The sequence below is a fragment of the Oryzias latipes genome, chromosome 3 (genome assembly GCF_053564925.1).
Source record: "Oryzias latipes strain Hd-rR chromosome 3, Olatipes_Hd-rR_3.1".
NCBI classification, from domain to species: Eukaryota; Metazoa; Chordata; class Actinopteri; order Beloniformes; family Adrianichthyidae; genus Oryzias; species Oryzias latipes.
In genome coordinates this window covers 20,772,177-20,900,084 of record NC_136239.1, presented here as the reverse complement: position 1 = coordinate 20,900,084, position 127,908 = coordinate 20,772,177, and the positions used below count along the sequence as shown (strand labels likewise).

The 127,908-nt window shown below is 37.8% G+C and overlaps 4 protein-coding genes across 6 annotated transcripts; all 4 read left to right on the top strand.

Annotated features, from left to right (window-relative positions):
* Positions 1 to 30,606: 30,606 nt before the first annotated feature.
* On the top strand, positions 30,607 to 85,906 carry LOC101171316 (ephrin type-A receptor 6). Its single transcript, XM_020713193.3, has 20 exons — positions 30,607 to 31,429; positions 43,291 to 43,355; positions 57,475 to 57,603; positions 57,890 to 58,039; positions 58,119 to 58,280; positions 58,390 to 58,618; positions 69,876 to 70,031; positions 70,718 to 71,053; positions 75,848 to 75,972; positions 76,670 to 76,832; positions 79,292 to 79,397; positions 80,055 to 80,122; positions 82,277 to 82,402; positions 83,232 to 83,417; positions 83,625 to 83,686; positions 83,772 to 83,981; positions 84,062 to 84,211; positions 84,319 to 84,512; positions 84,743 to 84,892; positions 85,139 to 85,906. Exons 1-20 carry the CDS (start codon positions 31,351 to 31,353, stop codon positions 85,251 to 85,253), a joined length of 2,961 nt encoding a protein of 986 aa, XP_020568852.1. The 5' UTR covers positions 30,607 to 31,350; the 3' UTR covers positions 85,254 to 85,906.
* A 4,150-nt stretch (positions 85,907 to 90,056) lies between these two features.
* On the top strand, positions 90,057 to 94,899 carry arl6 (ARF like GTPase 6). Of its 3 annotated transcripts, none has more exons than XM_023953409.2 (8): positions 90,057 to 90,307; positions 91,116 to 91,269; positions 91,446 to 91,507; positions 91,674 to 91,742; positions 91,814 to 91,908; positions 92,125 to 92,254; positions 93,159 to 93,214; positions 94,104 to 94,899. In XM_023953409.2, the coding sequence occupies exons 2-8, from the start codon at positions 91,150 to 91,152 to the stop codon at positions 94,127 to 94,129; spliced, it is 558 nt and encodes a 185-aa protein (XP_023809177.1). In that variant the 5' UTR covers positions 90,057 to 90,307; positions 91,116 to 91,149; the 3' UTR covers positions 94,130 to 94,899. The 3 variants fall into 3 exon arrangements, with proteins under 3 accessions (XP_023809177.1, XP_078801268.1, XP_078801267.1); XM_078945141.1 differs by having other exon boundaries at positions 90,104 to 90,307; positions 91,121 to 91,269; XM_078945142.1 differs by lacking the exon at positions 93,159 to 93,214 and having other exon boundaries at positions 90,072 to 90,307; positions 94,104 to 94,243.
* Positions 94,900 to 98,019: 3,120 nt separating this feature from the next.
* On the top strand, positions 98,020 to 103,331 carry slc5a7a (solute carrier family 5 member 7a). The gene is made up of 9 exons (XM_004067141.5): positions 98,020 to 98,262; positions 98,792 to 99,017; positions 99,187 to 99,300; positions 99,524 to 99,679; positions 99,812 to 99,960; positions 100,212 to 100,355; positions 100,573 to 100,726; positions 101,246 to 101,463; positions 101,558 to 103,331. Exons 2-9 carry the CDS (start codon positions 98,834 to 98,836, stop codon positions 102,230 to 102,232), a joined length of 1,794 nt encoding a protein of 597 aa, XP_004067189.1. The 5' UTR covers positions 98,020 to 98,262; positions 98,792 to 98,833; the 3' UTR covers positions 102,233 to 103,331.
* A 10,632-nt stretch (positions 103,332 to 113,963) lies between these two features.
* LOC101174088 (BTB/POZ domain-containing protein KCTD12) lies at positions 113,964 to 119,709 on the top strand. Its single transcript, XM_004067064.5, has one exon. It carries the CDS (start codon positions 118,369 to 118,371, stop codon positions 119,155 to 119,157), a length of 789 nt encoding a protein of 262 aa, XP_004067112.1. The 5' UTR covers positions 113,964 to 118,368; the 3' UTR covers positions 119,158 to 119,709.
* Positions 119,710 to 127,908: the final 8,199 nt, after the last annotated feature.

The following is a 127,908-nucleotide window of genomic DNA, read 5'->3' as shown; positions in this document are numbered from 1 at the left end:
AAAATGTGTATTTGTTTTTTGAAAAAGACTTTCTAACAACAACAAAGACGACACAATCTTCTAGTTAGTATGCTTCAAAACGTGTAATAATCAAACATTTGAAATAAAGTTTCTAAACTTCTAAAAACTTCTATTTTTGGCTAAAGGAATTGTGCTTATGTATAAAAAGAAATTTGCTCTCCTTTTTTTAAGAAAGTGCTAAATGGAAGCCAAAATCAAAGCATTTTCTTTTCTTTTTTAAATTAAAGCTAATTATTCGAGTTAGATTAGTTTTCCTGTAGTGATTAGACTTTTCATACACTAGTTTTCCTTTCTTCAGGTATGATAAATCATGTGGGCACAATTTGAAGTGTCGACAAGAATCCTGAGGGGTCCATATGGATCCTCTTGAGCTTCGCTCGCTCAAGCCAATCTGGGGAGAGCTAATAAAAGAAAACGGATGCCCCTGCCATCCCTCTACTGTAACATGGTCTTTTTTTGGTCATAAAAATGACTTGTGCGTGCTTTTACTGCCCAAAACCGAAGTGAGGAAAACCTCACGGTCTGGGCTGCTTCTGCAGACCAAGTATGTCAATTATTCCAAATGAGGGTCCATGGGAAAAACCTTCTTACACTTAATGTGGATGAGCTTGTTGTTATTGTTATTATTATTATCTTAAATTAGCCTATTTCATTAAAAAAAAAAAATCAAAAATCTTTTATTTTTTTTACTTTCATTACTTTATTTTCTAAACTTATGCCTGGGCAGGATGGTGGCTTCCCACCATACAACTTTTTATAAATGAAAGGTGCAATACATTTTTATGTTTACACTCATTGATCGTAAGTATTTCTCCTTCATATACAAGCTAAATACCAGAACAGCAAAAACATAAGTAATGAAAACATTTTTATTGCAGCGGTTACTATCCTGTTATATTTGTCTCATTGGCAAGTGCGTATGAACCTGAGTGAAAATAGTCTTAAATCTGTGTAGCCCTTTATGACATATTGCCTCGTTTGGTGTGATTGAGATGGCTGTTTCATGTCTTGTAGGGGCTCATTACCTTGAATGACTGTTATTGTGTGGGGCATGTGCCGGGTAGACTCTGTTTCATCGCTATATTGCAGCCTGTCATAAAAGTCTGTGATTGCTCCAGTCAGAAGTGCAGGTGTATTTAAAGTAAATGTTCGTGATAATACACAGAAAGGCGTACATTTTTCTTGTCTGAACATTGCTGGAGAAAAAAAAAGGGGGAGGTGTTGCGGAGGTCGTTTTGCGTGGAAACTCTTCTCTTCTTCAAAATCATAAAAGGTTGCTGTTTCTCAGGGAACCCATGAGACAGCCTAAGACGATCTGCGCCGTGATTGCTGAAATAGGAAAGCTGCAAGTGCCTTCTGCTCATCCAGCTACTTTGGCCGTATAGGTACAAGCATCATTTGGTGCACTTGTACTTCTATTTTTGTGGAATGCCCTACTTTTGCTCTGGTTTCAAACGGTTCGAAAAAAATGGCTCCAGTCTAATACAAATACTTCATAATGTAACCAGAACACCAAAAATCCTAAAAAGTACCAAGATGTGGAAATAAAATGCAGCTTTATTAGGGTTAACTATATTGCTGACCTCTCAGTGAACTCTGGTTTGTTGATGTTCCTCCATATTGAAGTGTTTCCTCAAGGGGAGAATTTCTAAGCAGCTTCCCCTTCACTTCAAAGGGAGCGAATCTAGGCCTGCTTTGCATAATCAGGTGGAGAACAGCTTTTTGCCATAGAGGCAGGAATTAATTTGTGGCACTGCCAGATGTAATCACTAATACCCTGATCTTTGACAATAAAGGAAGAGGAGGAGGGGAAATTAAAAGAGGAACAGTTGAACAGGAAGTAGGGGGACATAAACGCATACCACAGAGTGGGCCTAAATGCCAGAAGACACAATGCAACTCAGACTAATCCATCCTGAGCTCGGTAGGCATTTTCAGGTTCTGGTAATGCTCTGTCACTCTGCGTTGCATATCTCGGTGGAGTTAATCCATAGTTTTTTAGCAATGTATTTTGTGTATTTCATCAGCTCAGTTGCTTAACAAAGTGATGAAACACATCATGGAAATAAGATTTGAAATAGGAAGTAAACATTTCTCCTAAGGTTGACACAATTTTCTCAAAATACAGCAGGAAAGGTGGTGTAAAAGCTGTCTTTTAAAGCATGGCTTTATGCCTGTTTATAACTGCCAAGGGATGGAGCGAGCCAATCCCGGCCCTCTTGATAAAACAGCTTTATGCTATCATCTTCAGCGTTACAGAGAATGAATGATATTAATATGAAATGGTGAGAAGACAAAAGTGAGGCGCTTAAATAGTTCCACTCTGTTCCGGCCCTGGTTTGTAACGTCACCCTGCAATTTCTCTGTTTTCCCATGGGAAATGTTTCCCAGACAGCTCCAAACAAAGTGACAGTGCTGTGGAACATGGAGACTATTGAAAGAACTGTCACTTCGCTTTATTTATCCAAATATATTTGATCACAAAAAAAAATAAATATTGTTTTTGTATTGAGGGCTAATAGGAATCAATGGAAAACTGTTGATGAGTTGATATTTTACCAATTTTTCAGTAAATTATTTTTTTAACCTCCATGTATAGTCACTGAATTATACTTTGCTTTTTTTAAGGAAACATAACTTTATCTCTTGTATTTCAGACTCTTTCAGTTTATACTGCAAGCTACTGTACGTTTGGTGTTTACTTTATTTGCAAATGTAAAAAAAATGTATAGAACTATTAATTGTTTTGTTAGAATTGTTATAACAGAATAATTGACCGACTGAACAAAACACTTATTTAAATCCCGATAGTCTCTTTCGTCCTCTGCTTGCTGCAGTCTTGCCGGGGAAACAAAGCAGCTTATCATTTCACTTTGCTTTTCACTCTTTCTTTTACAGACATCCCATTGATCCAAAAGAGTTACACTTTTGTTTCATCCATCTCCAGAATAGAATTCTAAAACTCCTGCGGCCTATTTTTAAGTTTGAGTAGGTTGGAGCTAACTTTTCTTATACTTTTGGGTCAGCTGCGGTGTTCATCGTTTTGTATGCAACTCACTGTGCAAAGTGAAACCCCACTGCCTACTGGCACTGTGTCCTGATGCAGCGGCTTTGCGGTTTTAACTTAAAGATTCTCCCCCACTTCAGCAGTCTAAAGACACCTACTGATAACTTCCTTCTGCCACTTGTAGGAGATGTACCCACTTCACACTTTCAAACAGAACCACATGCCATCGTTCTGTACATTTTTTCATTGTTTTTACAGGGTGTGAGGGCTTCTTTTCTATGTTTTAAAGCTTACTTTGGACTTTGCTATGTTCAACATGTAATCAAATAATAACAGGATAATTTGCAATGTAAAAAAAAATTCAAGTATTTTATCCAAAATGGGACTAACTTTAAAGTCGTTGTTATTCACCTTTCGGCACATCCCCTATGGGGTCGCACAGTGATTCGTCTTTCATTGATTTGCACATTTGGATTGGCAGAGATTTTTACGCCAAATGCACTTCCTGACACAACCCTATATACTGTTAGGGATGGGGACCGGGACAGTATCTTACATACAATAAAATTTTCAACTGGTCAAGACTAGATGTCTTAGCCAATCACTTCTTTATAACCATAAAACAGTACAGACTTTTCCTAGAAGATCCTAATGGATTTAAATGGCTGTTTTTCTTATTATTTTGCCTGGAAAGAAAGCGTATCTGATTGGCACCTCCTGAGAAAAATGAATAAAGAACAAATAAAAGAAAAAGATGACAAAAAACCAAATCCATTCATTCAAAGAAAAATCAGCTTTTTTGTTTTATTACTCATAAAATCTTTGTGGGACATTTAGCCCAAAATGGATAAACCAGAAATGATGAGTGTTCCAGATGAAAAGGTCACAGAATGTCTCAGCTAACATGCTTACAACTGTAACTTCTTTAGAGATGTAAAACAAAAAGGCCTATCAGGTCTGTGAGCAGCATTGCATCTAATATACTATGCAAAAGGAGATGAGTTGTTGCACTTCTGTGCAGCCCTGAAGGAAGGAGTCTTCTGCACCTGAAGACAAAGCGCAGGCTTAACAGAGTGCAGGCAGGACACTTTACTTTGACCCAGACATTCATTTATCCTTTGAAGAAAAGACAGAATTGATCCGGAGATATAAACCCAAAGCCCTGGACACTACTGCAGCAAAATGGGATTTAAAAGGATACAACCAGGTCTTCTGAGACTTAAGCTTTGTCTTATCGCTCCTCAAATTAGATTAAATTGAAAAAAAGGCAGATCAATGATCCTAGACTGGAATTTATGCCATTTTAGGGTGAATAAAGTCCACTAACTGCTAAAACACTATTTGATTCCAACAGATTTTCAAATCTCCCAACAGAGAAAGAAAAAGAACACATAAAAAAAAAAAACTTTGAGAAGTTTATAACTTTAACTTGTCTTCCATGTTGTTGAATGAGCAGCTGCGTTTTTGATCTGCACTGACATACAGAAATGTGAATGTTACATTTACTTCACCTGGGACTGTGTTGATTCTCTCTTCCAGACTCTCAAAGAACTCATTGCTTTTCTATTGCTTAAAAAACGTATATAGGTACAATGTAAAGATTGTGTTACTATTTTTTTTCCAGATTGTTATTCTTTGAGACTAATTTTGGCACTCTTTATACATGATTTCACTCTAAAATATTATTTTTTTGTAAAACAAAGCAGTGGAAAGCATTACAAATTATTTATTAATTTGTGATGGCTTTATATTATATTACATGCTTAGTAATTTCTGCATTATAACAAACTGACCACATAAAATTCAATATTTGAAGATGCAAAAACATACACCTTTAAAAGATAAAAAAATAACACAATCTATTTATTATTGGAGCTAAAAATCTCTGGAACTTTTTCTTCAATTTTTCAATTTCCTTTTAGCCTTTATAGACCCTTTCACTTACATTTGCATTTTTGTGTCGACTACCTCTGTTTGTCTGTCTGTCTGTCTGTCTGTCTGTCAGTCTATCTATGTATCTACAGCATATTCTCCCTATATCTATCTATCTACGGTAAATGCTCCCTATAGATCCCTCGCCATGGACCCGGCAGCAGGCGCTATGACAGGATGGCTGGCTCAGGCGGAGCATCTCCGTCTCGCTTCAGATCAAGGAGGCATGCGGGTTGGCCTGGGCTTCAATAAACACTCTGTAGTGGTCCTCCATCAGGGACCCAGCGTGCAGGAGGGCCAGGCCAGAGACTTTCCGACGACAGAAAGAATGTGTGACTTACTTCATGGTGATGATGATTGTTCGCTAACTGATTTTAAAAAAATGTGTTTTTTTATTTTTTGGTTTATTTATCTTTTATGGCCTGCCATCTATCCACATGTCCTGATCGACATAATGAGCTCACCTGCTTTAGACTAAACAGACTAAAACTGAGGAATTGTCTTTTAATTGTGCCTTTGGTGCTTTTACAAGACCAAAAATGGACTGCTGTTTGTCATTACCACACCATGATGCTGTCATCTAATTGTAAAATACTATTGGGTGCATTCATCACTTTATGTTGTTATGTTCTACTTCTGCAGGTGTATAAGGCCCTGACAGCATCACCTCCAGGCTCCTCAGGGAGTGTGCAGACCAGCTCTGTGTGGTGATGCTGTTCATATTTAATATGAGCCTCAGACTGGAGAAGGTACCAGTCCTCTGGAGGACTTCCTGCCTGGTTCCGGTTCCAAAGGTACCTCGTCCTACGGAACCGAACCACTTCAGACCTGTCGCCTTGACTTCCCACCTGATGAAGGCTATGGAGAGGATCATCCTCAGCCATCTCCGCACTCAGGTGAGCTCAGCACTGGACCCGCTGCAGTTTGCATATTGACCAGGCATCGGGGTGGATGACGCCATCATCTACCTGCAGCATCGGGCCCTGTCTCACCTGGAGGCCCCTGGGAGCACTGTGAGAGTCATGTTTTTTGATTTCTCCAGTGCTTTCAACACAATTCAGCCATCACTGCTGAGGAGGAAGCTGGAGGTTGCAGGTGTGGACCAACATCTGGTTGCTTGGACCATCAACTACCTCACAGACAGGCCACAGTTTGTGAGGCTGCGTGACTGTGTGTCTGATGTGGTGGTCTGCAGCACGGGGGCACCTCAAGGGACTGTGCTCTCCCCATTCCTGTTTACCCTGTACACATCAGACTTCATCTACGACTCCCACCACTGTCATCTGCAGAAGTTCTCAGATGACAGTGCCATTGTGGGCTGTGTATCGGGGGGGATGAGCAGGAGTACAGGGGGGTCATCACTGACTTTGTTAGCTGGTGTGAAGTTAACCACCTGCTGCTTAACACCAGCAAGACAAAGGAGCTGATACTGGACTTCAAGAGGTCCTCACCATCACAGTCACCGGTGAACATCCAGGGTTCAGACATTGAGGTCGTGGACACATTTAAATATCTGGGTGTTCACCTGAACAACAGACTGGACTGGTCCAACAACACGGATGCTCTGTACAAGAGGGGCCAGAGTCGCCTTCACCTGCTGAGGAGACTGAGGTCCTTTGGCGTGTGCAGACAGCTGCTGAGGACCTTTTACGACACTGTGGTGGCCTCAGTGGTCCTTTATGGAGTTGTGTGCTGGGCGGGGGGCAGTGCAGGCAGAGACTTGAAGAGGCTTAACAAACTGGTTAGGAGGGCCGGCTCTGTCCTGGGCTGCACACTTGAGTCCATTGATTAGGTGGCGGACAGGAGGATGTTAGCTAAGCTGACATCCATCATGGATAACCCCTCCCACCCCCTGCACAAAACTGTAGAGGCGCTGACCAGCTCCTTCAGCACAAGACTGTTGCACCCTCAGTGTAAGAAGGAATGCTACCGCAGGTCATTCCTCCCCACAGCCATCAGATTGTACAACACCGTGTCAAAGTGACACTCCACGGTCCCAGGGGTGTTTTTCTGTTTAGTCATTGATTCATTTACTTTTGTTGTAGTTGTTGTTTTTCAATTTTAAATTGTTTTTTGTTCCTGAACAGTTGTTTGTTTTTGTTTTTGGTGTGAACGTCATTAGTTATTTCTGTATTTTGAAAAAATTTGTAATGTTTTTTTACAGTTTACATGTTTTTGCAGACCGCATGTTTTTTTACACTTTTGCAACTGTATTTATTTAATATTTATTTCTTTATTTAATAAGAATCTCATTTTTGATAATAATTTTTCATAATAATTTTAGTAATATTTTTAATTATCTAATATAAATGTAATTTGTGATGTCCTTTATTGATGTTATATTATATAGATTATTTCTGAATCTCGTGTTGCTGCCACAGATAAATGAAATTTCCCCATTGTGGGATTAATAAAGTCATCTATCTATCTATCTATCTATCTATCTATCTATCTATCTATCTATCTATCTATCTATCTATCTATCTATCTATCTATCTATCTATCTATCTATCTATCTATCTATCTATCTATCTATCTATCTATCTATCTATCTATCTATCTATCTATCTATCTATCTATCTATCTATCTATCTATCTATCTATCTATCTATCTATCTATCTATCTATCTATCTATTGTCAGGATTAGTTAGCCCTCTGGCTGTCACTTCCTGTTTTATTTTGAAGGCTGTCTTTTCTGTCTTCATTTCCAGTTCCTGCTGTGTGATCTGCTTCCTCCCTAATGTGCTCCACCTGTGCCTCATTGTCTTCCCTATATAAGCAGTGCTCTTTTCTCAAGCCAGTGCCAGATTGTCTTTCTTTCCCTGTGAGCAATCCAGCCTTAATCTCTCCAGAGTTCATAGAGCAATTTGTTCCTGATTCAGTCCTCTTTTGGATGGCCTCCTGAACTTATATTAAAGACTCTGATTCTGCCACTCCCTGACTCCACCATTGTGTCCGCCTGAGCTGCATCTGATATCTATCTATCTATCTATCTATCTATCTATCTATCTATCTATCTATCTATCTATCTATCTATCTATCTATCTATCTATCTATCTATCTATCTATCTATCTATCTATCTATCTATCTATCTATCTATCTATCTATCTATCTATCAATCAATCAATCAATCAATCAATCAATCAATCAATCAATCAATCAATCAATCAATCAATCAATCAATCAATCAATCAATCAATCAATCAATCAATCAATCAATCAATCAATCAATCAATCAATCAATCAATCAATCAATCAATCAATCAATCAATCAATCAATCAATCAATCTATCTATCTATCTATCTATCTATCTATCTATCTATCTATCTATCTATCTATCTATCTATCTATCTATCTATCTATCTATCTATCTATCTATCTATCTATCTATCTATCAATCAATCAATCAATCAATCAATCAATCAATCAATCAATCAATCAATCAATCAATCAATCAATCAATCAATCAATCAATCAATCAATCAATCAATCAATCTATCTATCTATCTATCTATCTATCTATCTATCTATCTATCTATCTATCTATCTATCTATCTATCTATCTATCTATCTATCTATCTATCTATCTATGGAAAGTCAATTAAAATGAATCTAGAAGTCATGTATTGCACTACAATTGTGTAATTCTAAAGTTGCAAGGTAAAGGATTAGTTTGAACTTCAAAAGTAACTTGCACAGCACTTTGAAACAACTTTTTTCATTGTCAAGCTTCTCAGATTAGATGCAAATACATGCAAATAATGTGGGATTACATCAGTCGTCCAATGATAGGAAGTGTAGCTCCCACTGGCATGATTTTTTAACTTGAAATGATCAGTTTTTTAGTAGTAAATGCATTAAATCTTTTTTTTTTTATGTAAATCAAAACAAATGTAAATGAGGGAAGTGTGTAATTAAAAACAGTTTTTAAAATGTTGCTTGTATTTCATTAAGATGTGATATTATAATTGCATCTGATGTAGAACCATCAGGTCTCCATTTTCAATTTAATGAAGGTCTCTTTTTTCATCTTGTAATAACAATATTATTAGTAATAAAAATAATCATGTCACTTACAATTTAGGTGATTTTACTTAAATGAGCTCATGCAGTGACCTTCTATTAATTCTCTCATGGATCCCTGTGATGCACATACAAAAGACTGACTTTCCTCATTGCAGCTTGACGTCACTTTGGCTGAACTTTCCACCCCTAAACCTTGCTGAATTGATAGCACCTCGAATAAAAAAGAAGGGCTGAACAAATGATTGACTAAAATCAATTTAAATGTGTAAAAGCTCTGCAACCAGAGTACAGACAGAAAAAAAGGCAGTCAAAAGGGAAAAAGTAGGCCATTTTAAGCCAATAGATTTCTTCCATGCTACTTAATTGCATTTGTTATAAAAGTTATTTGGGGATCTTAATCATAGGAACAAACGAGTTTCACTTACGTAAATGACAAGCACATTTGTAGAGAGGTTTGAGGTAATGGAACTCTTCTAAAGCTTACCTTTAAAATGGTCACCCTAAAAGTATAAAAGTCTATTCATCACATTTTATGTCATTTCTTAAGCACTTACCAGTAATACATTTATTATTCATAATAGGCCAGTCAGAACAAAAGTGAGCTCAGCTGTAAAGTGTTGCAGTAGTGAGTCTTGCATCATAATGTTTTCACACTTTTGTGTTTTGCTAAAAAGGTTGGAAAGATTGGCTTTGAAATCTGACAGTGATAAAATTCTAAACTACGCTTGTCAGAGTGATTATTGATCCATAATCACACTTTTCATTTGTAAAAAGAAAAAGTGCTTTGTTCTTTTTCACTTCATAAAACAACCTGACACTATTACATATTTCACTTTACACAATGCTAATTTGCACTGCACTGTATCGATAACACTTAGGACTGGCGCACGGGAAATCTGGGTTCGGTTCCCAGGGCTCGCAATGAGCTTCAGCCAGTGCGGGTCTTTAGGCAAGACGCTTGGAGCCACAAAGTGGCCCAACCCTGGGTCTCCCTGTGCCGGTCCCCAGCCCGGGTAAAATACAGGGTTGTGTCAGGAAGGGGCATCCAGCGTAAAAATCTCTGCCAAACCAAATGTGCAGATCAGTGAGAGCTGATTCTCTGTGGAAAGCCCCCGAAGGGATATGTTAGAAAGGTGAACAACAATATTGTATAGCTTTTGTGGTAGTTCATGTTGAAATGTGGTGATTGGAGGAATGCTGATAGGATAAACACAATGTTCCGATTTTCTTTTATTACTGAATTGGCTTTTTGCATGATTAATAGTACAGTTCTGTTTCCTATTTATACTGCAGATTTAAAACCCTTCTATTTTGTTTGAATTGAAAGCATTCATTCTTTAAAGTCCCACTCCTATCATCTAGTGATCTATTGTAAAAGCATTCCCATTGATAATGTAATTATAATTATGCTCTTTTCTAGGACGTAGTTTCTGCAGGACGACAGGAGTTCATTAGAATTTCACCTCTGAGTTGTGGGTTGGACCGTTGACATGGAGTAAGCCTGCCCTCATTTCCTATCACACCTCTGTTAGCACTTTCTCCCTCTAGCTTACAGCCCCTCACAAACCCAACCTAACATTACAGGTGCAACATAAATGGCGAAAATATTGGGGCTACCTGGCCATTCAGTTTTGAGACAGATACCAGCTTGTATGAGGAAAACAAAGACATACAAAGATATTGTTGTTTAGAAGTGGATGCATCAACATAGAGGGGAGCAGGGAGCTTGTGTCCGACTTACTGTATCACCTCTATCATAAACTTTTTCCAACAGCATTTGTTTGTCTGCTCCTGATTCACAATGATATGAATAAAGAAATACTCAGAAATGCAATTTTAAGCTTGATTTTCTTAACATACTGTATGTCCTCCATCATCAGAAAAATATCACAAGAACATGTTAAAAACAGCATTTTCACTGGAGTGAGCCTTTAAAAGCAGCATTGTTTTAAAGATATTGAGTTACTTTTTTTTCCTCACTGAAGAGCAAAATAGCAGCAGATGGGTCCACATTCGCAGAGTAAAAAAAGGGTCAGTGAGTTCATACAGCAGGATTTCTTATTTACTGACTGTATTTACTGACTTTATTGACTGTGCTCCGTGTATAGATGAATAATATTCAAAAGTCACATTTTGGAAAATAGGCAAACTTGATGTTAGTCTATGGTGAATGAGTCAATCCTGGGACGTTGTCACCCACTGTACAAAGGGATTGCTCATTACTACTCAGTGGATAAAATACAGCAATTTCCCTCCATACTTTAGCAGTAACTTGTACTCAGTGTGCTGAACAGGTAATTTTAGGGTACCGCTTTGGAATCCAGCCCGCGTTACCCAATAAGCCATTTGGCAGGAATGAAATGTTTTCTCCTAGTCGATTTTGTCTTCAGCTGCCTCTCCGTTCCTTCAGTGCCTTTAGAACTTGCTATTCTCTCTGTATTGTCACTGGATGACTCTTTTTCTGCCTCTCCCTCCCCTCTCTGTGCTGGCTGCTCCCTCGTCCCCATCCCTCTGTCGGAGTCAGCCTTTGATCTCACCAGTGCCTGTGCACAGGTAGACAGTGATGCTGTATGACCGTTCACTGCCTATTACTGTCTTAACTCTTGCTCTGCCTAGTGCAAGAGGTCTACTGAGACATCATTTCCCTGCCACGCTGAGTGATGACACCCTTAATCACTCGCATACTGTGAGCGTGTCTGTGGGAGATGGAGAAGTGAGTTAGATTAAAATCAGGACCGGGGGGTGTGCAGGTTTAAAATACGCCAAAAAAATTATTTGAAAAAATGATTTTGATACAGACAATGAAACACATCCTAGAATATTTAGTCAATGATGAGCTTTCATCTAGGTTCAATATTTATTTCCACCTATGATGCATCACTGTTTCCTTCTTTGGAGATGGATTTAGATTTTTGCTCCAGGAAAACGGAGAAAACAAATTCATCTGTGGCAATAAAGTGAGCAGGTAAATTAAGATGAATAACCATCATGGAGGATTCAAAAATTGTTTTCTCACGATTAAACACACCCAGGAAAACACTTTTGAGACTTGAAGATTTATCGCCCTAGCTTAGAGAAAAAAATACCCTCCCACCTTGACACGCCATTAAATGGCATAAAGAAAAAATAAACTTTACCAGGAAAGCTGCATATTGAAATGCTATGCTGCAGATAAACATGTCTATTCTTTAAATAGCTACTTTTCATATTAACTTTTTTCTATTTAACTTTTTCTACATTAACTTCATTCCTCACTTTTCCCTGTCAAAACAAAGCTTAAATACCTTGATTTTGATTCTGTTTTACTATAGATTGTTTTCCTTTATAACTGTCTATAAGTTAAAGGTCAAAGAAATTTTTAAACAACAAGATAAAACAGAAGAAATCATACCAGTAATTTTTTTTATTTGTCTATGAGGATGCTTTCTTATTTCTTCAACTACAGAGAATATACTCTTTACTTTTAGATTGTTCCACAACTGATAAGATGTCATTTTTATAGCTGACTTTTGCATTTTTTTATTTTTAATTTCCTTTCAAGAATCAATAAAGATTTGTTTTAATGTGAATTAGAATGACTACACTGCTGAAAGTGGATTGTTTCTTCACCAAGAACAAATAGAAGAATGATTTGCTCGTGGAGATGACCTGATTCAGGTGTTGTGTATGAAATAGTGATAGATGGCAATAGAAATGGTTTCTTTTTTAATTACTGTCCTGTTTTCATGCCAATATAATTTTTTGGGGGTAATAGGGTGTATGTGTCAAGAGGGGCAGCAAAGGTGTGGGTTGGTTTTAATTTAAATTTTGATGGCTACCATTTCATTTGAGTTTAAAAGAATATTTTATTTTAATTTAATATAACTTTTTTTTTTTTTTTAGGTCTTCAGTGTATTATAACGTTAATTACTCACTATAAACAACCCCACAGCGGCATTTTGTTCCGTTAACGTACTGCCGAGGCTGACTCTAGGATGACGTCATGAAATGGGTGGAACCGACACGGAGTAAGACGACTCAGAGATCGAGTTGTCTTACTTCCGGGTAGAAAAATTCGCTACAAAAATGACTGATATTTTTTTTAAAAAATTATTTATTTTTTATTGTTATTTTGTGTGCCAAAGGTAATATATTATCATTAATATGGATATCTATCTGGAAGACTTAAGAAAAGCATGAAATAGGCCCTTTAATTTCATTTATTTTCTAAAATCGTTTTTGTCCCTTTTAGGGTCACGGGGCTGCCAGAGCCTATCCCATTCTGCCTTCACCCTATCCGAGCAGGGTACACCCTGGACAAGACGTCAGTCTGATGCAGGGCCACAATCATACACCCATGCACACTCACATTCACACCTAGAGACAATTCAGAGTAGCCAATTAACCTATGGAGCATGTTTTTGGACAGCGGGAGGAAACCAGAGTCCCCGGAGACAACCCACGCATGCATGGGGAGAACAAGCAAACTCCACACAGAAAGGTCCCCAATTGATGTACTGTTTCAGGTCCCCCATCTGGGCCCTGAACAATGCAGGGCCTTCTTGCTGTGAGGCCTTCTCTTGTAGCATGTTATTGCTACAAGAGAAGCTAGCAGCAGTGTTGCCAGAAACTTTGTTTTTACTACGGTTCTCCTTCCTCTAAACACACACAATATGAACACACACTCCTCCCTCCGCTCTGACACCCCCCTCTGTCGCTGCACGCGCGCTCCTCTCCTCTCCTTTTTTCCGCTCTGTCCTGTGTGTGCATGTGTGTTGGGGACTGCACGTGCCTGTGTGAGAGGAGAGGAGAGGAGCGCGCGTGCAGCTCCCTCCACAGCTCACTGTGACATTACTTTCTGTTAGGTAGTTAGCTGCTCAGCCCAGTAGAAATTTCAGAATAAAAGCACTTCAATTGCTGCTTTACTTCCGTTGTGAGTTAATGTGTTGTGAGGTAAGTTAATGTGTTGTGTTGTGACCCTTCTGGGCCATGAGTTAATGTGTTGTGTTGTGAGTTAATGTGTTGTGTTGTGAGTTATTGTGTTGTGTTGTGAGTTAATGTGTTGTGTTGTGAGTTATTGTGTTGTGTTGTGAGTTAATGTGTTGTGTTGTGAGTTAATGTGTTGTGTGTTAAGTTAATGTGTTGTGTGTAAAGTTAGTGTGTTGTGTGTAAAGTTAGTGTGTTGTGTGTAAAGTTAGTGTGTTGTGTGTAAAGTTAATGTGTTGTGTGTAAAGTTAGTGTGTTGTGTATAAAGTTAATGTGTTGTGTTGTGACCCTTCTGGGCCACCGTAGGAGTCTCCTGCTGCAGCAAAACATGGTGGCATTAACATAACAGAGGATTCAGGCAGCTATAACAGAGATTGATACAACAGGAACTTGCACTTAGTACCTAATTATTTTAAATGTATTTATTTGGTAATTGTTAATAATCTAAAACAGGCTTTTTACCAATGGGGTCATCACTTAGCTTCTAATTTTACTGCTTTTCTTAGCCACTCCATTACAACACTACATTACTCTGGAAATCTGAGCTAAATGTTGACATATTAGGTGCATTTAAAATAACCTATATGCTTTTAACAACTTTTTTTGTTTATTTCATAAATCATTAAAATATTCAGTGAAGATTCATTATCAGTTACCTTGAAGTCTAACTTTAAGAATATTACAGCAAATGTTATTTGGCAGTAGTTTTAAATTACTGACTTTATGTTTTCCTGTCATTTTCTTTTCTTTAATTTATACTTTTGTTAATTAATCTTGTTTTGATGTTTTATTTCTGGTTTCTCCAGATTTCCTTTTGTTTCGTAAAATTCTTTGACATGTTTAAATTAACTTCATGCGGTAAGAAGAAATGAAAAATCTTTATCATGTGAAGCTTTAAACTATGCTGTTTAATCTTACTCTACATTAATTTTTCTTATTCTCTAACGAGCATTCAGCTATCAAAGGAGCTTTTCCTATATCTAACAATTTTAATTAGCATCAAGGGACTACTGCAACTTTCATTAATAGCGTCGTCCTCGTCGTGACTCAATAAATACTATCGATAAATGTTTACCGCACTCCGCCTTCTGAGATCGTTAAACAAATCACTTATATTTCAGTAATTCAAGGTTGAATGTTGAGTTTTTTTTTAAATATCGCTCCAAATAATCAAAATTCTGAGCAGCCCAGTTTCCTTTGATCTGATCTCTGTCTGTGAGCCAGTCTTATGTCACTCATTTTTCATTTTCACTTCCACTTCTCTTTCCCTCTCCCACTCTGTCTCTTCATCCTTATTTTTTCTGAAGTGATGGCTCAATTACCATTCCTCACAGTCAGGCTTCAAAAGAGAACAAAATGGAGCAGGGTCTCTCAACCAGGAAAACAAAGGCAGTCAGAAAAAAAGAGATTTTTAATTTTTTACTACCTTTCTGGTGCTGTAAGAGTCCTCTCGACTCAGCATTGAACTGAAACAGCAGTCAATTTAAAGGAGTTCTGGGTTGAAGCTGAATAGTGGATTGACTTGCTCAATTCTGTTCTCCAAGTTAAAATGCAGAAGATGAAGATGTAACAAAAATGTGTGGAGAAATCGATCACGGTAGTCAAAATCTCTGTCAGCTGTGAAAAATATTAGTTTTAAATGATAACATAACATTTTAAATGTAACATTGTTTTTCCAGGAGCTTTAACTTCCCTTCACAACTTCTTCACCACAAATGGACACCACCCCCTCCGAACACACAAACATGCCCACACACACACACACACACACACACACACACACACACACACACACACACACACACACACACACACGCGGTGCTCCGTTTCCCTGAGTGCTTTAGCTTTCGTCCCCTGAGCGTCAGGGATCCACACAACTCAATTGTGTTTTGATGTTCTGGTGCAAAAACACTCAGCTTTCAGAGCCACAACATACATTTTCCAGACTCGGAGGAAAAGAGCTCAAGGGGAAAGAAGGACTATTTACCTTTACTGTCATAAGCACAATAAACACCTGTTGCTGAATAAAAAAATCCTATAAAATGATTTTTTTAAAATATTTCCTCTTTAAATCCTTTGACACTTATTGATGCAAATATGCATCAGACCGCTTTTGCTCCAAACTTACCTGAATTTGGCCTCTAATTAAAGGCAAAAGCACAAGTTATTTAATTTTTTTCTTTTTCATAGCTGGATATAGAGTCAGGCATCAAGGGGTTAAGTCAGAACCCAAGAACTTCCTTTACTCAAAAAAGTACTAAATCACTTTTGACTACTCTTCTAATTAACTATAAAGCCACAAAACAATGTGGAAGTTGCATTTTAGTTCTCACAAGTCTTATTTTTAAAAGAAAAATTCCTCTAAAATACCCAGATCTTTTTCCCTAAATAAAAAAATAAAAAAATCCTTTTTCATTTACATCAGTTGTGCATTATACTTTTGTTTATATCACTATGAATTTACAGTCATCTATAATTTATCAGGTATTTTTGTGCAAATCTTTTTTAATTTGCTTGGTATCTCATTAAACAGTAAATAAAAGAAAAAAAAGGTGACTTTTTTTTTCTTTCCCTTCTTTGAGGCCAGATTACACATGGAAAAAAATTGTAGTCAAGAAATTGCCAAACTTTAACAATAACTTACTTTTATATGGCTTCTTAGTCAGGATTTATAGAAGGGAGACACAGTTACTGGTCCTTTATGAATAATATTAGGAGATTGTGAAATTCTTTGGGTGCTTTATGTCTTTGGCTCCTGGACTTGGTGAAAAAGTTTTTTAGTACGGTTATATCTCAGAAGCTGACAACTACAACCTTTACTAACTGTCCATTAGCATATTCCTGACATAACACAGACACAGCATTAGCTAAGTTGGTGATAGCCAGTATTCACAAACATATCTGAAGAAGTGAAAATGTATAATAAATAAATATACACACTTTAACTCTCTCCCCTTAATGCATTAGTATATTTTCAGTTAGTATTTTACAGGTTGCAGGATTTTCCCTCTGTCATTTGGTCAGTTTTAGTTGTACAGGTTGAGCTTTCCTTCTTTTGGCATTTAGAAGTGCCTAATTTCTTGAGGACATGGACATTTTTTAATTTTATTTCTTCTGATACTTTAGTAAATATTAGTGTTGATGCATCAAGCAGCTGGAGATATGTTAGCTGTCATCTCAATGCAGCAATGCTCCTCTGTGAAGATCTAAATGTCCATTTAGGATACTTGCATACATGAAAGACAATATAAGGATAGTTTTGATGTAAAATTACTGCAAAAATAGTCACAGCAAATAACAGCAAAAATAATTTGTCTGTGACGAGTCCCCCCACTTTTTTTTCTCTTTCTTGACATCAGTGTATAAAGCTGTTTTAGCTTTGTTGTGTTCTTATGGCGGCATTTGACAATACGTGAAATAAATATAAATGAATTGGCATCAAAGGAAATTTCTCCTTTGATTTCAGCATTGTGCTGTTGTCATTACAAAGACATGTCTCAGAGCATTTTGATGGAGTTTACAGTGGTGTCTAATTTTCTTAGGAAAATTAAGACAAACATAGCTTTAGTCAATAAAGGGGATGAAAAAATAACTGAAAAGTTTGATCTAGAATTTGACTTGAAGAATAAAGAACACAAGATAAAGCCAAAGCATGTCACCATAAGTTCTTTCCAGCACTGGAAGCTACACATACATACACACATACACAAGGACAAAGTTCAAATTACATATATTTTTTCACCTGCTCCCTTCGAGTGCAGGCTGGCAATTGCAGGTCTCCTGGCACACTACCGAATATGAAAAGTGATCATTTGAAATCTTCCAGCTTCATGAATTTATTTCCCCTAACATTGCTCCCTGAGACAGTGTTCCACCTTCAGGTGAAGATTCAAGACAGATTTAACATGTGTCCTCTCCTCTGCCTTTATTATTTCAATCACCATTTTCTGTTTTATTTGGTGTTCTTTTCTGTTTTGGGTGGAGCTTCATGATCCAGTGGATTAAAGCAGTATTTGTTTCATGGTTAAAGTTTTAGAGTAACTGTCAGGGCTATTTATTTATTTTTGGTCTTTTACGTTGCAGGTCAATTTGGAGATGAATCCAAAGGAAAATCCTTAAAAATGCTTTCTGAAATGATTTCAGACAGAATGTAAACAAACAAGTTTGAGGAAAGACTCAAATAACATGCTACAAAGGCATTTTTGATCATGGCGGCATGACTGTAAATATCAAAGCAGCACAATAACCTCTTAAAAGGAAACAAGGTAAATAATATATGTGCACAGTGAACCCCTTTGAGCAAAACTATTTCTATAAGTTGGTGCAGTACACTACAGAAACATGGTAACTTGTTTCTGTGTAATGTAAATGCATTAAAGCAGAAGACTGAAAAACAGCAAACATTAGCTAGTCTCCTGTGACTGCAGACAAATTTTCCATCATATCTTTAATAAACTGCATTTTCTTACTCTTTTTAATCTGCTTATCAGAGAAAGGGTATAAAAGCCAGAAGAGGCCATACAGCCGGTGCATGTGGGCCATTTGCAAGTGTGTGGGCTGCCTGTGTGCTTTTTGTTTTTCCCTAGATGATTTGTGTCTTGGGAGCGCACTCTGCTGCTCCATTCTGCAGAGGTATTTTTAAGCATAATCCCTCTTTTTTTTTAAAGGCCAGGGTTTACTTTATTTAAACTTTTGCTTTATACTGTCTTTAGCTGTGGATTCATCCCAAATGAAGCTTTATAATGAATAAAAATCCGAATTTGCAGCTCTTTTGCAATGGTTATCATTTATGTTTTATGTCGAGAATGCCTTTTAGACCTTCCCAAAGAAACCCTGAATAAATGCATTCTAGTATCGGCTTAGTTGCCTTTCAAAAGCTCCAATCTCCAAGCAGTCATTTATGCTTGGAAAAATAATATTATTTCTGCCTCAGTTTTTTTCAAATTCAACAAATGTGTTGCATTTTAGTCGTAGCCTATTCCTTTTTTATGCAAACTAACTAATTAACCAACACCGTAGTCACATGCATCTGTACAGGGGTTGACCCGTATGTATCCTGTGGTTTTTGGGTTGTCCAGGCCTGCAGAGGGTCATAGACAGGAGGGGCTGCATCTTAAATGGAGCACAGGTGTGTCTTACAGTTCATTTGAGGTTATTCAATTCAATTTAGTTTTATTATTATAGCCCAATATTATAACACAGTTGTCTCAACGGGCTTTAAATTGTAATTTTACAAAACATAAAATCAACTAACTAAACAGACTAAAATAAACTGGGCATCCCTGCCCTTAGACCCTCCTTTTTGGTAAGGACAGACTCCTAGAAAAAAAAAACGATTCCAGGGAAAAAAAAGAAGAAACATCAGGGATGTTCACATGAAGGAGGGATCATCTTCTTGGATGGGCAGGTGATGTACCAGGACTTTTAGAGATGAATTAGCGTATCTAACCCTACAAGTACATGTTTGAATAGTGTAGCAGATTGGCTTCATCCAAATGAAATTGGGGGATGGCTGGGGGCGCGAGATGAGCCAGAGACAAGGTCCATGGCCATGGACAGGAGCACAGACGAGCCAATTGGAATCTGATATCCCTAGGAGGAGAGTGGGGCGATAGCACTTACCACTGCACTACTGTACAGCCTTGAGGCAAGTGTATTGTGAAGTATTTTTAAGGCTAATGTCAGTTACACCACTTATGACATACGGGTGATGCTGTCGTACGGTGCCCTTACACCAAACTCCAATTCAGGCGTGACCACTGCGAGTCTAGTTGCTAGTAAGGTGCACGTACTGGCTCCTCACTGCCCACGCGCAAATGCTTTACGCATGGGGTGTGCAGGTGATAGGAATGTGCCTGTAGGATGCCTGAGGGATGTCCACACAAATGACACCATGATTGTCTAATTTACTCATTTTTAACAGTCAGACTGCACGCACGGGGCTTACGAGTGCGCCAGGAGCACGCACTTGTCACTTAAACAGCACTAATGTGTTCCTTGTGCAGTGCGCAAGGTTTGAGGGGGCTGAAAAAGGGAAAAATAAACACACGCAAGATGCCATTGTCTCACTGTCTTTCCCCTTAATTACCCTTACTTGTTGTATAAGTGTTCACCAAGATCTGTTGTCCACAGCATGTCCATAGAAAAAAATGTGCATGAACATTTTCGCTGTACAGGATCACTGAGCAGTCCATGAGCTTAAAGTTTTGTGCGGGAAACCTGTGTTATAGATTAGCACATTTTTCACCCACAGAAAGCCCCATAAGGGCAGTTATGACTAAGGCAAAAATATTGAACCAACTATGTAGTTAGGCAGCTGCTTTGCAGCACTTTGCTGTCAAACCTCTTTCCTGGTGAAACTGATTTAAAAAATCCCAGCAGGGAATTTTAATAATCAGTCAGAGGCAATTTTAAAAAGTAAAAATGGTAAACTTTGCAAAATCCCTGTATCTTTTATGTGGGAAACATATGCACCAGCCATCAGACCAACCCTTTTTTTTTTACATTGTTGAATAAGAAATTCTAACTAGTTGTAAAGTTGAATGTTTGCTTGACTGCTGACCTTGAAGCAAAAAAAAAAACAAAGAAATCTACTGTTTCTTTTTTGTTAGAGGACGTTTTTCTAGCAACTCTTTTTTTTAGAATTTCATACTAAACTGGCATCATAATAACTAAGACAGTTGTGGAAGTTAAAATATCATCCACTTTAACAAAAAAACGAAACTGTTGAAACAAAGTTGTCACAATAAGAAATGGATGTGATAGAGGTAAAGACTTAAACAGACACGAACTGAAACAACTATTAACATGACTTTGAATACAACACTGTCTCTTATTTTAAAGTGGTCTAATTTTAGATGTGTAGCTGGTCATATGGAAAATTTGAATTAAGCAATTAACAAGGTGCAGACCTTTGGCAAATGGGCAATGCTTTTAAATCCATTACTTGAGTAATGCTCATCTCACCCTTCTTTATGTGAGGCTGTTCTGTGTGAAATAACCTCCTGGTGATTTTCTATAACATTTTACAATTTACAGTATAAGTTGGGCCTTCAACTGTATTAATATTCTTTTATATTCGGGAATCAATATTCAGTACCGCTTTGGTAAACAGAAAATCAATGCATTCTTGGCTTTATGGAGGCTGTATGTGGCTCCACCTCTCCATAGGTAATAGAACTGCATATCTTTTTCAGAATCCAATCTGAAACCACTTTTTTGAAGTAAAATAGGGAGCAGCAGATTTAAAAAGTAATTACTCAGACAAACAAAAAAATAAATGAACTATATGATTAACCGTACAGGTTATCCAGAAACCTTTAGGCAAAGTTATTAAGGTGTGTGGTTCTTTCGAGTAACAGCCGACATGTAGCTGTCAAACACCTCCAAAGGACATAAATCCCTCCACATCCCTTAATCACTAAGAGGATCCTGCATCCCACTGGGCCTCTTAGACACAGCTTCAATTCAATTCCTAAACCACAGATTTAAGATTTGCCTCCTGCGACTGCGATCGATTTTATAACAATGGGTTTTCCCAGGTGTTCAAATGTGACCACAAATCAAGCGAATGCTTTGGAAATGGGCTCAGTAGGCAGCGAGAAAAAAAAAGAATTCCACTTTATGTGCCATCCTCTGTACATGTTTGATGTTTCACCTAGTCTTTGACCTTGAATTGCTGGGTTGAATACCTAAAACATCCTCTGATGTGGGGGAGTTCTGCACAGAACTGCACAGATTTTGCTCTGTTGTTTTAGCTGTCCCATAACTTTGAAAATAATCTCCTTTATACATGTTCTTATGTTAAAAGTAATCATTTTGCAAGCGCTTAATTGTGATCCAGAAAAACTAACCCTCCACTTCCACACATTACTAATATTGCTGTTTTACGTCATCCACTGAAAAAACATGGAAGCACTCAAAGTACAAGAAACTGCAGAACTTCTGTGCTCAAATATTGTTTTGACCGTATGTTGAGGATGTGATGGTGACATATACATTTAGAGACCATATTCCTCTTTTGCATATCTGAGACACAGTTTGTAATGCATTTTCTCTGTAATATTTAACCCGTATCTGTGAAGTTTTATGGTTCTTGAGGATCACAAAAACACAAAAGGAAATGGTAATTATGACCTTTTTGGTTTCAACTAAAATAAAATTTCTCCCTGAAGGGAATTAGGGCTCATCAATCAAATATTGCAAAATTACTGAAGAATAGGAAAAGGCCCTGATAAATAACAATATTAACATATACATATGTAAAACTTACATTTCCTATGGACTGTGTTTTTTCTTTGTAACAGAAGTGAATGGTCAATCTTCCATAAGGCTGGGTGTCTTTCTTCTCACCTCTCTGCCTTTAAAGAAGTAATACATTATGACTGTAGCTGTGGAAAAACCACATAGGTCTATAGATGTTTTTGTGTCGAATCAACTACAAAACTAATTTTAAAAAGTGTTTTGCTTTTTAGAAACCTGTAAAAAGAAGATTTTTCGGATTAATCTTCCAAATTTTTCTCCAAGTTAATACATGAGCAGTTTCCCTACACAACTTTCATATCAGAGACAATCATGCATCAACATCCGGGCAGCATTAACGTTCTTTTAAGACGTCAAAGCAACCAATAACAATAATTACATCTTCAGATTATACGGTTAGGATTAGGTTAATGTGATTGACGTAAGCCCCTTGAATACGTGGTCCCAAAGCGTGGTTTGTTTATGTTCTGCCACGAAAAAAATTCCAAATATTGGTCCCCCCTCCTCCTCTCCCAGCCTTGTCCCACAGGTGACTCACTGAGATGGCTCCTACTGCCATAGAAAGAAAAAAAAAATGAACAGGTCGCAAAGATGGGTTTCAAATAATATAAAGACATCAAAAGCCAAATCTAGAAGAGGATGTCAACGTTTTTTTTAAAACCTAAGGTATACTGTATTGACAAATATTGTTTTGTTTTTTGCACTTGTCAACAAACAGCAACTTTTTTCAAATCTCAAGACCTGTTGGTTTTTCTGTAGTTTTGTTTCCATGATAAATGTAATTAATATATACATTCAAAAATTGATTATTTTTGCTCTTCTGTATAATAAGTGTATAATGAAACTCTGCTCACTGTCTTCATCCTTTCTTTCATTATTTTTTTTTGATTAGGTAGGCCAATGATAGATCAGCTGTGAAGAATTTGTGAAACTTAAGAACTCTCTCGGTTACAGAACCTGTAGCCCATGTCTGGATATTTGTCAGCTCATGCTGAATGACACTCTGAATTACAACAACAAAAACGTTAAAATGATAAAATAACCTCAAAAAACAGTAAACTTTCATATAAATTAATAAATATTTTTAAAACTCCTATAGCTCTTGCTTTTCCCCCCCTTGTGTATAGCCAATGCATCCCTTCTAAATATATAATTTCTCTTCCACCTTAAAGGATAAAAATATATCTGTTTTTCTGTTTGTGCTTTCAAAACATCACATTCACGTATTCGCTTCTTTGCTGAGTGCTTCTCCTTTCCTCAGCTCGGCTTATTCTTACCCTGTCCTCACTCTTCTGCATGACCAGTTCCATGTCAGCCCCTAATTGTGTTTTGATGTTCTTCCAGACCTGCAATTGAGCTCCATTCTTGCCAGCCCAAACAGAGCGGACATTTATCAATGCACAGGCGCTGTGAGATTTCCCACTCACCCATATTTTTTGCAGTTGCACTTAATTCATCTCCTATAACCTTTGTGTTTTGCCCCTTTCCTACTAATCTATCTATCTATCTATCTATCTATCTATCTATCTATCTATCTATCTATCTATCTATCTATCTATCTATCTATCTATCTATCTATCTATCTATCTATCTATCTATCTATCTATCTATCTATCTATCTATCTATCTATCTATCTATCTATCTATCTATCTATCTGTCCGTCCGTCCGTCCGTCCGTCCGTCCGTCCGTCCGTCCGTCCGTCCGTCCGTCCGTCCGTCCGTCCGTCCGTCCGTCCGTCCGTCCGTCCGTCCGTCCGTCCGTCCGTCCGTCCGTCCGTCCGTCCGTCCGTCCGTCCGTCCGTCCGTCCGTCCGTCCGTCCGTCCGTCCGTCCGTCCGTCCGTCCGTCGGTGTGAAGCCAAAGACCATCCTTACCCTCCGGGGCCCATGTCACATAGACTTATTGTCACTTATACAACAAAAACACGCACACATATACACACACTGTTAACACTCAGCTTGGCTCAACTGGAGAGTAAATATTTGTGCTGTGCAAGTTCCAGGCAGAGGAAGGTTCCTCACCTCAGCAGTGTGCCACCATATCATGAAATATTCAGAACAAGAGGAATGGGAGCTGGGCAGAAAATGATGGAGTGAGAAAAGAAAAGGGAAAAAAAAAGAGATAGGTCACACATAACCAGAAAGACAGACGACAGGGAAAGACTGAGGTGGTAGGTAGCTCTGATAATAGTGGTCTATGATAACAGGAAATGGACTTTTTTGGTGAGAGCGTCAGAGAAGCAGAGAGGATGAAAGTAAAGATATATGTGCAAGCAAATTAAACAGGCAAACAACATTGGAAACGATAAAACTGCATGATGCGTCTTCTCTTTGAAGTTGAAGAGACAAGTAAATGGACTGCAGGGAGTGATGCTCCTTAGCTCTTAATGGTCCCAGTAAATCTGCAGGTTAAGAGTGATAATCCCTGCCCATAGAGTTTAATGAGGGCTTCTTTTTTTGTCAGATCATTCTGTCACAGGATTTTTAAAGACCTCTCACTAGTAAAGCTCATGTGTTTACATCTATTGTTCTCACTTTTAAGTCCTATTCTAGTCATCTTTTCTAAAAGCGTTCCCAGATGTAATTATGATTGTGCTGTTTTTAGGAAAAATCCCAAAACCTTTCATTATCAAAACATTGTTTATTTCAGAGTAGTGGGAGTTTATCAGAAATTCATCTGAGTTGTGACTGAGTTGAGTTGTTGATTGTTGGCGTAAAGTCAGCCCATCTCCTTCCCATCATCTGTTTCACAGTCTCTTGCTAGCTTACAGCCCCTCACACCCGAGGCAACAAAAATGGGGAGCAACATTGAAACTATCCAGCCGTGAAGTTTTGAGCCAAATTCCAGCTCAGATGAGAACATCAAAGACATGCATGGAATTAATTCAGAATGGCACAAAGCGGGGAACTTGTGGCCTGCCGTAGTAACTTCTACATCACAACTACAAGTTTTTGCCAAAGGCATTTTGTCTGCTCCTTAATCACCACAATTTGAGTAAAACAAATACTCCCATCATGAGAACATGTCAAAAAACCCAAAAAATCCAATTTCCATCATGGGTCTTTAAGACTAGCTGCTGCTCCAGTGTTTCATTTTAGCTCTTTTGAAATGATTACCAACAAAACTGAGCGAAGTCTATATCTAATATTTTTTTCAATAGTTTCCTGGGTAATGGATACATTTTAGTGAGCAAATCCACCAGCTTTTAAGAAAAATAGGTAAAAATTAGGCAAATTGTTCATTATGAAGTCCTTCAAGCCATTGTTGCCAACGCTGAACTTCTGAGACTTTCACTGTCTTGGTCTTACTCAAGGCAAGACATTGTTGACTACTTGCATTGGCATTTTTTTAACTACTTAATATTAAAAAAAAAAGTAAATGTTGTCCATGAATGCAGCAGAAGTCTCTCCCCACAATGGGTAATCTCTCCTAATGATACATCTACAGTGATCCAGAGACCTGGCTTTGTTTGTTTGTTTGTTTTCCTTTTATACAGCTGGGTAGCTCGGTTGGTAAGGTAAAAGGCTACCACGCAGCAATCCAGGATTTGATACCCGGAGGGGAATGAACAATGGTAGTGGGGGCAATTACCATATCAATGGTGAGCAAGTAACGTCATCCACTTGGGCAAGTCTCTTAATGCTACTGCCCCCCCTGTGGATGGGTCAAATGTGGAGAAGAATTTTATCCCCCATTGTGGGATAAATAAAGTATCAATTATTATTATTAAGGTGATTTATTCTTTTCCATCAATTCAATTTTCAGTTTGAATCATTACCTTTAGAACTTTGAGTACAGCCAACAGCAAGTGTTACAGTTTTTCTCAGTCGCTTTAGTACAATTCTCAGATCAGAATGAAATTCCCAAAACTATTTGTTCAATCTTCACATCATGATGTCACTTGTGCACATCATATAAGCAGTTTATCACTTCTTTGAACAAGTTGCAATTGCTTTGGTACATCCATGCAAATGATTATGTACAATTCTCTGCTCTTTGCTACATTATCAATTGTTTATGTCATGTTGATCAAAATGTATTATATAGTTCACTGTGCAATAGTCTTACTCCTCAAAACACCTAGTCATTAGTTCATCGTATAAGTCATTAACTGCAAAATGGTTGACCAAGCTGTCATAATGTGACAAACATAATTCGCTGCATTGCAAGAGAGGATATTTGCTGTGATGTGGATGAGAATTTGTGGCCTAACATACAGGAACGACAAGAGGTGTAGGAAGACCACACCAATTCCTACTGCACTGCCTGTACTGTTGTACAGAATATTGTCCTATCTTTTTTTTCCCTTTGTGTTACTGTTTGCAGTGGGGTTTTTCTATGTTGGTACGACATGGTCTGTCAACAAGTTACAATATGAACAATAAAAGTGTAAATCTGAATCTTGTCCAGTCTCTTGCAATCAAACAAAAAAGGTGTAACTTACATTTTACAATAATTGTTATCAAAACTTTAGCCATAGTTTACATCAGAACCTCCCTCTAAAGTACAGTTATATTGACAACATGACTAAGTAATTTGACCGTCTTGTTCGTAGACAATGACACAAGGACTTGACATTCTGATGGCACTGACATGTTCAATGACATAAAGACTTAGTTTTGAGAGATGAACTAAAGATTTTGAGCAAGTTACAGGCTTTTGCAAGAAATCCATAGTGTTTTGCTGTTTGTACAAATTGTTTTGAGAAATGCACACACGTATTTGCAAACTTCAATTCTGATCTGAGAATTGTACTAAAGCGACTGAGAAAAACTGTAATTATTTAAAAATGTATTTAACCATCCTGCAGGGGTTGTTCAGTAATGTGATATATAGTAGAACACAAGTTTTGTCCACTGTGTCTTTTCCCATAAAAAACAACAACAACAAAAAACAGACTGGGATTTACAAAAAGATCCATAAAAATTGCGATGGACTCCTTGTGACACACTGATAGAAATATTATAGCCTTTCAGAAGGACACTCACATGGAAGGTGTATGTTCTTTCCATTAACTGTAGAAGACAACTGGATCATGCGAGTTTGACGTCAATTTAAAGTCAATTCAGTCGCCGTTTTTTCATTATACAGACATCGCCACGTTGGAACCAGAAAACCACTATGCTGTGAAATAACAAAGTCTATACCCAATAAAATTTTCCATGATCCACTTTCTTTTGTTAGTGGGAATACAAACTGGTGAGCTCTTTAAATCCAGTGTTAAATGTCAAATAATTGTCAGGGGCGAATTTGAGCAAATATATCCTCTAAAGTCTAAAGTGGTGCAAATAGTTGACATTGAAGCTTATTCCTAATAGTAAAACTGTTGAAATAAATGTTTGGTGTCATGGTGAATTATGTATATTATGATTCTAAAAAAAAATTTATGGGACAAATTACTTCAGTCCAAATGCATTTTGGGCAGAAATGAACGACCCTGGGAGTATTTCAGGCAAGCGATTTGAGCGGTGGGTTCAGTCTAATTAACTCACCTGTTTAGTGTCCTGCTTAAGTTCCAGGTGTACGGTCCAATCCCTCTTCTTCAATTTCCGCGAGCTCTGCGTTCATCACCCCACCCTTCTCCCCGGCTTCCACCTGTGAGCTCTGTTAGGGGTAGTTTAATACCCAAAGTTTTATATGGAGATCTTTGGTTTATGTATCTGAATGGAGCCTTATGCCAAACTAAAAGAAATAGGAAATACAGGCAACAGTTTTCTTCCTTTTCCTCAGTAGGAAACAAATGGATTACTAATGACCATCCTAATCAATAACTGTGTGCCCAGAGTCCTTCCAACTGCAGTTAAAAGGAGGATGAAAAACATGAAATATATGAAACTAAAACCAAAACACAATAACTCAAACAAAATAGATTTTGTTTGCAGCAAAATCCATTTCAACCAAGATATGCAGGTTTTATGTAAAAAGTTGGACAGACTAATTGAAGAATGAAAGCAATCCCCCGGACACTGAAAGGATTGATAGGTGAATACTTGTATTTGTTCTGACAAATTAAAAATCTGCACTCGAGAACTGCTGAAGTAGTCTTTGAGTGGTGCTGTTTGTTGTCTTTAAGAGAAAGAGCAACATACTGTATGAAGCACAATCTTCATTTTGCTTCTAAAAGGGATCATTTTACTTGTAATCAATCAAGTAATTTATCAAGTAAAACTGAAGAAGAACTTAATGCCACAAAGCCACACCTTGCAGGGGGTGTCACTATCCATGGTTCTGAAATGTCCAGATAAGGAATTGTCGGTGCGAAAACTTGTTTCCCTTTTTTTTTTTTTTTTTTTTTTTTTTTTTGGGTGGGGGTCAGTAGTTTTAACTCTTTGATTAGGCTGTCCCAACTCAGATTAAAAACCCTAAATTGAGTGTTTTGCTCTTCTTTTATTGCTGCTCTAGTCCCTTACACAAATTGAACAAAGGAAAAGGAAATGCTTCCAAACTTGTGGAAATGCATCGATAATAATATAATAAAATAATAATATAATAAATAATATAATACAAGATAATAAGATACTCTGTTATTTATTTTATGTGTTTTCATTCATTTAAATAAACAAAAAAGTAGTTTAGGAGAATCAAATAAATGTTTTGAGTAGTTTTCTATATGTTTTTTTCATTCTTAAAGGGAAACTACAAGCATTAGGTGATGAATTTCATTATTTGCCACATGTAAATTTATAAGTGCCAATATTTCATTACCAAATGCTTTAAGCAACCATTTTTATAGAAGAGTAATTCATGTTCCAATTGACAGAATGAGGAAATATGAACATTTCTCGCCTCTATTCCAAAATATGTAAAATCTTGTTTTCGAATCCGTGTCTTCAATGCAATGTAATGAGACACACACAGACAGAAATTTGAAGTTATCCGCTGTAAATCTATGACGCAAATTATTAACAGGATACATGATCGGCTAGTTAGTTAGCATGTAGCCTAATAGCCTTCGAATGTAAAGCGACTGACTGCTAAAGTTAATAAAATACAAGTCCTGAATGTTATTATTCCTATTCGACCTTAAACTACAATATTAGCTGTCTGTCTGTCAACCGACCAGCCAGTTGTCCAAATGCCGGCACACATCAAAGAGCTCCGCGGCGGCGCTAGTAGTAGCCTAGCAGGAGCTATCGTATGACAAAGCAGCCTAGTTATCATAAATCTTTTGATATTTTTCTTATATTCATTGAGACAGTAATAAAGTGATCATTTTTGTTTTTCATGTTCCTTTTTTGAACGAATGTGGGTCACAGAGACACGGAAGTTACCGCTGAAAGCGGCTTTTGCCGGCGTACAGAGAGCATATCCGCGTGAATGACTTATGACGTGAATAATTATTGCGTTCGAACGGATTAATGATTGCGTTCGAACGGATTAATTATTGCGTTCGCACGAGTTAATCATTTCGAGGGAACGGAATAGTATTTTGAGGGAACGCAATAGTATCTTGTGGGAACGGAATAGTATTTTGTGCGAACGAAATAATAATCTGTGGGAACAAGATATATTTTAATATCTTAATGTCAGGACACGGGCTACGTATTTTCCAATACACTGTATCAGAAAGATCAGCTTAGACAACACATTTTTTAAGTCGGTCTCAGGTCATCTTTTGATTTATTCTCATTGTCTTTTAAGTACGAGTATACAATGTTTAGCCCCCCCCCCCCCCCCCCCACACACACACACACACAAAAAAAGAAAGAAAAAAAATTGTTTTGTTTTCTAGAACATGGCTTCTGCAGAGCAGCAAGAGTTAATTGGAAATTCACATCTGAGTTGTGAGTGGGACTGTTGGCATGGAGTACTCCTACCTTCCCAATATATCTTTGTTTACAAATATCCCACCAGCTTGCAGCACCTATATCACTACAAGCTTTTTCCAACATCATTTTTGACGGCTTCTGATTCCTAATGACTTGAATAAAGGAAAACTCAGAAATACAATCTTAAGCTGAATTGTTCTTCATGTCTTCCACCATTAGAAAAAATGCCACAATAACATGTTAAAAACACAGTAAACATAATTTTCAATAGAGTGGATCTTTAAGCAGCACAGCTCTGATGATTCTGGGCTGTTAGAAAACCTCCATCTACAACAATCTTCATTATAGTCTTCATCAGCTAGGATGTTTCGGTGCACTCCTGAGTCAAGGGTAAGGAAAAGCGTAGAACTTATTGGTTTCTAATGGTCCGGCTGAAGTTGCACATGCATGTTGCCATCATAAACTCAACATGCTCTTTATCAAATTTGTAATAAGCAATCAATCTGTCTGCTCCTCTTCCTCCTTTGCACTGAAAATAGAGATGGTGCCAGACCCATTACCACTATCACTACCGTAATGCAATGGAAGAGAAAGCTACAACCCCGGCTTCATGAAGCCGTCTGCTGGCTTCATATTTCTCTCCACCACACTCGATTCAATAATCCAGCAGCACTTTTGGCTTGATGGAAACAAGTAATTTGACGTTTGGAAAAGTAACGGAAGATGGTCAAATGCCACCGAGGAGGAGTTATTGGACAAATTGGGGCTTTTCCTCTGAATAACTATTTATGGTTGAGTTCTGAAAAAAAAAAAAAAGAGCCGTTAACCTGCGCAGCAGCATCTCTCCCATCCAGAAAACAGGGAGAGATGCACGCATTGATACAGACAGGGACGAGGAGCGGAACGGGCTGGTTAAAAGTCTCTTGGGTTTTTGATTGTCTTCTGCTTGTTTTTTGTGTTTTCGAATAAAAAAATAGAAAGAAAGTGGCTGACAAACGGACTTTATCTCAAGCATGCAGCGAAGAGCCGCTCGTCAGGACACTTCAGGACACTCTTTACGCATCGACTTGGTCACCTTTTTACCATGTTCTCTTAATTTTTTTGACAGTTTAGTTATCTTTTCTTTTTCCCTTCTTTTCACCATGAGTCGCTTGTTTTTTTCTTGTTTGAAAGGACCCAAGATCTTAAGCTGAGAGAGGAGAAGAAGAAAAAAGAAGAGGGTATTTGAAAGACTGTCGCTTCGCGCATTTATGTTGAAGATTCCGGAAACATCTGCAAAGAAAACTCGCCATTTTTCCATCGTGCGGATGTATTAAGTGTCTCTGCGGCATTTTAATTCAAGGCGCACTTGAGTCTGACTCAACGATGTGCTCCGCTGGGAAATACTGCGTGCTTTTACTCTTGATGAAAAGTGTCCTGTCGGACTCGGGAAGCTCGCATCAAGGTGAGTGCGGCCAACCTGTAAAGGAAAACACTACATAACAATTAAAGCTGAAGGTTTTCAATAAAGAAAATTCACCTTTAGTTTTTTTTTTTTTTTTCCTGCAGGTAAAGGTGCATGTTGTTATAGATGATTCTAAAAAAAAAAATCTGCACCGAATCCAACCAGAAATACTTTCTTACAGTGCGTATTCTCATATAAAATAATGTATAACATGAAAATGTGAACAGGAAGTCAAACACCTTAAAGATATGGAAGTGACTCTGACACCGTCCTTCACCTCCAGCATCTGATGGCACATATCAGCACAGTAAACGCCAGACTCTGGCAAACTCGAGCAGCTGCTGCTGCTCCTGAGGTTCTTCTTCCTCCTCCCCCTTGATCTTCTGTGGTGAGAACATAGATTGCTGCGCAGAAAAAATATATCATCTTTTTGGCTCATTTTGTCCCAAGAAAACAGCTGCAGAGAGACAAGTGTATTTATTTTGGTATTTGAAAATCATTTACTGTCTCTAAGTTCATTTAAAAATAACAACTTTGTTTTTCTTAAGTCATCGCCATTTACTGGGTAGTTTGTGCGGTTACAGTTGTATGTTAAGACACAGTAAGAACGTCTCGGTGTGGATAAAAAGCAGCCACTTAATCTTTTCCTGACATCATCTTGCTTAGTTGAATAGGTGAAACTGCACTTTCTTCCAGTGTTTGTTGTTAGAAGAACCTGCAGAGATCACAGGAGACCTTAAGCAAATAAGGTGAAGGAGGCTTCGACTTTTAGATGGTCAGTGTGTTTGAGTTTAGTGTGTGTGTGTTTTCCCAGCAGGAAGGCTGTTGGACTGTGATGGTGACAGGCTTGAAGAGCAGGGGGTGCTCTCAGGGGAAACCAGGAGAAATGGCAACGTGAGATGCTTAAAATATAGAGAGCCGCCACATAAACAATATCTTACAAGTAGTTGTCTAGCTGTGGAAAATCAATTCTCCCTTCATGTTGAAGGTTTTTGTTCAGCTTTTTAGTAGACATTCAAATTATTAGAAAATAAGATAACTCTCCTTTTGGTTTATAGATTTTAAACTTCTATATAGTAGTTTAAAATGACACCAATATAAATTTAGACTTAGCATCAGTGTTACAAATAAGGTTTGGAGTTTAGTCCTCTGTAAGCCCAGAATATCTTTTAATAAAAAAGTCCAAGTCATTTTCCTGAAGTGTGCACTGGTAGGTTGTCCACTTTTAAATTTGTGGTGTTTGAAGGAATTCAGCCCCATTACTTTTTGTTATTATAAAAAAAGGACATGTAATGCAAAAATGCTGAGTAATTCAAAAATTACAAATTGTAAAATTAATAGTGCACTAAGTGACTTAAGATTAATTAAGTTTTTCTTTTAACATTTTTAGTACGTAACTTAAAACAAATGCTGCAGGTGAGAGTATGTGTGTACGTGTGTGTGGTCTTCCACACTTGCATTTTCTGAAAAGCATTATAGTTATGGAATGAAAGCTTAGATTGTATCTTTCCTCAAATTTTGCCTTTGTTCTATTTTAAACTCATAACTAGTGTGTTGGACCGCTGCTGAAGGACCACCCTTGACCTCCCTGGCCCCACTTGTAGAAAATGATAGGCCTGTGTCTCTTTTTCGATTTCAACCCGCTGTGCAAACAGCATCCAACAAAAGTTCTAATGTTCTGAGTCTGAACAACTTCTGTTGTTGCTAACCGGGATAGTTTTAATAAATGGACTTTTCACTGACCGTCTTCTCTCATATTTAATTTATGATAAAACAGTCTAAAAAAATAATGTCCTACTCCTGTTTTTTTTCCTTAATAAAAAAAAAATAAAGACTAAATACAGGGTTCAACATAGATTGCGTTTGCTCGGACTCTGACTTTCATACCAAGCTCAAACTAAAGACCTCGGCTTTGTTGCATAATGTAAGACAATCCTGAATTGTCATCATAATGATAATTATTTGTCTTTTGTGTTTCGGTAATTTTTAGCCAGACTAAATTCAGAAGTTTAATCAGTGTTGCTTGAAGCCTCAGTGTATTTATGAGACAACCATTGTGGCTGTTGCATCAGCTGTGTTGTAGAGTTTTTGGGTTTTAGCTGCAAGTGCAGTTCTTAGCTGTTGACAGACACTTCTAATCATTCAGGGAGAAAATAAAAACATTCAGGACTGCATTGTCTTTGATCAGGACGAGGTGTATTAGATGTTGCTGTCCACTTTTATTATCATTGGATGAAGTGATTAATGACTCTTACTCTCCTGGGGGTTTTCTAAACCCTAAGATCTTGGAAACTGCAGGGAGGATAGAAAGTGTTTCTCTGGGAGATCTCAGTGAACTGCTTGTCTCCTGCAGTACTGTGAATTGAATGATTATATAACAGAGGATTCTCACATAACTCAACTTTTCTAAATGCTGGGTGGGTATAAAACTTTCCCAAGTCTTTATGCAATTTTTTCAAGCTATCCAATAAACTTGGATGAGATTTTTTTTTTAAAGAAACGTAGCCACAAAAAAAGAAAAAGAGAAAACTGAATCTGCCTACTGCAGACAAACAGGCTAAACAACATTATTCTTGTGTCAAGAAAAAAACAAAAAAAACAAAAGCAAAACTACATTCCCATATTATGAAACACTCCAGATGTCAAGGAAGGAAAAATAATCAGGCTTTTATGTTTTGTTTTAAAACGGCACACATGCAGAAGAATGGGCAGGTGGGGATGGAGCCAGAACATCCACACAAAAGGGGAGCACATCGGGATGCAGCATAAAGACTGCAGCTAACTGAGGCAGCAAAATCTTTCAGGAGATAGTTGGTTCCAGGATTAGTGAGGCCCAGAGAAAGGAAGTTGACCAATAGCCTGAGTAACCAAGCCCTCCATTTCTGACAGTTCTTACGTTACAGTCCATAGGATTTTTAGATAAAGTTTGCAAAGACAATCAAAACCAGGGTTTTTCTCACCAGGCTGTTGACATGCCAACAGGGGACAGGTAGGGGCAATTCTGGGGCAGATGAGGGTCAAAACAAAATCAGTAAGCAGAACAGAATTTCAAGGAACAGGCCGGGGAGCTGGAGAAAAATCTACTTTCTGGCCGAGAAGGACGAGCAGGTGCAAGTGATGGGGGAGATCGCTGAGGAAGGCAGAGCAGACATGGGAAGGGACGGAATCCTGCCACCATCTAATCTTAAATTAGAAAAGAAAATCAAAACTGTTCAATTCCTTGTCTCTCCATTCCAGCCTCTCTCCATATTATCCCTCTGAAATGAAGCAAAGGAACTTCATAATAATTGAGTCTTTAATTACCAAGAGAGAGTTGAGAATAAATGAAGTCTCTCTAAATACTGAGAAGGTTAGTTTGGGTTTTCTGCAGATTTATCTCCTCTGGTTATCTGGTTCGTCCTCTGTTTCAACCCTATTATATCAGCAAAGATTTGGCAAAGTGTGCCATAAACTGGAGCAACAGGTCATCTAAAATGTAGCGCCTAGGTTTAATGTCAGCCACTGAAGTGGGACATTCTTTAGTGATAGGGATTGTAATTAACTGTGTGCAGAAAGACAAAGGAAAATGTGCTTTCATCACATCATATTGGCTTTAGAGGCCTAGCATGGGCCTTATAATGGCTCTCATTGAGCCTGAGCAAAGTGACTGAGAACACATGAAGAATTATTGCATTTAGACAAATGCAAGATTCAGGCAAACAGAAACGTGTCAAATGACAATAAAACAATATAAACAAGATGACAAAATAATGGACCATTTTGGAAATGTTTTAGGAGACATACCTGTTTTCTAAAAGACACACTCTGGTGTAAATGGTGTTTTTGGTGTTTTTAACATGTACTTGTGGCAGTTTTCTGATTATGAATGACATAAAGAAATTTAAGCTAAAAATTGCCTTTCTGAGTATTTCTATATTCAAATCATTGGGAATCAGGACCAGACAAAAAAATGCAGATGATAAAAGCTCTTAGCCGTGACATAGAAACAACAATCAGAAGGCCACAAGCTCCCTGCTCTGCTCCATTCCGATGCATCTGCTTGCAGACATATAGATCCATGATTGTCTTTGTTTTCCTCGCCGGAGCTGACATTTGGCTCAAAACTGTACAGCTGGATAGCTCCAATATTGCTCCTCCTTTTTGTTGCACTGGTAATATTGGGTTGGGTTTGTGAGGGGCTGTAAGCTAGCAGGAGAGAGTGTAAACAGATAGATGATGGGGTGTGGAGGTGGGCTTACTCTTCAGTAAGAGGTAAATTTCTAATGAACTTCTGCTGCTCTGCAGAAACTATGTTCCACAAAACAACACAGTTTTTTTCTTCATTTTGTCTAAAAATGGCACAATCATGATTAGAAGTCCACTTGGAACACTTTGAAAATATATAGAATCATGCTTTGAGTGGAACTTTAAACCAAGGGCCTATTGCTCTTCTCAAGAGAACTGACAACATTTTGTTGATGGTCACCATTTTCAGAAATAAATGTTATCATAACTTTGTATTACAACAGTGCTTTGTGTCTTTTGTAATCTTTTTCATGTTAGTCAATATCTGAACCTGTTGCTACAGGGCTTTAATAAGCAGCAGCAGCAGGGGAAGTCACACCCACAAGAGTGAAATAAAAGATAAGAAACGGTCCTGACTGGAAGGTAACGTTGTTGTCAGAGGATACAGGTCAGTGGATATAAACTAACACAAAGAAAATATGTGTTATATTTTCTGCAAAGCTGTGCCTGCAGTAAACTGCAGCCACGTTACAAAATCACTTCAATTGAGACAGACATTGACTAATGTCTTTCATAAGGCTCCTTAACTTTTTATACATTTGTTTTCTTTAATATTCCATGTTTTGCCTTTAATACACCAAAAATGGCAGAATGATAGATATTAAAAATGTCTTAGGATTTGTTTCTGATATTGTGATTTTTTTATATGCCAATGTAGTATGTTATGAAGTGGAACAATAAAAAAAAAAACATTTTGAAAATTAGAAACATCTATCTAGCTCCACTCAAGAAATGTGGCTGTAGTGCCCTTGAGTGAAATCAATAATTTACATACCTCTCATAGAGGTGTAAGTCTAAGGAATGTGAAAGGGATCTGTTTGTGTGATTTCAATGTCAACATATCATTGATTTAGTAAATGGGGTATTTGCCACAAGTAGAACACAATGATACCATGTTGACTGTTATTTAAATAGAAATCCGATAATTTTAAAAGGACCTCATGTAAAGTTGGTTTGTAGGGAAAAAAAAACTATAAGTTATTTAGCTTAACAGGACTTTTTACATTTTGTTTCTTCAGAATGTTTCCTTTAGCTTCTGAACTTGTCTAAAAAAACACTAAAACAAAAAGACCCAACAAAACCTCCTCACTCAAATCCCTCCAGACTCTGAATGGTCTTAAAAGCTGTGTGCTTGTTGTAACTTCACACCAAATGAAGCAGCACCAAAACAGGATTTCTATTCTTTTGTCTCTTGAATTCCCTCAAACCCCTTTTATTTTGCCCTGAATTTTAGCAATGCTACACATTTCTTCACAATGCTGAGGAAGAGTCCATTTCAAATTAATCAGGCTTTATCCAGAATTTGCTTCGGTTCAAGCTTCAGTTGGGAAACAATACCAGTTTGGCAGATGATCTAAAATTTACCTCTTGTAGTGATGCTTTGCGATAATAAAGCATTTATAGATGGTGGGTAAATGTTAATTCAAAGTCTTAATTAACTGTTTGGTCTACATATGGCCCAGACGAAATTTGCTTGTTCAGTGGTTTGTAACTTTTAGAAGTAAAAGGGCCTGTTTCTTTCTGATCAAAACCTAATATAAGCAGCAAAGTCATATCTAGATACTGCTTTACATTGATTAACATTGTTATTTTTATAATCAATATGAATTATATTTCTTTTTTTAACACAAATATAAACAAAAATATATAAAAAACTAACATTTTCTGAAAATGTGAAACTGTTCTTTACTTTTGACAGAAGTTTGTGTGAGTTCCCTTTAAAATAAAAGACTTCCTGTGCCAAACACAGTCAATCCAGTTCAGCTAATGTACTCAAATGAAAGGTATTGAACAGTGAAAGTCAAAAATGACATTTTCTCTTGTTATACCTTGGGTCTAGTTTAGTGAACTGTCATCCTTTTTCCTACTTACTGCAGTTAACCTGAACATAAACTTAACTTTATTGGTTTATGATCCAGTAAATGTTTGAAAGAATATACCGTAATTTCCGGACTACAAGCCGCTACTTTTTTCCTGCGCTTACAGCCTTGCGGCTTATTCAGTGACGCGGCTAATTTATGGATTTAATTGGCGGCCGCCATGTACGTACTTTCGAACTCAGTGAATAGTTTGAATTCTCTATCTAACACCAAGCACGAGGCATTTTTATTCAACACACCTCTAAGCAGCCAAACAGCATGGACTTGACTTCAGGTCTTAGACACTTCAGTCATGGTTCAACAAAACGAAACACGCATGCCCGGCCGCATCCCAGAATCCTTTGGGGCCATTAGACCCAACGTGCACGTGATCGCCGCTACATTACGATGAAGCTTTCAAGTTAAAAGCAATCGTTAAAAGCAGCGTAAAAAAGTCCACCGTCACCAACGGGTTTGGAAGAGCCGGTTTGCTGCGTGACGGAGAGAACAGCGCATGGAGTGAATTTACACTCCATTTAAGGAAACCGTAAAAGCGGAATTTTGCTTTGAAAAACTCACAGCCTCCGTGTGAGTTGGAGACATCTTCTCCTGCTGATTGAGCTGCGGGGCCGATGGCAGTCTGAAGGCTCCCACACGTAACAACGCATCCGCCCCTCATACACAAAACGTACAGTATTAAGTCCGATTGCTTTGCACAGAAACGACTTGCTCCATCAACCGGCGCAACGGGGACAAAGTGCTCCTCCTTGAAGCTGCCCTGGCCAGAGGTGTCGGAGTAGATAGGAAGGGGAGACAAGGAGCGCGCGGGGCGGGAGCGGAGTGCAGAGGCTTCTGAATTCTGACGCACGCGCCGCACTGAGGCGCGCGTATCGCGCTGAGGCGCGCGCTTTTCAGTCGCCGCTGCTGTATTTTACCGTTGTGTTTTCTAACCAGTCCTGTTACTCCCATAACGCTGCCGCGACACAAGCGGAAGGAGAGCTTTTCCCGTTCACCCCTCCATGCACTGCTGATACTCATTCTTAAACACGTACAACAGTATGGCGAGCCGGGCGTTGGCCCCGCCTTTAGCCCCTAAGACTCATGGGAAATGTGGAATCGCGGATGTAAATTTCCTCATTATAACTGAGGGATGTAATGTTGATTATATGGTTACTGTTTGTAATTTTATGTATGATACCTAGATTGTCAATAAGTAAAAAAAAAATGAAATAAAAACACCATAACTGAGGGACTTGTGAACAGAATAGAGGTCCATGCTGTTTGACAGATGTCAATACACTCAAATACGTGACCCAGAGGCAAAGCTGGCACCACCCACAATGTGCTAATAAATTGCACTCACTCTGGGATGCTGGGCGTGACCTGTCAGGATGACAATATCGGCTAACACATGAGCGGCTTGTACTCTGACGCGGCTTGTGTATGTATAAAAGCAGTCAAACACGTGAATATGGGTGGGTGCGGCTTGTAATCGGGTGCGCTTTGTAGTCCAGAATTTACGGTATATACATATAAACACACACACACATATATATATGTGTGTATATGTATATATATATATATATATATATATAGCAACTCCGCTATGGATAGCTATTAATTAATATTGTGCAGCATAAGAAAAGGTGGGCTTTAAACTCCTCAAATAAACTAAGCAGTCTGAAAAAAATCTGACTTTTTGACCAAAGTTCTGTTTAGTTTTTAAAATCTGTGCATTCTGGAGGAAGCATATAGGGCAAATAAGGCCTTTTGATGTGAGCAGGGATGTACATTAAATCAATGCTAATTTAGAAAGCCTTACTTTTAAAAATGACTGTTTTGTTTTTCTTCAGAGAGCCACAATCGAAAGGCAAAAGAGCCACATGTGGCTCCGAAGTCACAGACCCCAAGCTAGTTTGTGTTTCCTAATTGAAAATATACCATCTTGTTTTTTCACATATCCTTATTATGTACCAAGCAGTGGTGATGGACCTAAAACTGGCTGGTATATCTTAGCAAAAACGTAGTGATGTTGTCATTGTTTTTTTCTTTTAACTGGATAATGTAAAAGCAGATTTACACCCTCAAATGTAAACATTTCTGGTTGTGTTGTACCTTTGGAATAGACATGAATATATATATATAGAATGTATTTCTTTACTTTCTTCAGAGGCAGCCAGAGCATAGCATTAACATACATCTCAAAAGTGCACATGCACACACAAGACAGGGTGATATTGTGCTGCATCTAACAACAATGTACGGAAAAAAAAGAGTACATAACTGAAATAAGACAGAAAAATTACCCCTTATTATTGACATATCTTCCTGGACAATTTTTGAATTAAAGTAAATAAACTGAATATTTCCAAGCTCCAACAGTTATAGTAATGGATTGGATTTATCTGCGCTTTTCAAGACACCCAAAGTGCTTACATTGTGTCCATTATTCATTCACTCCTCATTCATACTTGGTGATGGTTGTAGCCACAGCTGCCCTGGGGCAGACTGACAGAGGCGTGGCTGTCAGTTCACACCTACGGGCCCTCTGACCATCACCGGGATGATTCATGCGCATTCACACACCAGTGGAGCCACACTGGAGGCAAGGAGGGTGAAGTGTCTTGCCCAAGGCACACTGACATTTTGGCTGGTGGGAGCGGGGATCGAACCGGCAACCCTTTGATCATTGGACGACCCACTCAACCACCTGAGCCACTGTCGCCCCAGTTGCAAATGTTATGCCCAAATAAGCATTCAATCAAAAAAAACATTATTCTTGATGGACCACAGGTGCAGCTGTAGACACTGAAAGTTTGGAGAAAAAACAAAGCAACCTAATACACATTGTCATAATAATTATGTACACTCCTACTTATTTGTAAACAGCTATCAAATGATGCACATCAGAACTGTTTTGAACCAAGTTCCAAAGTACCAAAAAATATAAAATACTGTTTTCTTTTTTTTTTACTTTTCTGCAAGTATCTTTTAATGCTGGTGATGCTCACTCATCTGAATTTGCAATCAGCTTTAAATGTCATTTCACTTTTAAACACTTCACTCTATAGATCTGTGGTAGTTCTTGTTTTTTTTTTATCTCTTTGCACCATCTGTCATTCACATTGTTATAATTCTTTCCTCATTGGGGCCAAGTGGCTCAGGTGGGAGAGCAGGTTGTCCAGTAACCGAAGGGTTGGCGGTTCAATGCCTGCTGTCCTGCCAGCTGTTGTCTCCTGAGCGTGGCTCATCTGCAGCTCACTGCTTCCCCAGGGGAGGGGATGGGTCAAATGTGGAGAACAACTTCCCCATTGTGTGATAAATTAAGTAAAATTTATTATTTATTTCATTGTGTTAGGATCCCCTTGTGTGGCAGATGTGACTCAATTGTATCAATTTCTTTCACTTGTTTTACTATTTTTGACAAAAAACAATTTTACCAAAACTCTGCCTCCTGCAGTGGAGTCCTACTGGCCACACATTTAGGATTTAAAGTGAAACAAAGACAATTTCACTTTATTTTCCAAATTGAAACATTTCAATTAGTGTCCTCTTTATGGCAACTGCTGTAGCACATGTACTGTTCTGGACTTCAAATCTGTGTCCTCCCATTGGTACATAGAGTTTTGTTGTTTTGAAAAAAAGTAGATTTATTTTTGTTTTTCCATGCTCAGTCATCACTGAGCCTTTGTGGGGCAAATCTCTCCCAGTCTTACAGGCCACAATGACTGACAACATAAACTGTCATAGATCACTGCGATGAATCTTCAGCTCTATTCACATATCATCCTCATCATTTTTATGCTTCTACTGTGACTTGCCCCAATGTAGAATTACCCCCATTACATCTATGTGTGGTTTTCAGAAAAAAAACTGACAGCTGTGTGATCAAGCAATTTACTGTAAATAGGATGTTCATTAGAAAGTAGCAGCTATGACTCAACCAATTCTGCAATGGTGACTTGCTTTGTGCAAGTACACAGCAATTTACCACTGAACAGTCTTTTTAGGTCTGTGCTGAAAACGAATGATGCAAGTTTGATAAATGTATGTTTCTTTTTCCTACATTTTTTAGCATGACTGCTGAGTGAGAACAGCATTTCTGGCTGTGTTCACTAAGAACTCTTTATGATATGAGAGATTCACAGCATCACCTGAGTGGGAAACATGATATTTTTCTAGCCTAACATTTGTAGACACTTGTTACTAAGTGAGCTGTTTAACAAAAAAATTACAAGATCAAGATTTTTCCTACTTGTTTAAGAGAACACGTTTCAGCGTTAAACCACGGTGATACTCTGTTTGTCTAACAAGCTTAGGTTTCAAAGGGGCAACAACATCGAGTGTTCTCCTGAGGGCTTGTTAGGCCTCATTAACTAACTGGTCGATTTACTGGGACTGAAGCTATAGCTGGTCTCAGAGTATTTGCTCAGCATGTTACTACGTATTGGTTGAACTGTGAGTTTAAACTCAGGCACAGAATAGTCAGATAATGTTCTTCTAAGCTGTTTTTTATTCACTGGGGCAGTAGCATGTTAAAATGTAAACTGGAAGGTAATTGGAAAGTGATCTGAAATAATGGGGTTATGAGGAAGAACACTCAGCTGGATAATTAATACATACCACAAGTTAAAACATGGTCCAGGGTGTGCTTGTCACAGTGAGTGGGTTGACTTTCCCAGCATGGGTTTTGCACCAGCGCTAAAGTAGTCTCTGAGGAGAGTTATACACTGCTGCTCTGTACCCGGGTCTCGTCTCTGGGTTGTCAGGTTGCACAACTAAGGAATGAATGAAAACTAAGGAATGAATGCAGAAATGTTCCAAGAAAAAGTGGGATCCGTCCAAAGTGGGATCGAAGCCATCCTTCCGCATGGAACCGGCCTTCCCCCAAAACGCGCTCCAATTGTCAACAAAACCAACGCAATCATGTGGGCACCATCTAGCTAACCAGCGGTTAAATGATAAAAAGCGGCTGTACATTTCATCACTGACTAGGTTCGGTAGGGGACCAGTGAAAATTACAGTGTCTGATATCGACTTAGCAAGTTTGCACACCGATTCTACGTTTAATTTGAGTACCTCTGATTGTCCCAGTCGGTAGTCGTTCCCGCCTGCGTGAATCCTGACTCGAGGAAACCTAGACTTACTCTGGGCAAGCATCTTAAGGTTTCCCTCAATGTCACCAACTCTGGGCCCTGGATAACACCTACCAGTTGTCGCTGGGAGCTTCAGTTGTCTAACTATAGTACAGCTGATGACCAGAGTTGGCTTAGCTTCCACTGTGCGGAGCCGTGCCTTTAACGGCCGTAGCCTGGCCTCCAAGTCCAAGGTAACACTACACTTGACACACCTAGCACTATCCTCACTAAAGGAAGCAGGATCATCACAGAATATATGGCACATGGGGCAGGAAAGAGGGTGAAAGCAGAAGAGGTAGAAGCCATGCTATGTGCTAAGCTAAGGCTAGTGGTGGTTAAAAACAGTCCTAAAAGCTGACTTTTTACTGGTGACTAAATATTTACAGTTCCATAAGCTTGAAATTGACACTTTGATAACTATTGTGTGCTTTCTTCCTATTTTTTCCCCTTCATTCCTTTTCTTTTAAAAACCAACCCTTTTTTTCCTCGTCTTTGTGCTGTCCCTTCATATTTGATTTTGCTTGTGATTTAAAATTTCTCCCTGCCTTCTTTATGTTTCCCTTTCCATCGCTCTTTTCAGTGGTCCTTTTGGACACAACAGCAGTGCTAGGAGAACTGGACTGGAAAACCTATCCCGTCAATGGGGTGAGTGACATTAAGATGTTAATTCAAGACTATTTACTGACAATTATTGTGGGTTTTTTTTGTGTGTATGTTGTTGTCAAAAAAATAGCTTGCAAAAAAGTTGGTGATATGTGCCTTTGAATAAAACCCCTTAATTTATTTCTTATCCAGCTCTAACACCTAAATGTTCCTAAAACTAACATACAACCTTTTCTTGTAAAATTGGACCCTGGAGCTGGAGTTGACAAGATTTCTTGCACTTACGTCAGAGTCAGGCAGGAGACAAGACCTTTAAGTCCTATTTGGTGCAAGGGAAAAAATAAAAGAAACTGCCAGCAGTAGGTGACACATATGATTTTATAAGTAAACTTTTGTGACAGTGGCTTGGCCAGTGCCCATGTGGGGACTTTCTGAAAGCGAAACTGTCTTATTGTCTTCATTTTTATAATATGTCACAACATTTCATCACTGAATATCATCATGTTTTAAAAAAAAAAGTTGTTTTTGGTCTTAGGGGCTGTGCAATTAACTTCTGAGCAAAAATAAATATATTTTCTAATAATTATTATCTGTTCTATGATCATCAGTTCAGGGCTGCAGACATTTTGGGGGAAACAGTTCAAAGTCTGTAGCAGGAGAAGAGAACCTACACATATATGCTGGCAAAAAGATGGAGCTTTTGAAATTCAATTTAAAATTTCAAAGTAAAAGTCCTGGGTGATCTCACGGCCTACTTTAAAGCAGTTATTATGATTCATATCTGAATATTCTTTACTGACACAATGAAGTACCAAAACCGTTAACACGCCTTCTTGATATCTGTGTGTGCTCGTCCTCTGTTGCGACTAGCATTTGCTGGTGTATTTTTAGGATAGGCACCAAGGTTTTAGATAACCCCAGTTCCTGTCCTGTTTGCATAACATAAAGAACTATCAACCAGCATATCCAAACTTGCAGAACAAACGAAGAAAACTTGTTTCTGTGAAATTTCTCCTAAAACATTTTTTTTAAATATAGTAGGAAATTGTCAGATTTTAGTCCTAAACACCCTCTGCAAATACCAATCACTACAGAGTGTACATACTGTAATTACCTTTTCACCAAATAAAAAAGGCATGCAGATACATAAATAAGAACAGTTTATTTCACACACAAAAGAAAACACATACAATACTGTCAGTATCTTTCTTCAAAACATTTCTCAGAATTAATAAATTATTTATCATGTCTTGTGACTGTCTATGACCAATATATGAAGAGAAAAAAAAGGATTTTACCTGGGTTTAGTATTTTTTAAAGAACCACGATGAAGTTCCACTGCTCTTTTTGCATCATTTTTACATAGCCTTTAGCTGTGCATTTATCCAAAGCATCTCAAAGATTACATTTTGACAACTGGGGAAAATATGAGGTTAGATGTTGTGTTTAAGCACACAATGACTGTTTATCATCCTAACGAGAACTCTGAAATGCTTCAGATAAGCTCTGACCATAGTTGAATAAACACTGCAAATACCAAAGTATGGTGCAGGTGAAGAACAGGGTTCAGGAGGGCTGGAGAAATCGTCTGGAATGGGGAGAGACCACCATCCATGACTTTAAAAGCAAGAGTATGATGGTGATGCTGTGAAGAAAAGGTGGAAAATTTAGCAATTGATTGAGCATGAGGGTGTGATAATGATAGGCACATTGGGTGATTTTTATTTTATTATTTAAGTGGAAACTATTTCAAAGTTGCACACATTAATATTATTACTTGTTTTTTAAACATGCATAGAGCTTACAGAAATGTTTGCAAAATTAATTAGGCAAGCATTTTATTACAACATCTTTAGGGAAAGGTTTTAGATTCCATTTGTACACATTTTAAACTGTGACTAAGAAACCATAAATTAGAGCTGATACATTTATTGTGCCAATATGTGCAATTTGATGCACATATTGGTATGGCTCTATGGTTTTTAATGCAATTATTAAATGTATAATAAGTTCTGTAGAGCATAACCAATAAAAAGTAACAAGATTCTGAGTTATTTAAAGGCAACTCAACACTATTTAAAAAAAACTGGAGCTCCCTCTTGATCGAAAAACCTAAACAGCCTTTATTGCTATGGGACCAACAATGCTATTTGTCACTTTGAAAAGAAAAAAAGCAAAGCATATTGCCATTGACATTCACATAAAATCAATAATTCATCAAAACTGCAGATATTTAATTATGTTTTCATTATACATGCTCTTTTCTGCAAGACAAATTACCTTGTTTCAATCAAAACCTTGTGTTACCTTCACTACAACACTGCCTTTCTGCTTATGTGTGTTTTTGTGTGAGCAATTATATAGTTTTCAAATGTGGGAGTGTGTCTCTTTATTTGTTGTCAAAATTTTAAGGTGAGAATCCATAATTTGTATATGCTAAATAGTCAAGATAGGGACTTGGACTTGAGACTTAAAGTTGAGTCATATATAAAAACTAATTTGCCTCTGAGTCGTGAGCAGGAGCATTGGTGCCCCCCTCCCCCCCCTCCGTTAATGTTAATGAGAACCTTTTGTTCTTGCACTCTCCTGCTAGCTTACAGCCCCTCAGAGCCCAAATCTAAAATTACCGGTATAACAAGAATGGTGAGCAATATTGGAGCTATCCGGCAGTTTTGAGCCGGGTGCCAGTTCAGACGAGCAAAACGAAGATGTACATGGATCTATTTGTCTATGAATGGATGCATCAGAATGTAGTGGAGCAGAGAACTTCAACATAACTGCTACAATCCTTTTACGATGGCATTTTGTTATCTGCTTCTGATTCACGATTCGAAAGAAGGAATACTCAGAAATGTAATTTTAAGCTTAATTTTCTTTTATATATTGTATGTCCTCCATGAGAAAATTGCTACAAGAGCATGTTAAAAACAAAATTTTCATCAGAGTGGGTCTTAAAGGATTTATTTCTAATAAATACATAAAATCACATGTAAAGAAATGGATAAAGATTGAATAACTTAATATTTTAAGTGAACTTTAGTCACTAGCTACAAAGCAGTTATGTAAATGTAAAAACAAACTTCTGTGAGTTCAATTGTGTGAGCTCTAAGACTTGGGAACCAGTTATTTTTCGGAGATTACAACAGCCCTGCAACCATCTAAGCAGCACATCACTGATCAAGTGGATGTATATTTTTTTCTGTCTGTGAAACAGGAGTTTCTTCTGAACTTTCTGACAGTCAACAACAAGAGATGTTTGACAGCCACTGACTAAATCAGTGGCTGTCAAACATCTTTGTCAGGTGCAGAGTGCCTGCAATAGGATGCTGCTGTAAGCAATAAAAAAAGGAGAGGAAAACTTGAAAATATCTCTACAATGGCGTGGGCTTGCAATCATTTGTGCTTTTCAAGTAGTCCAAGTGAGCACAAAAATATAAATGAGTTTTTGGAAAATATGTTAGAAGACACAATAAATTATTCTAAAACCAGAGTAAGCTACATAAAAGAGAATGAAATCAAAGTACTGGTTTTAGTCTAGACAAAGGAAATCACTTGAGACACCCATTATGCTTTTTAAAAAAAATTTAAAGGGCTTATACTACTATACTATTCTTAAGTCCTTTATAGTAAACAATATCCATGTATATGATAACATTTTACCTTTGGCACATAAAAGTAAATATTTGGAAATTAAATATGAGTTATTTCCGTAAGCTATTTTCCTAACCTGAACTAAGACGACTCAATTTCTGAGGCATCGTCTTTCGCTGCTTGTGGGTGCCGCTGTGGGTACCGGATGTTCTCGGGTTGCCGGATGTTCTCGGGGTCCTTCGGGGTCCTTAATGAGTTATATCACTAGAGGAGACATCACGTGGTTCCTCATGGAAGGAGAGCACCGCCATCTTGGTGAGGTCAAGTTTTGAAGACCAAACCACTTTTTATAACATTTAATAAAGAGCTCTGTTTTTACTTTCAATCACTTCATTATATGAAAAAGAAGAATGGCTTGAAATTGCTTAGTTTTGTTCAGAAATACAAACTTCACGAGATTTAGATTTTTCTATGTTCCTTTATTTTATTTTACTTATGTTTTTATTTATTTGTGTGTAATGTTCATTGTTTCTTTTTTTCCCTTCTATTCTTTATTTTCTATGTTAATATGTTATGTTTGGCAATGGTGACTGATCTTCGAAGCAATATTCATTACATTGTTATTGTTCGTTGTTAACGTTAATGTCATTGTTAATGTATGATACCGCAATTGTCAATAAAGTTTTAAAAAGAACTTAGCGACGTTAACTCATTGGTCGTGGCAACTTACAGCCAATCAAATAGTGTGACGTCATCATTGGTCGAAGGACCCCGAAAGACCCCGAGAACATCCGGCAACCCGAGAACATCCGGTACCCACACCGCCCATTTCACGGCATCATCCTTGAGCCACCCTCAGCAGTGTGTCTGCGTCTCGCCCACGAAAGCATACAACATCCAAAGTTTTGCAAAGATGGATGTGCATATTGTGCATATAAAAGTAAAGCATTTTGTCGATTACCGCTAGTTCCACTGAGAAAGTGTGTGTGTGTTAGCCTGCAGGCGGTGCTGGCAGCACAGACTCTTCCTGGAAGGGGCTGTTCTCACTGGTCTACATCACAACATGAGAACCTGCTCGTTTTCATGGATTTAAAAGCTCAAAAAACGGATTTTGCATGGTATAGACCCTTGCTAATTTGATCTCTTTAAAAAAATAATTGCGCGGAGTTTGCAATGATTTTAACAAACCCTATTGCATAAACTGAACTATGCCAGCAACTGTAAGCAAGTCTAAGACTTCCCATTAGTGCAGGCATCATTTTGGTATTACATGATACTTTTTTGTTTGTTTATTTTTTTGGTGAACATTCATTCATTCATTTTTCATTCATTTTCTTGACCGTTTTTCCCTTTCGGGGTCACGGGGCTGCCGGAGCCTATCCGGCCACTTGTGGGCAAAGGCAGGGGACAACCTGGACAGGTTGCCAGTCTGTCGCAGGGTAGAATGTCCACAAACACACACTCATTCACTCTCACACCTAGGGACAATTTAGAGTTGCCAATTGACCTATGAAGCATGTTTTTGACTTGGTGGGGAGAAGCCGGAGACCCCGGAGAGAACCCACGCTTGCACGGGGAGAACATGCAAACTCCACACAAAAATGTCCCCCATTGATGTTGTTTTTTTTTGTTTGTTTTTTTTCCATGTCCCCCAGCCGGGACTTTAACCGGAGGCCTTCTTGCTGTGAGGCAAGAGCGCTAACCACTGCGCCACCATGCATAGTTTTTTTTTGGTGAACATCTACATGTTAATAAATCTAGCAAGAAAATAAATATTTTGTGTCAGATTTAGCTACAAATTATCCATCTATGGCCCACTAGCATATTAACAAAACACACAAACAAAAAAAGAAAAAGAAAGATCATTAAATCTTTAAGTAAAAGTGTCAAAGTGGTTATTTACTTTTTGTAATCTAGAGGTATTGTAGGTTTGTGTCAAAATATAACCATCAATTGTTTGGGAGAAGATTTTATTAAACCAGAGTGAAAATATGCTGTTTGTTTCACTGCAAGTCAATTAAAGGCCAATGACTGTACCAAGACAACTTTTAAGGTCTGGCAAAATTATCGAGAATACGTTTTATTGACATTTAGAGAGATGTCTTTCTGTGAACAACTTCAGACTGTCTAAGATACTTCCAACCTTTTTTGCTGTCTATAAGAGATGGGTGAAAATGTGGAGTTAGATCAGCTGACTTAGATGTCTTGATCAAATTTCCTCAAGGGAGGTAATGCAATATTGTTTGCAATTTTGAAAATGAGTCACAGTTGAATTCTTAGTGAGACTACAGGTGTACTCTTAATGTGAGGGCAGTATAAGTTTAACAAGTCACTGATTACTTTCATGGTAGATCATTTAGAGGCATTTAGAACCGCATCCCTCCAATAGATGATTTCGACTCCTTTACACAAATAATTCAAGCCACCATGTCGCCAGACATGGGGGTGACAGTGGCTCAGGTGGTTGAGCAGGTCATCCAATGATCAAAGGGTTGGCAGTTCGATCCCCGCTCCCACCAGCCAAAATGTCATTGTGTCCTTGGGCAAGACACTTCACCCTCCTTGCCTCCAGTGTGGCTCCACTGGTGTGTGAATGTGCATGAATGATCCCAGTGATGGTCAGAGGGGCCATAGGTGCAAACTGGCAGCCACACCTCTGTCAGTCTGCCCCAGGGCAGCTGTGGCTACAACAGTAGCTTACAATCACCAAGTATGAATGAGAAGTGAATGAATAATGGACACAATGTAAGCGCTTTGAGTGTCTTGAAAAGCACAGATAAATCCAATCCATTATTATTATAAGCTGGACAATAATAGTTCCAATAAATTACAACCAGAATAATTAGTATTGAATATGTCCAGAAAAATACAACCAACTTTGTGTTTTTCAATCCCATTTGCTTTCACAGCTTCACTGAAACAGCAGGCATTTTCAGTAGGATGATTGGTGTGAATTCAAATTGGAATGTTACTGCAATTGTGTAGGTTAAGGTGTTCTGTTGGATCCTCAGAAGTTGTCTCAACAGCTTTTGAGACTAAAGCAAGAACGCTAACAGTTCTATAATTGTTTTCCTTTTCTTTCCATCTTTGTCTGCTTGAGTTATTACAGCTGTTCTTAAGGCACTTTGGGAAGTCACTTATAATACTCAAATTCTTCTCAATAGGTGCTATGGATGGAGTCACTGTGTTTTTTGTTTTTTTTTGTGATTGTAATATTAAGTCCCCAATAGTCTTTGGCTTCAGGGCTTGACAGAGATTATATTATTTATTAACATTTTGAATCATGGACAGTTTTGAAAGACAATTTATTGATAGTTTCCATGGGATGACAGCCACAGAATGTCTATTAGATAACTTGTTAGGATGAACGAGGCTGGACCCAGAAGCAGGACAGAACAGATGGTAAATGAGAAAAAGTCTTTATTTTGTCCCAGTGGTGGTGAAGAGTTCTGGCTTTGACGGCTTGTGGCTTGGACGTCTGAAGGAATGAAGAACGGCTGGTCTGGTAAGGGGTTGCGACGACTGTGAAGCCTTGTGGAGCCTTGCTTTGTGTCCCGATCATGGACAGCAGACGAGAACAATGGTGAGGATGACGCTGGTGGCAATTGAAGGGGCAGAAAAACAGCGGATTAAGTCGCAAAGGGTTTTGGCATTGGCATAGAGCTTAGCATAGGTCAATACTCAACCGCTGAGAGCAGACAGACGGACGTCGGCTGGAGAGTGAAGAGTCCATAAATAGGCTGAAGACTGATGAGGAGAATGGTAACAGGTGGGGCGATGATTCCCCAGTAGGAGTGGGAGGAGACCATAATCCTAACATAACTACATCTATTTTAAATGTCTACTGGACATCTCAGACAACTCTACTTTGTTACTCTGTTATATTTCTACTAATTGTGTTCTGAAAAGCACCTGCATATAGGGGTCTCCCATCTAATCTTGGAATATTTTTAGATTTGTATTAGAGTACAGTACTTTATTTTTTTTACATCTACTATATAAGATAAGCACTGCGATTTTACATCCATCCATTTATCCTCAGAACCTGCTAAATTCCTTTCGAGGTCACAGGGTTGCTGGTGCCAACTCAGCTACTTTTGGGCAAGGCCGGAGGATACCCTGAACAGCTGTGGGAGGGTTGTCTGTTACATCTAAGCGGAAATGTGCAATAGATCATGAATCGATATCTATCAGATGCATAATGCACATCCATAGTTGTCAGCATTTTTAAGAGCCGTGATTCAGATATCTAATAGATGTGTTCGTGGCTAGAAGATAAAAGCTTCGTGTTAGTCACTTGTGAAGCTATCTCCATTACAGACGTTACAAAAATAATCACTGGTTTGCATCTGACATAACATGTTTATAATCTATCCCATTTATTTCGAGTTTTATTTTTACTTTTTGTTAGTTATCTACCCACTAACATGTCTGTTGTTACCCAGATCTGTTTAAATTAATCTTTGCTTGTTTAAGGAGTTCCATAAAAACTTTGCTTTTGCTTTCTTCAGTTAATAAATACCATTTTTATTGCTGTTACTGCAATCATTTCCTGCTATTTCATCCCTGTCTGTTTGTCCTATTTCAATGTCAAATACCTGTTTTCTGCAGAAGGTTTTTAAAATTTCCCAGAAACAATTGTAAAGTTAAGGTCAGACAAGCCTTGTCACCAAATGTTTTGAAATTTTGGACATTAGATTTATCACGGTTTGAAATAACTTTGTTATATGCGCTACGTTTTTATCCCATTTCAGTAAAATTAAATCTACAGAAAATTACTTTTAGTTTTTTTGTGCTTTACTGTCTAGTCAATTGATATTAAATTCATCAACCTGAACCTCTTTAATGTTACATGATTTAGAGACATCAATGAGATGCTAAAAGAAAGTTGTTGGTGGCCTGCAAAACCAAATTACGATAAATGACATTTTAGGGTTTCATATTCTCTCCAATGCATTCCAGATAACACATAATTACTGGAGCCATTGAATGGGTTCAGTGCATTTTTGACACAACCAGCCTTCATAATTCAAAAATAAACTGTTTTATTAGAGTTTCCAAACTGAGTCAATAGCAAGTATGTGAGATTTTTTTCTTTCTTTTTTTTACGCTATAAAGAGATTGAGCTGGAAACTTCTTTTCATTTGTTTTCTCTGCTCAGAACCATGTTATATCCCAAGGGAGCAATTTTCAGGATCCAGGAACACAGTGACAAATTTTGGCTTGTTTGTATGCATAATGTAAGACAAAATAATTAATGCTGATCAGCAAACAGAAAGCAGTTTTCTTTTTTTTTTTCAGTTTCTTTTTCAAGCTCTCCTAAGTAGGGCAATACATGAAAAATCTACTTTCCTTGTGTTGAAAATATTTACTTTCTGCCTTGTTTGTAAATCCTGGTTTAGGAATTGACTTTAGTGTTCTCTGCAGGGGGTTTTCTTTCAAACGTTACTTTTTTTCAATTAAAAAGAACCTTCTAAGTCACATGGGGAAGTCCCAAAAAAGCTGTGACCTTTAAAAGCCATACATGGCTTTTAGTTTGTGTGAATTTTTTATTTATAGCCATTCAAACAGGAGGTATATGTAGGAAAGAAGTATGATGGTAAACAAATATATGAAATATATCAAGATAAGCTTGATGTAGTTTTTAAAGACACTGTATCGTGACTAACAATAGATGGGTTTATTTTGATGGACAGTATGGGAATTTTTTCTTTTTTAAAGGACCAATTTTTGGTATCGTCTCTTGCCTAATTTGGAAAGCAAATGACCATCTGATGGTCATAAACAACAGACTCCAAAATCTCGCAAAACAAATCAAGAAATGTTCTATTCCTTTGTGAGTTGAAGCCTTGAAAATTTTTAAATATGTCTCAATATATGTACACTCATTAATCACTATATCAGGCACACCTGTCCAACTGCTCGTTAACACAAATTTCTAAACAGCCAATCACATAGCAGTAGCTGAATGCATTTAGACATGTAGACATGAGTAAATTTAATCTGTTGATGTTCAAACCGAGCATCAGAATGGAGAAGAAAGGTGAATGAAGTGACTTTAAACGTTGCATGGTTGTTGGTCCCAGATGGACTAGTCAGTGTGTGTCAGAGACTGCTGATCTACTGGTATTTTCACTCACAACCATCTCTGGGGTTTACAGAGAATGGTCTGTAAAAGTGAAAATATGCAATTTGCAGCAGTTTTGTGGGTGGAAATAACTTGTTGATACCAGAGGTCAGGGGGTAATGTCCAGACTGGTTTTAGCTGATAGAAAGGCAACAGTAACTCAAATAACCACTTATTCCAACCGAGGTCTGCAGAATAGCGTCTTTGAATGCATAGCACGTCCAACCTTGAGGCAGATGGGCTACAGCAGCAGAAGACCACACTGGGTGCCAGTCCTGTCAGCTATGAACAGGAAGCTGACGCTACAATTCACACAGGCTCATTGACTGGTTTCTTGAACATGACGATGAGTTCCCTGGGCTCAAATGGCCTCCACATTCACCAGATCTCAACCTAACAGACCACCTTTGGGATGTGGTGGAATGGGAGATTGGCATAATGGATGTGGAGCTGCAGCAACTGTGTGATGCTATAATGTCAATATGGACAAAGCTCTTCAAAGAATGTTTTCAGTACCTTGTGGAATCTACACCATGAAGGATTAAGGCAGTTCTGAAGGCAAAAAGGGCTACAACCAAGCACTAGCAAGGTGTACTTAATTAAGTGGCTAGTAAGTGTACAGTACATTTCCTTAAATGAATTTCAAGACCCAAATAAGAAACTTGCACCATTGTCGGTCCTCATGCAACTCCTGTGTGTTTTAGTGAACAAAGAAAGTCTGGTGGAGCAAACGAGCAGACATCAGAAAAAAATGATTTCCAGGATTTATTGAGTTCAATCCCACAGTCAGGTGCATAATGAGAAAAGGAGAAATGGACACAGGGAACACAATACCATATTACAATAGTCAACAAGGTTGGTGTTAAAAAGCAAAGCTGTTGTCTACCAAAAAACAAACAAAAAGAAACTGGCACGGTGTCCATAGTAGTTCTGTGGACCTTTTTGTTAGGATTCAAACTTTAGTTGATGTTAAGCTCATTCATCATTTAACTGTCACCTGTCACAACTCAGAAATTGATCCTATGCTTGAGGAGATTCTAGATTCCTTGTTGTACCCATGTTGATATCTTTGTGATTTGACTCTCTTTCTTGGTCTTGGCCTCACTGATGCCTTTTTTCACTTTACCTTTGACCTCACTTTGGGCCTTGTTGTCAAACCAGAGGGCGGTATTCTTCTCCAAAATAAAAATCACAAAATAACCCACTACAACCAGAGCGTACGGGTTTAATATTTCTGGATGTGTTTTTCTACTGCTATAGAGTGTGTGCAGTTCTTATTGTAGCACAGAATAAATTCCATGAATATATACAGGTCATTATGTTTGAAAATGTCATAGTCCATCCTATTAAAGCAGTTGTGCAGCTGCTGAAAGACATCATCAAGACAAGTCTTGACAGTCTTGGAGTACATGCCATATGTATACATTGAGGGAGGGGCATAAAGTATAGACTGGCCCAGGTATGTCATTTCTGCAAAAACTGAAAACTACAGCATTTGTTCAAGACTGGCATCATCTTCTCCTGTCTATTTCTACAATATGGCAAAATGTAAATGATTGGCAGGCAATTATAAACCCATACATACAGAAACATATATGCTACAATTTCTACATTTAATAGTCTAAATTTACATTACTAATTACCATACCTTGTCCAACATAATTCTAATGGCCTTTGTGCACTGTAGTCAAGGTTAAAATATTGTATCTTAATAATTAATTCACAGCACTGCGGCAGTATTTTCAGTTTCCATGTAGTCCAATGTCTGTGAATGCATTTTTAACAGAGAGAAATTTGATCATAAACACATGATACTGACACATTCTGTACGTTTTTGCTGGTGTGTTTTTTAATGTTTCCCCAATAAATTTTTCTTCGTTCTGAACCATTTTTCTTCTTATTCTTTTTTTCAGCAAAAAAACAGACAGTACAATTTCAAAACAACAACAACAACAACAACAAATGCAACAAAAAAACATAAGAAGAAAGAAAAAAAAAGAAAGAAAAAAAAACCTTGCTTATTTTACTATTACGTGTTTAAGTAGAGGTTGACTTGTCTATATATATTATTGATTATTTCAACATTTTTCTTCTTTTTTAATACATCTTGTTGGGGTGTTAGCTTTCACCAATTGATCAGAAGCTAAAATACTCCCAGGATGGGTCAACAGTCTATAGGATGACAACAAAGAGGTTAAAATGCCATGAAAAAGTATATGTTTCTCATGTAAAAACAAACGAAAAAAAACGTAGCATGAAAATCCATGCATTGAAAAAAATGGAAGCTCCACATTAAAAGAGTTTTTTTATGTAGTGAAGCAGCACTGTTGACACCCACACCACTGCACAGCCTGAATCAATGATGAAATATCAATAATTTATCAGTCAACACTCCCTGATAATACTTGACTTTTCTTTGTTTGCCCTAGCAGAAAAGAAACAAATACAAAGAAAAACACGCCCTTCATATAAGTCATGATAAAGATCTGCAATCACATGTCCAGCTGTGTAACAGCCAGATTCTTTGCAGCAGATCTAATGCCACAGGAGAAGTTCTGTCAATAAATGTTAGGGCTTTTGAAGCTCTGATCACCACACCGTTAAAGTGGAGCAGACAAATGAGAAAGTCTTGCTGATGCAACAGCTTGAAAACATTGGTGAAACTGTGTAGGTGTCTCCTCTGTCATATTTTCTTATGCTTCAGGAGGAGTGAAAGAAGGTTCACGGGTTTATATTCTCATGAAATGGCACTAAAACTAGATCATGTATAGGTGAACCATGAATATGGTTACATGGAAAAAACGTAACTTTCTTACATGACAGGAAAAAAAATCCTACTCTCTTTTGAGTGTCGTGAAATAACATAATTCCAGATTAGCAGGATGCAGTGTGGGGAAAACTAACCTGCAACCTTTTTTTGCTTCAATGGTAATTATAAAAGCAAAAAGTGGCCGAAAGCCTTTTATACGATCTGCCTCATTAATAATCATAGGCAAATGTGACAACACAGGTACTGTGGGAACCCTTTTTATTAGACTAGACAGGAGAACATTAGGTGTGATACTAAAAGCATCTTAAAAAACAGCAACCAAAACCAATTTTTCTGCATTTATGTCAGAAAATATGAGGAAACCGAATTTGGATCTAAGTTGGTTATAAACTTATACACAAAAATATTTATTATAATGATGTATTTTTGAATGCTCTAAGTTTTATTTCTATTTTCAGCATCAGTTTGTATCAGTCCCAGCACATCAGACATCCAACTTTCAACTATTCAACCAGTTCTTTGGCTGGTTTTTGGAGACATGGGATCTTGGTGCCTGGATTTATCTGTCAAACTGAATATTCAATATGATCTTGCTATAGAAAAAATATTTTTGAAAAAGCTGAAAAGGAAACAGGAGAACAAAAGAATTAGTAAAATGATTTGAGAAGAGTGGCTCCTGCATCAGATAAGCCCCTTTTGGATTCGACTACCTACGCCAGCCCAGGTGTGGCCTAGTGCCACAAAGCAAGTACCCACACTCGCCTCAGCACCCACTGGTCTTTAAACTGGTTCCCACCAGGCTGAATGGCATAGACGAAAGATTGAAGTCCCACACACCTTTCTCTCTTTTTTCTGCATCCTTCACTTCTTTACTGCATCTTTCACACACCTTTCTCTCTTCTTTTCTGCATCCTTCACTTCTTTACTGCATCTTTCACACACCTTTCTCTCTTCTTTTTGCATCCTTCACACACCTTACTATCTTCTTTATCTCATCCTTCACACAGCTTTCTCTCTTCTTTTCTGCATCCTTCACACAGCTTTCTCTCTTCTTTTCTGCATCCTTCACACACCTTACTATCTTCTTTACTGCATCCTTCACACACCTTATTATCTTCTTTTCTGCATCCTTCAAACACCTTACTATCTTCTTTACCTCATCCTTCATACTTAAATGCTGTAAAACTTCAGAGAGATTTGAACCTCAAAGGCTGAAACAAAAATATACTAAACAAAATACATGAGCCAGCCTCTTGATGAGTCATTTTCTGATGCCATGTTTGAATCAAAGTACTTTTTTTAGATTGCTGGCAGTTACTAACTGATTATAAACTCCACTCAACCCTTACTTACTTCCACAGCTCACTTTATACTCAGTCCAGCAGCTGAGGGGAGCTGGAAAGTGGGTGCACTGCCCTGCATATTTTGAAGCTCTTGGAACTAGAAGCATTACTCTTGTGGGTAGAATAGAACAAAATTATCAAAATGAGTTTTTAGGTCCCAGAAGTAAGACAGTTCTTAAAATGTTTTTTGAAATTTAAAGATGTTAAACCTAAAAGTGTGTTCTCTCATGGCAGCCTATTATCTGGCAGACACATTTATATTAAATTGAGTTAAGGAGTATAACTTTTTATTTTATTTTATTTTTTTAATCTTCCTATTGCATTTTACAGTGGGATGCCATTACAGAGATGGATGAGCACAACAGACCCATTCACACCTTTCAAGTTTGCCATGTGATGGAACCAAACCAGAACAACTGGCTGAGGTCTGGATGGATCCAGCGACAAGCTGCACAGCGGGTTTGAGCTCTGGAATAACATTTCTCCGATTTATTCTTCTTCATAACTTTTGTAGTGACATGCCGTAAAACACTGTAGATAGTTCTGAGGCATAGTTTCCCAATACGACTTTGTTTTTAATTCCTAAAAACAGTTATTCATTTGTTTAAAAACTTTGTATTATGGTAAATGAAGTTAAACATTTGATGTTTAACTTCATTTTTTCTATTAAATAAAATTTAAAAACAGTTTGAGCTAAATTAAAAAATCTTCAGCTGTGCTTTATTTCATTTATGTTTTGATCCAGGTACATGTGGAGCTGCGTTTCACTCTTCGTGACTGCAACTCCATTCCTTGGGTGTCTGGTACCTGTAAAGAAACCTTCAACCTCTTTTACATGCAGACAGATGAACCTCTTTCTGCAGGAGCACGGTTTCGGCCCACTGACTACACCAAGGTTTTTAGTGAATTTAAAAAAATAAAGAAAACAGGTTTAGTGAGGCTAAATATGTTTTTCGTTTGGTTCTGACTTGAAGGTGGACACCATAGCGGCAGATGAAAGTTTCACGCAGACAGATCTTGGAGACCGTGTCCTTCGCCTCAACACTGAGGTCAGAGAGGTTGGACCAGTGACACAGAAGGGCTTCTACTTAGCGTTTCAAGATGTTGGAGCTTGCATTGCTCTTGTGTCTGTCAAGGTCTGGTAACAGAGTGTGACTTAGGTTTGCATCAATGGAAACCACAAAGAAAGACTTTAAAAAGCTGGTGACGCTTCAAAGTTTTGTGTTTTTTCTTCCATCCCTGAAGGTGTTTTACAAACGCTGCCCTTCGACTTTGAGGAACCTTGCAGCGTTTCCTGACACGGTGCCGCACATGGACTCATCCTCCCTTGTAGAAGTGAGAGGTGCATGTGTGGAGAATGCAGAAGAGAGAGACACACCCAAATTATACTGTGGTGCGGATGGAGACTGGCTGGTACCACTGGGCCGCTGTGTCTGCAGCATTGGCCACGAGGAGATGGATGGCCACTGCCGAGGTGAGAATAAACACTCTTTTTTTGTTGTTGCTTGGTTTTGTGATGGTATATTTTACAATCACAACAAAAAAAAATCAGATGCAGGAAAATTGGATAGAGAAGAGAAAAAAAGAAAGGGAAGACTGTATCCTTCTAACAGATCTCTTGGGCCATCCCTGCGGCCTGCAGGAGTTTGACTTCACTGAACCAATATTCCCTCTTCTCATTCTAAGATCTTGCATCCTTGTCTGATCCTATCCATCCAGATTTCTCTTCATCCCATTTCATCTCTACCTCCCCTCATCATCTTTCTCTTCTCTCCTGCCCGCTTTGTTTATGCTTTACTGAATTCCCTTCCCATCCCTCCATTTATCTCCTTCATATCGCTTTGTCACTGCCTCCCATCACATGCCTTTTCTCTCCCAAGACGATAAACATTAAAAATGGAAAGAAAGATATTTTTCTACAAATAGCTTTTCTAATATTTCACAAAAGTAACTTGTTTTCCTTGACTGTTGCATTTAAATGATAATGCAGTTCTTAAAAAAAGCAAAACTATTGGCACCAGAATCTTTTACATGAACTTTGTCTATAGTTGGTCCCACCTGCTTTACAAAATCACACTATTAGATTAACATTTATTTGGGGAAAACTTCCTTATTTCCAAAACTTTCCAGCCTGCTTTCTTAATTAGCCTGTGGAGATGACTGGGGGGGCTAACTGGCTAATTGCTTTCATTTGTTAGTTTCACAGATAATTTAGCTTGCACCTCTAAAACTACACTGACTGCATATTTTATTATTGCCTTACTCCTGTAATTAAAGCAGGAGCTAAATCATGCCGTGCTCTAAGATTACAGCTTAAAAAGCCCTTTGTGTTACGTTGTGGCTGATGTCTGTGGTGAAATTCAGTTACTACCTCTGTGGAGATGTTTCATAGAACTCAGCAGGCATTAACCATCAATATGTTGTGTAGACATTTATATACTCCTTGTTTGCTTCTTTTCTATATTTTGTCCCCTCATCTTCAATCATTTAAAGTTAAATTATGCACTTATTAGACGAGATTATTAATAGGAGAGCAGCTTAGCAGCAGCTGTCTCTCAGTGTGTGGTACAGTTTGTCTTACATTCACATCGTCCATCTTTAATCCTTTTTGCTTATTGGTTCTTCCTCTTGATTGAGTCAGGAGACCTTGCCAACACCCATCAGGGTCAGTGATGGTCTTCGTTTTGAAATGTTGACCCACTTTGCACTGAGATATTTTTTACATAACTAAAATGAAGAGACATGACACTCGAAGCAGCAGGAAGAAGGTCAGATGATTTTTTATGCAATGCTGATATGTTATTCTAAACTACTCCTCATCCAAATGTATGTATAAAAATTAAAAAAAGGTTTCTCTTTCTTCAAAATTTTTATGTCCACACTTTACTTGGTGATGCTGTGGTTAGCACTGTTGAATTACAAAGAGAGGGTACTGGTTCACATCTGGTTCTGGTTCACATCTTGTGTCTGTGTGTAGTTTGCATGTTCTTCTCGTGCATCTGTGGGCTTGGGCACTGTGGCGTTCTTCCACATTTCAAAAACATGCTACATAGGTTGCTTGGAGACTCTAAATTGTCCCTTGGATATGAATGTGACATCTGTATGGCCTGTGATGGACTTGCAATCTGTCCAGGGTGTACCCCGCCTTTGCCCAAGAGTAGCTGGGTAGGTTCCAGAATTCCAGTGATCCTAAACAGGAATTGGCAGGTTCACACAATGAATTAAATCTAATTGTTTTTGTAAATAATATTAACTTGCACAAATATACAAAGCATCAATGTTTTTGTTTACGCAATTCCAATTCAAATTAGTTCATATTTTTTGGACTCTAATTTACAGGAGCAAAAAAATGCAAAATTAAGAAGAAAAATATAAGTTGCACTTTTTGGGAAAATGTCTTTATATCAAAATACAAAAAACAGGAACAGACATTTCATCTTCAAATGCAAATCCTAATAACAGAATAGATTGGAATAATAGACTGAATATCTGCAGTATTCTTCTTCCTCTTTTGGCTTCTCCCATCAGGGGTCGCCACAGTGAACAAGTCGCATGGTAAACTTGGCAATGTTTACGCCGGATGCCCTTCCTGACGCAACCTTCTCAAACCGGGCTTGGAACCGGCACAGGGGTAGAGAAGGGAACAGGGAGCAGCCCGGAGTCAAACCCTGGTTTCATGGACAGAAGGCGCCGCAAACCAGCACAAGCTAAACCGGCTCCCTGAATATCTGCAGTATTCACTGATGTTTATTTACTTAATGAATTATAGGAGGAACATATGAACAATAATTCAGATGACCATAGCATAAGGAACACGGTAACAAATCAACTCTTTATTTTACTTCAAATCAGTTGTATTCTTAATCCTGTGTCATTTTGGAACTACTCTGCCAAGGCCGGCGTAAGACTGGGCAGTACAACGGCTGGGTAGCTCGGTTGGTAAAGTGAAAGATTACCACTCAGAAAACCAGGGTTTGATCCCTGGAGGGGAATGGACAATGGTAATGGGGCACTAACCATATCAATGGCAATTTTTTAAATTTACACACAAGTTGCACCAGAGAATAAGTCGCTGCCACGGTTAAACTTTGCAAACAAGCGCGACTTGTGCTCCAAAAAATACAAAACTCAACAAACAAACAAAACACTCATGAATTAAAAGGAGATCATTCTGGTAGGTATTTTGGTCAAGGACATAAAACATAATAAATTCTTATTCTGAGGGATCTAATTTTCTTTTTTCCCCTAAGATGTCTCAGATGTTGTTGCCCTGCACCTGGTCACCTAATAACCACTGTATGTGCTTGTCTGCAAGCTCCTTCTAAACTGTTGTTTTTGTATATACTACACTGAGTTTGTAATAAGAAAAGGTAGAGGTGATTTCAAGAGGTTCTTAGATACTAACACTCTTTAGCTGAAATGCTTATGCTGGGCTCTGCTGTTCGTCAAAGAGCGTATTTGTTTATTTACCTTTTTATGTTATGTGGTCGGTATAGTAAAACAGTGTAAGATTGTTTTTTTTTTTTGCTGTAGAATTGAGAATAGTGTATTTTCCCAACTCTAGCTGTGTTTTGTTTTCAGTCACTGTTCTCATTGCTGGCAGTGCACCATGGGTATCCTGCTCTTCTTGTCAAGCCAGAAAAACACATAAAAGAAAAGATTTCTCTGGGTGAAAGTTTTTTTTCTTTTATGTGCTCATTTTTTAATTCTCCTTGAACTTTTGTTTGCAGTGCTAAAATGTGCTTGCTGACAAATGTTTGTCTGGTTTTTTAGCCTCATATGTAGGATAACAGATTAAAAAATAGATATTTTTATTATACGCATAGAAATGGTTGTGTATCTACTATTTCATTTAGTACTGAGCTCACCAAGTACACTCATTAAGTACCAAGCTCCTTCTAATAAAAACTTCTGAATGTCTTTGATTGCCTTAGGATGCTCTTTTTTTCCAAACAACAAATTATGTTTCATACTTGTTGCCAATTAAGTTAATTAAGCGCTTTAAGCACTTTTCTATTAGAGCTGCTTTCAGTTTTGTTCAGACACACAAATCAATGGCAAAATGAGCTGTGGAGAGCATACGTTGTGCCATATCTCTAACAGCAAACATGCAGTGCATGAAAAGAATACTAACAAATAAAAAGCAATTATTCTCATAAGAGTTAAACGTAGACATGCCAACGTGTTCAATTTTTTTCCAGACTTCGTTGCATTTTCCTTTTGCACAAAACGTTTCAAAGATGCACAAAGAGAATGCACAGTCAACAGCATGGAGAGGAATATTAAACGTAGGTGCAGGCCTTAAATTTAAGCTTGGGTTTTAAAAGGTTAATATTAATAACAATAACAAAATAAATACCTATTTTTGATTCTTTCATTTGTAATTCAATTAGTTTCAGTATGTATTAAATGTGAACCCAAATTTAAAAACCTCTACAGCCTCCCAGTTTAGCATCTCTTCCTTGTTTTCTTTGGACATTTTTTGAGGGTTTTCTAACTTTGCATCAAAATTTTACAGAATCACTGTAATATCTCTACAAAAAAAGACCATTTTTAACCAGTATTTTCATGTGTGCCCAGTTTTGAATATTGCAACGGTTTAGTCAATGTGAGTGTGGCTATATCAACTCAAAAGAATATTTTTCTTTAGTTTAAACAGCTTTTTTTATAACAGATAAAAAAAACGGTCTTTGGAAATCTCTAGTTGAGATTTGTGTTGAGATTTTTTCTGTAGCTGAAATAAGGTTACAGAGGTTTACATTAAGTGACCTAAGAAGTCACAGTCAGAGGGAGACACTGTAAAGTAAAGTGAATGCACCTCTGGGGAAATTGTGACATCAGCTTTTTGTGGTTCAAATTATTGGCTGGTTTAAAAGAAAATCAGCTCCATGAAAGGTAAAATTCAGAAGCAGCATTTCATGAGTCTACAAAAAAGCCTGAGTGTGAGGACAAGGGTTGTAGCAGACAGCTGGAGACCTATAGGTAACGTCGACTTTGAGAGCAAAATCTCCATCCTCTGGGGCAGCAGAGCAAATTTACATACAAGCTCTGCCTTTCTGAGCAGAAGAGAAGGCTTTTGAGGTAAAGCAGCTCAATAACTGTGCATTACTGCCAGAAAAAGGAAAAAAACTCAAATCAACAGAAAGCTGGCTTGATTTTAGAGAGTTATGTGTTCATATATATATATATATATATATATATATATATATATATATATATATATATATATATATATATATATACTAGTAGAAGCATTTTGGCTTGGGTGCATGAAAAGATCTATTTTATCTTTAAAAGAAGACATTATCACAAAAAGCAGATGTCAAATTCTAGCTTGCCCTATGTTTGTATCTGAACTTCAGCTCTCATAGTCAACATAAAGCTTGCAGTTACAGGAAAGTATTCAGTTTGGTTGGTTAAATTCCCAATCCAATCATATTTTGATGCCGGAAGTCTTTTAATTATGATTATGCCTTTTTTAGCCAAAAATCAAGGAACCTGTGTCATTTTCCAGATATAGTTTCTGCAGAGTACCTCTCAGTTGTGGGCAGGAATGTTGGCGCAGAGTAACCTTCCCCTCATTTCACATCATTCCTTTGTTTAAACTCTCTCCCACTAGCTTACAGTCCCTCACAACCCCAACCTAACATTATGGGTGCAACAAAATGGCGAGCAATATTGGAGCGATCCAACCGTGCAGTTCTGCATCTGAACTGCCAGCTCAGATGATAAAAAAAAAGGCACACATGGATGTATTTGTCTGCAAGTGACTGCATCAGAATGGAGCAGAGCAGGGAGCTTGTGGCCTGCCGACTGTTGGAACTACCTCCCTACTACAAGTTTTTCAGGTGGCATATTTTTCGTCTACTCTTGATTCACAATGATTTGTGTAACAAAATACTCAGAAATGCATATTAAATCATAATTGTCTTTATATATGTTCTCTATCGTGAAATAATACATGAACATGTTAAAAACACCAAAAGAAGACAATTTTCATTGGTGTGGAGTAATGGATGATGGTAACAACTAATAGAAGTCAAAACAACATTTTATGGTCATGCATTTATTAAATTACTAAATTACATGAATGCAATTTCTATAAGCAGAGTTTATGCTGTAATAAAGATGTGCAATTTGCAAGTACTTGCAGGAAGTTTAGGCGTGAACTTTGTGTGACTTCTGCTGTCTCCTCGTTTTCATTTTGGAACCCTGCTTCAAAGGGTGCTGTGATCAAAGCAGTCTGAGAGGCAGCATGGGGAAAAAAAACGAAAGATGGAAAGAGAGAGAGAGAGAGAGAGAGAGAGAGGAAGGGAGGGAGGACGAGAGTTACCGAGAGAGGATAGGGAAAACCCCAGCGCTCCCAAACATAAGCAGAGCTCCGCATTGACACGTCCATCTCTCCCTCCCAGCTGCCTAAACAAAGGCATCACAGCTTATCAAACCCTGCTTTCTACCCCAACAGCATTCTGCCAGACTGTTCTGACATCTCAATCGAGCACTTTATTATTCTATTCCTTTCATTCAGCGTCAGCCACAAGAGTATTACTCAGATAGGCTGGTTATATCATGACCTAGATAAGGCAACATCATAGAGCTGATTCTATTTGTTCCACATCTTTTCATCGCAGCATCATTTTTGAAAGGAGGCAGTGAATTTGAGGCGAAGCTAATAGAGATGTCTTTTCATTTTCCATTTTAATCAGAGCAGTTATTCTGAGAAAACCAGAAACTCAGCAGTGGGATAAGTGATTACACTCAGTTACTCAGAAATTGAGATGTCTTGGGTTAAAAATCAAACAGTTTGTTTTTCTTTTTTTTTAACAGCCTAACCGAGTTTTCCTGTCAACGTTGACTGCAGCTGACGGCAAAGGCTGGATATTTTCTTTAGCTTGACATATAGTGATGTTTCCCTTTCCTCTCTTTTGCTTCTGACCTATTCATGTCAGGGTGCTACTGAAATCGAAAATAATCATTTATTGGTTCCACCCTGAGAGAAAACTTGTGACCCTAAATTCAGGTAAAGTGGAGAAAGAAATGGGAAATCAATATGCCTCTGGGTTGTTCTGGAGTTACTGTGGCTGTCCTTTTTCTGTTAAGGATGGTGTTTACTCTGGCCTTAGTGTGGCCAGACCAGAGCATCACTCATTCTCTGTGAACTTCCATTTGCATATCAAAGCTCAGAGACCAGGCAAGGTAAACATACTCCATGGCACCACCTGCTTCTGACAATGTAAAGTCTAGAGATGACTTCAAACCCCACTTACCTTCACTCAAAACCATTAGGAGGGAGATCACAGCCATGGAAAACTTCACAGTTGAATTGCTTTTCTTGACAGTTCATTTTCGCTTTCTGATGGATTTAACCTGTTTTTTTTTCCCTAAACAACAATGTACTAATGACAAAAATTTTTTTCTTCTATTCATTATCCATCTCTAGTCCAGAGTTTAGTACAGGATCAGGGGCAGAGCAATGAGGGGGCAGAGGGATTGACCCCGGCACAAAGCTTTGCTCCCCATCAGTTGTCCTGCGATTTTTGAGTCAACGATGACATCATTAAATCAATTCAACCGTCTTTAAACATTGCAAAAACAACAATTACAAACAAAAGTAACATTAAATAACTATAAAATTAACATTAAAGATGTTAACTTATAGTTCTTATTTGCGACCCTTACAAAGTCTTCTGCCCCCCTTCCGCCTCCCCATGTAAAATGCTCTAGCTCCACCACTGTACAGGATAGTTTGGCAGATTTTATGTCAGGGATAACAAGATCATCTCCTATGAGGCCCACAGTGCCAATAATTAAGATGTTTAAAAGATTGATTGAGTAAAAAATCATAGAATAGAGAGAAAAACAAAATAAATTACTTGTCATTTCACGTATACAAGTTTCAAAAGATATTGGCTGTCTTCCCTTTTAACATTCCAATTTAGTGGTAAGCGAAACAGTCAGACTTGGTGGTGCTTTCATACTGTGCTATGGTGCACATGCAATACTTGCAATAGATGAGAAGAACTACTTTTTGAACTACCAGCACTGATTCACTGCTAAGATTTACTTGATTTGAACTTGACCAAACTAAGCATAAAAGATTGTATTTGCAAACCAGAATCAGAGCAAAATCTTTTTAATGTGACAAAAACATAGTTTAAAGATAAACAGCCTTTTTAAATAAGATGTCACTAAACAGTTTGGGGGTTTTTTCAGGTAAAAAAAGGGAGCTGCTTCTACTTTTTTCCACACCCTGCTTTTGAAAGCAAGGCAAGAATTAATACAGCTTTGTACGCAATATTTATCGGCTGAATGAACAAAACTATTCCTGATATTGACATTTCTCGCTCTGTCACTCAAATCATGACTGAATTGGGGATGTTATGCAGGTGCTACTGCCAAACATTTATCAGTCTAGGGTGATAATCTATGTAATGATATTAGCAAAGACATTATTGTTTTTTTTTTTTATCTCTCACGGAGGTGCGTCAGGCAATAAAAAGCATGTAAGGAGAAAAGTAAACAAATGTGAGAAACTGCAGCACCTTTTTATTTAAGATATTAAAAGCGTAAAAATAAACCTTGCCTTTGGCTGCTTTATCATAAATTCTTGATTACATTTCCCAGAGTAATACTTTTCCTCCTCTATCATTTCATTGTCTGTCCCATATAGTGGCATCGTTATCGGCTAATCCTGCTTTTTTTTTCACCAGCCACATAGAGAATGTCTTTCCGCCCTACTTTGCAATAGAAATGATTAGCAATTTAGACATATTCATTATTAGCGCTATCTTTCCATATGGGTGAAAGCAATCTTCAGCCGTTTGGTCAACGTCTGATGAGAATGGACAAAAAGGAGAAAAAACTACAAGGAGAGATAAAGAAAAGTAGCAAAGTAAGAGAATAAAAAAAGATGTGAAAACATAGTCAGAACAAAACAGGTGGGGAAAATACTGATGATAAGTTTTAATGAAAAGAATAACACAACAGGAAAACAATTACAACTGGGGCAGTTGAAAGTAAGACAATGTGAAGAAGAAAGTCTGTCTGTCAGCATCTGCGTTGTAAAAGTGCAGAGAGAGGTTTCTATTTTTTGTTTGTGTTTATGCGTTATTTGCATTTCAATAGCTCATTTTTGGCCTGCATAACATACAACGCAAGTTTATTTTCTAAAGCATATTTTCTGTGCCAGTCCCAAGCCCGGATAAATTGAGAGGGTTGCGTCAGGAAGGGCATCCGGCGTAAAACATTGTCAAGTTAACCATGCGACTCATCCTCGAAAGAGAGGTTGTTTCGCTGTGGCGACCCCTGATGGGAAAAGCTGAAAGAGAAAGAAGATTTTGTGTGCAAAGACAATTCAAAGTGCTTCACATAAGACATTAATATAAGCTATTAAAAGAAATAGTAAAATTATGATCATTAGGGCAAAATGTAAAGAAAGTTGAAAAAAACTAAATCTGATAGAAGCTTAAAATAACAGTGTGGTTGTAAATAAACTCTTGATTACAAACTAATCAAATGCAGGTGAAAATAGGCGGGTCTTTAACCTGGATTTCAATGAACTGTTTAGGCAGATCTAAGGCTTTCTGGAAGTATGTTCAAGATCTGTGAAGCATAGAGCTGAATGCAGCTTCTCCATGTTTGGTTTTGACTCTAGGAACTAACAAAAGACCGGATCCAGATGACTGGAAAGGTCTGGTTGATACATACTGTGTCAGGATGTCAAGCATGTATTATGGTGCTAAATCATTCAAAGCATTGAAAACCAGTAATAGTGGAAAGACCTCAGAACTAGACTGATGTGGTCTACTTTTTTGGTCTTTATGAGAACCCGAGCAGCAAAGTTCTGAATAAGCGTCAGTTTCCTGACTGATTTTTTGGCAATTTTGTAAATTACAGTTACAGTAGTAGTCAAGCAGAATAAAGATGAACACGTGAAATAGTTTCTCTAGGTCCTGTTTAGACACCATCTTTAGTTCACTGTTCACAATACCTGTAACTCCCATCCTGGTTTGCAACATGTCAAAAACAGACTAATACAGCTAAAACAGACATTACTGTGACTACCCTAACTCACAACCTTGTAAGTAATGGTAAATACTTCTTTACCGCTTTTGTACCTTCCGTAACCCCTGTGCTACCCTAGGCACTCTAACATTGGGAATTGGGTCATCTAGACCCCACTAGACAGTGCGCTAAACCTTTTTTCTTCAATCATATGTGATCTTCACTGGTGTCCATGGATTACATTAAATCCTCTTCACCTTTATCCACCTGTGTCATGCTAGGGACAACACGTCAACATACCGCTTTTTCCGGACTATAAGCCGCTACTTTTCCCACCAACTTTCAACCCTGCAGCTTATTCAATGATGCAGCTAATTTATGCTTTTATTTATCGGCCACCAGGAGCGCTCCGGCAGTCTCAGAGGGGAGACTGCCTGCATAATTCTATGTCCATCGACAAGAGGGCTAGTTTTGACATACACACAAGCAGCCAAACAGCATGGACCTCACTTCAGTTGTTGGACACTTACGTCATGGTGCAATAAAAGAAACACCCGTGCCCAGCCGCATCCCACAATCCTTTGGTGCCATTAAACCCAACGTGCACGTGACCGCCACTACAACATGACGCAGCTTTCAAGTTAAAAGCAATCGTTAAAAGCAGAAATCCACCATCACCAACGCGTTTGGAAAAGCCGGTCTGCTACGTGCCAGAAGTTTCCTTCACTGTTGTGGAAGGAAACTTCTGGCGCACGCCTCGCACTCACAGAGCCGCGTACAGCGCACATAAGATTGTGCCACGCGCGCTTATAAGTCACTGCTGCTCTATTTTACTGGTATGTTTTTTTAACCAGCCCTGTTATTTCCACATTGCTGCCGTGTTACTGCCGGAAGGAGGGGAGAGCTGCTATCACGTTCCGCTGCAGCTCCATGCTCCTTCTTAAACACGCACGCAGTTTCAGCACATATACATCCTCAATCTACAACACAGTGTGGCGAACCGGGGGTTAGCCCCGCCTTAAACCCCTAAGACTCATGGGAAGTGGGGAATCTGAGTGTGAATTTTCACACCATAAGTGAGGAAGCTGTGAGCTGAACTGAGATCCATGCTGTTTGGCAGATGTGGGTGTGTTCACATAACTAGGATAAACTACTATTTAGTCCTCCCGCTCTGAGACTACTGTGGTCTCAATGATGTGCCACTTGATTTGGCACAACTTGCAGCTTGTATAATAAACCCAAGTCTGACATCACTTCATATTAGCCGTGTTAATGTAGACATAATATCATCCAATACAGAGCACTGTGTACCACTCAAGACTACTTCAACATTGAGCACAATCAAAACTCAATGGCCTTTTGGACGAGTGTCCGCCCTGTGACTGGAAGGTCATGAGCTCAAACCAGGCCGAGTCATACCAAAGACTAAAAATGGGACCCAAAGCCTCCCTGCTTGACCGCTCACCGCTCACCGCTCCTCCACCTAGGTGTGTGACAGATAATGGAACTTTAACTTTTTATCCATATAAGGCAATCTTGATTATAAGGCACGCTGTCTCACTTAAGTGCACTTTTTTAGTGCTGAAAATGCGACACATACAAGTATGTTATTCAAAAAGGTGCATACACACCTTCAGCCTCAAGAGGAATTCATGCCTTTACAAGATGTGCTTATGTAAAAGCATGTGTTTAGGCTTCTTGTGCATTCTCTGCTTTCTTTTCTCCAGCTTGTAGGCCCGGCTTCTTCAAAGCATATGCTGGGAACACAAAATGCTCCAAGTGTCCTCTGCATAGTTCCAGTCACGACCAGGCTGCCACCATCTGTCACTGCGATAAGGGCTTCTACAGAGCTGCTAAAGACACCTCCACAATGGCCTGCACACGTTAGTCCAACAATCACAATGGACAGTTTTTTTCTTTATATATACATAATTGTGTGGTTTTGGCGCCAAAAAACATTACTTCTTTTTATCCCAGTGATTAACTGAGGCAATTAAAAAAACAAGGTGAGCTTATAGAGGAATATCAGACGCAAACACTTCACTGTGATCCACCAAAAAAGGCTCATAGACTTTTTAAAGAATGAAAATTTATTTAATTTTTGCAATTTCTTTTAAAAGTTTTACTGTATAAATGCAGATGACACGTCAATTTTAGTTTTTTTTAAAGAGTCAGCAAAAGAAAAACCTGCATTTGAGCACAGACAATGCCAGGATGCAGGATTCAGATTAATACTCTTTGGATAAACAAGACCAAAGTGGTCTTACTTCAATGATTGGCAGCATTGTCGGCGGTTTGATCATTCTGACAGATTTGTTTGAACATGCAGCTCATGAAAGAAAAAGTTACATGAGCGATCTTATTTCCAGCGTATATATTTATGTTTTATGACTAACCAAAATGTGCTTTTAATTGAAAATTTAAAAATTTATAATTTATTGAATGATAATTGAACGGAATCATGCACTGGCAAAATGAAACACAATTTAATTTAGAACTTTGGCATTGATTTCCAGCCCAGGTTACTTTTCCTTTGGGCCCTTGTGAATCATTTTGTTCTTTTTTTTAGGGCCTCCTTCAGCTCCCAGGAACCTCGTCTCACTGATCAATGACACCGCTCTCTTCCTGCATTGGAATCCTCCAAGTGACACAGGTGGCCGGAATGACGTCACTTACAATGTCTTGTGCCAGCGTTGTGATGGAAGTATGAGTCAATGCGAGCCATGCGAATCCGACTTGCGATTTATCCCTCGACCACTGGGTATCAGTGGCACGTCGGTGGCAATCCTAGACCTTGCAATGCACGCCAATTACACTTTCCACGTGGAGGCCTTGAATGGCGTTTCTGCACTTGGCGTGGCCGCCCGCTCACTGGCAAATGTTACTGTCACTTCACACCAAACTGGTGAGTCAAACTGAGATGTTTGAGTTTGGCTTTTAGGATGTCTTCATTTTTTTCACTGATGACAGGTTTCTTATCCAACTGCAAAATGTTTGACCTCCACTGTCAAATTTCACATTTTTTTATGAGGACTCAGTTAATTAATAATAGAGTGAATGGTTAATCTGAATAAGTCCTTACTAATAATGATGAATGCAAAACTTTGCTTTATTCTTGCTTATCTGTGTAATTTATGTTGGCAAATACAACTCAATTTTCAATAAGGTTTTTATACATATTGCCAGATTCTAGTTAATCTCATCAAGAAGCTTAAAACAACGTAAATACATATTAAATTTAAAATGCAATCAAAATCAAAAAGATTAACATTCGTAGAATAGCTGAATTGGGCTAAAATTATTAACATTAAAATAGAAAATTGATAAACATTATTAGGATATATTTCAATAAGTAAGTATTCTAATTGCTACCAGTGCCCTAGAACTGCATGAACATGGTGCTTTTTGTTTTAGAAATATCATTTGGCTTTTAATTGTATATTACTGTAAAATTAAAGTAATAACAAACTTAACTTAAGATTTTTCAGTAACTGAACTGTATTTATACAATTTGTAATTTAAAGCTGCAACACAATGATGTTTTGCTTTACCATTCACTCATTAGCAGTTTGGTATGCCGGGAACACTTTTTGTAAGTTACAGTCTCAGTTAGCTCCTGGCCATGAGGTGACATCTGGTCATCATCATTCCATTGCCATGGGATATTTTTATATCAGGATGTTGAACAGCATTTCATGTATTCAGCGCAGGAAAGGTACTGTCAAGCAAATACTTTTGAAAAAAATATGTTGAGTGGGACTTCTTTCATAAGCAGTTACAGACAGACCAGTCTGTGTGAATAAATTAAAAACTTCAAATCCTGACTGAGGTAAAAGTACACAAGTGTAACCCAATGTAGGAAAAAAATATTTTGGTAAAAGATAATTTTGAGAACTTTTTTCTCTTTGTTGAATATGACTGGTTAAGTATACAGAACATATTAGGATTGGCTGACTTAGAAAAGGTTTTTGGGTTTTTATCACATGTCACCAAGTCTATAGATGGTAAGAAAGCTGATTGGAGAAGGAGAAAATGCTAAATAATATCTGCAGAGGAGAACAGGCACACTGGGGATCCTTCTGGGGATCCTTCTACTTGTCAAACCTCTCTCCTTAGTAGACATCCAAATCATTCATAACCAGGCACATATGTAAATCAACAGACAAACTCCTGCAAATTTGACACTTCTTCAGCACTCATATGTCCTTTATCTGGTTTGTTTTCCCCCTCCCTTCTAAAACACACACACATACACATATATAAATTCTCTTCTCACCCTCCTCTGGTGGTTTCTAGGCCTGGGAGTTGAGGGTACTGCACAGTATCTTTGCTCTTCCTAGCAATGCACTTTTCCAGAGATCATTTTGGAGTTAACTCCCCCAAGTGCTCCAATCACTCTGGCCACCATTGTCGCCTTCACATTTGCAGGCCTTCTCCAGCTCTTCCCTGAGGCCCTGGCATTTCTCCAGCTTCCCGTGTTCCATCCTCCTGATGTTGCTATCCATCTAATAATCATATTTTCATAAGTAATTTATTTTTTTCATTATTTTCAATCAATTCATTTGTAGAATTTTACTCAGGTAGTTACGCTCTTTCTAAAAGAAAGCTGTTTCTTTAGTGATGGTAAACTCTCACCCTATTCTCCTTAAAGGCAGCAAGCCAGAGCAGCGTGAGCCGGAAGTTCTCAGTAGCAGAGCGAGCATCACTCTGCTCAGGTTTCTCTGCAGGCTGGCTGTGGCTCAGCCGAGCATTTGTCACTAAAGATTCCGCCCACTGTGATACCTTGTGAAGATGAAGTTTATGTGATGGAAGTTTGTAGAAGTGATTAAAAATGGGCTCCTATAGTGAGAGCAGAGGGGGCAGCCACAAAAGCAGCTGTCGTTGCAAGAGGTGATCTTCATTTACACTATTTTTAGCCTGTGTTAAATATGAATTAGGATATGGTTCCTTTGATAATATAAACAATTTATAGTATAATTGCAAAACTCATACATTGATGGGTTACGTACATTGGATTTACGTGAATGTCAAAGAAACATTGTGCTTGAAAGTGTCATAATGGTCTTTCCCTGTAGAAAGCCCCCTGTGTTTAACACGAACCTTTCAACAGGAAAAACAAAGAAACTAATGTACAGTTGAAAGAAATAGGATCAAACTGTGTAAAGACCTCACAAACATTCATCAAAGAGTGCAAATGGGAAGAAAAAAGAAAGAACAATACCTCTGAATTTTTCAGCATGACTAACCCCCTTGTACCAGTAGTTTAAACAGTTTGGTATTCCAATGAAATCAAAGTGATTAAATCTGATTCTAGAGAGGTAAAAGTTCATCATGATTTCTTTTTTTTTAGCTTTATAACAATACAACTTACAACAATAATATCCATCACAATTCCTAACAATTATTTGAGTTTATTTTCCAATGACAAGATGTCAAACACTCAATGCATATGGGAAAATTTTCCACTGTTTTGCGGTGTCCTGATTCAGGCGAGGATTCTTGCTCTTTCGTTGCTCGCCTCTCCCTTCTGTTGGTTCTCTTCTGTTTTAACCCCCCCCCGCTCTGGGAATAAGCCTGTCTTCTATTTTTATGCTCAGATGCTGGGGAGATGCAACCTCATGGGATTTCTTTACAGCTTTCCCTGAAAGGCTTTCTGTCCTTCCTTTATTCGCTTGCATATCTCTTGCTGAATTTTAACCCATTTTGGCAACCTTCCTTGAAATCTTTTCATGACATGGGATCTTCCTATATTTGTGTCCTTCTCCATCGTCAAAGGAGAGACTGATTTCTTTGAAACTATCAGTTTTATCTCACATCAGGGGTCAGAAGGGTAAAGAGTGGTTTGCTCTGTTATTGATAGTTTTTTGGTTATGTCAGTCTATAAAAATTTCTCCAAAATATGATTGTTATGAACACGTTATATCCCAAAAAAGATAAGTAGGGGACACGTTTGCTAAAACAAGAAAAGGAAAAATTCATTGAATGCCTCATATGTAGTTTGTTTGAAGCTACTTGTAAGAAATTAGATGCACATTTTAGTGCAGGAGTTTGGTTATTGAAAAGTTTATTTTAAAAAGTAAGCAGTTTTGAAACACATCAAAAATTATTATTTTGCTCATTTATTTATGATTTTTGCTTTTTTATAGATTGTAATCTAATTAACATGTTAAAACACATTTAACAAAAAAAAAAGGACAGGAGTTGATCTTTAAGTAGGAAAAATATGCCACAAATATAATTAACATAAATGTGTGACAACCCAACAGAGCCACAACAAATAAACACATTTTAATTAATCCAGTGTTGCTCCTCTGGAAACCTTGGGTAGGTGGCGTTTGCCCAATAGCCTGGCTGGTTTATAAGAGTCTGTTCTCCCTTGGTTTCCTCTTTTGGCCAGACCTCACAGCACAGCTACAGAAGCAACACTCAGCCAAATCTGCAGCAACCAGCATCTTCCTCAGCACTGCTAACTCAAAACAAGTGGCATTAATTTAACTGACAATGAACTCGAACAAACTGATGGAAGTGTTCAAAAGTAGTGGCACGTATGTTCAGTTTCAGGTCAAAATATGTAATATCATCTCTTTGGTTAAAAAACCAATGAGATGATGTTCTGTGCAGTTTTTTAAATGAAGGCAACAAATGTCTGAATAAAATGAATGTGAAATTATAGTGAACAGTGACTGAAGGGTTACAGTCATATTAAAGTGGCTGTGGCATTTTATGCTGCCATTACAAAGACGGAAAAAATAAAATTATGCTTTACATTTATCTATATCATCAATAGTCAGTCTGAAATAAAAAAAAAAACTATTATAGTAAGCTTGCATGGACTTATGATGAATGCAAACTTAGATGTGTACAGATTTCTCAGCTTTTTTGATATATTTCCATAAAAGGAGTCTTTGATCTGTCGAACTCTGAAGGATTTCTGTCTCTTGTGACAAGCTATGATTTTCCTTTCACCCTTGTGTTTTCAGCTGAATGCAGTTTTAGATAACCTTTAATGTACCATCTATTCCATAGAGTACTGAGCAGAGCCGATTATGTTTTTCTCATATGTGAGAGCAGTTTTTGACAACTCCCTGGTTCTGAATTTGTATTCCGGTGAACAACTTCCAAAACTACATTCCGTACGAGCAAGGTTTGGAACTTTTAAGTTGCTCTGTTACTCTGTTTAAGCTGCAGCTTTATACATAATTAATGGTAAATATTTGAATCTGTTCTTGGCTTTTTTGCAATGTCAGATGGAGCCTGGAGTAAACCAATCGCCTGCATTCAGTTATGTGACAGATGCCAAACAGAAGCTGATTATTTCAGCCCCTGTCCACATGCCTGCTGCTCTTGTTTGCGCTTTAAAGCCTTAAATCCTTTGGTCTGTGGCTGCATGGCTCTTATGATTACTAATCAAACTTCTGTATTCTGTTTTGAGGTACCCGTCTCTAACTGTGCATTTCCTTCAGATTTTTCTCCAATGCCTAGAGCGAGACATGCCTGGTGTCACTTAATCCCTGTTTCCACACTCTGTTTTTCTGAGTAGGCGGCAAGATTTTTAAGCCTGCAGCAAACTTTCCTTTTTTTTTCTCCTTCAGACATTTCTATGAAGTTATTCTCAAAACTAGAACTAACAAGTTAGTCCTCTCAGATTTATAATTAGAGCTGTCTAAACTATCTGCCCCTCTTTGGATTGCACTTTCAGGCCCAGTTCTTGTGGGTGCTGTCAGGAAAGACTGGGCCTCTCTAGATAGCATCGCCCTCTCCTGGTCAGAAGTGGAGCAGCCTCCTTCCGCGATATTGGATTATGAAGTCAAATACTATGAAAAGGTAACACATGAATTCAGAGGGTGTGTGGTAAGAATAAAAAGAGAAAGTTACCGTTCACGAATAGTATAGATAATCAGACACACTTGGTACAAGTTTCTCCTGTCACCAAGTGCATGTTGGGAGTAAGAAATGGTTAAGACCTACTTGAGAATTCAAATTTATGAATGAATAACATAAATCAATTGTCACTGAGAAATGTATTGTTTTAAAATGTTATCTGTAATATTGTTTCTGCCAAACGCCTTATATAGTTAGCAAATATTTCCAAGTGTAGAATTATAATAATATAATAATCAACAGATCAATAAGTAAACTTAAAAAAAATAGAATAGAAATTTTTCATCTTTTATTTTTGCTGTTTTCTTAAAATCCAGTAAAAATTTCTGACATATTTAACCCACATTGTCTGCTAATATCAACCACACCAGCATTAAAGTCTGCACATGAATCATCTGTTGTTCCTGTTTTGGTGTTTATTTGAAGCTCCAGCAGGTCATCCTGATCATGGCAGCATGCCTAAATGAATGAAGCTATCTCAGTTTGCTGAGGATTTTTGTCAGATGTTGAACAGATGTATTGGCTGACCTGTTGTTTGTTTGGATGTGTTGCCAACTACTGTATAATTTGTTCAGTATTAGGTTTGATGGCTTATGAACAAAGACATTGTGGATTGTTTTCATCCTTCATGCCTACCCAGGAGCAAGAGCAACTGAGCTACTCTTCCACACGAACCAAAACCCCCAGTGTGGTGGTGACAGGCCTCAGACCATCTACTGTTTATGTCTTCCATGTGCGAGCCCGCACAGCTGCAGGCTACACGGCTTATGGGTCCAGCTTTGAGTTTACAACTGCAGCTGAAGGTATGCATGCACTGATGCATGTGTTCTTGTTGGTTGAGGTCTAGCAGCTGAATTCAGTCCTACAGTTTTGTTCTGGAATATCTGACAAGTCGTTTAATCCCAAATGGATCCAATTGAAACAAAGCAGGAAACTAAAGAAAGGTGTTAAACAGGATTCTACAACCTGAGGATCTGGACCCACGTGAGGCACAGTTATCCCTCCATTGAGGCTCTTTAGCTTAGAATAAAAATGATAAAAACTTTAAGCAATTATGGGTTTGTAGTTCGGTTTCATTTGTTTTAATTGATAAAAACTGAGCAAAATAATAGTAAATAAAAGCTTTAATCTTTTGTTATTAGAATAGGTTTAAAGCAGATATTCATATCTTCTGCTGCACAATCGTGTTTAGTTGCTGTTCAGAGACAAAGTATAGAGGTACAGAATTGCATTTCCATGTATAGATTTTTAAAAACTGGATTCCACACCAAAGCTGTGTAATTTTTAAAAGGAAAGACAAAAAAGGATGATGGGGCCCCAAAGTCATAATGATAGAAATTGCTTTTTGTCATTTGCTTTCTTGCATTTTAATTTAACTCAATCTGCTGCAGCAGGAGGATCTTATTTGACACAAGGTGTATTTTATTTTGAAAGGAACTTGTAAAAGTAAAAGTTGTTAAAATTTGATCTATATTTAAAAAAATCTAACATAATAATTATAATTAGATTATTGTAAATATTAAAACACTACTTTTCTTTAAATGAAAGTCCTCCAAAACATAAAATAAGAGTATTTGTCTAAACGCTGAAATGCCCATTTGCAGCTTTAGGTTTTGATCAGTTAGAAACTGGACTCAATGGCTCTTTTAGCATTGAAGCTTGCAGGCCCCTGCTGTAGATAAAGAATCTGAAGCTCATTACAGAAGTGCTTGATAGACTTGATTAGACTTGAAAAAAAACATATAAGCATTTAGTCCATTTAACATTACACACCCACCTCATACTCTTACTCTCTTTTTCTCATTTTAATTGAAGATAAAGCAAGAAGGTTTATCTCCTTGGTTCAGGAACATACTTAATACACTCATAAAGCATGTGAATATCCCATCAACTAATAGTTAAGAACACATTTTTTCAAGTCATGATAAATAGCTATTTCAGGTTGGATGAAAGTCAGGTGCGGCGTGATGTCTCTTGGACTAAACAGCGTTGGTAAACTCCGCCAAACAGGCTGTCAGGGAGGGTTTCAGCGCTGCTGGGACCGGCAGCAAGCCAGACTTTTGGCACACATTAAAGAGAGCAAACATTATTGTGTTTTTTCTAATTAGACACAATGTTTCTGCAACACTGCAGCGTAGTTTAAATTCATGATACTTTCCATCTGGCATGTAGTTTTGATTATCTTTAATGGACACATTCCCTCATGTTGTTCAACACACTTATTTAGTTTTGGGAGAGTGTGGGAATTCCCTGTTGCAAATTCCAAACTGCTAAAAAAAAACTTTAGTTTTTGCATAGATAATATGTTATTTCAATGTACTAATACGTTTTAATAACTAGTTAGTACAGGGTGTTTTCAGTTAATTTGTCAATAAATGTCAAAATGTAACATAAAACAGTTAAAACTGTTCGGATTTCTTTAAAAAGACATTCTTCCTCATGTTCACTGGTTACTTAAAAAATTAACGTTTTCAGAATTTTTGTGCGACTTTTAGATTGCATTACTGCAAAAGTCTCTAGATAGGATTATAAGTACTTACACTGTTTAGACTAGAGGATGAAATCATTTTCCTACATTTTGTTAATTTTTCTTTATTTTTTCTAATCAAAGCTTTACTGAGTTTCATTTTCTGTGATTTCTTGTATTGCTTTTGATTAATGCTTAAAATAAGCCAGTAAAATAAAATAAAACCAATCAAATCAACTAACATCATACAGAATTGGAAATGTTGTATAAACAATAGTTTCTAATTTTGCTTATAAGGAAAAAAATATTTATACTTTTCTTCCTTCCTTTTTAAGAATTGAATGGGTTTTAGAAAAATTAAAATTGATAAACACTCCAGTTTTTAAGGTCTTTATGAATACGATTTTTTATGCTCACAGAGTTTTGCAACAAACTTATTCTGATCTTTGCATAATTCAATTATTTGATTATCTGTTTGATCGCTTGGAAACAGACTTTAACCCTGGCAAAAAAGTTGGACCTTTTGCTTTCAATAAAATTAAATATATAAATGAAATATAATAAATCAAAGCATTAACAATAAAACTGTTCAGATGTAATGTATGTATTTTTTGTAGCAAACAAAGTTCTGAATAAAGTAAAAAGCAATTAGTTTAGCATTGTGCCAAGAAAACTTCATTATTATTTTAGTCACAGTTGATTTGAATTTTCAAGGGGAAACTGCTTGTAGTCACAGCTCTAATTTGTCCTCCTTTCATTCATCTTTCTTTCATTTCTTCATCTGATGTTTTTCAGATCCAGAAGTTGCTGATCAAGGTCAGGTCCTGGTGGTTGTCACGGCATCTGTAGGCGGCTTCTCCCTTCTGGTGATCCTCACCCTCTTCCTCCTCATCACTGGACGGTCAGACATCCTCTGTTTAGAAACGTTACATAGACACACACTCAGAGACACACATTTATCTATAATCTCAGGAGTTACAACAAGAAGTCTCTTAATGGACTTTTTTTTTGCAGCTCAAATCACACACTCTTATTTTCCAAATGGCTGAACCAATTTTCTGCCTAATTACTCTCCATGTTATGCACGTACCAGCAGTTTGCTCCATTTCATTAACCTGCAGCGGTTGGTCCAGACTGCCTGTTTCAGTCTGCCTCTGGTTCACAGCATTTTACCATTAGTGTCATATTTTAATAAACAATAAAAAATGGCCAAAAACTTGTGCTACTTTGTCAAGATTTATAACCAGGCGGAAGTGATCATCTTTGATCACACAATTTAAAGTAACATAAAAAAGTGTGGCTCCACTATGGTTCACATTACAAAAGATCAACACAACTAACACAACAATTGTAGCAAAACATTTAAATTATAAATAAAATTACTAGATCGTATGTATAAGAAAACAATGCACATAGTTTTATTTCATTGACTCTGTTATCTTGGTTTCTCTTTTTACAATAAAATAAGGCTTCTAATAAAACAAATGATGATTATGGTTTATAGGAATGCAATTATTTTGGTATTTTGTGTTTTGATAAGCTGCCTTGACTTGTTCAGGTGTCAGAGATACATCAAGGCCAGGATGAAGTCAGAAGACAAGAGAACTCGCTTTCACAGTGGACATGGTACTGAATTAAACAATTTCCTGTATGTTTGTGTTCTTTTCTTATCTCAGATTGACATTAAAAAACAAAGTAAACACCAGACAAGCTCTCAGCCCCATTTTGCCACTAAAAGAGATTTTTTTCCAAAGTATCAAACTTAGTTTTGTGTACAGCCACAGGCTTGTCCTTCACCCTTTTATTGCTCTTGCTGCAACTTTCCTTTTTAAGTTTAACAAATAAATGTTTAATGCAGGGAAAGTTTAAAACCTGAGGTTTAATTACAAAAGTTGCTGGATTAACTGCAGTTCCATTCATCACTAGTTATTTTTTTTCTGCGTACACTTTATGCTGTTGTGTTCTGGGGAACGCATCAATACAGGATGCCAGCAGCGGTCAGGAAGCAGCAGAAAAGGCTGAGCTCAGAGGCCCTGGAGACAGCGGAGGTGGAAGGAAGACTCCAAATGAATCTATCTCAAACAAAACTTTTAGCCCTCTGCAGTGTAGCTGACACAGCTTAAGTACACCCAGTCCCCAGCTCAGCTGCTGCAAGTGTAAAAAGGGCTGCTTCAAGTTACCATTTATGCCAGTCATCACCCTAAAGATGACTCACTGCAGCAACAAACCCAGTCCCATCCAGACAGAAGGATGCTGACTTCCTATTGCATGTTTATGATGCTTTGAGACATTTTCTCTTTCAGATTTTATTTTCTGCAATTTTAGTTTGCTACATCTCTTGAAAAAATAAACTGCCCGGCCCAGGTCCGTTGAATCAATTACTTCTGTCTTTTTCAGAACAAAAGGCACCAAATTGGAAATTCTGGGTTTGGTTATATAGACAGTAAACCAAAATCAAATCAACCTTTATTTATAAAATGCTTTTCATTCCCTAAGGTTGCTCAAAGTACCGTGCATAAGAACAAAAAAGACAAATAATTCAAAAACACAAAAGACATTCTAAAAAGAGTAATGTACACATATTTGTCTTATAGTCACCCCGCCTCAGTCCCACCCACCTAACATACACACATATTCATTATAATACCAGCTTGGCAAAATACCATAGCCCCACCCACCTAACTTACCAGCATGAACCTCAACCCCTCATATGAAATAACAAAACATGGCCTTATAACTGTGTCAATGAAACGTATGGCTTGGAACCAAAATACCAAATGGATCAAATAGTAAGATGTTTTCTACACAATCGTGATGGCTTGTTAAGTCAATTAAAATAGGTCACGTAAAAATCAGAGAACAAAAAATGTATATTTATCAAAAACTGTCGCAGATAAAACAAGGCACCATAACAACAATCACATGTTGCAATAGTGCAATAACGATTATGTGCAATACATGCAAGTATGTATATATCCATAGTTCCACAAATTCTTCTATTGTTCTTTTCTATTGTTCTTTTCTTTGTTCCATATATATATATATATATATATATATATATATATATATATATATATATATATATATATAAATATATATATTACTTTATCTATATTGCACAAACTGCTGGAGAGCACCAGGATTTTCGTTGTCACAAGCTTCTTGTGTAAAAATGGCAATAAAGGATATCTAATTCTTCTGATTCTGACATCAAACTACTAATAACTACTTAGGTTTGTGCTCTATATGTGCAACATAACCTGAAAAAAATTCCTGCTGAGACTACACAAAATATAAATAGAATATCTATTATCTCCTTATCCTTTAAAGTTTTAACAATAAACTTTGGGATGTTACTGGATTCAGTTACAATGGGTTTGACAAAACTGTTTTTCTAATTAAAATATGCTGTTTTAAAGGTGTGTTCAGCCAGGTGAGGCTTTAAGTTAACAGTTTCTAAACCACACAGTAAAGCACAGAGTCAGAGTGCGTTCAGCAGTTACAGTTAAGAGAAATTTCATGTATTAAGTATTGCACCGTCTTGTCCCCTTTTAACCATCTCAAAGGTAACTTAAGTTTTGGGCTCATTTTCTGCTACACATAAACTTAGAAGTCCCCTTATTATCAAAGTAACCAGTTTTAGTTAGCACTACTGCACCAATTCTTCATAAATAGTTATAATTTTCCTGTTTGTCCATAACTGCACTGCACTACAGAATCATGCTAACCATTTTATGTTTACATTCACAGCATGTTGATAATATGCTCCTTGTCTGCTAGTTCCATTTTCTGGGATAAAGACGTATGTGGATCCAGACACGTATGAAGATCCCACTCAGGCTGTGGAGGAATTTGCCAAAGAAATCGACCCGTCTTACATTTGTATCGACAGGGTCATTGGTTCTGGTGAGTCATTAAAAGTACTAATTTATAAATTCAGAAAGATTGTTGCCTATAGGTTTATCAGCCCGTATCAGTAGTGCTAGCATGAAATGAAATGAAATCTTTTTTATAAATATTTACTTAATGTCTTTTGGCATTGAGACATTCCCTGTGATATGGTACTTGACAATTCAAGAAGGTGTTCATTTTTCTCCTTTTTAATTGACGCATCAGTCAAAACTTTAGTTAATCAAATTTCATTTCTACTTTGTTTATTAAGCCAGCATCAAACAAAGTTTACTCTGAATTTTTCCTACTTTTTTAATGCTTCTTCTACTCTGGCCATTATTTTGTAGTTCAGCACTAGATATGTCTGTGCTAAAATGATTCGTACACTCGCAGAAGAAACATGATCTCAATAAATGTAGAGAAAACTATTAAAGAAAATGAACTCCATAAAGTTTTAATTTTACATTTTTATTGCCACTTTTAGCAGCGTATTTTAAGAAATTGACTGCATCTTAAAGAAGCAAAACCAGTGCTTCCTGCTATGAACTATGTGTGATGGCTCATTAAGTTCAGTAGACTGTATATCTGAGTGCATTCAAGAGGGATGGCCGTTTGTTCGTTTCCTGTCACACATGTGCCCTCTTGTGGAGTTATGATGCTATTACTTATTTTAGGTGGAGAAAATCCAGAAAGTTATCCAAATGAGTTCATTCTAAAACCTGTTTATATCTTTATAACCTGAGCAATTTAAAGTTTATTTAAGGTTTATTTAAAGGGTTTTTTTTCAAGGAAAAGAAAAAACCCTTGGTTTGCTTTAGCTAAGAAATATAATGCTTTCCTGCAGGTGAATTTGGAGAAGTATGTAGTGGCCGTTTGCGCATACCAGGGAGGAAAGATGTTGCCGTGGCAATAAAGACTCTAAAGGGGGGCTATATGGAACATCAGCGACGTGAATTTTTGCGCGAAGCCTCAATAATAGGACAATTTGACAACTCCAACATCATCCGGCTGGAGGGAGTAGTGACCAAGAGTAAGTTTTCCCTTTTTTTCGGTGTGTCAGACAGTGAAAAAATGATGTTGGTTATTGTAAGAAATGCAAAAGAAGAAATAAGTTATGTTTGGCGAAACTTTTTTTTTTTTAGATTTGGCATATTTTTTGGCATGATCTTGCACCTCAGATTCTGGATGTTTTTTTCTGCCGTTTATACTATGTGTTACCTGGATGCTTTATTCTCAGGCAGGCCAGTCATGATTGTGGTGGAGTACATGGAAAATGGAGCACTTGACGCCTTCCTTCGGGTGAGAAACCACATATGCTTACTGTTTCTTCTTTCAAAACCTTTTTTGCACTGTTTTATTTCTCTGTTTCTTACAACTGTGGCAGACACGTGATGGTCAGTTTACAGTGCTCCAGCTGGTTGGCATGCTACGTGGCATTGTGGTTGGCATGACGTACCTTTCAGACATGGGCTACGTCCACAGAGACTTAGCAGCCCGGAACATCCTCGTGGACGAGAAATTAGTTTGTAAAGTGTCTGATTTCAGCATGTCCCGCATCCTGGAGGACGATTCTGAAGTGACTTACACATCCACAGTAAGTGAGAAATTGTTCTGGAAAAACACAAAACCATTCTATATGTGAATACAGCAATATTCTTCACTTTTTTGTTTCAGGGAGGAAAGATACCAATCCGCTGGACAGCACCAGAGGCGATTGCTTATGGCAAATTTTCCTCAGCCAGTGATGTGTGGAGCTATGGCATTGTTATGTGGGAAGTGATGTCATATGGCGAGAGGCCCTACTGGGAAATGTCCAATCAAGATGTAAGCGTCTCATTGGTTAAAATCTTTGATGACAACTGAAGGGCGATGAGAGAAAAAAGGGAGGGTAAAAAAGTCTCAGTAACTGCCATTGTTGATATTTATCTCAGGTCATTTTATCAATTGAAGAGGGCTACCGCCTACCTGCACCAATCGGCTGCCCTGTAACTTTGCACCAGCTGATGCTGCACTGCTGGCAGAAGGAGTACAGCCAGCGGCCACACTTCAGCGATGTGCTTTCTTTCATTGACAAACTCATAATTAACCCCAGTGGTCTGCTGACGCTGGTCAATGATGCTCTTAGGTGAGTGCTCAATTATACAGTAAAGTAGATTTGCAACTGCAAAAATTAATAATTCAACTGATCAGAAAATTACATCACCAAAAAGTACAAAGTCGTTTCAGACATTATATAGGAAATCGGTGTTAGAATTTCAGCTCTAAACACCTCTTATTTTTACTTAATATTTACTTCCCAGCTCAAACATAACTAACTCATCTTTCTGTGTCCAATTAACTTTTCTTTCTTCACAGTTTCCCCGACTCCCCAGATGACATGCCAGACTACCCTCTCTTCATCTCTATAGGCGACTGGCTTGACTCCATCAAAATGAGCCAGTATAAAAACAACTTCCTAGCAGCTGGATACACAACACTGGATTCCATTTCAACCATGAGTATAGAGTGAGAAACGTCAAATTTTACAATCTACAGCTAAAGTATGAATGAAGGGAGTCTTAAAAAGGCAGCTTCATGGAAAAAGAAAAAAATAAGATTGTAAAAAAAAAAACAAAACATTTTTTTGGAGCTTGTTCATTTATTATGTTCTTGTAACGTACATAAAAAATCACTTTTCTAAATGCTTTTTTGTGAGGCATTTTTTTACCCTTCTGTTGTTAAAAACCTAATGAGACTTCTCATCCTCTTTAGTGATGTCAAACGCATCGGGATCTGTCTGATTGGCCACCAGAGGAGAATCATCAGCAGCATTCAGTCTCTTCGCCTGCAGCTTCATCACATCCAGCGCAGTGGCTTTCAAGTGTAAAACTCCTGCGCAAAGCCAGACTGTGTATGCACAACAAGCGGAAGTTCCATCTTCATCCAACTAATTGCACAAACACCAGACTGTTAGGTGCTACCGGTACTGAAGGCTGCTCATGTCAGAGCGTTCTCTACTAGACCATATACCGTCTAGCCAACATGCACTCACCATCTTCTGGATCATCCTAAGGAAACAACAACCAGCCTCTATCAGCATTGGCTAAAGCCTCTTTATTATGTGAGCAAGTACTAGCATTCACTTGACTTTAGATCTTTCTCCTCACTAGTGGATAATCAAGTGTTTGCCATTACCTCTTCTCTTTTCAAGTGACAATCCAATGGCTTCTATTGACTTTAAATGGTCTCAAGTCTTTTACCTCATGACTAGGGTAGACAAGGAGAGGATAATTCTTGTAGTGACATATGGGACATTATGTCAGTGTCTGGTTTTAACATTTAAAGCTTGTTTATGTTACAGTTTATGAAAAATAATGACTGAATGACAACTAATTTGTGTTTCTATGGAATGAGGACCACTGAATGTCAATGGACTTTAAACAAATGTACGTTTCCTCCTCATGATTATCTGGTGTGTCTAGTGTAAAAAGTCTTGTGAAAGTTGTATGTTAAGTTCATGAATAAACAATTCTATTTTAATACTTAGTTTTTTTTTCAGATTTGAAAGATTTTGGGCTTTATTTGATTCCTCATGAATACAAACGGACATGTATAAATGATTGCTCTCAGTTTGTCATCGGGTTTGTTTGACTTGAGCTTTTAATTTTTCCTAAAATCCACCAAAATTCCCTTACCCTGTTTGCATGTAAAATGAAATTCCTGAACCATATTCCTAAATTGTTCCTACTTTAACCTGATTGTTCTTTCCACCACTAATACGAAGCTGCAGTTTCATCCAAGTAATGTTGCAACAAGCAGGCCTCTAGAGAAACCAATAAATACCTACAAAAATATCTATTGCTTCAAAAAAATGTAATATTACCTTTTCTTTTGTTGTGTTATTAAAAAATGTTTTAAATTTGAGAAATGGCCAAATCACGTTGAACTGCTAGCATCTTACATTATAAAAAGGTAAAAAACATGTTTAAAAAGTTAAAAATTTAAAAAGTAATTACGTAAATGCTTTCCGTATTAAGAATTGTGTTCTCATAGCCTTTAGTTCTACATCAATCCAATTTTAGTTTCTCCTGTGGACTCCACCTGCAGAACTTTTGAGAGCCACAAACAGATCAGGCAAAGGACTTGGTGAAGTCTTTGACCCTTGTGCTATCCTAGGCACTTTAACATTGGGAGTTAGACAGTGCGCTAAACCTTTTTTAATGATTTTTGATCCTCACTGGTGTCCATGGATTACATGAAATCCTCTTCACCTTTATCCACCTTTGTCATGGTAGGAAGAACACGTCATGGTAAGGGTGGGGTCGTAGGATAGCACAAGGGTTAAGATGAAGGCAGACTGCTAAGAAGTCAAAAAATTCACCCAAATTGATGAAAGCTCTGCCAGGCATGATGTTCATTCTTCTATGTTTTAAAAAAACAACATTATTTACAGATGTTGCCCGCCTGCTCAGACGACTGTAGTTTGACCTGGACCTAGACGCCCACCATCTTGAAGGACGTGACATTCTGGAGCTAAATGTTGTTCTCAGGGCTTGAGTCTTTGATTTGTTTTACCAAACTGTTCACTGTTAATATGGTGTAAATACATATTTAAAGGTCACTCAAGCATAAAGTTTGTATCTACTTCTGTCATGACTGAAAGATTTTCATTGGTGATTTATATTATAAGGGTGGAGGCGTTTCGGCACTGTTTAGAGATAATATTGCAACCCGCAGACTATCATTTGGTGTGTTTTCATCATTTGAGTATGTGTCCTTTAAGATTGAGTCAAAACAAACTCCTCCCTTACTCTGCATAGTTGTGTACAAACCTCCTCAGCACAGCCAAAGTTTTATTGATGATTTCACTGAAATGCTCTCAGTTGTGTGCACAGACTTTGATGGTCTAGTCATTACAGGTGATTTTAATGTTCATGTTGATAATGTCAATGACAGAAATGCAAAAGAGCTCAATGCTGTCCTTGAAACCTTTAGTCTAATTCAGCATGTGAGTTGCCCCACCCACAGCAGAGGGCACACTCTGGACCTGCTCATCACAAGGGGGGTTACTATTTACAATGTCAGTGTGGTTGATGTCGCCCTCTCTGATCATTTCTGTGTATTCTTTGACCTGTCTGCTCCCAAACCACCGCCTGGCCCTGCAGTTGTCCAAAGGAGACAAATAAATGAGAGCACTAGGGCACAGTTTGTAGAAATGATAAACCCTGAAAACGTCTCTGGTGCCAATGTTGATGAAATGCTGAATTCTGTTACTTCTAGCATCTTGAATGTTCTGGATGCCATTGCCCCTATGAAAGTTCAATTGAGAAAACATAGACAGAAAGCTCCCTGGAGGAATGATGATCTAGTCAGGGCACAGAAACAACAGTGCCGCAGAGCCGAGCGAAAGTGGCGCAAGTCAAAACTCCAGGTTCATTATGGAATATATAAGGCGGAGTTGTACGCTTATAACCAGATCTTATGCAGAACAAGGGAAAGGTACTTCTCTGAAATAATTGGAAGTTGCAGCAGCAACTCTCGTATCCTGTTCACAACAGTTAACAGATTAACTAACCCTCCAACCCAGCTACCAATAGAATTGGTTTGTACACCTTAATGTAATGAGTTTGCTGTATTTTTCAATGACAAGGTTCAGGGCATTAAAAAAGCCATCAACTCCACAACACATATAACTATCGAACGGCCACCTACTCACTCTAAGCTGACTCACTTTATACCTGTCACTGACCAAACTGTCCAAGAGACCATCACCCGTCTGAGCTCGTCTACATGCTGCCTTGATGTGTTACCCACTAGATTTCTAAAGTCTGTCTTGAATAGTGTGTTGCCATCAATTACTCAAATAGTTAACATGTCTCTTCAATCTGGAATATTTCCAGAGGCATTAAAAACTGCAGTCATTAAACCTCTCCTGAAGAAAAACGGTCTTGATCCCACTGTACTGAATAATTACAGACCTATCTCTAATCTGCCATTTTTAGGAAAAGTCCTTGAAAAAGTTGTCTACCAACAGCTCACTGACTTTCTCTTATTAAACAATTCGTTTGATGTTTTCCAGTCAGGTTTTAGACCCCATCATAGCACAGAAACTGCTCTTATCAAGGTAACCAACGACATCCGCCTGAACACTGATGATGGCAAAGTCTCTCTCTTAATCCTGCTAGACCTGAGCGCTGCCTTTGATACCGTTGATCATGGGATCCTTTTGCAGAGACTCCAAGACTGGGTTGGCATCTCTGGATCTGCCCTAAGTTGGCTCAAGTCTTATCTAGAAGACAGGAAATATTTTGTTGAAATTGGGAGTTGTGTCTCAGACTACATGGGCTTGAATTGTGGTGTGCCCCAGGGATCGATCCTGGGACCCCTTCTGTTCAACCTCTACATGCTGCCACTAGGGCAGTTAATACGCAGTAATAACATATCTTATCACAACTATGCAGATGATACTCAGATCTATGTGTCACTGACAACAGGTGAATATGGGCCGGTGGATTCTCTCAACCACTGCCTCCAACAGATCAGCGCGTGGATGCAGAACAACTTTCTCCAGCTAAACTCAGACAAGACCGAAGTTATTGTTTTTGGCCCACAGAAACAAAGAGAAATTGTCAGCAGCTACCTTCATTCTCTGTCTCTTAAACCCTCAAATCAAGTCAGAAATCTAGGGGTAATCATGGACTCTGACCTGAACTTTAACAGCCATATCAAGTCAGTAACATCAGCGGCATTTTACCACCTGAAAAACATTGCCAAAATCAAAAACATAATCTCAAAGCGAGACCTGGAGATACTTATCCATGCATTTGTCTCCAGTAGGTTAGACTACTGTAACGGCCTGCTCACCGGCCTCTCCAAACGAGCTGTAAAACAGCTTCAGTACATCCAGAATGCTGCTGCTCGAGTCCTGACCAAAACCAGGAAGTATGATCACATTAGTCCTGTGCTCAGGTCTTTGCACTGGCTCCCTGTACCTCAAAGAATAGACTTCAAAGCAGCTCTGCTTGTGTACAAGTCTCTCCATGGCCACGCACCAAAGTACATCTCTGACATGTTAGTGCCATATGAACCATCTCGTACTCTGAGGACCTCAGGGACCGGCCTCCTGTTGATTCCCAGAGTCAGAACTAAACAAGGGGAATCAGCGTTTCAATATTCTGCAGCTAAAATCTGGAACAGCCTCCCTGAAGGCGTAAGACAGGCCTCTTCTGTGTTCATGTTCAAATCTAGACTTAAAACATTTCTGTTTAGCCATGTATATGACTGAAAGGTCCTATCTGCACCTTTCTTTCCTTCCTTTCTTTTTAAATCTTTTTTTTTTTTCCTTTTCTTTTAAAGTAAATTTTATGTTGATTATTTCTATGATTTATTGTGATTTTAATGCATTTTTCTGTTTTGTGAAGCACCTTGAATTACTTTGTGTACGAATTGTGCTATACAAATAAACTTGCCTTGCCTTGCCTTGCCTTGCCATTATATTATATTATATTATATTATATTATATTATATTATATTATATTATATTATATTATATTATATTATATTATATTATATTATATTATATTATATTATATTTATATAATAATAATAATAATGTCTTCCACCCTATCGTTTCGCCTTCACAGCCGGGTGTCTCCAAACCAATCACAGCACAGCAGCACTCCCGTTGCTTGACGACAGCTTGGATGACGTCACATCCGCAACCCCGATTGGATATTTGAGGTTTTGTCCTTGGATCAACCCTAGGTGGCAGATTTGAGCCGGCCCTGCGGTCTCATAGCAACACGGCGTAAATAACAGGGAACTGCGGAGCACGAGTAAATATCCGACAAAAGAATGAGACCTCCGTTCACTGCTGGTTAAATAGACGAATGAATCTAAGAACGTCAACCGAAGCAGAGCCATCTAGAGAAACTACTACAGGTAAAGTAAATAATAACTACCAAACTCTGACAGGATCACTAGCTAAAGAGGCAACAGAAGAAGCAGCGTTTTAATTTAATATTACCATTTTTGTCATGTAAAAATCAGAGTGTTTTTTTCCCTTTTTGTTTTATTTTTATGCAGGCAACAGTAAATTAAATAAGACCGCTTAACCTCAATAGAGCTAGTAAGGTATAGAAAGCTGAAGTAATTGTTGTGAAAGAGGCTAAGGTTAGCTTAGAGTTGCTAGCAAGTGTAAGAACAAGAGATTAAATAGCCGTTAGCGCGTCTCGAAACGTTTGACCGCGTGAAAAGCCTTAAGTTATGACAGCAGAGAGTGATGTGGAGCTAACTTTTAATTAAAGAATTGCAAGAAAACACTAAGACCACCGGCTAATTTAACCAAAAGGACTACAAGTTTTATATCCGATTTCTCTCATTTATTACTGCTGTCGACATGTCTAATTTAAATATTATTATTAAAGTAAATATTTACTGTTTTAGCAATACATTACATATCTACACACTGACGGAAGAACTGTGTATATCATTATATATTTTTATTGTAAGTAATGGTATGAAGGTCCTACATGTTCATACATATAGATAGATTATAGATGGATAAGTCGTATTTTTTTTTGGGGGGGGGGGGTCATTTCTTTTACATTCAGCTGGAAAGTTTGCACTACAGAACATGCAAGTTTTTTTATTTTTTTTATTTTAAAGCTGAAGAAAAACAAACATTTGAGGTAACATTTTGACTATTTAATGACTTCAAAAACGACATCATGTGTTCTCTATTTTGAAGATTAGACACACGACTGATGATTGCTTGCTAGTCAATGGGGCTGTTTGACAAGCTGGTCGGATGGCTGGGGTTAAAGAAGGAGGTCAACGTTCTATGTCTCGGTCTGGACAACAGTGGGAAAACCACCATCATCAACAAACTAAAACCCTCTAATGTAAGTCATTTCATTTTAACTACACATTCTGTATTCTGTAGCATTAGTCCTGTTTATTAGTGACTACATCCCTTGTAAAACAAATGACAGCTGCAGCCCCTTTCTCAATAACAATTTTTAAAAGTATAACCTTCTTATTTTAATGATGTGCTCTCATTTGCTGCCTTTTCTTTCAGGCTCAGGTTCAAGACATCGTTCCAACAATTGGCTTCAATATAGAGAAGTTTAAAACATCCAGGTAGCTGTTCATTGTATTTTGAATTGAAAATGTAATTGATAACATTTTAAGTTGACTTTATTTTACTTTTTTCTCTGTTGATTACATCTTTAGACATACTAATGATTATTATTTTTACATTATTAAATGCAATTTACAATTGTGACAATTTCTCTTCTCTTTTAAGCCTTTCTTTCACAGTCTTTGACATGTCCGGTCAAGGCAGATACAGAAATCTTTGGGAACACTACTACAAGTTAGTACTCTTGATCTTTTTTGCCAATATTCTTTTCAATATGTGTGTTAATGACTTAAATTTTCTCCCAGGGAAGGTCAGGCTATCATATTTGTCATTGATAGTGCAGACAAACTGAGGATGGTAGTGGCTAAAGAGGAGTTGGACACATTACTAAATCATCCTGGTAAGCTTGTGTTTCTAAACCTTCTCTACTCGTTACGCGAGACTCTAAATTTAAATTCACTTCTTAAAGCATTTTAATGACTAAAACAATGAACGTTTCTTACATTTACAAGCTGACTTGACACTTGTCTATGTGCAAGAAGCTATTTTTTGTCACATAAGTTTGAAAAAGTTTTTTCTGAAATCCGAACCTGACATTTATTCTGTCTTTTTGCAGACATCAAACACCGGAGGATACCCATATTGTTTTTCGCTAACAAGATGGATGTCAGGGATGCTCTGTCTTCTGTCAAGGTCTCACAGCTGCTCTGCTTGGACTACATCAAAGACAAACCATGGCACATCTGGTATGAAGTCGCACATCAGTTCCTGTGCTTGCATACCATTGCTTTACCTTATTAAAGGGCCTATATCATGCAAAATCAACTTTTTGAGCTTTTAAGTGTATTATAATGTTCATTCCTCACTAAAAGAAACTCTTAAGTGGTATTTTGATCCATTCACACATTTCTGAGTATTCCTCTAAAAACCTGCGCTCCGAGCAGCAGCCCCTCCCAATCCACAAAAACGAGCGGGTTCTCCCATAGACCACGTAGACCAGTGAGAACAGCCCCTGCCAGGAAGAGTCTGTGCTGCGGCACTGCCCCCAGACTAACACACACACTTTCTGGGGGGGTTTGGCAAAACATATTTGTAAGGCTCCACAATATCCACATCCACCTTTGCAAAAGTTCGGATGTCGTTTGTTTTCGTAGGAGAAACGCAGACACGCTGCCGAGGCCAGCTCTAGGATGACGTCATGAAATTTGTTTGGAAAATGAGCTGCAAAAATAATTCACATTTAATAAAAAGATGTGTTCTTTTGTGTGCCAAAGGGGATATATTAACATGTATATGGACATAATTTACTCTGAAAGACGTAAGAAAAGCATGATAAAGGCGCTTCAAGTGCATGTTTTTGCAAATATGTTTTTGAAAATATTCAAACCATCTTCAAAATATTCAGAATTCGTTTGTTTTTCACAAATCAGTAAAGGATGAGTTACTAAGTTTATAAGCAAACTGTTGACAAAGAAACACAACTGATTGGATAAAGCCTAAAAACGAAAGTTGAACAATGAACATAAAACCAGAAAAAGGTTCTAGAGAAACCTGGGAAGAAAAATGATCAGTGTGTGAATCCTCCAAACCCTTTCAGTAAAGCATGTACACCTCTTTAGTGTCAGTGAGATGTGTGATTCCTTGTTTCAGTGCCACTGATGCTCTGAAGGGAGAAGGTTTACAGGAGGGTGTCGACTGGTTACAAGGTACGACAACTGATGTGCACGACAGTGAGAGTGTGGAGCACCGAGACTGACATGCACTTGTGTTCTCAGTGTCTTTGTATTCTGGTGCCAGCATTTTGTCTTAAATACTAATTAGATGGAAATATTGAACACATTTTAAACCCAGAATATTTCAGATCTGTTTAGAACACTTTTTTTCCAGCTATCCATTTAGTCAAATGTTGCTTTTTTTGGTCATCCTAAAACAGATGTCAAGGAAGACCAAAAATAAAGACAGTTTAAGAAACACTTTTAATCATTACTTGTCCAAATTATTTACTATGAAGGGTTTGCATTACTTAATTAACTAGATTCCAACTAGATTCTGTTTTAACTGCGATAACTGATTCTCTGCTTAAGATCAGTGTTCCACTTTTGTCTTTTTTGTTTGATGCTTTCACTCACAATCCTCTGTAGATCAAATTATACAGTGAGTACTGAATGTTGTCAAGTGTCGTGTTGCTCATTGTTTTTCTGTACACTAACCTCTCAGCCTCACCTGGACTATTGTGATTTTGCTAGACTAGTGACTCACAGTAATTTTTTAAAATAATAATAACTTTAAAATACCTGAAATCCACTACTTGTTCTTATTCTTTCTGATCAAGTCTCTGAGGGCGATACTGAAATATGAACTGCTAATTTCTGCAGAGAATTGCTTTTGGTCTCATTCTTAATGTACATTGTTGAACATGGAGTCAGACAACTCCAGAAGAAGTTCTTAGCCTACTCCTGCAGTCAATGTAAACCAGATAGTTTGACTAATCTGTGTGTTCTCCTTCCTGATACCACCAGTGAAACCTGCACGCTGTTTTACTGATTATTAAAAATAAACATGTTTTTTTTTTTTTGTTTTTACATTTTTTTACAGATCAAATCAAACAAATGAGAACATGAGAGCATGAGGAGGAACCATCCTGCAGGAGCTGCAGCAATTCCATACAAATGATTGGCTTTTTGTTGACACAAGCTTTTATTTTGTTACCAAAGTTTCAGTTTCCCTTGCTCTTTATTGCTCTGACTGTATTTAAATATGAGGGATCTTTGTTAACTGTAGCTGCTTTGAGGAAAAGTCAGTAATAGTTGAACTTTCTTTGATTTAGATTAGTTTGAATGTGCTAAAAAATGACACTTTTGGTTTTTGTTAAGCCCTTTTTTTTCTCAAAGTAACAGTAGATTATCACTGTACTTTTATAGCATTTATAGATTTTAAAGCACAGTGCTGCAAAATGATTCACTTTTCAATTCAAAAACTGTTCAGCTGACATCACTGTAAAGATCCTTTGCCAGTCATGCTTTTATCAGGCCATATATACGCTCAGTATTATTTCAGTTTAATTGTGAGTAGTTCATTTTTTTGTTGTTTTTCTTTCTTTAATTTTTCTACTAATAGAGCAAAGGTTATTTCATTCCAGTTCATTTTGTTTTGAAGCTTAACAGACTATTACTGAAACATCTAATATGACATGTATTCTTTTTGGATCAGGCTCCTCAGCTTTTCTGTAGTCATAGCTGCAGCTATAGGACTGAATCAACTCTGAGATAGCAATGTTTTATATATCTTACTTGTGACTAAGTGTTTTTACTGAATTTCAATTGCTTAATATGCTGTAAAAATTCATAATATTTGTTAGTTTGGGAATAAAAAGTTTTCTCTTTCCAGTACATTTTTTACCATTGTTTTATTTTCCCATGGTCATTGATACAGTTATTTGACTGAAGTCTTTATATAATTTATCCATATTAGAGGGGAAAACTACATTTCTTTCTTTATCATTTTTTTTTGAGTTTCTGAAGGTAAAAGGTGTTTTTGTCATGTACTCACATTGGTTTAATTTATTGTAATTGTTAAATAAAGAAATAAAAATAAGTCAAAATCCATGAACCAGTAACATCCTGGTCAAAGGTTTAGGTCGTGTTATTTTGACTGAGCAGCTTTATACTCATTTTGTTTTAAAATATTCACTATTCACTTTTACAGCAAAAGACCAACTGTCAGCACATCTTATACCTTTTTCAGTTTTCATCACCTGTTTGCAATGGTCTGCTGATTCATTGTACACTTTTCTGAAAAACTTGATTTTCTCTCTGCAACTTGCATCATATAAAACAGCACTTTCTAAAAATATCCATAATATATATTTTAAAAAAAAGGGGGAGATTCTTTAGATGCTGAAGTTAGCAAATGTTAGAATAACATACTAAGTGCAGGCAATAGTAAATAAAAGTTTTTTTTTTTTTTCTACTCCTATCAGTTCAATAAAGTATTTTATTGTGTTAGAGTTTAAGGTGGTAGTTGATCTTGTAGACCAACCAAATACAACTTTGTAACATGTTTCAGCACAATATCTATAGGAGAAACATGGTGAAGTTAAACAGCACTACTGCACCTTCGAGAGTAGAAGAGAAGAGGTAAAGTCACAAGTTTTTTTTTCTATTTTGTTGAGCTATTTAGTACAGTTAAAGAATATAAAACATAACATAAAAGTGAATGGGAGGGAGCATGAAGCTATAGTAGGTTCCATATAGAGGTTTTATAATTATATGTTCACTTCAGGGTCAGAGAATCTGTAGGCTTGTTTCCCCATCACACTATGGTTTGGTTATTGTTGCTAATTACAGTTTCTAAATTTCACAAAAAAGGCAAATACTCAGAGTGCAGTGTTTGACGTTATGTATATGATGCATCCATGGTTATTTTTAATAGTTGTTGGAATTTCAACATGAACAGTCTTATCTGGCTTCTTTTCCATCTGCTTCATTTTATATCTCCATCTCATCTTTCTTCCAAACATCCTGCCAGCAACAGCTGCTCATTAGACCTCCAGGACTGGAGCTCTGAACATTTCATTATTTACATAGTCACATCGAGATTACTGCTGTCATAACTTCATTAAACACCTACATATATATGTATAGATAGATAGATAGATAGATAGATAGATAGATAGATAGATAGATAGATAGATAGATAGATAGATAGATAGATAGATAGATAGATAGATAGATAGATAGATAGATAGATAGATAGATAGATAGATAGATAGATAGATAGATAGATTTTTTTAAAATTTAGATGCTCTTTATTGAAGTTTAATCAAATAATCTATATAGAACATGGAATTTGTATTACTAGATGAATTACTTTTAGTGTTTGATTAGACGGGTATTCTAGGTCGTACGCTGCCATCTGTCCAACAGAGACTTATAAGGCTTTCCAGCTGTGTTCCCAATGTTTATGCTTTGGCATCAGTATTTAACAGGGTTGCTTGTCAAATGTCCAACAAAATCACAAATCAGTCAATTTGAATCCAGTAACTGTAAAGTAAAGTAGTAAAAATAAAACATGAATAAATAAAAATAAACCATGCTGGGTGAAGTGCTGAACGTGACTTCATAAAATAAAATAAAGTATAATTAATGACAAGCATGCATAACACAAAGAATCAACTCTCTCAGTGTTAAAGCCAGTGCATCCCGCTCTTCGATGTGATTCATTTTCAGAAGACTGTACCGTGGCTACAAGAATTACAACTTCAGAGTGGTGGGATGTTACTTCACTCTTACAAAATGTAAAAATAAAAACCAAATATTGACTCTACATGTTGTTTTTATTGACACAGTAAAATAGGAGAATGAATGTCATCCTTAATTTTGGCATTTTCATAAAAATATTTTAAAATAAGTATTACACATTGTGTATTACACAGTAATTACACATTGTCTATCATTGAGTGATATTAAAAAAATAGTAATAGTTATGATAAAGTGAACAAACAAAAGATTTATGACCTTAAATATACTCCTTAAACACTTGCAAACATTTTCATTTTAACATGAACTTATTTAGATGAAGACATTGAAATGTATTAATTTTATTATTTGTTTCGGATAGTAACATTATGATCTTATACATTTCCACTTTTATTATATATACATAAATATGATTGAAAATGATTGAAATTAAAAAGGGGAAAATTAAACAGGAGAAACTTAACCGTCCTTGCCTCTGTCCTCGGTGCTGAAACATCCCTCCACTTTACCAACAGAGGGCGCTGTGTGCGTAAAGTAGTCTTAATGAACTCATCACCCTGTCCTGTTGTGCAAAATATTTTTCCCCGTAGATCTACATTTTTATTCTGTGTGTGCGGTGGTGGCGCAGAGAAGGAAGGAGCTTCTCCAAAAAGAGCCTGTATCATTAAATCCCTCCACATGCTCTTCAAGAACCATCCTAATTGGATGGCAGTCGGTTTTGACAAGTGAAGTAGTCCAGATTAAATCTCTTCAGGCGGAGGTGGCCATTAAGTAGGCACAACTCCCTGATATTATCGTGACAGGAAGTGGCAGACACGTTTGAGTATGTTCTAATTGCTTTTAGGTGGGTGGGTGGGTGGTGGATGGGGGTGTTCTTCAGGACTGCAAATGTCACACCGCCCAAAAAGGAAGGAAAGTGCATCATTTACTTAAAATGCGCAACTGATTTAGCACAATGAATCAGCACAATCACAGTCAAAATTTGTGCACAGCCAAAACAGCTGCAGTTGTGCGGCAAAAATTATAGTTGATAAAATACTGCATGGTTGTCTTACGGCGCAGTTCGGCTCATTTTACGCAAAGTTTTGAGGAGCAGATATTTCACAAAGCATAAATCCACACATAAAAATGGTGACTATACAACGCAGAGCTTTTAGTAATGGACTTTCAAATAGAAAATACCCCCTCCTCCGACAACTCTGATCAGCTGATGCTCTCTGACGTGCCTATATGAAAGTTAAGGTGCTCATTATAGGGGACGTTTGGTTCTCTCTGACGCGCGCTCCGGTCCTCTGACGGCATCCCCCCCTCTTAAAAGAATCCCAAAGTGTCCAGAGACCCCACCAGCACCAGCAGGACCGATTCTGACATTTTTATTTCACCAGACCTCGCAACGCAAGTGGGGAGCGAGGATTCTTCTTCATTTTAACAAACCTGACATCGTGATGATACCTCTTCTCTTAGAGTATTTCAGCACATGACTGGACTTTTTTAAGGTATGTTTCGGATGTCCTTAAAGGTTTTTTATGCACACACATGGTTAATATGTTTTTTCTTCGTTTTATCAGGGATTCTAGTTTTGCTTTTATGTTGTATCTGTTGCCCATTTAATTAGTTAAAAATCAAAGTAAAGGAAAAAGTATGTATTGACTTCACGCATGCCTTTTTTTACGCACGGACGTTACGAACAAACAATGAGGTTCGTTAATTTGGGTATAAAAAATTGGTTTTTGTTGTTGTTGGAAATTGATTATAACTCCAGTTTCCACACTTCCACAAAATGCAGTGTGCAACAATTTAGGATTTCAGGATTCTATTGTGACTGATTTTTCATTAGACACCAAATTAAGGTTTCCTCAGTCATATTTAATCCAAAGACAACACGAAAAATGTCTTACTTGAACAAGAGAAGGGTGCTTGAGTTGAAATTCAGAAAGTCCTAAAACGTTTGTTTTTTTTAAACTTTTTTTTTCTTGTCATTTTTCTCATCAAAATGCTTTTTCTTTTTCCTTTTTACCCTTTTAGGTCTTCATGCCTTCCAGTTCCTAGCAGGAGAACACCGCAACAATGACCATCCATGTGGAGGGACTTGTGGCTATTGCTATCTTTTACCTGCTGATCCTGGTCGTCGGCATCTGGGCGGCATGGAAAAACAAGCACTCTGGAGAGGCGGAGGGCACCGACCGCAGCGAAACCATCATGGTCGGAGGGAGAGACATTGGGTTGTTTGTCGGAGGATTCACCATGACAGGTGAAATTCAGCTTTCCTAAACAGTTCAGTTGAAAAGAGACATCGATACACACCATAGAGGCTGCTTGCTTATGAGAGAAAAGTTTTACATAAAGTTATTTCCAGGACAAAAAAATGTTTAGGCCATAATTTCTTCTAATTTTATTTATCTCTGTTTTGTTATTTCCAGCAACCTGGGTTGGAGGAGGCTACATCAATGGCACAGCTGAGTATGTGTATCTTCCAGAATATGGTTTGGCTTGGGCTCAAGCCCCCTTTGGATATGCCCTCAGTCTGGTTGTGGGTGAGTGGTGTAACATTCAAGTTAGAAACAATAAAGAATGAGAATGAGCATATTTGTTCAAGCACATAGAGTAATTTAACACAAATAGATTGTGCCAAATGCCAATTAAAATATATGTCAGACGTATTTGTCCCATGATTTTTGTTGATTTACGTTGTATTTCTTTGCCCTCATATATTGGCCCTTGTTCCTGATTTTCTCAGTTTTCCCCTCTTTCATTCAGGTGGCCTGTTCTTTGCAAAGCCCATGCGCTCTCGTGGTTACGTCACCATGCTGGACCCATTTCAGCAGCTGTATGGAAAACGCATGGGTGGCCTTCTCTTCATACCTGCACTTATGGGAGAGATTTTCTGGTCTGCTGCCATCTTGAATGCACTTGGTGAGTAGAAACTTTTGACCTTCTCCCTCCTTCAAAATAAAACAATATATAAATATGTATTTATTTTTTTTGCAAAAGATCTGAATGTTTTGGAGTTAATGCTACAGTGCTCATTTTGTCCTGGCCTTGTAGGTGCTACTCTGAGCGTCATCGTGGACATCAATATTAAGATGTCAGTCATTATATCTGCGCTCATTGCGATCTTTTACACCCTGGTTGGAGGACTTTACTCAGTGGCCTACACCGATGTAGTCCAGCTCTTTTGTATATTTCTTGGCCTGGTAAGTTAAAATATCCTTTTTTATTACATCTATTCTAAAACTTTTTTTTTCCAAGGAACAAGCTTTATTTCTTTGTTTTGTTTTGTCTTGGCAGCATAAATAAATGTTATTTTTTAAGGTTACCCTTTTTTTATTTCTAATCCTTAACCAGCCCTTTAACTTCTTGTGCCTATGGGAATTTACAATTAAAAACAAATTCTACAATTTATTGTTTAAACTTCATTAACAAATATTATCTTGTTGGTCTATAGTGGATCAGTGTCCCTTTCGCTTTGACCAACCCGGCGGTGTCAGACATCACTGTTAGTGCAGTGAAGAAGGTTCATCAGGCTCCTTGGAAAGGCAGCATCAACAAAGATGACATATGGGTCTGGATCGACAACTTCTGCCTCCTGGTACAGCAGTTTTTCATGTTTCATAACACTCCCATAACCTTAGAGTAAGAGAAACATGGTTGTTGATTAGTAGCCAATTCATTAGTTCATGTTCTGATCAGTCAAACCTCTAAGGATGTGACTTTTAAAATCCTTCATTTGCATGCTGGTTTGTGAAAATAAGGCATTTTCTTTTAATTGTTGGATTCCTTTAAAATATCTTTGATAATTGCTGCAGATGCTGGGAGGAATCCCCTGGCAAGTGTACTTCCAGAGAGTTCTATCAGCCTCATCTGCCACCTATGCTCAGGTCCTCTCCTTCCTGGCTGCCTTTGGGTGCCTTATCATGGCTGTGCCCTCCGTTCTCATCGGAGCTATCGGAGCTTCCACAGGTTAGAGACGTGTGAACACACGTGCAGGATTTGTGTTGTTTATGTACATGCTTGTTTTTAGGGGGGGCTCCAGATGGGTCCTTGTTGCCCTTAGATCTGAGAAAACCTGGTAAATAGCAGCTGGTTCACTTCATCCATAATGAAGGAATCCATTTAATAACCATGCTGGTTGTGTAAATATTACATTAGAGGGAGGCAAGGGACCAAATTAGTGTTGTGATATCCAGGTTTTTTTGGCATCAGATTCCTTATTAAACAAGTAAACAAAAAACTTTTTATTTGAGGAATTGAATTAATGGAGAACAATTGCCGAAATATCAATATTAGTACCCTGTTGACTTTGTTTTGCTTTCTATAAAAGTAAAAAAAAGTTTAAGCCTCCAGCTTTAAGGTGAAGTTTAATTAGCTTCAATTTGGGAACAGTCGACCGTTTCAAATGTCACAGCATAATTTTCTTGATATTCATTTAATTAATTTACATTCCTCATGTTCTGGGCTTTTTACTTCCTTCTTGACTAGATTGGAACCAGACAAGTTATGGCAGCATTGCTCCCAAAGATAAGGATCAGGCCGACATGATTCTCCCCATTGTGCTCCAACACCTTTGTCCGCCATTTGTCTCTTTCTTTGGTCTGGGTGCCGTTTCTGCGGCTGTCATGTCGTCTGCAGACTCCTCCATCCTTTCAGCAAGCTCCATGTTTGCCAGAAACATCTACCAGCTAGCTTTCAGACAGTCGGTAATTACATCCAACGTTCAAATACATTTTTGAAGTTGCGTGACTTTGTACTTTCATGTGCTTTCATTTGTTTTTCTCTCCTCTGTCTTCTTAGGCCTCTGATCGAGAAATTGTTTGGGTGATGCGAATCACTATCTTTGTATTTGGCGGTCTTGCCACCATGATGGCGCTGGTTACTGGCACAGTTTATGGCCTCTGGTACTTGAGCTCAGACCTTGTTTACGTCATCATCTTCCCCCAGCTGCTCAGTGTGCTGTTCGTCAAAGGCACCAACACGTACGGCTCAGTGGCTGCTTACCTGTTCGGTTTGGTGCTGCGCATAGGTGGAGGTGAACCGTACCTGAGGCTGCCTCCCTTTATTTACTACCCCGGCTGGATTATTGAGAAGCAGATACACCAGGAAACAGGAATAATTGAGGATTTCGTGAAGCAAAGGTTCCCTTTTAAGACTGTCTCCATGGTGGCTTCCTTTGTGGCGAACTTCATTTTTTCGCACCTGGCAAAGTACCTGTTCGAAAGTGGTAAGATTTCCCACAAATACGACTTTCTCGACGCTGTGGTGTCCAGGCACAGTGGAGAAATAATGGATAAGACAACTCTTGTAACCCGTAGTAACAACATCGGGTTGTCAGAAATGGCGCCCGTCAGACCACGGCTGAGTGTGACCTTGGCAGCTGCCTTTACACGCCGCGACACACTGCCAACAGAAACTGTCGAGGAGGAAGACGAGGAGTCCAGCCCTGACTCATCCCACCATAATGAGGAATGATGAAGCCTGGAAATTATTTGAAAACAAAAGGAAAGTCGTACTGAACTGTCTATCATCAATCATCAAGCCACAAACCTAGGAATTCTTGGAACGATAAAAGAACTTCCACATCCTGACCGACTGGATAACGTGTCAGGAGTTTTAGTGTAGCAGCTTGCTGATTGTCCAGACATGAGCTGTCTTTCTGTGAAGTAAAGCAACACACACTCACACATGCACTCCTAATATTTGTAGTTAGTTGGTTGTAATGTCTGTTTACCTATATTAACTACTAAAAAAGATGAGGTCAACCTAAAGTTACAAGTAAAAAAAAAAAGATCAAATATCCTTAATATTTGGCTGTTCATAGAAAGTTAAAAGACATGACAGACGGCACAATCAACATTATGTGGAAGAAAAAACACTTAGTCATGCTTTTAGTCTTGTACTGTGGTTTTATTGTTTTTGAAACAGCAGAAAATGATAAGTAAGCACTGGCATATCAATTTTATTTAAATGAATAGAGAGCCATTCATCCTTTTGCATAACCAATTATAATATTTATAATTCTGTGAATCAAGAAAAAAAAATCTACGCATCATGCTAAATGTATAAGCAGTAATGATGGTAGCTGACATTTAAGGTACAGCCTGATCTTCTCTTTGACCATCAGAAATAGAGACAGTTTTAAAGCATTGGTGTAACTTCGTGTTTATCAATTATCTTCCATTGAACTGCCTTAATGATCTTATTAAAGAAATATTTAGCCGTTCTGACCAGAATCTGGTCAGACTGCAATACAAAAGGACTTGAATGTAAGCTCTGATGAAGCGCAGAGTATATAGATGGGACAGAATATTTGCTGCTGATGATTCTCTTCGGTTTGTGTTTTGGCAAAGTTTCGCCGTTGCAGGACAAGGTGCCTCTGGCTCGCATTTTGGTGGTGTTTGATTGGCAAGAGGGGGATTACATTCTCTGTGATGTGTTTATTTGTATATATGTGAAGATACAAAAAAAAGAAGATGCAGTGTGAGGAAAATCATATAGGTAACTACTTAAATGTTTATTTATTTTTGATGTAAAAAGAGTGAAGAAGAAATAAAATGGGGAAAAAAACTGACATTTGTGAAGTAAAAGGTGCTTTGATTCAATTCACTTTTATCTATCGTAAGTTTTTTTTAAGACCTTTACCTCATGGAATTTTAAAGTTTATCCAAATAATTTTAATGTTTGCAATTCAAAGATAAAGGCTGGTTTATAGGATTTAATAGAACAATTCTGCTCTTTCTAAACCATTTTCCTTTAAAAAAAGACTGAATATGCTGGTCCAAGCTGTTTCTTGTCTTTCGGGGCCTTCAGCTTACTGGACGGTGGACTGAGAGAGAACATGTCAGAAGACGTGACCGACATTACAATTCGCTTGGCTTGCGTCTTTGTCCCCCTCCTTGTCCATGCTGAAAGACAGTCTCTTAAAATAGCTCTCCCCTCTCTGCTTATTTACTTTAAGTGCTGTACTCTTACTGGTCTTGGACTTGGGGTGGAGCCACATGGGCCTGGGGTGGGGCTGCTGATGGCCAAGCAGAGAAGATGGCCCAGGGTGGGGCCAAGCAAGAACAGAGTGTGCCTTTTTACTGGTGACTACTGTCGTGAGTTTTGCCAGTTCTGATGCGGAAAAATGACGCAAGTGCCCCACCCATAATATGCATCTCCTCGCTTCTCCGTCGCCGACCTTTCCGACGTCCTTGAAAAACACGACCAATCCCATCATAAAGAGAAGAGGTGGTGGTGGGGGGGCGGGGTTCCATGGCCATTCATACAAAGTGCTTTGGAGAGCACTCATGATAATTAGTAATTATGAAAGAAAACTGTTGGTTGTCTAAAAGTCAATCCATTTATTTTGTATTCCTCACGGGAGGAGCCAGGAATGTTGGGGGATGGTCCCTGCAGAGGATTCTGTTTCATAGAGCAACCCGCAAGAAAAACAAAAATCATCCACCTACTCATCTTTTTTTGTCTTCAACACGTAAATGTGTTAATTCATTTACCCCTTTATTGATCTGTGCGAGGCTGCAGAGTGGAATAGTAGTTAGCGCTCTTCCCTGACAGCGAGAAGGTTCGAATTCCAGCCTGGACCTTTCTGTGTGGAGTTTGCATGTTCTCCCCGTGCATGCGTGTGTTTTCTCCGAGCACTCCGGCATCCTCCCACCATCCAAAAGGATGCTTCATAGCTGTCTCTAAATTCCCCTTTGGGTGTAAATGTGAGTGTGTGTGGCTCTACGACGGGCTGGTGACCTTTGCAGGGTGTAGCCCGGCTTCGCCCAACAGTAGCTGGGTTGAAGATGGATGGATAGATTGATCTGTGCTTAGTGTGAGATGGGTCATGGTGTACAAAGGTTTTTGCAGCTATCACGCAAGAAGGTGGCTTATATTCAGACGAGTCACCATTTAATTAAATATTGTCAAGGTATGTACTTCAATGGTAATGTAGATCTACCAAACAACTTATCAGTGTGTGAGGAATACCGACGTGCTGAACCATCCATGTGGAAAGGTGCAAACAGCTCTCAGAAAGGCCTGAGATTTCATCAGGCACCCTTCCTGTAAGTATTTCTGTTTGATGTATTAATCCTTTCTTAGAGAACAACTTAAGTTCTTCCAAGTTTCCTGAATTGTTAAAGCTTTCAGATTAAAGTGGTAAAAGGACCTTTCCCTCTAATTGTTTTATCTTGATCATTTTTTCAGATGGAGATAGACGGAAATTCTGGGAACCAGATGTTTTTTTCCTAAACATGGATGGAAGGAGAGAAGATAAGAGCGAGCAGACACTGCAGTCAGTTAAACATCTGCTGTGTGTAGGACACAGATACTTTATCTTAACCCTTGTGCTATCTTAGATGACCCCCCCTTACATTGACTTGTTCTCCCTACCATGACAAAGGTGGATAGAGGTGGAAAGATTTCATGTAATCCATGGACACCAGTGAAGATCACAAATCATTGAAGAAAAAAGGTTCAGCACACTGTCTAGTGGGTCTATATGACCCAACTCCCAATGTTAAAATGCCCAGGATAGCACAAGGGTTATGAGAGAAGAATCAAGGTAAGCAGCTGGAATTCAAGCTTTCAATCTGTTTAAAATCTATTTAAAAAATATTGTTCTGTTGTTGTTGTTGGTATAAGCTCTAAAGTAATCCACATTTTTTACAAACTAATATGAGAATTGTCTTTGCTTCAGCTCCTAGGTGACTGATTAACAAACAGTTTAAACAAAAGTGAATGACATTACAGTAGTAACTCAAATAGCTCATTTGTACTTTCAATAACAGTTAAATCTGGTTTCTCTTTATTCTGGTTTCTCTTTATTTTATTTATTTATTTATTTTCCACTGGTGTTTGTCTTTGTGTATTTTATTGCGCGGGGCTATTTGAATGTATTTTATTGTATTTTATTGCATTTGTTTTTGTTTTTATGTACAGCACCTTGAGCTGTCTTCTCGTAATGAAAGGTGCTATATAAATAAAATTAATTTGAATTTGAATTTGAATCTTAGGTTAAATTAAAAATGAATCACATAAAGTATAAAAAGATTTGGATTTAATCTTAATATTATCAGTGCTTGAAACCACTTTGACATCTGCGTGCATTGTGAGCTAAGGGTGCCAAATATTTGGAAGCAACCTCTCAAAATGCTAGTATCTGAATTTGTTGATTTTTTTTTCTAAAAAAATTCTCAACTATTTTAAAATTGTTTAGTAACTTGATTTTTAAAATACTACAAGTGAATATAAAGATCCGCTGCATGTAGCTGTAACAGCAGCTCTCACATAATTGTTTTTGTTGAAAATATGTTGTCTTCAAAATAATACTACACAAGTGGAAGTAAAATATAGTTCAAACGTTTGCTTAAATAAGAGGGCAATGGTGACACAAAACGATTCAAATTTGAACAAGTCTAATTCAAAGTCTGGAATTTACTGGATGAAGCAATGAAGATACATCTAGTGTATTAAAAAGGTGATTTTTTTTGACAATGTTTTTAGTCCTGAACTTTTATCTTGCCTCACACATCCCTGCAAATTTCAAAATATCTGATATACTGATGCATTAATGGCAGTTGGGTAGAAAAAACATAACAACAGCACCATGACTTTTTGGCACAAATCTTTATTTTGGCTGATGTAGATAATGACCTTTTAAGGCCTGCTGATACCAATATTTGGTTGATAGTTATTGTATGTTACTGGAAAAAGATTAGACGTAAATGTAAAATCAAACCTAAATGGGCAGACACATCTCATTATGGCTGCCTTTTTGTAATTAAGTATAGTCCAGTAAAGCACCTTTTAGAAGCAAAAAGTTTGCAAAAAAACTTGTTGTAACCTTTAAATTTCAATATCAAAAAGGGAAATTTCAGTCGATAAACAGCAACTTTGACACACCATTTTGCTCATGGATTGTCAAAATAAAATTATCAGACCCTTTTGTTACTTTTTTTTTAATTCTGTAAAATAAAAGCACATTTTTGCATGTTCCATCACTACTTAAATTCAAAGCATGTTTTAATGTTCAGCTATGTTTCTATCTCAATGAATCTTCAGAATTCATAAAACACATCTTAGCATTTTTCTTTTGGACCCAACACAGCTCACATCTAAAGGCAAATCTCATATATGTTGCCGGGGCACCACGGTCATTCCGGCAGGCTACCATTTATGTCTCTTGTAAGTAATGTCTTCAGTAATTTAATTGCAAGTCAAGTAATTGAAACATAGGAGGGAGATGGGGGTAGCAGGTAAATGGATTGTATGCATGTGGTATAAAAATGCAGGATTATAAATAAGTTTTATTCCAACAAGAGAATGTGTATTTTAGCATTTATTGAATTGCATTTTTTTGTTTTTTTTTTAATTGAATGCAGCTTTAAGAGCAGAATTGTCTTCATGCACACTAACTGCGATAACGTCATGTCTAATTGTCTCCCACACATCTCTCTCTATCTCCTCCATTAGTAACTGCAAGCAGCTGAGGGGCATCTATGGCCAAATGAATGTTGCTGCTCCTCAAATCAAATCAGTCTGGAGAACTTAATTACGAAACCGGCTTTGTTCCGCTCAAAACGTCTGCAGGTAGTCTGGAGCCACAAGTATGACACTACCACTGTGAAATCAAACCATCCAAATCAAAAGCATACTCATTTCTGAGGATTCACAGGCAGGAATGATCCATTTTAGGATCTGTGGGGGTTCAAAAATTGTGCAGAGGCTGCATCTTTACTGGGTGGAGGACAATATAATATTTTCAATGCAAAAGTGTAAAGAAGGAAAAACAAAAGATGTTTCCATTTTATATTTTTTAATGTTGGAACAGGCAAAATGATTGTGTTTTTTGAAGATGGAGTGGAGAATCCCTCATTTCTGTAAACTTCAAATACACCAAAAACAGTGAGTGTTCACCCCTGATGAGTGAATTAATGTAACATGAGTTCACAACAGTTTCTGCCTGCACTGCTTGAATGGGTCGCATCGTGACGTTACTTTGGATGACACCGCATCATTCCACATGAGCAGCAACACTTCCAAGTATCTAGATTTCTTCTATCTCTTTTTTTCCTGTTAAATCTTAACCACTTAGCATGTCATCATATGTCTACACTAAAAGTCACTGTTTGGCTCTTCTGTCATAGAGGTCATGGTTTTAGTGATTCACTTTCAAATAATTAAAGTTACTTAATTTACCACCAGCGTTCCTTTGGGTCTTGTACATTTAAAGTTTAGATTTAGTGTAAATACGCGCATGCTATAACCAGAGTGGATATTCTGGTGCTGCGCATTGCTGTCCATGTTCTGTAACTCTTGACCTGCTTTGCAGCCAGTTCCCCTAAGCCCATTTCTTTTTCCAAAGAGAGGAAGGGTGGTGGTGGAGGTGGAGGACGAGGGGGTTGGGGGTGTTGGATGTGCTGCCATCCCATACAAAGTCAGTGGAGAGACTAATGTAGTGTCTGTATAAATACTCATGTACGAACAAAGAATAGCGCACAGAATCCCCAGAGGGCCTGTTCACCGTCTGAATGAAGACGCTGGGGGAAGGAGGATGGACATGACGTGTGTGAACCGCTCAGAAGCACACACAGAAGCCAAAGGGAAAATGGGAGAGTGAATAGCGGAAAAAAAAAGAAAAAAAAAGGGAATATACTAAAAGGTATAAAGGTACATTTTACAAATTTTAGATAGTTTTTGTGTTCTGAATATAAATACTTTGTCTGACTTCCTGATGCTGCAACACCAGCTACTAATAGAGCCCTCATGAACCAATGGAGTCGCAAAAAAGGAGACAAAAACGAGAAAAATGTCCGTCAGGTCGCTGTGCCTCTTAACTCATTATAGCCACGGACGACTCTCCAGCTCCTCCCTATTCTGTGTGTGTGTGTGTGTGTGTGCGTGTGTGTGTGCGTGTGTGTGTGTGTGGTGTGTGTCCTATAATATCACAATCCCTACCCTAGCTGAGTTGGAGCCAGAAGATACATTAGAGCTGATTGAGGAGCACAAGGGTGCAGGTATAATCCTGAGAGAAGGAGGCAAACACACACACACTTCATCTAGCTCTTTTAAGCACAGGCACACAATAGAAAAGAAAGAAGGTGATGAGAAAAAATAACACAATAATGTACTAATTTATACTAAATGAAACAGACAGATACAATTTTGTGTTGTCGCATTCTGCTCTATGAAAAACACATTTTTAAACCAAACCCATCATTGTTTTCTTGGTTCATCGTTATCTTGCTATACTGTTATTCAGAATTACTGTGATCAAAAGGAGAAAATCAAAGTGTTTGTCAGTATGACCTTGCAACACTTGCTCACTACATAGCTCATAAAATGACCTTGTTTGATTTTAACCAGTTTTTTGGGGAGGAAACTCCTGACTGGAATAAACTTAGAGATTAATTACATTAAACATGACTGTTTTAAACAGTGCAAAAAAAAACCCACCAGAGTAAAGCAAAAATACAAATAGTAACAAATAATATTTTTAAGACAGCTTTAAAGCAACTGAATAAAAACATGCACTGATTTATTTGTCCATCCATCATTATCTGCAGCCTAAAATCTTACACACTTGTGTTGCTGGAGCTTTAAACTTATCTAGCTTGTTGCATGACTAAATCTTTGCTTACAGTTGTTAAAATGATTTAAGATGTGTCTCAAGTATTTCACAGTTTAGGATTTATCTTCTAAGTCAAAGAGCCAATGAAATGTGAGACAACTTTATAAGGTGTTGACAGCCGTAAAAACTAAATTTGGACTGATTCGAGCGAAACTGAGAATCCTACATTCTGAGCGAATTAATGGGAAAGTGACTCCTTTATCTCATTCAATACCAAAGTGTTCCGAGGTCAGCTGAGAGATATCATCTCCGTTTGTCAGAGCAGGTATCGACTTTGCCAGAAAGCATCCTCCCATCTGGACATGCCCTTAAATGGCCTTGATTGAGATCAGCTCATCAGCAGCCGTCCAGAGTTCACAGCCTCTGCTTAAGAAGACGATGTTTGTATGGAAATGAGAGGGTAACTTGAAGTATTCTTTTTCTCCTATATTTTATATCTTAAAAGACATGGGTTATTTGTATGCTTATGTGGGCTACAATGAGTCATAATAATGAAGTAGTGTCAGCTGCCAATGAGGAGCTTTCATTTTTACCTAATAAGTAAAACCAGTTTCTTTTAGCAGATGACTGAACTCTAGGATATGTCCTAAATCAAAACAAACCATTTTTGATTTTTTCAACCCTCAAATGCAAAGTTCAGTTTAAGCAATAATTCTTTTTTTAAGTACTAATGAAGCCTCCATGATTTTTTTCACAAATGTGACCTTTATGGACAAAGATTGAGTTTGTCTTTGGAAAGCATCCTTCTTTTTTTCTTATTGTTGAGAAGAGAAAAACAAACAGACTTAAAACAGTTTCATGGTGTCTTTATTTGTCAGGCTCTGATAAAAGACAGAATAAAAAGAGAAAAAATGCATCGTTTGACAGGAATGGGGTCAAAACCTTAACTACAATTTTTCTTCTTGATGAATCTGAAAATCTTTGCACAAAACTGAACCTCCGCCATTTCAGCAGAAGACATCTGTTTCTGCTTACTGTCCACTAGGTGTTGCTATGATTCAAAAGAAGAAACGGGGAAAAAAATTGCAGGAGGGTTGAAAGAAGTTTACACTGAGGACTTTTCTTTTCACTATTAAAGGCCTGACAGTTGAAAAGCAGCGCAGGGGAACAAAAAAACAACAAAAAAAAAAATCTGCCTCCTCTGCTGTGGTTTTGATTTGGACCTAATGAATAAATATGTGACATTGAAACAAAGTGAAAAAGACTAAAGAATAAAAATTCTTACCAATTAGAATTTATTCTATGTTGTGTTTCAGCTTCTTGAACACACAACAGTTCATTTTTTCCAGTGAACACTAACAAAATTAATATTTTAAGATCCGGGGATCAAAACCTATAAAGAATGCTTCAAACCACAGAGATTACACCAAACTCAAATTAGCCTCCTTGACATAACCCTTGTGCTATCTTAGGCACTTAAACGTTGGGAGTGGGGTCATCTAGACCCACTAGACAGTGCTCTGAACCTTTTTTCTTCAATGATTTGTGATCTTCACTGGTGGTCATGGATTACATGAAACCTTTTCACCTTTATCCACCTTTGTCATGGTAGGGAGAACACGTCAATGGAAGGGTGGGGTCATCTAAGATAGCACAAGGGCTAATACTGGCACAGATAACCTCTTTTTCTTTCTTAAAAAAAGTTTTAAATGTTTCTTTATGTCTTAATAATTGTGTTTTTGTTTAAATTGCCATTTATGCTTCCCCCCCCTTTTTCAGTAACTTATGAAAATCCAACATCCCTAATTCCCCTTTTAAAAGAATAAAGGATTCTAGGATAATAAGATTTTGTCCCCATGCAATTTCTACTAATCTTTACTTTATAAAATAAAGTTATTTGAAGGAAACTATTTTTCCACCTGGTACTCAGTTCAGTATAGTATGGAATGATTCTATCTTTACTGTGTTTTGCATAAATATTTTTCCTCATGAGAGTGCTAAGTTTGAAGCTACGGTCGCTTTATTTAAACAATGGACCTCAGTGGTGATTAATGAAAACATGCCTTTGAAAAAGCCACATCAACTGTAACTAATAAGCCATTTACAGGAACTGAAAAGGGGCACTTGTCAGAGGGTTATGACACAAACCTCCGGTTTGAAATGGGAAGTAAAGGGTAATTTATGTTTGGTGTGAATGCAATTGATCTTCTATTTTTTTTCACATGAGAAAAATCCAAGAAGAGTGTTTTACAGTTTGTAGATTTTGAGGCTGGGGGAGAACAGGGAACAAACTGTACAAGTGCATAGACATGGTGGTTTTGTTTAGAGAAATCTTCTCTTCTTCAGAATGAGAAATGATGGTCTGTATCTAATTTAATTCAACAAAGTTATATAACCACAGTTCACATGAGAGTTCATCCAAGTCAAGTACCACAGGCAGTTCAGTCAGTATTATTATGTTGCTCCCTTGATAACTGTTTATTCAAATAAAACAAATCTGGTCTATTTCTCAAATATCATTTTTATTTTTGGAAACCAAATGATTGATTTAAGCATTTACTTTCCCTTTTAAATTGCCCCCAAACTTCTATCATGGAGGCCTGACACTCAGTCTTTCTATCCCCACTAAACAGCCATTCCTCCCAAAATGTTAGTTATTTGTGGGTAATCTAAAATTAAATATTTTCACAATCAAACAGTCACAATCAAGACTGCTCCTTTTAGCAGATCTGTTGGTGTCTGAAGTAGCAAACTTGCTATAAACAAAAAAATTCACACTTTTTAAATTCCATAACTGTCCTCTGTTGTAAACTTGCACAATCAAAATACCTGCATGCAGCAATTATGCTTTACATCTGTTAGCTTGAGTGCATGAGAATTGATCTGTGTACAATTTGTATTTGTTGGTCTGCACAGACGTGTAGGTGTGTAGGTCTTTGTAGGATTTGAGTTTGTGTCTGTGGACAGACCCTTTTGGTAAACATGCAAAAGTTGTAATGATTAACCTCGAGCAGCTTGTTGCCTCTTTGGTTTGTAATCCTCCACCTTCTATATGCTTCATCCTCCAACCACTTTTACTTACTTTTCCTCCCCTGTACCCTCACCTCATTGATCCCACATATATATGGACACAGAGATTAATAAAAATATTTTTCCTGAAATACAAAAGGGGGTTTATAGAAATGAATACCTCGTGTGTCTAAATCCCTAATGTAACTGAAATATGTCCAACACAAGAGGCTTTCAGCTTTTATGTCTTGATTGAACTGCTGGATTATTTTTTAGCCCTTGTGCTATCTTAGATGACCCCACCCCTACATTGACGTGTTCTCCCTACCATGACAAAGGTGGATTAAGGTGGAAAGATTTCGTGTAATCCATGGACACCAGTGAAGATCACAAATCATTGAAGAAAAAATGTTCAGCGCACTGTCTAGTGCAGGGGTGGGCAATTCCAGGCCTCGAGGGCCGGTGTGTCTGCATGATTTCCAGATACTCTTCCCCTACTCATGGCTGATTACCTGGTTCAGGTGTGACCAGCCAATCAGAACATGCCAGAGCAGGGTATGCTGGAAAACATGCAGGACTACGGCCCTCAGTGCCCACCTCTGGTCTAGTGGGTCTAGATGACCTACCTCCCAACGTTAAAGTGGCTAGGATAGCACAAGGGTTAGAAAAAAAAGTGTCATGTCGTCTGTTGACCACACGAGGGTGCTATTGTGCCACCCAGGAGATTTTCTTCATTTGGAACAAACTCCATGTCCTTTATCTTCAACGATAATTACAGCTTCTTATAGCTTTACATTATTGTGCATTTGTTGCACGTGAATTTATACTCTTGGGAGTGACGACAAATGCTAACTAACAATTATAGTGACCCGTATTTACTTATTTGAACTCAAATGACAATTTAGAAAAAAGCACATTAGCCGTTTTATTCAGGTGCTTAAAATTTATATTTTATATTTCTTTCTTGAAAAATATTGAACCATCAGATCTTTAAATTATGCTGGAGAATATTGAGCATACAGATTATAATAAATCATAGCTCTGATGCGGACAGGTGCAATGATGGTCATTTTTCATGTTTGTGAACGTTGGTTAAGCAGAAGAAAATGTTGTGTTTGCCAAAAGTAAAATTAATTATAGGGAATTCCTCTCATCAATATTGTGAGAACCTCCCACTACCCTCTGGGGATTTGCAAAGAACCTATTTCAGAGGCATTTAGGGTAAGGCTTCCAAAAATACTAGGATGCTAGAAATCTCACCTCCGTAACAACACAAGTCTTCCTCATACCCCACTTGGTGTAGCTCTAGCATATATCAGAAACTTCTAAAAACATAATAGTACTCAACAATAAACTAGAGTTCTAATGTAATTCTAAGAATTACATCTGCTGCACTCAGATTTATTTGTGTTCCTGGCATTTTTTAGACAGTGTTCTGCAACATCAGTTCACAAAAAGCGAACTTCAGTTTCCTCTTTTACAAACTGAAATGGAAAAAGGGTTAATTTAGGCAGTCTCCTCAAAATCTTCTTTACATTCAGAAACCGTAGCGTAGCTTAAGTGATAAGAAAGTCTCCCCTCGGGATCTCCCGTCCTCGCTTACTTTACAGTATCAGATGAGCCGTGTTGGGGAGACCCCCAATATTTGTACTGCCGAGGGGAGGGTTTTCAAGTTGAAATAAGCAGGAATGCATATTTACTTTCTTTTCTTGAATTTCCCCCGAATTCAATTTTTTATTTACTTCCTGGTATCTTTTTAGTTGTTGACAAGGCCTAAAAAAAATGGTGGTCGGAGCCCTTTTGAGCTTAAAATCTCCCTTGACGTAAAAGCTGCAGATCTGCACAGGTTTTTGAGTAAATTTAACATATTCGGTGCCAAATGTATGCAGAAAGTCAAGAAAACAAACTTCCTAGATATAAACTGAATGTAAATGTGAAAACCGTCTGTGCATATCAGGGCAAGTGTGAACTGTCACTGTTCAGAAGGCTTTCTGACAAGTGCAGGCATGCATGCAGTCTGTACTGATCACACACTCGATTGTACCCACTTTTTCCTGTTATTCAATACAATCTTATTATTGCGGCAATCTTTGAGTTTGGTCAGTTTTACGAAACCGCAACAAAGACAGGAAGTTGCAGTTTAGAGGACATTAAGATTGCGATTTCATTCTGTTCCGGGCGCAAACATTTTGCTAAAGATATAAGGAAAAATGAATGATGAGAAAGTTTGCAGGAAAGTAAAAAGCTGTAAAGCATCAAATCAGCTCCAGAAGTCCTCTTTACAGGACGGAAATGTCAATCTTAGCTTAGAGTTCAGTCGGAATAGGACTGTCTGAAATGACGATTGTAGATCAGATGAAAGTGCAAAGTGGTTAAGCTCCCAACTAACCAGAAAAGAGAGCAGTAAACTCACCATTTGCAAATCTTAATATTTATGCAAGCAGCAAAGCTAACCCTGATGTTAAAGTAGTTCCTATTTGCATATTAGTACACAATGATGCTTTGATAAAAGCATAGAGCAGTAACAGCATCACACTAAAGTCTTAACCTTCTCCTTTTAATGGATGCTTTAAGGTAGAAACAGTTACTACTCCACTTCAGGATCAGACCTTTCTCAGCAAGAGCGGATGCAACATGTTTCAGAATGATCACAACACAGGGGAAACATTTTTCACTCGCTTCTACATGCGCACTTGGACGGTGGACGGTTTAAATAAAGAGGTCAATTTATCTTTTTATCTGCAACTTGTGCACATAATGCTTCTGCAAGACCTTCATTTCTCGTCAAACTTCAGGGAAACGGGTGCTGCAGAAGAGCAGAGGGTTGCAGAAAATTCAGCCCAAGAACATGCAACTTTGTGATACTATCTGTATCATAGAAAGAACTTTACACTGTTTAAAACTGGATTTAAATGTTTTAATGCATTCATAGCTCTAACTTATTTTAGGTATTGATAAAATACATTTAAGTTTAAAAACAAATTCTCTTAAGGCTAAAATTGTATTTTATTCATGCATTTTGTTTGCATTTCTTTTATGCTCCTATTTTCTTTTCATACTTAAAAACTGTTCATGTAAACCAATAAGTAAAGCAAATATGAAATTAGTTTGCGAAACAATAAATAAACACCTGCAGGACCTAAGGTTATTTTCTGTTTATGGCTAAACATGTGATCAGATTCTTTGTAAAAAAACAAAACAAACAAAAAAAAGAGATTTTTTATGCATATATACTTTTTTAGGTAAGCTAAGCAGCTGAGATGTATCCTGCTTCCTATAGTGGTAAACAATAAAGAAGTACATTTGAAAAAAATCAAAACTTTTTAAGTTTCTAATTAATCATCTTATGGAGCAAATTTTCAAAATGTTGAAATACCTTTTTCATAGTGGGTTTCACTTTGTTTCATGTACCGCACCAACAGGACAGCTGTCTTAGTGGTAACGGTACTACAATCACAAAGATGTCTGGTATGATTGTCCTTATCACCAAAACACATTTAATGATGCCTAAATAAGTACATGTTTAGTTATGCTTTATATTTGTTTATGACTTCTAGTCATGCACTAACCTATTTAAATAACAATAAAGCAAACTGGAAAAAAAAAGACTTTCCTGCTTTTTTTCTAGATTTCTTTTCAAAATGCTCAGTCTTGTCAGATCTGTTCTTACACTAGAGGTTGCATTAATGGTGGACTTCCGTCTGTGTAAAACAGGAAAAAGAAAATCATTTTATCTATGAAACTTAATTCAAAAGTATGTGAGATGTTGGGTTGCAGGATCTTGTTTTGAATTGTAGGTTTGCATTTGGACTTGATGGATCTCCTTACATCTAAATGTATTTCTAAATATAAATCCATATCAATAAAGGTAATGCTACACAGTTAGGGGGAAACAATATGTTATTACTGGAGGCATTGCTGTAATATTTTTAATTATTAAAACAAAGTATTCAAACTGTAGGTATGCAATTGGGCACTAAAATTGTTTACTCTTGCAGGGGTTTGAACCAATTACCAAGTGAAACCAATTTAATGTGTATTAATAAGAGAAAATAAAGGAAGTAAAAGTGTATTTGGATCAAAAATCAACTGTTCACCTCAAGTGATGAACAAGTGGGACCATTGGACAAAAAACCTACATCCACTGGACAGATTATCCTAGAGCAGGAGTCTGCAACTAATGGCTCTTTTACTCCTTCATTGTGTCTCCTGTTAAAGCAAAATTAAAAGTTTTTATTTTAAAAAGTTACTTTAAAAAAAATAAGTGTAAAATAGTCAGATAAAACTGAATAAAAATAACAGATTTTTGTGGACCCTGTGCCAAAGAAAATCAATTGCAGGTCTCTAAGCACAACCAGAATTAAGGCGGTGGATTTTCTGTTTTGAACAAACTGAAGGCCTCATGTGTTCCTCATGGTTTGAAAAATACTAGGTAACAATTCATTTTAAAAATAATTTGATCTATATCATAATTTGTGGTTGACAATACGATTCATTGTCAATATTGGATCATTTGGAACAATCCGATTCACAGACCTAAAATGGATCCAGGACATCTTTATCCAAAACTTGAACCAGTGTGACTCAGAGATAAATACCTGTACTGAACAGTGCAGGTGACGTTTTCCAGATTCCTAAAGTTCTTGCAGGATAATCAAGTGTAAACTATGTGTGTACAAACAAACAATTCAACAAGAATTAATGACAAATCCATAAGAATTTTGGTTTCATAAAGTTCAGCCCACTGTTTTTTTTTCCACATCAAAATAATCCAAAAGGAACATTCTTAGAAACATTCTATCAGTAGTAACAAAAACTTAAATACAAATCAATGTCCTATTGTTCTAAAAGGTGAAGTAAGCCTGTGTGGCTCTTACTGGGTCTAGACCAGGTATGGGCAAACTACAGCCCAAGGCCCATATGCTGCCTAGTAAACTATTTAATCTGGCCCACCAAACTGGAATAAATTAATGATAATCCTTGTTATTTTATTTTCCCTGTAATTCTGGTGTCTGCACATGGATGGTACACAACAGATACAATGACCTTTGTTTAGGTGCAGAAAGTAATTCTGAAGTCATGCGGTGTTGGAAGATTACTTTTTTGACGCTTAAATGGGTATTTTCAGTCAGACAGTCTTTTTCCTGATTACTTATTATTCCTGATTCTTTAAGTTTGCAGGGTTTTTTTCTGAGGGACATCAACCCGTTTGTGCAATTGGCACTAAAATGAGAACAAAACCACAGTTTGAAAAAAAGAAAATACTGCATATAAACGCTGTAATATGCATCTGCTCCTGGTCCGGCCTTTCTGTCAAACTTTAGAACCCTTTGGCTCACAAGCCAAGCCTGGTCTAGACCAGGGCTCTCTTTAACACCTAAAGAGCCATTCGGGTTGATTTGTCCCTGATCACAACCCGATAGGACCCACACACCCTTTAGAAAAATAAGACACTACTTTGGATTTATGCTATTGTTACTTTTATGATAAATATAAATAACTACTGTTTTTGTGTGTGCATAAAATGCAGAGAAAAAAGCCATTTTTACAAATATGAAATAATATAAAAATCAGAGCTAATAAAGTGACCCTCGTTGTATTTTTGAAACCATACTCAAAACCTTTGAGTATTTTTTTAATTGAAAATCTGGCCTGAAGTATAAACCCTGGTTAGTGACCTTCACTTGTTCTTTTCTCATGGTGATCGGTTATTTTCTTTTCTGTTTACTTTAATACTTACTTGTTACTTCAAAAACTATTGTCTGTAACCAGAGAGCCATAGCGGAGGGGTAAAAGAGCCACATGTGGCTGCGGAGCCTCAGGTTGCAGACCCCTAACTTCTGAAGTTGAGACTTCCGGGGAGCCCCTGAAGGCAGCATCACGTTCTGTCAGAGCTTTCCGCTGAACAGTTAATGTCTGCAGGCTGAGCGGTTGCTCTCCTCCCACACGCCCACACCAGTATAAACATTTCTGTGGAGTGAGGAGACTCCCCAGCCGTCCGTCCGGAGGTCACTTGAGAGCGCGAGTGCAGACCGGCGGGATGGCACTTCTTGGGGGTCAACCGTCAACTTTCCCGGAGGTAGTGGAGCTTAACGTAGGCGGTCAGGTGTATGTGACCCGTCTGGAGACTCTCACCGCGGTGCCAAACTCCCTGCTGTGGGTCCGCTTTACCCAGAGTTCCCCGTCAGAGCTGCCCAAAGACCGCCACGGCCGCTTCTTCTTCGACCGGGACGGACATCTGTTCCGATACATTCTGGATTACTTGCGGGATACGGAGCTGTTCCTGCCGGAGTTTTTCAAAGAGAGGAAGCGGCTGCAGAGGGAGGCGGACTTCTTTCAGCTGCCGGAGCTGGCCAAGCGGCTGGCGGAGGCCGCCTACCCGGAAGACGGCGGGGACCCGGAGGAAGCTGAGCTCGGCAGCCCCGTGTGCTCCTCCACGTCCTCGGAGCGAGCCCTCCGCTCTCCGGGTTCCGGCTCCGGGTACATCACCATTGGGTACCGAGGCAGCTACACCATCGGCAGGGACATTCAGGCGGACGCCAAATTCCGCCGGGTGGCCAGGATAACCGTCTGCAGCAAGATTTCCCTGGCTAAGGAGGTTTTCGGGGAGACCCTCAACGAGAGCCGCGACCCGGACCGGCCGCCTGACAAGTACACGGCCAGGTATTACCTGAAGTATAACTTTCTGGAGCAGGCGTTCGACCGGCTGGCCGAGGCTGGGTTCCACATGGTGGCCTGCAACTCCACCGGGACCTGCTCATACGGCAGCAATGACCCGGGGGAGGACAAACTGTGGACCAGCTACACCGAGTACGTCTTCTGCCGGTGATCGTCCGGCTGTCCCTGAACGGCTCATGAGACGTTCAAGTAACAATCAACACCACTTTTTTTTTTAAACTTTAGATGAAGTTGTTCTTTTGTAGTTTATTTCAGCTTTAATCTAATATTGTGAAGCACACTTACCTAAAATCGTCCAATAAATCGCGAGATTCTTTTAATTGATGGTTTTCCTGGATCTCAAAGAAGCCTCTGTCTTAAGCAGACAGTAGAAAAATGTTCCCAGGGGGAAATGTCAGGACTCGCAGCCTTTTTATTTTTTTTAACCACTGAACTTTAATGTTACTATGTTGCCAAAGGGTGTAGGGGAGCGGATAAAGTAAGATTTACTCTTAAAAGGGTGGATTCTTTTTCTTCCATATGCCAGTTATTTTTACTGTTTTTATGATCTCTTTTCAGTATAAAAGCTTCTTTTGTTCTTATTTTTGCTCAGAGTGCTCGCTTGAAAATAAAATCTCAGTATGTCTGTGTGCTACCAGCTGATGTACTGTTAATGTTTTCTTGGTTGATGTACAGAAAATAAAGTGTGATTTTTGTAACACTAGTAACCTTGTTGGTCTCTTCAGTTTAGCAGTGGAAAGATGATTTAATTTTTTCCATGCATAAAGCAGTCCATTTCCAGTCTTTTCTTGGTATAAACATAAACGTTCATTATAATACACCAATATTGCAAACAGCTACCAATAAATTGATATTTATGGATAAAAACAACATAAACTGCTGATTTATCCACTGAAGTTCAAACAGATTTAAAAAGAATGTTCTGAATTAAGTTAAAACTCATTTATTTAGTCATTGGTATTTATAGATTTAAATTCAAATTAACAGGATTAAGGGAAGTAGGATTGCATCATGAATAACATTATTTTTTTTGGAAACGCCTAACTTTTTTTTTGGTGGTAATTGTGACACAAAAGGCAGTTTAAATGCTGATATCTGGACCAACAGGAAGCACATATGCACTTACTATTACTGTCAGACAAATGTGGACAACTTTTATCCTCATCCAGAGCTAAAATTAAAAGAATAAAACGCTTAAAACAGAAACTCGGTTGTTTCCACGAGCAAAAAAGCAACACAGGCAGAGTCTGTTATCTCCAGTTGGCAGGATGGACGAGGATGAGGAAGAGGAGGAGGGTTTCTCTCTGGCTGACAAGTACAGTCATCAAATGTCTGTTGTCTTGTGGGATCCTGAGGCACAAATCCAAGCTATCCCAGGATCATGTCCAATATAAAAAAGGCTTTATGGGCCCTCTCCAATGGTTTACTTTTTAATTATTATTATTTTTAAAGTCCTGAAATGTAGCCTTCAAAATGCAAACTGCGGTTCAACATCACGACCTCCCTGAGATGTGAAGAAGAAGCTTTGAATGTCAATACAAGAGACATGGTATCTAATGTCAGCTGATGCGGCCATCTGGACAGGAAAAAGGAAGGAGCGACCACAACTTTTCCCTCATTGTCATCTCCAGAAAGCGGACGTCAACTAAACATAGAAAATGAAGTTCAGCAAAGGCAAGAACGTTCAGGGGAAACTATAGATGCCTTCACAGAACCTTCAGTTTATCATATCAGCATAAACCTAAGGAAAATAGGCTTGTAAAGTGGAAAAAAAAACCTCCAAAGACTTAATTTTGATCACTTCTCCTGAAGCAACAACGAGCTTCTCTGTGAGGTTCTCATTTCTATAATTAAACACGTGCATGAGAACGATTTGTGTCTGCAGTGATTTAACACCTCCCAAACACATTTTGGTCTCTGTGCACAATTCTGTCTCTCACTGTAAATTCTTGTCATGAAATGGCAGAAGTGTGCACACACAAACACACAATTGTGAAAACTCAAAGCCCATGGAGACATATAGAGAGAGCCAAAATTAGTCAATTTACAGAGCAGAAGATAACAGCAACATGCTGTCCTTCTTCAAATCAGCTTCAAGCAAACTCTTCACACTTTCTCTCACTGTCTTTATCTGCAGCTCACTGTGACCTGTGTGACGCTAATTATGTGTTTTTGTTCCATTCCAACACGAGTTCCTGTGGTATGGAGAAAATCACACTGTTCACAGAGAGCCACTCAATTAATTAATTCAAGCTGTCTTTGTCTATGTTTAAATCAGATGTAGGAGCTGCACATACTCCTATCATTACTATCATTTAAAAATGTCCTAATTACATAACTGCAGTTTTTACTTTGGGGGCTGCTTTCTTTTTCCAACCACCTACATTCAGATAGACCTAAAACTCTGAAATGAATGAAAATAGTTTTTTGAGTTGGAAATCTTTCAGAGGGTGAAACCATATGCTCCCCGAAGAGCTTTGAAAAGTCCTTTGGCACCATGACTGTGAGCAGACATCTGTCTGACCTATATCTAATTATATGTACAGTGTTACACATTATTAATGGTGTGGCAGAGACATGTACGCCATGTTGCTACTGCAGCAGCAGGAGTTAAAATAAACATGGTAGACCACTGACAGGGATTTTACAGCTTAGCCACACGGGTTATCATGCACACCTGAGGGGTAGAGACATTCATAATAGTTTAGAAATTCAGCCAAAACTGAAAAATACATAAAAAAAAAGCATCTCTGAGAGTTTTTTTTTATCTCAAATGCCTGAGGAAGTATCATATTAATATTTATTTTGGAATAATAAATAACGGGAAAGTGTCACGTTCGTCTAAGTCCCTGAAATGCTTGGAAAACCATGCTATCATCATATTAGTCCATCTATCCATTTTCTCCTTTGATCTATTTGTTTTGTTTATGTTGAATGCTCTTCCTGACTACCCTCTGGATTTACCGGGCTTGGGACAAGCACAACTGGTTTGTGTCCCATTGAGCTGCGTTTTTTTCTTCTTTAATGTCTATTTGTTCATCTGTTCCTCCGCCGTCCATCCCTACATTTTTCCCCCTTTTTTAATACTTTTATAGTTTTTCGTAATTTTTATTTCATTTTGGATTTTTGCTGGCTATCACATTTTTTGGGGGGGGGGGGGGGGGGGGGGGGGGGCATAGTCACAACACTTGCCCATACCTACATTCAATTCAATTTTATTTATTTAGCCCAAAGTCACAACAACAGTCGTCTCAATGGGCTTTGTACCGGTAATTGTAAAGTAAACATGAAATCATAAGGATCATGAATATATAGAATTCAATAGGAAAATTCAAAACTGAACTAATTAAACAGACTAAACTAAATATGGCATCCCTGCCCTCAGACCCTCCTTCGCAGTAAGGATAAATATGCAATATTGCATCTTATAATAAGCCACGTTTTTACCAAGTATTCATTGACTTGGTTCATCACACTTTATTATGCGCTTTTAAAAGGGCAACAAATCAACCAGGAAGTATTTTGACCTTCTTTCAATTCAATTCAATTCAATTCAATTCAATTTTATTTGTATAGCCCAAAATCACAACAACAGTCGTCTGTAAGATAGACTGTGGCACAGTAACTGCACAGGTAAAACATTTTAAACTTAAGGGTTTTCTTAATACAGTAAGTGATAAGATTTGGTTGCCAAACATACAATTAATGCAAAATAAAAACAATACATTCAAATGAACCTTTAGAGTAGGACCAGAACTTGAAATTAAAAAATGGTAGCCATTGCAGAATGACTTGACTGCAAAGCAATGTAAGTGTTTCCAGCTTCCTCAAACAACATGAAAACACATTAGCATAATATAAATGATTTGTCACACTGTGCCTCTCAGACAGTGTTGATCGCTGTCTCGTATTGTTACACTCCCAGCCACAGAACAGGAAAAGATCAGAATGACGTTGCCTCGCAACAGATGTCACCCCACAAGCAGCTAAAGGCCCTCTGGGGATACTGTTTGTGAGAACCACCACGAAACGACTGCTTGCCAAAATATGTCCAAAGCACTTTAAGCTCGACGTTGCAAATAAAAGGTTTTAGCAGTTCCCTCCAAGTTTATAAATAAACAGCTTTTTAGCTGAAACAATTTGAGAACTGATAAAGTTTTTGATAAATCAGAGAAACAAAGCCTCTGGAGAATTTCATTGTTTTGATTATAAAATAGTACAAGTTCGAACTGTTAAGGTTTTGACAATTGAAAAGCTGTTGACTCAAAATACAAGAAATATCAGATCAACTCAAATGATGAAAACATTCATGACATTTTTGTGAAGCTGAACTTTGATCCAAATAAAATTAATCTTTTGACTGACAAGGTTTGTTATTCATGTCATTTGCTTTGGTGTCATCTTTAGCTTTGTATACCCTGCAGAAGTTTAGGGAAAACATGAAAGTATGTCTAATTAAAATGTAAAAAGAAGATTTTATTTATCACAATTAATCTATGCATTTAAATTTAGCCAATGAAAACTGAAATTGTTTCAGATAAAAAGTGGGACGCTCACCTTTGGATAAAACTGACTTGGTTTTGATACATTTCTGGAATCCAAATATGTGTTTATTGTTACATAGAGGCTGAACCCTGTTCCATCTGTCATTAAGCAAGAATCAAGTTCCACTACCCAAAGAGGTCAACAGTTCAATAAAAGGCCTGCAGACCGATTGTGCGTGCGCACACACACCACTGCAAAACATTAAACAACTCATTCCACATGTGTGGTTTTGGATTGTGGCTGGAGTCCAAGCCATGGAGTTAAGTGTCTGTGTGGAAAAAACCCCACACAGACGGACACAGAGTGGAGTCTGAATGTTCTTCACACGGAAAGGCTCCGGCCAGGATTCAAACTGGGAAGTCGCTGCTGGGTTGCAGCAGTGTCGAGAACCGCGCACACTTACCGCCTGGTTTTCAGAAACTCGTTGCTTCTGTGAAACACTAGATCTTTATGGCCTTAATCCACTTATACATCCAACTCCCACAATCAGATAATGTACATTTTAGTTTTATACTAATCATTTCACTCCCTTGAAATATGTTTTGTTTACTTGTCTGTTTCATATGAATTCAGCAAACGTTCTTTAAGAAACCCTTTTATGGTAAAAAACATTTTCACCATATGAAAAAAAAAACATCTTTCACAGAGCCAACTATGCAATTTCACACTAACATTTAGCAAATGTATTTTAATACGTTTTCCACTCAGTTGCGTCATTCGACACTTTCTTCCAGTGCTACAGGGGACCGATATATTTTGTGGGCAGAAGTAAGTGCTTGAATAAAAAATGTAATTTGGCCACCAAAAGAAAATGCTAAAATTCCAGTCATAACATCACTCTCTTACATAAGACGATTATGACCAAAGAGAAACATTGGTCCTTTCAGAACCCAGCTTCTTCTGGCTCATTTCAAATGAAATGAGAGAAAAAGCCTCATGTCAAATGTCTTGGGTAGTCAGTTGGTCTGAAGAACAGTTAAGATCCCAGATCGTGCTTTGACATACTTTAAGCAAAACAAAGAATGTAGTAACTGTTTAAAGGTATAATTTATAGAGTAAACATGCTCAAAATTACAAGCTGTCTTTGCAAAGGACTTTTTCTCTCCTCTGGAAGGCTTGTAACTATCAAAAATGAGTTAAATTGGAGCTTGGTGACTTGGGGAAAAAAAAAAAAAAAACTGAAATACTTCATTGAATGTTGTTCTCATTGTTATTTACTGTTGCATGTGACATTTTCTCTCCTCAAGCTCTAATTTGGCATGACATGCAGCAGGATGAAAGCCAGATGTAGCTACATAGAAGGACAAAAAGCTAGCCGCCTTCCTTCCTCAGCATCTCTGGCCAAAAAGCCTCCTTCTTGCTTAGTGCAGTGTTTTTTTTTTTCTTTTTGGAGAAGGTGGAGGAGACATGTAAATGTCACCAGTCTCAGTTGAGCTGCTCTCAGCGCCCAGCAGCAGACCGGAGATTGGTGCAGCTCCCAGTGACAAAGCTGAGCTTTGCACCGTGCCGGTAAACTAAAAGGTAAAAAGGCTGCCAGCATCAATCAGCTGCAGGGAATAGAAGGGAGAAAGAGAGCATCCTCCTTCCCTGCTGTTGCTACAGCAGGCTTCCTTTCACAAGAAGTGCCACCCCTCCTCCCCACCCTCGTGCCAGTTTGAAAGGGCAAGCAGTGAAAGAAGCAAATTCAAAGTACAACACTGAAACATTTCATGAGCATCAAGTTGTTTAAGAGATTTTGCAGGAATCAGTCATCGTTCCGTACCATGAATTATAACATATTTTACTAATTAAGCTGTGCATGTATTTCTCGAGAAAGAATCTGATCAATGTTTATCACTAAAGAAAATATTTTAGATAATCCTTCTTAATCCAAAGTGTATCTTTTGTGTGATCAGAAACTGTGTAACATGTTTTATGGAGACTTTTCTAAAAGTAACTTTCAAATCTTATTAGCCTCTGGAATTTATTGACTTATGTAATCGTTTTTTTTTTTTTTTTTTTTTTTTTTTTTTGACTTTTCAAGACAGATTTTTGACATGCACAAACCTGCTGTGAAAAGTTCAAACACTTCCCTGAATGAAGAAGCAGGAGGTGAGAAGTGGGGAGACCAGAGTGCGAGTCAAAAGAAGTCTCATGTAGGGAAGACGCCTTCCTAATTTCTTGTTTCTATGACAGCGACAGTAGTGACAGAAAAAGCAAGTAATGCAAGTAAGTCTCCAGAGATGACAGCAAAAATAGGGACAGGGAAGAAAAGGCTTTAGACATGTAAAGAAGCAGTCAGACTGCAACCTCTCCACCATCACGTAGACCACAGGGCTGTTGAAGGACACCAGGGACAAGATTGTTCACTTGAACACGACTGGGACGAACCAATTTACAAGAAATAGCAACTTGGTTAGAAGAGATCAACTTGTTGGAACATATGTTTGAAAATGGAAGAAAAACAAGATCACTGGCAATCTCCATCCACCTGTGGCTCCATAGAATGATCATAAGAATGGTGAGGAAACAGCCCAGAACTACACGCGGGGAAACTGTTACTAAGTTACATTCCAAGAACACCATGAAAACAGTGAGGGTAAAAACATCATGTTTTTCTGCAAATGGGGCAGAATGACTGATTTGCATTAAGGAAACAATGAATGAATTCATGCAGGGTGAGATTTTAGGTAAATACCTCCTTCCATCATAAAGAGCAATGAGGATGGAACATGGCTGAAACATGGCAGCATGACAATGATCCCAAACACTCCACCCAAGCAATAAAGGACAGCCTACATAAGAAGCCTTTCAAGGTTTTGGAGCCAGTCTGAATCTAATAGAGAATCTCTGGTGGAAGTAAGACAGACCTTCACAGCTCTTGAGAAGATCTGCATGGAAGAATGGACCAAACTAGTAGCTACAATGTGTACACACCTGGTGAAGACCAACAGGAAACATTTGACCTCTGTCATTGCCAACCAGTTACATTATAAAGCATTGAGATGAACATTGGTCATTGACCCAAAAAATGACTAAATCAGTAACAGCCATACATTTTTGTCCTACCATATGTCAGTTGTCGCAAATGGGTATGACAACGAAATGTTTGCATGTAAAACTGTATTGTATCAATACAGCAAAAATATACCTGCCAAACATCTGGGTGGATTGTAATCATTGTTAGAATATCCCACAAAAAAGTTCCATGTTTTCTCTCTCCTGGTGGGAGCCTCGGATAAAACCATTTGAGAAGAAATGAATGAGCATATACCGGCGCTGCTCGATAAAGCTGCCTTCCTCTCCACTTTTCTACATCAACTATCATTATGGTTACATTTATTTTTAACACACATTCCTCCTCAGCCTGCGCCGCTGTTCGTGAGGCTTCATGTCTGTGGCTGTTTGTCAGTTGAGGTCTGGAAAATGTTACAGGATTGAGGTTTCATTCCGAGGACAGTGACATATTGGAGGCTCAGTCTCTCCTACTTCTTTTTAAAGACATCCTAATGTGGGGTTAGAAGCTTTAAAAATGTATGAGATCAACACAAAACGTCAGTTTATCTTCTATATTTGAAATTAATAATTATGGGTTTGATGGCCAGGAAAACTAAAGTGAACTTAACTACATAAACTTTGATGGGAAAGTTTTGCAATGACATTTCTCAAGCCTCACAAAAAACTGGTTTAGGGTATCCCTGAAAAAATGAGGAGAACTTAAGTGCACCCAAAGGATGCAATATGCCTTAAGAATTCCTTAGCTTTGTCAAGGAAGCAAAGGGTCAGAGTTTTCCACTTCCTACACTCTTAGGCAGAAAACTGACTGTATAGAATTAGGAAAATCTACTGGAAAGAGATTTTTCCATCACACTTTCAGGATTATGCAAGACTGTATTGTATATCTTCAGGACTTCCTCAAAGTAATTTTTCAGCTTTAAGCCTTCTTAAATTGCTCTAAAAACACATCTATGTGCAATCTATAGTTAAGACTTACAAATTCTGTTTTGCCTTATCAAGTTTCTGCATCAGATTTAAAAGAAACTTCCGGGATTTTTGTGAGACCTGTTTGGCATTTCGTTGAGAGGAACGCTCATCCAATCAATCAGCTTAATCTTTCAACTCAAGTTAAATATGGACAAATGCTTTCCTGCTTGACCCTCTGCAGTGTCAAGCTTACAGTGCTTGTGGTATTTTCATGGGTCATTCCAGAGTCATCCTACAGAGACGGAGCATGTCAAGGTGACAAATGCCTATAAATGTGCCTTTGGGGAAGTGATCTCTCTCGGAAAAGGCCAGGTCAAAGCCACATGTAAAAATATTTCTGTTTTGTTAAGGCAGAAGCGCAGAATGACTTGTGTTTAATGTTTTTAGTGAAGCA

What these genes read in the sequence shown, in the direction of transcription:
- LOC101171316 (XM_020713193.3), top strand. Translation starts at nt 31,351, where the DNA reads ATGTGCTCCGCTGGGAAATACTGCGTGCTTTTACTCTTGATGAAAAGT. An exon ending in GGAGGGAGTAGTGACCAAGA is followed by an intron (nt 83,418 to 83,624) that starts GTAAGTTTTCCC and finishes CTTTATTCTCAG; the next exon opens with GCAGGCCAGTCATGATTGTG. An exon ending in AAGTGACTTACACATCCACA is followed by an intron (nt 83,982 to 84,061) that starts GTAAGTGAGAAA and finishes TTTTTGTTTCAG; the next exon opens with GGAGGAAAGATACCAATCCG.
- arl6 (XM_023953409.2), top strand. Translation starts at nt 91,150, where the DNA reads ATGGGGCTGTTTGACAAGCTGGTCGGATGGCTGGGGTTAAAGAAGGAG. An exon ending in CTTTGGGAACACTACTACAA is followed by an intron (nt 91,743 to 91,813) that starts GTTAGTACTCTT and finishes ATTTTCTCCCAG; the next exon opens with GGAAGGTCAGGCTATCATAT. An exon ending in GGGTGTCGACTGGTTACAAG is followed by an intron (nt 93,215 to 94,103) that starts GTACGACAACTG and finishes ATTTTTTTACAG; the next exon opens with ATCAAATCAAACAAATGAGA.
- slc5a7a (XM_004067141.5), top strand. Translation starts at nt 98,834, where the DNA reads ATGACCATCCATGTGGAGGGACTTGTGGCTATTGCTATCTTTTACCTG. An exon ending in CGGAGGATTCACCATGACAG is followed by an intron (nt 99,018 to 99,186) that starts GTGAAATTCAGC and finishes TGTTATTTCCAG; the next exon opens with CAACCTGGGTTGGAGGAGGC. An exon ending in TTTGTATATTTCTTGGCCTG is followed by an intron (nt 99,961 to 100,211) that starts GTAAGTTAAAAT and finishes GTTGGTCTATAG; the next exon opens with TGGATCAGTGTCCCTTTCGC.
- LOC101174088 (XM_004067064.5), top strand. Translation starts at nt 118,369, where the DNA reads ATGGCACTTCTTGGGGGTCAACCGTCAACTTTCCCGGAGGTAGTGGAG.